Source organism: Erinaceus europaeus, chromosome 7 (assembly GCF_950295315.1).
Source record: "Erinaceus europaeus chromosome 7, mEriEur2.1, whole genome shotgun sequence".
Lineage (NCBI taxonomy): Eukaryota > Metazoa > Chordata > Mammalia > Eulipotyphla > Erinaceidae > Erinaceus > Erinaceus europaeus.
In genome coordinates, this window is record NC_080168.1 from 65,402,115 (window position 1) to 65,524,823 (window position 122,709).

The 122,709-nt window shown below is 47.3% G+C and overlaps 1 protein-coding gene across 4 annotated transcripts; it reads left to right on the forward strand.

The window, feature by feature from the left end:
* The first annotated feature begins 47,045 nt into the window (after positions 1-47,045).
* On the forward strand, positions 47,046-120,865 carry FAR2 (fatty acyl-CoA reductase 2). Of its 4 annotated transcripts, none has more exons than XM_060194588.1 (14): positions 47,046-47,208; positions 91,529-91,606; positions 100,905-100,995; positions 102,538-102,768; positions 104,242-104,417; positions 109,059-109,238; positions 109,894-110,071; positions 112,081-112,125; positions 113,269-113,387; positions 113,850-113,917; positions 117,200-117,371; positions 118,715-118,844; positions 119,826-119,892; positions 120,595-120,732. In XM_060194588.1, exons 4-13 carry the CDS (start codon positions 102,580-102,582, stop codon positions 119,844-119,846), a joined length of 1,278 nt encoding a protein of 425 aa, XP_060050571.1. In that variant the 5' UTR covers positions 47,046-47,208; positions 91,529-91,606; positions 100,905-100,995; positions 102,538-102,579; the 3' UTR covers positions 119,847-119,892; positions 120,595-120,732. The 4 variants fall into 4 exon arrangements, with proteins under 4 accessions (XP_060050571.1, XP_060050570.1, XP_060050569.1 ...); XM_060194586.1 differs by having other exon boundaries at positions 47,048-47,208; positions 119,765-119,892; positions 120,595-120,865; XM_060194587.1 differs by lacking the exon at positions 100,905-100,995 and having other exon boundaries at positions 47,047-47,208; positions 119,765-119,892; positions 120,595-120,865.
* The last annotated feature ends 1,844 nt before the right edge of the window (positions 120,866-122,709 follow it).

Below are 122,709 nucleotides of genomic sequence, written 5' to 3' on the forward strand. Positions count from 1 at the left end.
ACAAGAGAGTCAGCCTAGCACTGCTCCACATCCACAAAGCCTGTCCACAGTGCCCTCATGTGGTGCTGAGGCTTGACACCAGGGCTTCACACATGGCAAGGCATGGGCTCTACCAGATGGACTATTTCCTTACCCCAAGACCCCACATGTTTATAACTGGTTAATTATTTTTAATTTATTTTTAATTCTATTTATTTATTTTATTTTATTTGCTTCCAGGGTTATTGCTGGGGCTCGGTGTCTGCACTATGAATGCACTGCTCCTGGAGGCTGTTTTTCTCATATTGTTGCCCTTGTTATTGTTGTTATTGCTGCTGTTGTTGGATAAGACAGGGAGAGATTGAGAGAAGAGGGGAAGACAGAGAGGAGAGAGAAAGACACCTGCAGACCTGCTTCACCTCCTGTGAGGCGACCCCCTCCCTTACAGGTGGTGACCTGGGGGCTTGAACCGGGATCCTTACACCAGTCCTTGGCTCTTTGCACGATATTTGCTTAACCCGCTGCACTACTGCCCGGTCCCCCATCCTATAACTTTTATGCAGTCATCTGTCAAAGGGCATTTTGGTTGTTTCTAGGTTTTTACTATGAACATGGGGGTGGATATGTCCCTTCGAATCAGTGTTATTATATCTTATTATATGACCTAGTAGTAGAATTGCTGGGTCATATGGCATTTCCATTTGTATTTGTTTAAGGGTTTTCCATACTGTTTTTCATAGTGGTTGTACTAATTTTCACTCCCACAAGCGTGTAATAGAGTTCCTCTCTCTCCACATTCTCTCTAACACTTACCTTCTCTTCTTTTATTGATGGAGCCCATTCTGACTGGTGTGAGAAATGTTTAATTATTTAAATCAGGCAGAGAATGTTTCTTATGGGGGGGCAGAGCAGCATGCTAGCACAGGAAGTGCTGGGGATAAAATGGGGAGTCTCAGGCAGAGAGTGCAGGGGTCACTCTCCACTATCCCCCACTAGCTTGGCCTCCCACTCAGCGTGGGTTTCTTTGCACTAGGCTTCAGCTAAGGACCGTAAACATCAACTCCAAGTCTTCTTGCCTGGGTCAGGTGTCCTACCAGGGAAAAGGACGTACTGTAAATATGGTATAGAAGCTCTATGGTTGTACTAAGTCACCTATCTGTTCTCCTGGCAAAGACAGAAGAATACAGTTAGCTGTGGCTACACCAGCTGAAGAGCCACTGCAGACAGCCATGGTGAGCACCCTGCTTCTCAAAGTCGACTGGATGAGCCACTGGCGGTCACTTTCCTGCCTGATGCTCAGGACTCTCATTTGTGTCTACTCTAGAAAGTTGCATCCCTCCTCATTTATTATTTTCAGTGACACATATAAAGTGTAACAGCAACAACAACTCAAGCACAAAATATCAAAAGTGAGCTGCTTCTTTTAAAAAATCATGTAGGTCATATCTGGTGCTGGTTCTAGCTGGAGGCCAGCAGGAGGTTCTCAGCACATGCAGTGCAGATTCCTCAAGGCACAGTGTCGCTCCATTTTGTCCACAAGCAGAAAAAACAGTGAGTGACAATCAGACAGAGGAGGAAGGCAAGATGGAAGTGCCTGGGATGTAAAGGCTCTACAGAGATGGCTAGCTGCCACTCTCTGAGACAAAACACCTTGTCATTCTTGGGGCTGACACACACTGGCTGGCAGAGCAGAGAGCCGGGTATTGGGGCCCCTGAGAGGAACTCCAGACAGTCAGACATGATCATCAAAGCAACAACAGGATCACACAAGAGGCCTGTCCATTTCTAGGCTAGAAGAGATACATGATAGGTAATTAATGAATAAATAGACGGTAGATTACTGGTGAATAGTTGATAGATTAATAGATAAATAATTGATATGTGGATGGCCAGATAATAGATTAGAGATAGAATTGATAAAGTGGCTGAGTGTGTGGGTGGATGAGTGGTTGTGGGCAGATGGGTGGATGGATGGACAGGAAATAATGTCTATCCCACAGACTATCATTCACAGTGGAATATTACTTTAAAAACAATGTTCTTCCATTTGCAACCATGTAGCGTGTATATGAATTAAAAAGCTGTGAGCTGGGGCTGGGGAGGCAGCATAATGATTCTGCAACAGACACTCCTATCTGAGACTCTGAGCTCCCAGGTTAGGACCCCAGCCCAGCAGAGCAGGGCTCTGGGCTTTCTCTCTGTATTTCTCAGTAAATTAAATCAAATGTATTTTTAAAAATTTATTTTTAAAAAAGCTGTGAGCTCATAACAGCAAGGAGCAGAATGGTGGCTATCTTTGGTGGGAGGATGGAGAGAAGTTGGTAAAGGGAGCTCACTTTCTGTAGTTAGATGTTAAGTTCTGGGCATCTCATGCACAGCATAGTGGCTAGGCTTCATAGTACTTCTGTGCTTAAAAAGTGCTGTTATCTCTTGAGTGGTTCCTACCACAAAAAAAGAAAAGAAAAGAAAAGCAAACCATGTGTGGTGATGGATGTCTCAATTTAGTTATCTGTGGTCATCATTTCACAGCTTTTACACATCAGATGTCATCCTCTGTGATACCTTAAACATATATGTTTATTTGTCAGATACACCTCAATAGAGCTGGAGTGATGCTCAAGAGAGGATGGGGGACACTTTTAGATGGCACTGTAGTGTCTGCATGTCTCCTGGTTGAGCCACGAGATATTACAGGCTTGGGGTGGACATGATGCTGTTCTCTGTAGTGTTGCTTAAAAACATTCACTACAATCCTTATTTTAAGGAGAAAATATGAATATGTACATGGAAAGTATTATATGCACACTATATATATATATGAATCAAGACTTTCTGCAACACAATTGAGAGACAAAACATATTTATTTCCTAGTAGGCTCTTGTGCCTGCTCAATTTTACTGCTCCCAAAAAGCATTCGTTTCTTTTTAATTTCAGATAGAGATAGGGAGGGAGGGAGACAGAGAGGCAACACAGCACTGCGGCATTGTTCATGGAGCTTCCCCTGGGGCTATGCATGGTGCTATCCTATGGTGCTGGTGCTTGAACCTGGGTCCTCACACATGGTAAAGGGTGCATTCTGCCAGATGAGCTATCTCTCGGCCCCACAGGTGGGATATTTATTTTATTTTTTTCAGTGAGAAAATGCCTTGAGTGGACACTTTCTACTTAAAAGATCTGTCAGTAACCAACAGGAGAGTGCATTCTCCATCACCAGTCAGTAGGAACATCACTTTTGAGAAGGCTAGACTCCAAAGGACTGGCAGAAATGAGCTCTTGGAGCAACCATTCCCCCTGAGTGTCAATATGAGCACAGTCATTTCACAAACCGGCCCTTCTTTTTTTAAAAAAAAGTAGGCATGCGCTCCCCCAACCCATTCTGAAATACTTGTTTGTTTATTCATTTACTCATTTACCATCTTATTTATTTAGAGTAGAGACAGAAATTGAGAGAGAAGTGGGAGAAAGAAAGACACCTGCAGCACTGTTTCACCACTTCTTGTGGATAGGGACTGGAGGCTTGAACTTGGGCCCTTGTGCACTATAATGTGTGCACTCAACCAGGTGTACCACTGTCTGGCCTCCCTGAAATAGTTCTCAGTGGGGAGTGAGAGCAGATACACAGAAAAGGCTTGTGCCCAGGTATCCCTGGCAGCTACACACAGACAGAGTGAGTGCCCAACGGAACTATATGTTCTTTTCATACCAATAGATAAACTGAGCCATGCAAAAAGAAGTGCCAATACATGCCACAATGTGAATAAAAGCAAGCAAGCTCCTAGCACAGAACATTCCAGAACCCACAAAAACCCTGTGGTGACCTAAGTTAGGACAGCGATTACTTCCAGGAGAGCCAAGGGTTAGCAAGGGAGCTTTCCAAGCCAGCAGAAGTAGGCTACACCGAGATTGGATAGCAGTGTGTGTGGTGGACACTGGTGCCCGCCCAGCCCCCCATGTGCACTGCACGAGGTCAGAGGAAAGGTGGAGAGCAAGGGACATTTCTCCTTTTCTGCTGGACAGGCCCAGTGTCCCTCCCCAAAAGGGGACTGACTTCAGAAAAGGCTGGCGTGTGTGTCTATTCTGTCAGCTGTGAGAGCTCCACACCCAAAGTGGCACCTGGTGAATGTCTTTTTTCATGGGATGAATACTTATGCTGCTGAGAGCTGCTACTGTGGTCATCAGAGCATGAGTTTAAGTGCAAAAAAGGGAGCAGGAAGCAAACAGTCACTTGGACATGGGTGAATCATAGCTGAGTGCCACCCAAAACAAAACCTAGTTTTGTTTCCAACTAGAAGAGTCATTCTTAATTACTTTATTAATTTTAGTTGTTTGCAAGACTTGCAGACACCACTTCATATGTTTGTAAAATAGGCTCAGTCTGGGGGCCAGGTGGTAGCACAGCAGGTTAAGCACACATAGTGCAAAGCGCAAGGATGGCCAAAGGATCCCGGTTCAAGCCCCCAGATCCCCACCTCCAGGGGGGGGGTTGCTTCACAAGTAGTGAAGCAGGTCTGCAGGTGTCTGTGTTTCTCTCTCACCTCTATCATCCCCTCCTCTCTCAATTTCTTTCTGTCCTTTCCAACAATAACAACAAACAAAAAATGGAAAAAAGATGTCCGCCAGGAGCAGTGGATTTGTAATGCAGGGCCTGAGTCCCAGCAGTAACCCTGGAGGCAAAAAAATAGGCTCAGCCTTTTAATAATACATTATCTGAGTCTGGGAGGTGGCCCACCTTACCCAGCAGAGTGCATGCCTTACTGTGTGTAAATGTTGGGTTTGAGGCCAGGGGACAGCACCAGAGGAAGCTGTACAGCTGATGGAGCACTGTTGAATCTTTCCTCTCTACCTCTCCACCTCTCCTCATGCTTAAAAAACAAAAATATTTAATGAGATTATAAATGTGAAACATCTTACATAGAGACATCCAGGCCATTCAAGCAGACTCAAGGCTGATACGGATGATGATGGTCCCATACTACACTTACATCCTACCCAGGAGAGTGTCAGCACTCAGACAATCTTCAGGAGGCTGGAGGCAGAAGGACTTGAGTAGACTCCTTTTTCTATCTTTGTGGACTCACTGCCAAATCCCTGCATCTGACTGAAGATCAGACCGTTGGAAACTCTCTGCAGAGGACAGTCCTAGGCTCCCACATGCCCCGGAGGCTACCAGCTCTTCATTCAAGCTGAGCCATGCTGGCACCCCACCCAAGGAGGAAAGTAGGCCCCCAGCACTGGTCTATCAGCAGGCTCCGGGCTTCCTGCTGAGTGGTGGCTGGAATGCAGAGTAGAGTTGATCTCTACTTTTGTCAAGAACCCAAGCAAGCTTGAGCATTTCTGAATGAGTGCATAAGTGTTATTCATAGGATCTGGGCACACCAGGCTAGAGGCAGATTGATTTCCAGGCAAAGGCTGAAGTGGCCATCTCCAGCCTTTCAGGAAGGTGACCAGGGATTAAGATGATGGAGAATAGATGCTGCAGCGGCTCCCATTAGAGGCCTTCTGCGAGCTCAGTGCGCGTGGCCGCCAAATCAGCAGGTCTGCCACAGGCTGGCAAAAGATGACAAATGTATTCATGTGGTGAAGACAGCCTGGACCTAGTTCCTTGGCACAGGCACCATCATGCGAGCTGCTTGACACAGTACCAGCTTCATAGGGACTTCAGCACAGCTGGACTCTCCAGGCCAAACTGAAACTATCCTGCCTTCTGCCATGTATAGGGCTTGGGATTAAGCTCTGTGTGGTCTTGATAATCTTTACCTGTGGCCATGCTCAGAGTCTGATCAATAACAAAAGTAATGATAAAACCTGTGCTGCACTCTGTAAGATTGATCATAATGGAACAAGCAATGTCAGTAATGCAGAATTTTTCAGGAGGCTCCAATAGGAATAAATTGTTTCCCCCTTTATCTACACCATTTCCTTTAGTATTCCCCCTAAAATACAGAGAAAGAGTGGTGGTTCCCACAGGGAGGGGCCACCTTAGATAGCATAATTAATAAATGGAAAGTTTTGGTACCCACATAGATACAATGGGCCTTTTAATCTACCACCCACCACTATGCTCCCACTTCCTTATGCAGGAATAGTACATGAGAACCTAGGTCACATAGTGAGCATACAAGAAAGATGGATTCCAGTTAGAAAGCTTAACTTTATGGAGAGGCTGGCCAGGTCAGCATCACTTGGTGCCTTCTCAGTAAGGAACAAAACAAAACTCCTTGATCAAACAATGGAACAGATTTTATGAAAAATGGGCTGCTCAATTTGTTTAAGTTACCTAGAAACATAACAAGCTTGAACTTTCTATGAACCATGGCTTCTGATGCATAGGGGCAAGAGGATTGCATTAATATACACGTAGAATATTAATCTTAATCAATAGGGCATTTGCCTAACACACAGGTACAGGAATAACAAAAGACATAGAAACTGTGATGTGATCTCTAGGGAGAAAAGTGCCCCTGGAATGTGAATGTTCCACAAAGCAGGAGTTGTTCCCTACCTGTGCTGTTCTTTCTTGGTGATTTTTTGTTTTAATAATCAAAGCCTTGATGATGTATATATTAGTGACCAAAGCTTTAGTGATTTTTGTATTAATAATCAAAGACTTGGTGATTTTTGTTTTAATGATCTAAGCCTTATGAGACTATAAAAATAAAGTTCTGCTTGAGTATGACAGAGATGTCTGCTTGGGCTTGATTCAGCATCAACTCACTCATCTCTCATTCTTCCTCATTCTGCGCCAACACCTATCCTCTTTCAGGTTACCCTAATAACTTGCTGGAGCTAGCCCCCGGTAGCTCCCTCCACATATGCCAGTTGGCCACTTGGAAAGGTCCAAAGGGGCCCACTACCAGTATTTTCCAGACTCCAGCCTGCCCTCAGATGTGACCAGGATCATGTTAGCATTAGATTAGAGAATGAACAGAGTTAAAAATGTTTTTCTTAGATGAATTTTCATGAGGCTGTCCATTCCTAACAGTTAGGGAAGGCATAGCTGCAGATCTTCCCTGGGCTGAGCCGGAAGGCTTTCTTGCCTCTTCTGCAGTGCCCCAGGCCCCACAGTCCAGCATTCTCCCAAGGCCCTCACATTGTTGTATGTGGGTGGCTGTGTCCACACTAACCAACTAATGACAGCTGAGTACTGTTGGGCTGTTTACTTTTGTGAAGCAGCCCCATGTTGTTAAAGTTTCGGGGGCTCCAGCAGGCCAGGCTAGCTTTGCGGTGGTGAACAGAGACTCGAGGACACACGGCTGGGCTGAGAAGCTGCAGTTTAATCTTTATTCACGAACGGGCAAATCACCACACCATGTGCTTCCCAATCATTCTTCCTCCGCCTCTGCTGCTGGGACTCTGGACGTCCTTAGCATAGGGGGCAGGGAGAAAGAGGGGCGTGAAACTAGCAAGGACCAAACCATTTCTCTCAGAGGTAGGGGGAAGGGGACCAAACCAACACGAAGAATACCAACAATTCCCCCTTTTCTTTTTAACTAAATGACCACAGTATCAGGGGTGTGGGGTGAACAGAAACCTATATCATACAGGCATTTTCAAAAAAAAAGAAACTGACACAAACATGGAGAAACATGTAAACGAGTAACAAGAACCAGTGTGCTGCCAAGGGAAGGCCTGAGGGGACCATTTTTTGCTTCTGGGCAAAACTTTATCAGCTTAAAAAAAACATTTCCTGCCTCGGGGGGGGCGTACTTGCCTCGACGGGCATTTTCTAGCATGGGGGGAGGGTGAGGCCTAGAGTCCCAAGGCATGGCTGCAGTCAGTCTTTGAGAAACCCAGCAGCACACGCCAGAGGAGAAAGACAGGAGAGCACATGTTTGCCCGCTCGTGAATAAAGATATACAGCTTCCCAGCCCAGCCGTGTGTCCCCGAGTCTGCCTCTGTCTACCACCACAATGCTAGCCCGGCCTGCTGGAGCCCCCAAAACTTTTAACAACAGCCCCAGTGCTTAAAGTCCTGCATGCATCACTAATGGCTGAATGTCAGCATCTGTGGTAAACAGAAAGATAATGGAAGCAAAAAATATGCAATTCATAGTCTCTTACTATCTTAATCTTGTAAGATAGGCAGCCACAGCTCTTCTTGGAACACTCTGTTAAGTTACCACAAAAAGCACAAAGTATTCACCTTCCTTCCTGCCAAGAGTCGGCACATAGGGTCAGACCCATGCAGAATGATCTCCTTGTGGCAGGGGTGCATGGCTATGGCAGGTCAGCAATTCCCCAGAAGTGCAGGCCACAGAGAGAGAACCCCTAGGCAAGCTGTTGCTGGGAGTCTTGGGCAGAGGGTGGGGAGGAGCTGAGTGTGAAGGGTAGTTCTGTGATGCTGGGAGTGAGCAGTCTGGGCAGGGGACAGGAGCAGAGGCCTGGAGGGCCAGCAGCACTGGGAGCAAGGGTCTGAGAGCTGGGCACTGTCCAGGAAACCCCGCTATGCTCTTTTCTGAATCAGCAGCTCTGCTGTTCATCCCACCACTTTTCTAGTCAACTGTGAAGCTCTTGGGAGCCCTGGCCTACTTACTTATATATGCCAGGTCTGAGTTACGTTTTAAAAGTAGCTGACACTCTAGAGACAGCCTGGTCCTTTGAAGCCCTAGTTCTGTTCTGTTTTGTTCTGTTGCTCCTTGCTGAAATCAAATTAGTTTCTCTCCACCTCCACCCTTTCCCCCCTCCCTAAGATGTCAGCTCCTTTGTTTAATTCCTCAACAAAAGGAAAAACTTTACTCATAGCTGTAGTCTCAATATAATCTCCAGAAATCAATCTGTCAGCATTTCTGTTTCCAGGAATTATTATACTTGTTTTACCCACAGACAAAATCAGTAACACTGGTGATAAGCAACAGTTCCAGAACCCAGTTTCAGGTGTGACTCCTCAGATTAGCACAGTGACTGGGAGAGAAACCCAGACCACTGCTATAATTCTACACATGTGTTTTCTTGTGTGTGAGTGTGGAGGTGGGGTTTCACATTGCTTGATTTCACCACTCCTGAGATGGCTTTTTCATTAAGATAGGGAAGACCACACTATGTCTGAAAATAGACTATGTTTAGCATCATGTGGTAGAAACTCAGTCTGAGACACCCCTCCCCCCAGTACTGTGGCTCCTCCCATGTGCCAGGAACTCCTCTGCTGCAGCCACTGTGCAGAAGTGTGGATCCAGGGGTGACTTTGCCATTAGTATGCCTGTCCCCTCACACACAAATACACTTGTCTCACAGAGATGGTTGATGTCAATGACAGAACAGTGCAGGGCTACAAGACAGCTCACCCAGTAGAGTGCATACCTCTGCACACTCAAGGACCCAAACACCACATAGAAGCACCACACACGGCACCAGGAAGAACCCCATGACTGGAGCTGTGCTATGGTGTCTCTTTCCTCCCTCCCTGTCTGTCGGTCTCTCTCTGAAATGAAAACACCCACCAGAAGCAGTAAAACCATACATGTGTGAGGCCCACCAAGGGGTTAAAAGAACAGCATGAACTAGAATTGTGGAAGAACAGTCATGCTCTTCTGTTGGGCTAGCGATGCGAAAGAGAGATGACCCAGGAACAAAGCTCATGGTGGCTAGGCAATTCAAATCTTTATTCATTCGAGCATCCCAGAGTCGGGCAGTAGCACACCTGGTTAAGGCACGTGGTGCCAACCACAATGGCTGGCATCTATCTCCTCATCCACCTGCATGCTTCTCCAGGCCAGAAAATGGAAGAGGCAAATCGGAAATGGAAGTGACTTGACAATACCATACATGGTTAGGAAAGGGGCAGAGAAAGGTGAAAGGGGGCTGGGAAAGGTAGGGACTTCCTTAGCAACTGTTGCTAGGGGTTCAACTGGTAGGATTAATACTGCGGGGAATTAGGGAGGATACCTTTAGTCATTTGTAAGACAAAGCTGACGATTGATATGTAGATAATAAAAGGGCAGGCCATAGTATCAAGGAATGCACGGTGGAGCAGGGGGAGCTGACTTAATGTTTTAAGGAATGCCAGGCTCCTGGAGACAGAAAAATTCAGGGTGCATTGTGAGGCAGGGAGTCTGATAAGACGAGGCAAACCTTGGGGGTTCTTGTGTCCCTTTTTGCTCAGACTCTCGGTAGAGAGAGAGACTGATAGGATAGACGCACCCCTCAGGTCAAGCCCTGCCAGACTCTATGACATCCTCACAATTTCCCTACACTCTTCTTGCTTCAGTGTCTTCAAGGGTTCTTTCTGTGCAAAGCAAGGTTCACTTCCCCTTCCTTCCCATTTGGGTTCCACTGGGCAAGCAGGGAGCCACTGTCTTTCAAGGAAGCATTTGGAAGAGGATGCCTCTCTTCTTCACCATCTGAAAAGGACTCCAGTGTTGGGGAGGGGCCAAAGGGAGCCAGACATGAACCATCCTGCACACGCAGGGACACAGACCCCGCTCTGTGGGTGCAAGGAAGCAAACGGTGTTTCTGTCACCAAAGCCACTGTCCCTGTGACTGAAACTTAGCAAAGCTGCCTGCCGTGGGCAAGATCATCTTGGCCACCTTGGCTGCTAAAGCACTCTCATAACAACAGCCAGAAAGAGAGCCATGTTTAAGCTGGATTCTCTTGGTTTGATTCCACTGGGACCACAAAAATGAAACAGAAATAAAGGAAAGGAGGGAGGGAGGGCAGGAGGAAGGGGAAAAGAAAGAAAAAAAGAAAATCAAAGACTATAGTTGTCAATGTTTGCAGCAGAAGAAATGGATACAAGCTAGAGATCCTGTGGTCTTGCTCCTTCCTGCCAGACTGCCCTCTTCCACACAAGCAAGCAAAGAAACCCAGTTATTTGCAGCCATCCCTACAACAGTCAGTAAGAGCTAACTTCACTGGTGATGGCTGCTTTATCTTTTACTGACTTTCAGGATGCACTGAAATCTATGTCTGGGGTTTCTACTCTTTTTTAAAGATAGATTTATGGGTGTGTTTGTCACTGAAAGGGAGGGACAGACCAGAGCACCTCTCCAGCCAGGGCACATGGGAGAAGTGACATTGGCTACAGGTTTGCAAAGCCTGCGCTCTCCACGCTGAGCCAGCCAGCCTCAATGCTGGCCTTCCTGTCCTCTTTCATCAATCTGTCCATTCATGTGGCAGCACCACTGTCGATTTTATGTATTTACTCTTGCCCAGAGCACCACTCAGCTCTGACTCCTGGTGATGCCGAGGGTCACACCTGAGACCTCTCACATCCAGTCCAAGGTCCTGCCCTTGTTCAGCTTTCCAAGCCTCCACTCTGTTTTTAAAGTGGCTTGTTTTCATTGTAGTATCACTCTCCTTAATTATTAACATTCTACTAGTTTTAATACAGTGCTTTCTCTCTTCTGGTTATTGTTCTCCTTTTCCAGCTTTCTCCTCAGTCTTTTTCCTTGTGGGGGAGGATTGAACTCAGTGCCTCTCACACACAAAACATGTGCTTCACTCATGAGCTACGTCCACAGCCCCTAATTGTCTCCTTGACCTGAGGTAGACTTGGGTTCTGCGGTATAGCTCAGTAGGGAGCCCAGCCATCTACAGTAAGGGAGTAGAGGCACCATGGATATGGCACGGGTCCACAGTGCAGCGTGCAAAGTTGTGGAGCATATTGTGTAGCTGTGAGCATTTCAGCATGAAACATGGGTTATCTGGGCCCTTGGGGAGTGGTCGTGTCCTGTTGTGGAGTCTCCTTTCTCCACAGGGTCCTCTGAGAGCATCTCTGCAGAGGCTACTTGTCCCAGCAGCCAGTCTTTGTGTGTCAGGCTTGGTGTGACTGTATTGTCTAAACGTGCCTGCAAGTTTAGACAGGGCCACCTCAGAGGCCTGGCCTGGTGAGTGCTGCCAGCACCTAGAAAGAATTTGGAGCATGGCTGCGTTTCTCCAAAGCGCCACTAGATGGACTCCACCTGCTATGTTCTCAGAGCCCCTGAAGGGAAGGTCCAGCCAGCACTCCTGAAGCACCAGCAGGTTCACAGGAGAAAGGAGAACCCTGTGTTCTGATCTCCCTTAGACAGAGTGGATGATGGCATTTCTAAGGAAGGAACACATAGCCCTGACAGGAGCCACCAGGAGCCTGGATGGCTGGCTGAGAATGTTCAGAGCAGCCTCTGCACCTTGTGTAGCCGCCCAGCCAGCTCTGTTCTTGGTAGCACTGCAAGAAAGCATCAGGGCAACCTGGGAGGAGAGCAGACAAAGTAGAGCATCTTGGGAGGAGTGGCTGATGTCTTGCTCTGGGTTTGAGCTTGTTGGGAATATGGGTACAGATTGAAGGCTCTCTTGGTTAAACCACCCCCTTGCCCACTTGGGGCTTCCAGATTCCAATTGGGGTCAAGAGAGAACAGGAGTGAAGATGCAGAGAATGAACCAAAGGCTGTTGAGGTAGAACAACTGATGGTTGGTGGTGTCTGAACTCAGACAGAGAGGGGGCAATGGCTTTGAGGGAAGTAGACAAGCAAAGATGGGTAACATCCATAGCTGGTGTTTGGCAGAGAGAGGTAGAGAATGCCTCCAGAGTTCCAAAGCCAGAGCCTTGGGGGGGGGGGGGGTACCCATTCCCAAGGAAAAGAAGCAACAGTACAAGGAACTGGGAGCTCTGGCACACTTTTTCACATGAGTGTTGGTACAGCCAGAGGCCGTCCCTGTGGGAATATTAACTAGACAGAGATCATTCTGAAGAATTTTGGTCAAAGAAGAAGGACCCATGGAATCTTTATTCTCTCCAACTCCACCAAACACACACACACACAAAAATAGTTGTGGGAAAATAGTCTTTCTTCAAGGAAACATGGAAAAGGACTCTGCCACAAGCCATAGGCCAGAAGAGGTCTCTGTCAAGTGCTGTGAAGTCTAGACTAGGTGAGAGGAGGAAGTCAGCCCTGGAACCCTCCCTCCAGGATTGTGGGTTTCCACAGGAGTTCACCTCAGCAGCTCGCTCAACACACCTTTGACCTATATGTTTAGCTCTGTGGAGATGTGGGAGGACAGGGTGTGGGGTGATGCAGGATGATGCCTGAGGATGTGAGGAGGGCTGTCAGGGAACCAGTCACTGCTGCTCTGTGCTGTGAGGGGTGAGAGACAGGTAGATAGATGGTGTGGCCCTGCATGCAAGAGAGGGGAGCTAGAGGGTGTTGAGGGGAGGCGCCACAGCACCGCAAGGCCTCTTCCTAGGTGATGTGGGTGGAAGAGGGAGGGGAAGCCCTTGTGACGGGGCTGCACAGACCTTGGAACTTTAAGAACTTCACTATTATCCTCAATCACTCCCAACCACAGCTCTTGACTTTATTTATTGATTCATTTTCAGCAAGTGGCTGCCTGCCATTTGAAGATGAGTAACAATTCTAAAGAAACTAGCATGAGTTCACACATAAAGTGTTTCCAAGAAAGAGACAGAGACTGAAAGAGAGAACACACAAAAGTAGAGAGCATATGGGGGTGGGAAGACACTGATTCTGTTTGGAAAAGACTAAAAGTTGCCTACATGTTTGTGGGACTTACCACCTGGCATCATTCCCTCTTGTTATAGTGATAGTACCTACTTGCCTTCACAAAACCAAATTCTTAAAAGAAAATGCCCTCCTTCCCTCAGGATAGCACCTCAGCCACAGAAGGACTCAGGAAAGAGCCTGAGTCTGCATTAGCCAACTTCTGAGAAGCTTGCTAAGTCTATGCAACACTGGGCTTAGACAAAACCTACCTCTCTGATTTCCAATAGGAATCAGAGTTCTAGAAGTGTTGGTAGTCATTTTACTGCCACCCCCCCCCCAGAAGAGCTCTTGTCTAAGAATGTCCCCAGCACCAAAGACATTGGCTTCAGGAGTGAGTGGGTATAGGTGTGGATAGGTGAGGGGAGGGGTCTATTCTGAGCATGCAGTTCTAACCTTATGTTAAAAATCTCCCACTATTATTGTATTACTATTGATGTATTTTTGAAGTTCTTTCAGTAGGTGTTTGATGTATTTAGATGGTCCCTCATTGGGTGCATAGATGTTAAGTCTTCTTGGCTGATTCATCCACTAATCATTATGTAATGGCCTTGCCTATCTTTTATTACTTTATTTAATTTAAAATCTATTGTGTCAGAGATGAGAATGGCTGTTCCAGCTTTTTTTTGTGGTCCATTGGCCTGTATGATAGTTTTCCATCCTTTCATTTTAAGTCTGTGTTTATCTTGTTGTGTCAGATGGGATTCTTGCAAGCAGCATATGGTTGGGTTATGTTTTCTGATCCATCCTCCCACTTTGTGCCTTTTGATGGGTGAGTTTAAGCCACTGACATTTATTGATATTATGGATTTAATGTATTGTAGTATTGTTAATGTAATGTATTGTTCAACGAATTTTTATTTGCTCTGATATATTGCAAGTATTATAGTGAAGTTCTTGTTTATAAGAGGTCTTTTAGAACCTCTTTCAGGGCCGATTTGGTGATGGTTGCTTCCTTTAACTGTTGTTTGTTTAAGAAGGTTTTGAGCCCTCCATTTAGTTTGAATGAAAGTCTAGCAGGATATATTATCCTTGGTTGAAACCCTTTTTCATTCAGGGCTCAATAGATATCTTGCCATTCTCTTCTGACTTTTAGAGTTTGAGTGGAGAAGTATGCTGATAGTCTTATGGGTTTTCCCCTGTATGTGACTTTTTGTTTTTTCTCTTGCAGCCTTTAGGATCCTTTCTTTATCCTTACTTCTTCTCATTGTGACTCTGATGTGTCTTGGTGTCTTCAGGTCTGGGTTGATTCTGTTTGGAACTCTCTGGGTCTCTTGAATCTTAATGTTCTTTCTGTTATTCAGGTTTTCTTCTATAATTTCCTCTAGAATGTTTGCTTCTCCTTCCTCTCTTTCTTCCTCTGGTAGGCCAATTATATGAATGTTACTTCTTTTGAGATCATCTCATATGTCTCTGTTGTTGTTTTCAGTGTCTCTCAATATCTTTTTGAGCTCTTTCACTTCTTTCTTAGTTTTCTCTAACTCATCCTCTGTCTGACTAATTCTGTTTTCTGCTTCTGTTAGTCTGCTTTCCCTTCCCTCAGCTTCTTTCCTCAGTTCAGCTATTTCAGCTTTCAGTTCTCTAATTGCCTCAAGATAATCAGTATTTTCCTTGGGGGTCTCAACTGTTGTTTCCCTAATACTGCCATTCTTTCCTCCAATGTTGTTTTCATTTCCGTGATTAATAAGTTTATTATTGCTTGTACACTTTTCTTATCTATGGTTACTTCTGGCTGATTTGTAGTTTCTTCTGGGCTCTTGTCTTCATTCATTGGAGTAGCAGTTTTATTTGCTCTCGATCTACACATTTTTTTTATTAATGTGTTTCTTATTTTTATGTTCTGTTGTTCCTCAGTTGTTGTGTTTTGAGTACAAGCAACACTGTACTAAATACCTTTATGACAAATGCAATCACCAACCTCAGAAATTGCAATAGCAACTGAAGCAAGGATTGAAGCAGTTTAACCACTACCAGTTAGCCAAACAATGTCTCCAGTCTGTGAAAAAATAGCAACCAAGTCCAAGTGAAAAAGAAAGAGAAAGGAAAAAAGGGGTAGCAAGAATAGACAATTATGCAAATCTACTATCCACTGTATATTCTAGGGGTAGCAAGAAGAGAAAGGGAAGTAGAGCAGAGATACACACATAGAGAGTCCACTCTGAGTCAGATTTCTTCCCCAAAATAATTCACAAATGAGTATCAGTGAATTCAGAAAGCTGAAGAAGGAGGAAGGAAGAAAGGAAGACAAGAAAAAAAAAGGAAGAAAAACAAGAGAGAGAAAAGAAAAAATAAGAAAAAGAACTGTAATAAAGGAGCAGTGAAAGGAAAGTTTTTTAATTAATTTATTTATTTATTTTATTAGTTTTTTATATTTATTTTTCCCCTTTTGTAGCCCTTTTTATTGTTGTTGTAGTTATTATTGTTGTTGTTATTGATGTCATCGTTGTTAGATAGGACAGAGAGGAGGGGAAGACAGAGAGGGGGAGAGACAGACAGACACCTGCAAACCTGCTTCACCGCCTGGGAAGCGACTCCCCTGCATGTGGGGAGCTGGGGGCTCAAATCGGGATCCTTGTGCCGGTCCTTGTGCTTTGCGCCATGTGCGTTTAACCCGCTGTGCTACCGCCCGGCTCCCATTAATTTTATTTTTTAATTAGCTAGGAGGAGGGAGAAGGGGAGAGTGGGTAGAGGAGGTAGGAGTAGTGAAACAAGTTCCTCTCACAATGGATAAGATGTACGGTCCCCTAGCAATGGAAAATACACTAAGAGTTAATTCTGGTCAACCTAAAGGAGGGGGGGAAGAGATACACCTTTATATAATATTAATAATAAAATAGAGCGGGGTAAAAAACCTGTCCCAGATTGCCTCAAGCTGCCTGAGCAGAGGCAGCTGATTGTTAAGAAAGTAAAACAAACAAACAAAAAAACCAAAAAACCAAAAAAAAAAAAAAAAAAAAAAAACCACCTCAGGGCAGTCTTTCCCTTTTGTAGATCCAATTGGCCATTTAGAAAGAAAGAGGATGTAGGGTTTCAGAGAGGAATGGACTTGGAATGGAACCCCTGTAGAGCCAGGAATCTTGGTAAAGAAAGAAGCTCAGCAGGGAAGCCTGCTAGGAGCAGCTCTCTGGCACCCAGGGTCTGGTTATGGGGGGAGGGCAGGTTCGGGAATGATAAAAAATTTTTTCCTTTCTTTTTTCCACTGTATTCTAACCCAAACTGGGCTATATTCACCCCCTTGGTGTCACAGCTAGGACCCCGAATTCACTGTCCTGCTGAAGGCAAAAAATTCTACCGTTTCCAGCAGTTGTTGTCGGAACTCAGACCAGAAGCTGCTTCTCAGTCTGCCATCTTGGCTCCACCACAGTTCTAACCTTATGTAAACACATTCCTTAGGATTGTGAAGACTGTCTTCTCATTTAAAACTTGGGCAAATGAGTTGCAGACATAGCCTTAACTGAAGCAAAATAGATCTTTTTAAAAGTAATTCAGTGGTAATAGATAATATTTCTTGAATATTGTTGTTCCAGGCACAATCCCAAGCATTGTGGTGGTGCTGTTTGTTGTCATTGTTCTTACTGTTTTCTATTTTGCCACCAGCACTGGGGCTTACTGCCTGTACACATCCATCATTACCGGTGACCTTTTTTTACTTCTCTTTTATAGAGAGTGAGAGACAGAGAGATTTAGAGGAAGAGAGAAAGAGAGAAACCTGTAGCACCATCCATGAAGATTACCCTCTTCAGTTGGGGACTGGAGCTTGATCCCAGGTACATGGCATCATGTGCACTCTAGCTGGTGAGCCACCATCCAGCCCCTAAGCATCCTGTGTGTTTGTGTCGCGTCTTATTTAAACATGAAAGCAAGTCTGTGTATAACACATTCTGTTGGTATTACTGCCACTGTCCAGGTGAGTGATGAGATAACCGAGTGGCTCAGATAAGATCATGCGTCCAGGCTCACAGAGCCAGTAGCCAGATGAACAATCATTTGAGCCAAGTGACCAAGGCCAAGGTTACAACTAGTAACAGCTAAAGGTGCTGCTGAAGAGACAGTACAGGACTGGAAACCAAGTAGGCCTGCCTAATGTGGAACAGATAAAGATATGGAAACTCTTCTCTAGACTGCTTGTGAGCCACACATCTCAAATACCTCTTATGTGGAAGCTGGGTCTCCTTGTCCTTTTCCATATTCATCATCTCTTCTAGAATTTTGTTCATATCTTTGTTCCTTGGAAATCTCTGAGATTCCTTGAACTTTCTTTAAAGCATCTCATTCATATTTTCTGGGTCTCCTCAAGTTCGGTTTCCATTGAAAAAATCTCCTGTTGACTTAATCTTCCTTTGGGTTTTTCTAAAGATGTCATGCTAGTCCTTATGCAAATAACTGACAATTCTGTGAGAAAAGTGACTCAGACTATAAGTGAGATAGGGAGAGTCACGCCGCGATACAAAGCTGGTATGCATAAATCAATCATGTTTCTGTATACCAACACTAAGCATTTAGAAAGTCGCTATCATTTGTGATGGTAGCAAGCAATATAAAGTACTTTTATATTTATAAGTACTTTATATTGATTGCTACCATCACAAATGATGTTGGGGTGCACTGTATCTGTACTCAAACATTTAGCAGCCTTAAGAAAATATTTTCCCTGATTAGTCTATAGATTAAACAGACTTCCAGTCAAAATTCTCCAAGAACTTCTTTCATTATGACTGTCTAACTAAACTAGAAGGCGAATGCCAATATTCACTATAAAACCACAATAAATGACAGTGAAATCCTGAAGTCAAGCTATAAACCATGCCATAAGGCATTCAGTCCAGAAAAAAGGCATAGATATATAATAATCTGGTTGTTTATGAGACACTATGAACTGAATGACATAGCCTCATTTTTTTTAAAACGTGAATTTGTTTTATTTGATAAGACAGAGAGAAACTGAGGGGAGGAAGGCAGGGAGAGAGAGAGACAGAGAGACATCTACAGCACTGACTCACTGCTGATGAAGCTTCCCCCCCTGCAGGTGGAGAGTAGGGGCTTGAGCCTGGGTTCTTGGACATGCTAAAACATGCACTTGGGGGCTGGGGGTGGCACACCTAGTTGAGCACACATGTTACAGTGAACAAGGGCCAAGGTTCAAGCTACCGGTCCACCTGCAAAGGGAAAGCTTTGTGAGTGGTGAAGCAGGGCTGCAGGTGTCTCTCTGTCTCTCTCCCTCTCTGTCATCTCTGTCATCCCCTTCCCTCTTGATTTCTGGCTGTCTCTATCCAATAAATAAATAAAGATAATAATTTAAAAAAATAACCTCTAAAAATGTACAAAGGGGGCTGGGTGGTGGTGTACCCAGTAGAACATACATGCCCCCATATCCAAAGACCCAGGTTCAAGTTCCTAGCCCCACCTACAGGGGAGATGCTTCATGAGTAGTAGAGCAGTGCTGCATGTATCTCTCTTTCTCTCTTCTTTCTCCCCTGCCCCATCTCTACTTCTCTCTCTCTCTAAATACATATACATATACATATACTTATACTTTTATACTTATACTTATACATATATATGTCAGAAAGAAAGAAAATGGGAGAAAAATGGCCACCTAAGAACAATGGAATCATCAGGCAGGTGGCAAAAAAAAACAAAAAAGAAGTTTTGTAAGCTTGTAATAGGGTCACTAATCTTGGGATTTCATTCCTCCTCCCTTTCTTCCCTCTTTCCTTCCTTTCTTTTCTTGTTTCTGCAAGAACTTTGCTGGGGCTTTGTGCCTTTACAATTCCACTGCTTGCAGATGATTACTTTTCCTTTTTTCCAGATAGAGGGTGTGAGGCAAGGAGAGACACCACAGCACTGCTGGACCACTAATGATGTTTCCTTTGTGCATGGTGCTCCCACACAGTGCCAGGGACTTGAAACCAGGTCCTCACACATGACGTATTATGTACTCCACCATAATACATCTCCCAGCCCTTGGGCATAGACTTCATAAAATAATCACACATGTTCACAGAATAAATCATAAGCAATTTGAGAAACTATACTTCATTACATTCAGACTGTGCCTTTCAAAATATACATATATATTGCAATAGTGAAGAAACAGCTGCAGATTGGGAGAAGCTGTTGCAATGTCTGCATCTAACAGTGGAATAGTATCCAGCAGCTAGGAAGCACCTTACCTCGGGGCCAGGTAGTGATGCACCCAGTAGAACACACATGTTACTGTGCACAAAGACCCAGCCTCAAGCTCCCAGCCTCCAGCTTCATAAGCAGTGAAACAGTGCTACAGGTGTCTCTCTTCCTTTATACCTCTCCTTCTGAATTTCTTTCTATCTCTATCCAATAAATAGTTAAAGTATTTAAAAAGAGAAAAGAAAAAACCTCACCTCTCAAGTAATAAAAAGACCACTTGTTTGTTTAATACACACTCACACGCACCCCAAGTAGATGCATTGCGAGGACACAGAGGAGCAGCAAGTAAATAAAAGAGGACAGGCAAGACATGCGGCAGCTGAGTTTGGTGTCTGAGGTTCCCAAAGGTGTGTCCGTGATTTTCACTGTGCAGGAGGGGTTCTCCACACAGGAGGAACAAGCAGTGCTCAGCAACAGACAGGCAGGGTGTCTGAGAACTTAGCTCTGTCACTCCCAACGCTCTTAACTGGTGGTAACACTGGCCTCTAACTCAAAGGCCTCAAGCAAGGCCAGGAGCTCAGCATGACCCTCCTCAGGTTGGGTCAGTTTGTTAGAGTGACTCACAGGACTTTGGAGCCCTGTTGCATGTCAGGTGAGGTGTAGGATGAGTCCTGGAGCTTCTTCTTTTTTTAATATTTACTTATTTATTTATTCTCTTTTGTTGCCCTTGTTGTTTTATTGTTGTTGGATAGGACAGAGAGAAATGGAGAGAGGAGTGGAAGACAGAGAGGGGGAAAGAAAGATAGACACCTGCAGACCTGCTTCACCACTTGTGAAGCGACTCCCCTGCAGGTGGGGAGCCAGGGGCTCGAACCAGGATCCTTACACAGGTCCTTGTGCTTTGCACTACCTGCGCTTAACGTGATGCACGACTCCCAAGTCCTGGAGCTTCTGTGCCCTCCCACGTGTCATACACTCCAGCTGCCCAGTGTTCCTCAGCAAGGAAACTCTCCACACCCCCTGCTTCTGGGCTGCTAATTCTTCTAGCGTTTGCCCTTCTTCCGTAGCCAGTCAACAGCATCAGGTTGAGCCTGATGTAAAGTTTCGAGACCTCCTTTGAATCTGGAGAGGTGGCAGTCGTTGACTATGTGGGTCATAGTCTGTCTGTAGCCGCAGGGGCAGTTCGGGTCGTCTCTGGCTCCCCAGCGATGGAACATAGCGGCGCACCGGCCATGGCCTGTTCGATAGCGATTGAGGAGGGCCCAATCATAACGTGCTAGGTCAAAGCCGGGTTGACGCTTGCAGGGGTCTGTGATGAGGTGTTTGTTCTTTACCTCAGCTGACTGCCAACTCTGTTTCCAAGAGACTGGAACAGAGAAGTTCAGTGTAGGCGTAGGGGACCAGATTGGGTGACGAGACGTCAAGCGTTGAACAGGGTGGGCGAAGATATCCGCCTATATTGGCAGGTCCGGTCGAGCGTAGACGTGGGAAATGAACTTAGATGATGCCGCATCCTGACGAATATCTGGCGGGGTGATGTTGCTAAGAACTGGCAGCTATGGAACCGGGGTGGAACAGATGGTTCCAGAAATTATCCTCATGGAGGAATATAATTTGGAATCGACCAAGTGGACATGGGGGCTACGGAACCATACTGGGGCACAGTATTCTGCAGTTGAATAGCATAATGCCAGAGATGATGATTGTAGTGTGGAAGCGCTCGCGCCCCATGAGGAGCTGGCCAGTCTTGCAATGATGTTATTCCTCGCGCCCACCTTTGCTGCAGTTTTTATGAGATGTTTGTGAAATGACAGAGTGCAATCAAGAGTAACGCCAAGATAGACTGACTGGGCTTCATGCCGGATTCTCATATCGCCAAGCTGCACATTAAGCTCACACGAGGCCGAGGCATGGTGTAGATGGAAAACAGATGATACCGTTTTTGCAGTGCTAGGGATTAGTCGCCATTTTTTACAGTAATCAGATATCAGAGACATGTCTTTCGTGAGTGTTTCCTCGAGGATGTCGAACTTGGATGCCTGAGTTGCACAGCAGATGTCATCGGCGTAGATGAACTTCCTTGAAGAAGTTTCTGGGAGGTCATTGATGTAAATATTAAATAGCGTAGGAGCCAGAACAGAGCCCTGGGGGAGGCCACTTGAGACAAGTCTCCATCTGCTAGACTTGTCACCCAGATGTACCCTGTTTCACTGAGACTGCAACGTCATCTCTTGAAATATTTTTTAAAAGCACGATGAACTATCACTGTGTGCACTCTGAAATGTCCACCATTAAAGTGATTGATGGCACCAAGTCACATAAAGATAGAGAGCAGCTGACTCCATTCACACCTGTGGATGTAAGTGATAGCATGCAAAGTGCTGCAAAACGATACTTTGGAAAAGTGACACTCTGGAAATCATTTGCAAGTGTCTTGAAGTCTGCATGCGGGTCCAGTAAACATGGACAGTCATGCCTAAGTATGCACGGAGAGGAGACAGTGCACATGCCCACACACTGTACACACACTACTGAAGGACAAAAGCCGGAAGCAACCCACAGGCCAGTCAACACCACAACTAGAAAGGATGTGTCACCTGCCACCCTCACCAAGGCTGGACCTAAAGAGCATCAAGCTAACCAGGAGAGGCCATGTATAAGGACAGGGTACTGTTTTGGTGCATTGATACGAAGGCTGGGAGGACAGATCTGATATGACACAGGGCATATCAACCACTGCTAGGCTCTGGGGCAAATGAGACGTGGGATCACCTGGGGATCATAGGAACCTTCTAGAGTTCATGATTGGTTGTAGATGTCATGACACAGATATATATTTCTGTTAAAACACATGGGCCCAGGTGATGGTGCCCCTGGTAAACTGCATATGCTACCATGGACAGTGACCCAGGTTCAAGCCCCTGGTCCCCACCTGAGAAGTGGTGAAGCAAGTCAACAAGTGCCCCTTTTTCTGTTTCCCTCTCTATCTCCCCCTTCCCTCTCAATTTCTCTCTCTGTCTCTATTCTAAATAAGTAAATAAAAGATTAAAAACAGGATGCATTATTTAAAATGTTTTAAATATTTATTTATTCTATTCCCTTTTGTTGCCCTTGGTTTTTTATTGTTGTAATTATTATTGTTATTGATGTTTCATTGTTAAGACAGAGAGAAATATAGAGAGGAGGGGAAGACAGAGGGGGGAGAGAAAGACAGACACCTGCAGACCTGCTTCACTGCCTGTGAAGCGACTCCCCTACAGGTGGGGAACCAGGGGCTCGAACCGGCATCCTTAGGCTGGTCCTTGTGCTTTGCTCCACGTGCACTTAACCCGCTGCGCTACCACTCGACTCCCAGGATACATTATTTTAAAACAACTACCTTTGTTTTTTAAAAAAATCATCACTGAACTAGTGATTGCAAAATTTTGTTGTATCTGAGTTATAACTAATGAGGTTGAGGTTTTAAACTTTGAAAGATTCATATCTACAGATACCATAGCTACTAGACTCATATGAGTGCTGATTAAGTTTTCTGTGTAGTACTGGAAATCAACCCAGGACTTCATGCATGCACAGTACTGCTGTGCTCAGTTTTCTGTTGTTTTGATTATTTATTTGCTAGAACAGAGAGAAACTGAGTAGGGAAGGGGAAAAAGAGGGAGGGAGGGAAGGAAGGAAGGAAGGAAGGAAGGAAGGAAGGAAGGAAGGAAGGAAGGAAGGAAGGAAGGAAGGATAGCTATCTACAGATGTGCTTCACAATTTGTGAAGCTTCCCCCTTACAGATGACAACTGGGGTCTTGAACCTGGGTCCTTGGGAATGGTGAGGTGTACATTCAACCAAAGACAACACTGCCCAGCCCCTCAATTTTCTTTCTTTCTTCCTTTCCCTTTTTCTTCCTTTCTTTCTTTCTTTCTTTCTTTCTTTCTTTCTTTCTTTCTTTTTAAATTTCTTTATTGGGGGATTCATAGTTTACAATTGACAGTAAAACACAATAGTTTGTACATGCATAACATTTCCTAGTTTTCCACATAACTAGGTCCTCCTCTGCCATCATGTTCCAGGACCTGAACCCTTCCCCCACCCCCACTCCAGAGTCTTTTACTTTGGCACAATACACCCAACTCCAGTCCAAGTTCTGCTTAGTGTTTTCCCTCCTGATCTTGTTTTTCAACTTCTGTCTATGAATGAGATCTTCCCATATTCATCCTTCTGTTTCTGGCTGATCTTACTTCACATTATTACTTCAAGCTTCATCCAAGATGGGTTAAAGAAGGTAAAACCACCATTTTTAATACTTGAGTAGTATTCCATTGTGTATATAAACCACAACTTTCTCAGCCACTCATCTGTTATTGGACACCTGGGTTGCTTCCAGGTTTTGGCTATCACAAATTGTGCTGCTATGAACATGGGTATACACAAATCTTTTTGGATTGGTGTGTTTTGTTCCTTAGGATATATCCTCAGGAGAGGACTTTCAGGGTCATAGGGTAGGTCCACTTCTAGCTTTCTGAGAGTTCTCCAGACTGCTCTCCACAGGGTCTGGACCCATTGACATTCCCACCAGCAGTGCAGGAGTGTTCCTTTGTCCCCACAGCCTTACCAGCATTTCTGGCTGCTACCTTTTCTGATGTATGACATTCTCTCATGAGTGAAGTGGTATATCATTGTTGTCTTTATTTGCATTTCTCTGACAGTCAAAGACTTGGAGCATTTTTTCATATGTTTCTCGGCCTTTTGGCCTTCTGTGGTGTCCTCTCCCCATTCTTGGGGTCATTTGTTTTTTTGTTGCTGAGTTTGGTGAGCTCTTTATATACTTTGGTTACTAGTCTCTTGTCTGATGTGTGGCATGTAAATATCTTCTCCCATTCTGTGGGAGGGCTCTTTGTTTGGGTAGTGGTTTCTTTTGTTGTGCATACCCCTCAATTTTCTATATTTTTGACAGAGAGAGAAGTGAAGATGAGACAGGCAGAGAGAAGAGAAGCACCAGAGCACTGCTCACCACCCATGGAGCACCCTGCCCCATACTATCCATGGTGCCCCCTTGTGGTGCCAGTGCAAATCCAGGATCTCACACACAGCAAGATGAGCTATTTCCCCAGCCAATTTCCTTTGTTTCTGTGGAGACTTCAGTAGTCATTTAAAATAGTCAGCACTCAGGGTGAAGAGATAACTCAACCAGTGGGGCACACTCCTCACCATGCAGAAGGCCCTGGGCTTGAGCTCCAGCCCCACTTGGGAGCACTGCCACCCCAGGGAGGTGTCATTTGAGGAGCTGTACTATGATCACCCTCCCCATCTTTCCTTTCCCTCTTTCCCTTTACTTCTCTTCTCTTCTCTTCCCCTCCCCTCCCCTCCTCTCCTCCTCCTCCTCCTTCTCTCTCTCTCTCTCTCTCTCTCTCTCTCTCTCTCTCTCCTTTCACTGTCTTGAGCTAAAAATGGAAAACCTGGATGCTGTGGAGCCATGCTTCCTCAAAGTCCTGGCACAAGGCGGGGGGGGGGGGGGGGGGGGAGGGGTGCTAAGAAACCATTGTATTTACAAAAAGTCATGATAATGACCCAGGGGTGTGAGTGATGCTCACCATGGGGTCACCCAGATCCAGCCTCAATGAGGTGCTCCTCATGCCTATGAGGAAGTCCTGCATCAGAAAGTCAGAACAAGTGCTAGAGGGATGTGGGTCTAGGGGTGGGGAGGGGACCTGATGCCGGCTATGGGGAGCCTCAGTGAACAACAGAGGGAGTCAGCTCAGCAGATCTTGGCTGTTTCTTGGTAAAGAAAACTTAAAATACACAAGGAGTGTCTGCTATCCCATGAAAAGTTTTGAGTTTGAATCCATGATCTGCTTTTACTGTCGACTGCATCTTGCTTTATCACTGTCATGTGTAGTAGACATTTGCAGGTGAAACTTTCAAACTTTTTTGGATAGGAAATAAGACCAAGTAAGAAAACAGTGAAGGTTTTCACCATCTATAATGCTCACTTGATTAAAACTGATACCTGTGGGGACCTGGTGGTGGCATATCTGGTTGAACACACACATTACCATGAATGGGGGCCTGGACTTAAGCCCCCAGTTGCCACCTACAAGGGAGGATCTTCACATGCAGTGGAGTAGTGCTGCACGTGTCTCTCTCTATCTCCCTCTTACATCTCAGTTTCTCTCTATCTCTACCCAATAAATGAATATATCTCTCTGTATGTATGTATGTCAGTCACAAGGGCTGTGAGGTGGCATACCCAGTAAAGCATGCACATTACCAAGTGCAAGCCCCAGTCCCCACCAGCAGAGGGGAAGCTTCATGAGCATTGAAGCAGGTCTCTCTCTCTCTGTCTATCTCTAGACATCTCTATGTCCCCCTTCCTTCTCAATTTCTGTCTCTACCCAAAATAAATCATAAAATATATTTGTAAATTTTAAAGGATGCAGGGCAGTGATGCACCCAGTTAAGTGTACATAGTAGTAAGTGCAAGAATCTAAATTTGAGTCCCTGGCTCTCCACCTGCACAGGGGGTTGCTTCACAAGTGGTGAAGCAGGTCTGCAGGTGTCTATCTTTCTCTTCCCCCCCTCTTTTTTAAAAGTATTTTTAAATGTTTTGTTATCTTTATGTATTTATTGGATAGAAATAGTCAGAAATAGAGGGGAAGGGGAGATAGAGAGGAAGAAAGACAGAGAAATGCCTGCAGCCCTTCTTCACCACGTGTGAAGCTTTGCTCCCTGCAGGTGGAGACTGGGGGCTTGAACTCAGGTCCTTTTTCATTGTAACATGTGCACTTAACCAGGTGTGCCACCACCTGGCCCCTTTCTCTGCCTCTCTATCTCTCCCTCCTCTCTGAATTTTTTTCTGTCCTATCCAATAAAATGGAAAAAATGGCCACCAGGATCAGTGAATTCGTAGTGCCAGCACTGAGCCCCAGTGATAACTCTGGAGGCATTAAATAAATAAATAAATAAATTGTAAAACCTGATACCTTTGTGTAAAACGAGAAGACACACAAAAACAATAAACTGAGGGCAGGAAAGAGAGCTTACCAGGTATGGCCCAGGGGCCACATGGAGTGCTATGGCCCTGGGGAAAGTTGTAGTGCTGTGGTGTCTCTCACTCTCTGCATTTCTCTGTCTCCCTACTTGAATGAAAAAAATCAGCCCGGGAGGGGTGAAATCACTCATGTCTGAGGTTCTAGCTATGGAAAAAAAGAGAGGGGGAGAGTTTTTAATTTGATATATTTTTTAGATGATTTAATAATGACTCACAAGATCATAACATTACAGGGTATAATTCCACTCAGCACCCATCATCAAAGTCCCATACCCTCACCCCTCGCCCGCTGCCATGTATACCATAACCTCCATAGTTCTCACAAAGTCTTGGAGACAGTGTAGTTACTCCTTTAAAAAAAAAAGTAATGTAATCAGCTGAATAACAGCCAAAGACATGAGAAAAATACTGTTCTGTCCTCAATAACTCATATGCAGAGATGACTGACTCGTTACAACACATTTACTGATCACCGTACACTGTGGATAGAATCTTTATGCAGGAGTTCTGAGCCCTGACATTCTTGCAAGAATTCCTCAAAGGTAAAAAGGTAAAAAGATTCAGAAATTCTTCCCCAGATTCTTCAAAGAATCCACATATCCTCTGAATTGGAAAGCAGTGTTTATAATAGGGATTTCTAGAAGTTTCTCTTTCACCACAACAAAAATAACATTTCCTGTCATCATGCTCTCTCACTGATATTGATGCATGTCAAAAAATTCTGATCTTGTGTGTGTGCTGTTTCAATCCTAATTCCTCACAAAGCTCTTGCTTTCTCCTGGTTGTTTCAGTAGATTCCCAGGAGTGTTCTAAACATAGAGTACTTGAGCGAGTGTGCAGACAGTGGCTATAGGTAACAGTCATGAAGACAATGTAGGAAGCATGCCCCATTTATGGATCTCCAGCATCCCAAAACCCTCTGGCAACCATTTCTCTTTCTCTGTCTCTGTCTCTCTGTCTCTCTGTCTCTAACATTGGTTTGGTATAGTTTCACACACATATATAAGAACATTCCAGAGAGATCCTTCCAGCTATTGTCCTACTTCCCCTCCTTATGCCCTCCAGTAACCACAAGAGTTTTCACAGAATGTAAGAATCAAGTTGGTTGTTGTTGTTGTTACTATGAGCTCATTTACTTTAGTTATTTGTATTCCACATAAGTGAAGTCAGCTGGTCATTGTCCTCAAGTTTCTTGTTATTTCTCTAGGCATCAACCACTTCCAACCATCATGTCTCAAAAGGTAGTGTCATTTTTCTTCCAATGGCTAAGAGTCCATTGAAAATATATCTGACAATTGCTTTATCCAGTCATCTGTTGCTAAGTATCCAGTGTGATTCATTGTATTGGCTCATGTGCCTAGTGCTGCTGTAAGCATGTGGGGTGCATGCATCCTACTGAGTGCATGTTCTCATCTCCTTTGGATATATGCCTAGGAGTGGTAGTGCTGGATCAGAGCACATTTCCATTTGTATTTGCTTAAGGATTCTCCATACTGTTTTCCATAGCAGCTGTGCCAATTTGCATTCCCTCAGCAGGGTGACAGAGTTCACTTTCTCCACATCCTCACCAGCACTTGTTTCCAGTCCTTTTGGTGGTGCAAGGTGATACCCCACAGCGGTTTTTGTTTGCATTTCTGTGATCAAGGTGTCATGGAACATTTTCTCATATGTCTATGGGCCATCTGTATATTTTCTCTAGAAATCCCCACCGTTTTAGTGGGCTGCTTGGCCTTGTTGTTGTTGAGTTGTGTGAGCTGAATATACTGATCATTTATAGTCTCTTTCTTTCTTTCTTTCTTTCTTTCTTTCTTTCTTTCTTTCTTTCTTTCTTTCTTTCTTTCTTTCTTTTTGCCTTCAGGGTAATTGCTTGGGGCTCAGTGCCTGTACTATGAATTCACTGCTCCTGGAGACCATTTTTCCCATTTTGTTACTCTTGTTGTTGTCATTATTATTGTTGTTGTCATTGCTGTTGTTGTTGTTGGATAGGACAGAAAGATATCAAGAGAGGAGGGGAGACAGAGAGAGGAAGAGAAAGACAGACACTTGCAGACCTGCTTCACTGCAGGTGGGGAGCCAGGGGCTCAGACCGGGATCCTTACACCTGTCGTTGCACTTCATGCCATATGCACTTAACCCGCTGTGTTACTGCCTGACCCCTCCCCCTGTTTTTATTTCTAAGTGACTTCCACTGTCAGTGTCCAAAGCACATGGTTCTCACACCAAGCTCATAAACTTAACTCAACCTTTATAACCTAGGGACAGGTTAATCAAGTGAAAAATCAGACTTCCAAGAAAATTTCCTCTTTTTATGTGTTCAGACTGCAGATTTCCACAGAACTTTTTGACCTACTTCTTCATGTGTTAACTATAAAGCAGGAATCTGGGTTATCTGTTACAGGAAATACAACTGTGGGGCCTGGGGGGAGTGACTCGGTGGTAGAGAAACTTACTTTCCATGCTTTAGAGTCCAGGGTCCATCCCCAGCAAGTACTGTGGATGGAGCTAAGGGGGCTCTCAGCTGGAGGAGTGGTGCTTTCTTGTCTCTCTTCCTCTTTAAAAATAGAGGAAAAGAATGAAAACTGGGCCAGGAGGCAGCTCAGCACCATCAATGCATGTGCAAGGTGCACATTTTTGGCACCACAAAAAAGGTGCAAGGCTGTGTGTGGCTATGTGGGAGTAGAGAGGAGGTTTTTCTTTTTTTGCCTCCAGGGTTATCACTGGAGCTCTGTGCCTGAACTACAATCCACTGCTCCTGGAGGCCATTTTTCCAATTTTTGTAGCCCTTGTTGTTGTTATTCTTATTGTTGTCATTGCTGTTGTTGTTGTTGTTGGATAGGACAGAGAGAAATCGAGAGAGGAGGGGAAGACAGAGAGGGGGAGAGAAAGATAGACACCTGCAGACCTGCTTCGCTGCTTGTGAAGTGACCTCCCCTGCAGGTGGGGAGCCAGGGCTCAAACTGGGATCCTTACACTGGTCCTTGCGCTTTGCACCATGTATGCTTAATACACTGCGCTATCGCCCAGCCCCTGAGAGGAGGTGTCCTGTGGGATTCTGTGACCTTTTTCTAGGCCTTTAAATTCTAATCTTTTGTCAGGCTTCCATTTGGAACTAGGGTCCATGAATTCACTTGAGGACTACAGGGCATCTCTCTCAGTTTTGAAAGTATTTTATGAATTTCCATTTGCTTCTGTTCACCTCCGTTCCCCTCCAGGCAAAGCTATTTGCAGTCAGAGACTGCAGTTTCTTTCCTGAAGCTGTCACATTGCTGATTCATGCCTGACTTCATAACAGTAAATGTGAAGGCTCTACAAAGAGCTGAGATGTTTTCAACAGTCCCTTATCGAGGATGCTACACAGCTGCTCAGTGGCTGGCCGGCCCTACTTGACAGAAGTAAACATTGTGAATAATTGCTTACTTGTACTCCTGAAGAATTTTCAAAGCATAAGTGTGTCCAAGAATTGCACTTATGGGTACATAACCAAGGGTTTTCCTTTGGTACTCAAAAAAACAAGCAAAAAGCAGGAACCTGAATAGATATTTATAAAGCAGTGTTCGTAGTATTGTCCACAAAACACTAATAGGTGAGGATAACCCGCTCATCAACAGATGGATGTGTAAACCCAGCATGGAGTAGACCGAGGCTCTGGAATATTGTCCATGGTGAAAAAGATGTGAAACTGTGATGAGACAACAAACCAAGAAAATAAAGCAAAGACTGAGAGAAAACTTGCAAAAGACATAGCTGTCAGAGGTGACTAGCTTCCAAAATGTGCAAGAAACCTTTAAAACTGAACATCAGTAAAACAATCTGATTTAAAAACTGGAAAAATGCCTCAACAGACTACTCACTCAAATAGAGATAACAAGTACACAAAACCCAAAGCACCATTAACACCAAACACAGGTGAAGATGTGGGGCTGCATTGCTGGGAGAACCCCAACTAGAAACACCAATTTGGAAAAGAGTTTGGCCATTGCTTACAAAACTAAAATAGGGGGAAGAGTGGCATACCTGGGTGAGTGCACATGCTACCATGGGTAGCATGACCTGGGTTCAAGTCCCTGCTCCCCACCTGCAGGGGGGATGCTTCACAAATAGTGAAGCAGGTCTGCAGTTATCTCTCTCCCTCTCTGCCTATCTCTCCTTCTCCTCTCAATTTCTCTGTCTCTATTCAAAATAAATAGATAAAATAAAACAATACTTTAAAACAACAGCAACAAAATAGACTCTCCCATACAATCTAGAAATGTCACATTTTAGCATTAACCAAATGAGTGAAAACCCACATCCACGAAAGTCTAAACATATACATTTGTAAAGGCTTTATTCTTAGTGGCCAAAATCTGGAAGCAACCTAAATGCCCTTCAACAGGTGGATAGATGAACTGTGTTTCTAGGCTAAGGGTATGGATCCACCTGCCAATGCCCACATCCAGTGGGAAAGCAATTACAGAAGCTATAACTCCCACCTTCTGTACCCTAAAAGAGGTTTTGGTCCATACACCCAGAGGGGAAATTTGTTAGGGGAAGATGACCAGAGGGTTCTGAACCCCAGTTCCACTGGGGCCCAGAACATTTGTCACCAGGAAGCATCATTTTTAAACCATCACAGAGAGGGAAGAGAATCTTGAGAATACCTGAAAAAAAGTCAGATGCTGTTTCTGTTATCTGAGAGAGAAGAGGAAAAAGGAAGGGTACCTAGAAGTAGTAGTAGGTGTGACTTAGAAAGGAAGTGATGGTAAGGCTGTAAAAGTGAATAATTTTGCACCCCACAATGACCTTGAGTCCATGCTCCCACAGGGATAAAGAATGGGAAAGCTATTAGGGGAGGGGATGGGATACAGAGTTACGATGGTGGGAATTGTTTCGAGTTGTACTCTTATCCTATGGTTTTGTCAATGTTTCCTTTTTAGAAATAAAAAAAATTGTTTAAAAGCAAGAAATCTGGAGATGTCAGGATCAGGAAAAAACTAGTATAGTCATGGGCCCTTTGGAATATAACTAAAATAGCTATCTACAAAACGGAGACCCTCCCCCTACTCTTCATCTGCACTATTCCAGCCTTTAGGTTCATGATTAGTCAACAGTTTGTTTGGCTTTATATGTTAACTCTATTTTCAGCCACCAGGTTCCAGATGCTATCATGATGCTATCATGATGCCAACTGGACTTCCCTGGGCAGACGGCTCCACCAATGTGTCCTGGAACCCCACTTCCCCAGAGCTCTGCCCCACTAGGGAAAGAGAGAGAGGGAGAGACAGGCTAGGAGTATGGATTCACCTGTCAATGCCCATGTTCATCAGGGAAGCAATTACAGAAGCCAGACCTCCCACCTTCTGCACTCCATAATGACCCTGGGTCCATGCTCCCAGAGGGATAAAGAATAGTAAAACTATCAGGGGAGGGGATGGGATACGGAGTTCTGGTGATGTAAATTGTGTAGAACTGTACCCCTCTTATTCTAGGGTTTTGTCAGTGTTTCCTTTTTATAAATAAAAAATTTTAAATAAAAGAAAAAAGTGAATAAAAACAGAATATGGGAGTTGGGCGGTAGTGCAGCAGGTTAAGCACATGTGGCGTGAAGCGCAAGGACCAGCATAAGGATCCCGGTTCAAGCCCCTGGCTCACCACCTGTAGGGGAGTCTCTTCACAGGTGGTGAAGCAAGTCTGCAGGCATCTATCTTTCCTCTCTCTGTCTTCCCCTCCTCTCTCAATTTCTTTCTATCCTGTCTAACAATGATGATATCAATAACAACAACAATACAACAACAATAAAATCAACAAGGGCAACAAAAGGGAAAATAAATAAATATAAAAAATTAAAAACTTTGATTTAAAAAATCAGAATATATATGTATATATATAGTTTTTTTATTTATAAAAAGAAAACACTAACAAAAACCATAGGATAAGAGGGATGCAACTCCACACAGTTGCCACCACCAGAACTCTGTATCCCATCCCCTCCCCTGATAGCTTTTCTATTTTTTATCCCTCTGGGAGCATGGACCCAGGGTCATTATGGGGTACAGAAGGTGGGAGGTCTCGCTTCTGTAATTGCTTCCCTGTTGAACATGGGCATTGACAGGTCAATTCATACCCCTAGCCTGACACTGACACTGACACTATCTCTCTCTCTCTCTCTCTCTCTCTCTCCCTCCCTCTGTCTCTATATCTATCTATCTCTTTCCCTAGTAGGGCAGAGCTCTGGGGAAGTGGGGCTCCAGGACACGCTGGTGGAACCGTCTGCCCAGGGAAGTCTGGTTGGCATCATGGTAGCATCTGGAACCTGGTGGCTGAAAAGAGTTAACATATAAAGCCAAACAAATTGCTGACTAATCTTGAACCTAAAGGCTGGAATAGTGCAGATGAAGAGTTGGGGGAGGGGTGTCCATTTTGTAGATAGCTAGTAGGCCTATTTTAGTTATATTCCAAAGGGCCCATGACTATACTAGTTTTTTTTTTTTCCTGAGCCTAATATCTGATATGTAGGTAGACTCCAGTTATTGTCTGGGGAGATGATGTCACGGCTGGAAAAAGGGCTAGGAATCTGGATCAGGGAAGAGAGTAGTCTTCTGGAAAGGTGTATAAATATGAATATATATATGTATATATATATTTATATATAGTCAATTCATATCTGTGATCTTGGGAGAACTATGGTGGTTACCACTGGAAGGGGTTAGGGACACAGAATTTTGGTGGTGGGAGTGGTATGGAATTATACCCCTATTATCTGATAATTTTGTAAATCAGTAGTAAAATTTTTTAAAAATTGTAAAAGCCATCCTGGAGCAGTAAAGCCCAGTGATGAAAGAAAATACATATATTCACACATACTCTTAACAGTAAGGCTAATGAGAGCGTCCAAGGTATTAGCCACGCCATTCTGTGGACAGATGGTAGGTAGTGTAGAAGCTCTTCCTTGTTTTTGGATTAACAATAAAAACTGTTTCCGGGAGTTGGGCAGTAGCGCAGTGGGTTAAGCACACATGGTGCAAAGCGCAAGGACTGGTGTAAGGATCCTGGTTCAAGCCCCCAGCTCTCCACCTGCAGGGGAGTCACTTGACAGGCGGTGAAGGAAGTCTGCAGGTGTCTATCTTTCTCTCCCCCTCTCTGTCCACTCCTCTCTGCATTTCTCTCTGTCCTATCTAACAACAACAACAATAATAACTACAACAATAATAAAAATCAAAGGCAACAAAAGGGAAAATAAATAAGTAAATAAATATTTAAAAATTTAAATATTTCCATACTTGTTCTGCAGGTTGAAATTCATGCATGCACAAGTCTTTAAACCTAATACATTCTGTACAGAAACTTGTGCACCTTTCTCCCCACATCTGCCCAGTCTCTCCATGTAGAATTTCCACATCTGGAGGTGGTTTGGGGGTACATTTGAGATTCTCGGGAGAGGGACGGACCAAGGCTGGAGAGCATGCACCAGGCCCTCTTGTTTACTCTTCACTAAGTATATACCACAGAAATCCTGTGTTTATTCCAGGGACTAAAGATCAAGAGGGGCACATGGAGGCTCTTGAAATCCCCTCTGCTCCCCTGTGAACTCTCTAATGGCACATCTTGGACTAAAGATGCTCACTAACACAATTGAGGTGAGTAGGACAGTTCCCTGGTGCAAATGGAGGGGACAGGCTTACATGCTCACCATCACAGCCCCACCCTGCAGAGGAGAGAGGACCCCCAGCTCCCTGCATCTCCTGGAGGAGGGAAGGGTTGAGTCACACACTGAGTTCCCCAACTTGCAAGGCTCCTTCCGAAGGGCCTGCCAGCAGCACAGTCCTAGGTGGGAGCTGGAGACAATCTTGGTCGTTGTGGTCAGTCCCACATCAGTCAGACTCCTGGAGTGGGCTGCAATGAGCACAGCACTGTCCAAACAGTCCAGGTTTTATACTCCCAAGTCTTTATAAAACTAAGCTTCCAAAATAAATCGACCTGTGCTCTATATAGGGACACACACACACACACACACACACACACACACACACACACATACACACACACACACACACACACACACACTGAGTTCTGAAAGGACTTATTTCTGGGACCACAGACAGCAAACAGTCAGAGTTCATGTGCAGCCCCCTGTGGGCAGTGCCCTGTTCCCTTTTGCTCTCCTCTCCCAGGGGAGAATTAGCTGCACCCATTACAGTGGCCTTGTGAGGGTACAGCTTCTGATCAGCTCACATGGGGATGCTGATTGCATCCACCTCACCTCAGAGGAACCCTGAGGAGCCCCCCCCCCCCACACACACACACACCTTCTCTGGCTTCTTCCTCCAACAATGAAAACAAGCCACAAGTTTTTCCAAAATAAAGCAGATGCCATTCCATGGGACAAAACAGACTTCCTGTCAAAACTCACAAAGCTCAAAGAAGGTCACTGCAATGTGTAACCGAGGCCATCTACACTAGGCTCTAAGAGCTATAAATATTCATGCCCCACCACACAAGTCCAGACAGGTCTCCCAACAAAGTGGAAAACTAGCTGTGCAACCAAAGAGGCTTCAGTTCCCTGCCTGGGAAGGCAAGCAATGGCCTCCTGCCCCAGGCCACTGAAAGCCAGCTCTTGAGTGAAGGGAAATTACTTTACTGCCACTCAAACCAGCCACTGGAGACTGGATTACATCAGTACAACACCTTGTCACTACACAGGTGAAACCTGGGGAGGATGGGAAAGTCAGGAGCTAGGTTGGGCCACATGCATGGTGGAATATTGCTAAGCCTTCAAAAAGAAGGGAGCACTGCCATTTGAGAAGAGATGGATGAAGCTGGCAGGCCCTGTGCTAAGAGAAGAAAAATGAGCCCTGTGTGACATTGCATCTGCTGCTATTCATGAGTCAGTAGCAGTACTTGGAGTACCGGGTCCTCTTTCTCTCCTAGTGCTGCACTTGCTGTGCATTTGGGTGTGTGTTTGCCCTCACAGCAGGTACTGTTACCCAGCAATAAATAACCCCAGGGCCCAGGTGTGCTTTCCATTCCACCTGTTCATCCCACCCTCCCAATTGCCTATGGAAACCACTGAGCATTTTCCTATTTCAAGAGCTTTGCCTTTTCCAGGATATGGCACAGAGTTAGTTGTACAGTGTATCTGTCACTTTCAACTTGGATTCTTTCATTTGGCAAAAGGCAATTACAGTTCCCACATAGCCTGCTTGTGTTGATAGCACATTTCTCTCTAGCCTTGGATAGCATCCTGTCATCTGGATGGGCTTTGGCGTGTTTATCCACTGCCTGCTGGACTCCTGGATTGTTTCCATCATTAGGCAGTTATGAATGATGCTGCTATAAACATCCACGTGCAGGTTTTTTTGTTTTGCCTGAGTAATCTCAAGAAGTGTGGTTGCTTAAAGGCATGGCGAGTGCATTGGTTTTATAAGAAACTCCCAAACTCCTGTTCGTTTCCACCATGGCTACTCAGCAAGTGTCTGTCTTGCTCCACTCCTCACCACTATCGGATGTTCAGAAGTCAGCACACTCCCACGGGAGTTCAGTGGTGTCCCCTTTGTTATACTTCCTTAACGACGTGGTGGTGATTTTCCATATTTCTGTTTTAGCAAAGTTCAGGTCTGCAGCCCATATCTAATTGGATATTTAAAAATTCTTTGCAGGTTTTACATAGTAGGGTGTTTTTTTAATTATTAGTATTAGTTATATCTTTTTGTAAAAGCACTCCCAGTCATGGCTTATCTTTCAGTCTCTCCTTAATACCTGATCAGAGAGGATTTTTCACTTTAGTGTGATCCAGTGTATCCATTTTTTGTAATTTTTATTACTAGACATTTACCAGTGATTTACTAGACTATGTAAGAGCTTCTGGCCTTTTATATGTGTATCACCATACCCAGCACTAAAGCTCCTGTGCCACACCCTGTAAACACGATTGTCTTCACAAATCTGAGAGAAATAGTTTGGTCATTACTTTTTGCAAGTTCCTGCGCTGTAGTCACCTGCACTCCACAGTAGTCTTCACCACTTTGCTTATTTCAGTTGACACAATCACCTTGATTTTCATCCATTTTGTCCCCAGTGAGACAGTGTTATGTTCTGTAATAGCAGAGTAGTATTCCATTGAACATACATCCCATAACCTCTCTATCCAGCTGTTTGTCTGTCATTGGGCATTCAGGTTTCTTCCACACCTTGGCTAATATGAATAATGCAGCTATGAACCGAGGGGTGCATATGTCCTGTGTTCCTGTGTTTGGAGATATGCCTAAAAGGACTCATTCTGGGATGAGAAGTGGTCTCCACATATATCTGTGTCAGGACTCTCCCACATGGCTGCACCACCAGAGTAGATCAGGACTCTTTGCCTCCAGATCCTCAACAGCACTGTCATTCCTGTCTTGCTGGTGTAGGCTATTCCCATAGGTGTGAGGTCAGCGTACCCAGCTTTTCTTTGTATAGACGTGCTTTCAGTGCTATATCAGAGAGCCGACGTTACATGAGTTTTCTTCTATTTTATCTTCCAGGAGCTTGATCGTTTTGTGTTTAATACTTGAATTTTTTAAATGCTGTACCCCTTGTTTGTTCTGCCATTTGAAGATTCACAGAAGGATGACTGTGTTCAGTCCTGGCTTTCTGCCTCATTATTTTCTGCTCTCTTATGGATTTAGGTTGTCTCAGTCTGTAAGTCTGTGAAAAGAGAGAGAGAGAGAGCAGTTTTCCTTGCAACAGTTTTCAATTTCCTTCCTGCTAATTGCATGAGTTAAAAATAGACTAGAGAGAACATTTACCTTGTGAGTAAGAAGGAAACATTCACTCCACCAAGGACTATCTTGGCTAGTCAGGGCTTTTTTCCAAGGCTAAGACAGACATGATGGGCAAGAGGGAACTAGAACATGAATTGGAGTATGGGCTGTGCCACAGCAGGTGGACCTGTACCTGACCCATCCTACCTCCTGCCTAAGAAATGTAATTCATCAAGAGACTCTCATATCTGAGACTGTGAGGTCCCAGGCTCAACTCCTGGCACCATCATGAGCCAGAGCTGAACAGTGCTCTAGTAAAATAATAATGAGGAGGAGGAGAGGAGTAAGAGGAGAGGAGGAGGAGAGAATGTAACTCTTGGTGCTTGGTTACAGAAGGAAACAGAGTGGAGAGGGCTCCCACCTTCATTTATTTATGGGAATTTAGTATCTAAGATTGTCACAAAAGTGTTAGGTTAGGACTCTGGGGAAATATGGGTGATTATTGTCCTTTGATCTTACTTTAAAATTTCAGCAGTACTTATTATAATTTGGGACATTTCAAAATAACTCAGTTTTGAAATACTATAAAGTTATAAGATTTAAATCCATAAGCAAATATTGAAAAGTTGGATACTGAACATATAGAAGGGCTGGGGAGATAGCATAATGGTTATGCAAAAACACTTTTATGCCTGAGGCGTAAAATGACCCAGGTTCAATCCCCAGCACCACCATAAGCCAGAGCTGATCAGGGCTTTGATTTTATATAATATACATAAATATACATGCTATATAATATATATTATATGTAGTAACATGAACCATATCACACCAGTTATCCTGCTGGCTGTCCTCAGACAGACAAGGACAAACAGTAGGGTTTGGTGACAGCAGCCAGAAGGGTTCACTAGGAATCTCTGGCCAGTGGTGCCCTTCAGTTGCTCACAGAATTAACTGTGGGGGATAGAAAATATTTCTTTTCACCAGTGAGCACACTACAGACATTGCGCTGCCATTCTTTTCAATTGTTTACATATCTGAATGCAAGACCTTGCTAACAAGACAGCTTTGCATCTTGAAATCCAGACTGTTTTTTGCATACAACCCCTCCATCCTCTCTGCTTCTTTCATCCTGATGGAATGGTTTCTTGCCAGAATATGGGAACTCGTTACGATTTGGGGGATTGGAAGAAGTCTGCAGACTGCCTGAAATACCATTGCATCCTGCACTATTTTTCCTTTTTCCTTTTAGTAAGTGGTAGTCTCAGCTGACATTGTAGAGGGCACTGTACTATGTAGTTTGTGTTGATTATGCTGTTTCATTTTCACAGTAACTGAAAATAGCACTTTCTGTCCATCCCCATTCTGTACATAAAGGAAAGGACTGTGTGTTTGTTGGGGTGGGGGGGCAGGGGAGTGCTCATAGCTGACCTCTGGTGCCATGGCAGAGGGTGTCATTCCAGAGGCAACACTTCACACAGCTATCTCTTTGCCATGTCTCCTTACAAGATCACGAAACAGAGACTCAGTGCCGTTTCCTTATCGCCAGTTTATCCCACCAACTGGCATCTTGCTTCAAGGCTTCCTCTCCCCAGAAGTGTCCCATGCACAGCTCCTGCTGTGGCTTATGGAGAGTGGCACCAGTGTGCTGGCTCCTGCCTCCAGCCCTTCACATGCCCACCTCTTGCCCCTGTGGAGTCAGGCCTGCATCCCCCCCTCCCCATAGCACCCAGGAAGCTCGGCGTGGCAGGTGTCTTCACTGGGTACTGCACCCTTTGCACTCACAGAGCATCCTCTGTACTTAGGGTACATCATGGGGGTCAGCTCTGTGCTGACCTCAGGGCTTTCTGAAGGCAGGATGAGCCTGTCACATTTAATCTTCCATTAACGTTGGGGGAAGAAGGGATAAGGCCTAGGCCAGGGAGTTAGCATAGTGGTTGTGCAACACTTTCATGCCTGAGCTTCCAAGCATTAGTCCCCCACACCAACTGGCTCAAACTGAGCAAGGAAGAGGGGGAGGGGAAAGGTAAAGGAAGGAGGAGGAATGAGCCTGTGATCAGATGGAAGTGTACCTGTGACCATCCCTGCCCATCCCATCACTCTCCTGTACCAGTCATCTGTCCAGGTCTGTGATTTGCATCACTGCTGAGACAGCTCTGTAGCAGAAATAGGAGAGCCTGCAGCTCCCCCTCTCACATATCCTGCTCTGAAAGCTTCAGTTCCCAGGGACCCCCAAGCCACATCTGTGTTTCCAGCTTCCCAGCAGTTTGCTGAGGGGGCCAGGGGCAAATGTTCACAAGGGTCTTCCTGAACTGGAGATGGAGCCAAGAGCTGAGGCTGTGTGAACACAACTCCCCCCTCACATTCCAGTGCCCTTTCAAAATTTCAACTGAAAGCTCCCATGTTTTGTTTCACTCCTCAGCTTCCCATAGGGCTGCCAGGCCAGGATCCCTGAACAAGCAGACTTCCCGTCTCAGTTCAGAACAGTGTGGCAGGGAGCAAAACTGCAGCATTGTCAAGATAGGTGTCCTTTCTCCCTGCCTTTCAGAGTGAAGTGGGGTCTCATGCCACTCCCAGCCCCTCTTTGTGAAGCTGACTCTGCTCATTTAGATCTTGGTCTTTTAACCACTTGGTGCAGGGTATGAGATGGTCAGAGAAGACTGCTCAGAACAGAACTGTCTTGATAACATTAAAAATAAAGGCTAAGTAGGTATGTTTTCAAGGGAAACCCCCTACTATTTAGTGGATGTTGACACCAAGTCATCTTATTAATATTAGTCAGTCCAGGACCAGAGATATCTCTGGGATAGCACTCGGAACTTACATGCAAGGGGGCTCTCAGATTCAATCAATCCTGGTACCACCAGTAGTCAGAGCTGAGCAGTGCTGTGGTCAAAGGGGAAAAATGATAACTGGTGTTATTAACATGCTCATGGCTTCATTTCAGTCCATTCATTCAACAAGCAAGAACTGAGCTCATAATACCATTTACACTGCTATTTTAAATTAAACTGGAAACCTTGCTGTCAAGGATTTGCTAAATAACCTCCTAAGCTTGTTGAAATGAGTAACTCGTGATTTTCTGATGAACAGAGAATTCTGAGAACTGAAGTGCTTACTCATCTTTCTTTTCACCAGCCAGGGATAGAAAAGCAACCCTTTATGGAGTAGAAAATCATAGCTCTACCAAGCGATATAAGAACCACGCTAACCTGGCCATCCTCAGGATGCTGGTGTTTGAGGCTGAGGTCTCCCCTGTTTCCTGCCAGAGAACTCACAGCATGAGCGAGGCTGGCAGTTCACTAAGGATTCTTACTATCTTGCTGCAGTGAAATGTACATGTTCAGATATTAGTGGAGGAAAGCATTTAAAAGCCTAATTTAAAAAAACTATTTTTAATTAATCACTCTATTAGATTACCTATCTTTCTTCTCTCCCATTTGCAGAATAAGTCATACTATTTGCCACAGAGAAAGAAATGTAGTCTTGCCTATATTCATTCTCTCTGCCTGCCCCCCACCCCCCTCCCCAGGTTGAAACCAATGCCATTCTCCATTGCCTTCAATTTTGCCCCCCCTTTTTTTTCTGAATCTATCCTTAATATACTTTACTCCAGTAAATGCATTCAGTTGTTTCAGCCATAAGGTGGGGGGTAATGACAGCGCCTCCTTCCTAGGGTTCTTAGCAGAATAAAATGAACAAATATATGAAAAACCATGGAAATAATAGAACAGGTAGTAAGTGTTAGATAAGGGTTAGCTACTGTCCTTCACCCCAGAGATGTGCTGTTTTCAAAAGGTCACCTCTTGCACCTCTCTCTTTCACCTTGCGCCTCTTCTCAGACTCCACCTGATCCTAGGAGCTGTGTGTTTTCTGGGTGCCAGCTGGCCCCAGCTCTCAGCTGGTCACTGGTAAACAGAGTAGTTGCTGAGTGACCCAAGCCATCACACACCTGCCTGGTGCTCTTGGTCTGCCAAAGCCTGTGCTGGCCCATATGGCTCTGGAAGGTGAGTTATCCTCCCTGAGAACACAGAAGAAAGAGAAACAAAGACTGCATTGATGCCACACGGTGTACACATTATGTGGTGTTAGTGTAGTCTCTCGGCATCATTAGGCGCTGTGTCATAATCTTGACCCCAGATGTTTAAGCTTCCACCTGACAAAGACTCCCTCTTGAGCCACACTCTAGTCTGCTATGCCTCCACCTTGCCTGCTGCCACTTCCTGCATTCCTAGTATAGTGATTCCCTGCGCTATTCTTGTTCTGATTTCCCAAGGTGAAAGATCAGCCGATTGGTTTCAAATCTTTCTTACAGTCTAAAAACAAGCATCCAGTGCTACAATGCCACCCCTGCTTTCCCTGTATCCCATGATACAGAGATGATAAGTCATATTAACTTCAAGTTACATCAGACCATCTGTAGTATATCTGGAGGCTTCTTTTGGGACATTGCTATTGAGAAGTGGATTGGGGATTTCTCAGCTGCCTTCTGCTACTGATTTCTAGTTCACTTCTACTGTGCTATGAAAACAGACATTGTATGCTTTCCAGTATTAGGAATGTGCTGAGCGGTGTTTCATGGGACAGAACATGGTGTGTCTTTCTGAGTGGACCCTGGGGGCTGGAGCAGATTGAGGGTTCAACTACAGCTGGCTGAAGCCCTCTGGGAGTCCATTAGACCCACTTGATTAGCAGTGCTATTGAGTTCAACTCTGCCCTTAACTGACTTCCTGTCTGGTGGCTCTGTCCACTTGGAAGTTAAAGTCTCCAAGTATTGATCTGTTTCTGCTTGTTTGCAGCACTATAGGTGCCACCTATAAGTGTTCACATTCTGTGGCCATATTATTTTTGTCTTCTTAAAGGTTGGGCTCTTCATTATAAACCAACACCCACTTTTTCCAGATTAACTTGCCTGGCTCCACAGTCTGCTCTGTCTGAAGTTAAGTCACGGCAGCTTTTTTGTGTGTCCAATGTATTTTTATTTTTTTATATTTTTATGTCCAATGTATTTTTGTTTTTTGTATGTCCAATGTATTTCATTCCTTTGCTTTTTTGTCCCCATGTGTCTTTACGTTTAAAGTGGATTGCCTGAGGACCGGTAGCCATGTCTCCTCTTTGATGGCCATTTTCCATTGGTGTTAAGATACTGACATTTCGGGGCCAGAAGGTGGTGCACCTGGTTGAGCACACATGTCAGAATGCACAAGGACCAAGGTTCAAGCATCCAGTCCCCACCTGCAGAGGGAAAGCTTTTGCCAGTGGTGAAGGAGGGCTGCAGGTGTCTCTCGGTCTCTCTCCCTCTCTATCACTCCCTTCCTTTTCGATTTCTGACTGTCTCTATCCAATAAATAAATGAATAAAGATAATAAAAAAATTAAAATAAAAGACATTGACATTTCACACGTGACTGTGACACTGCTTTCTGCTGGCAGCCACCCTTCTTTTTGCATCCTGTTGTTGCACTCTTCCTTCCGTTTGTAATTTTAGTTGAGAATTGTTTTAATTCCATTTTCTTTCCTCTCTAGGGTGTTGGTCATACTGCCATTTGTACCTTTCCATTGACTGTCCTAAAATTTGCAATGAGCATGTAAAACTAATTCAAGTCCACATTCAGGTGACACTGGGTTGCCTCACAAATAAGCTATCTTCTACTAATACAACACTACCCATTCCTCCCTTGTGCCTCTTATCTCATTGCTGTCACTGGGTTCACATACACATAAGCATAGGAAATTGGTCTCACTGGCCCACACTGCACTTATAATACAAATATATGGAGCATAGATTTGCACATGTAACTGAATATGTAACTGAATGCATTATTGGCTTGTGGACGTGACACCTTAATTATATATATATATAATTTTCAAGAATTTTAAACTTTACTCAGGAAAATTAAGAATGCCCATATGTTGAAGTACATGACATGGGAGAGAGGGAGAGAGAATGAGTGAGAGCCATTTGCTCACATTGGTAGGGTCCACTTCGCGGGGGAGGGTGACCATATCATCCATAGCACTAGTTTGTATAAATATCCAAACCCTGCCTTCATCTCCTTTCTTTTCTAAAATTAACTTTATTTATAAAATAAAAAACAGAAAATATCCACAAAGCCATATTATCAGAGGGATTAAATTCCACACATTTTTAGACATAATGTGCCTAGACCTCTAACAGATCTTTTTCTCCAACATCACTGGTCATTTCCATCAGGAACAGCATCGTGGACCATCTTGTGGGCCTCTACGGGACCTTGCCCTCAATGTGGAACAGCAATGGTAGAAACTGCCCTACTCTCCAAAGGGAGGCTGTGTCAACATACTCTGCCTCTTGAGGAAGACCAGTCCTGAAATGAGTGCAGCCAAGAATGTTCCCAGCTATGACCACAGAATGCGAGCTCAGACCTACAAGGATGCAGAGGTTACACAGACACCTGAATTTCTTTTCCAGCCTTTTTTTCTGTGTGCCTCTTTGCCAGGCGCCCATTCTGATAACTCCTTTGTGCATTAGTGCCTCTCTGTCACTATCCAAGGTAACATATGCCTCGCCTCCTAGAGCTCATGGTTCCTCCACTTTCACACCTCACAGACACACACTCAGAGTCATTTCATAATGATCTAGTAGGAACAAGACCACATTACACATGCTTTTCAGCATCTTACTTTCTTCACAAACTAAACTTTAGACATTAGTGCAATTTCAACTTGCATGTCTAGGAGCCGGGTGGTGACGCACCTGGTCGAGTGACACAAGAACCAGGATTCAAGCTCCCCACTTCTCACCTGCAGGGGAAAGCTTTACGAATGGCGGAATAATGCTGCAAGTCTCTCTCTGTCTTTATCCTTCTCTGTTACTATGGTTAAAGAAAGAAAATAAAATGGTCACCAGGAACACTGAAGTCTTTGTGCAGGCACTGAGCCCCACAAATAAACCTGATGGCAAAAAGTAAAGGTGAAAAATCAGCTCACATGTCTTCAGTTTTGTAATGTTTGCATGGTAGCCAGAAAGAGGCAAGCTCTTCAACTGGTCCCCTCTTAACAGCAGCCTCAGGAGAATTCCCAGTAGCATTCTCACACGACTTGGTAGGCCCCAGGGACTATAAAACTCTAACCTCAGAGCACACTGCCCAGCAATGACAAGGTGTGGTCCAGTCTTCACCAGCTGCACTTATACAAGAGAAGAATTCTGTCTAGCAGTTTCAGAGTGGCCAGGTGATGAAAACACCATCCCCGATCCTGGCAGAGGAGGAAACAGCACTCACTTGCATCCCCATCGATACCAATGCTGCCCTTGGAGGATGTGCCAGCGTCGCCAGGATCCAGGGTGCCGCCACATCTGTGCTTGTGAGGCTTGTGCAGGCCCTTCCTTGTGAGGATGCAGGGCTGCTCCCATGAGGGGTGTCCCTGCCCTGCTATGCTACCTGCTGGAAGTCCAGGTCCCTGAGGCAAGTGACTTGGAATTGATCCAGAAGGAGGTAGTCCTGGGGGAGCCCTCATCTACTTGCAGGACAGCCCTCAAAATGGGTCACGGTGGAGAAGGAGATTTTTGCTGCTTTGTTGTTTTTTTTTTTTTTTTTTTTTTTAGCATTAAAGGCTTTTCTTTTTTAACTATGGGCATTTAATTTATTTGTATCTATGAGAAACAGAAGGGGAGAGGAGCCAGAGCTCTGCCCAGCTCTGCCATCTGGTAGTGCCAGGAACCTGATCCAGGACCTCCAGGGCCTCTAGCATGGCATGCAAGTCCTGTACTACAACACCAAGCAGCTCCCCAGGTCTCCTTTGGCTGCTTTTGAGAAGCAAGGTATGTGGTCAGTCGTGAGGGGTGACTTTGAACTGTTAGAAGCAATGCCTAGAAGAAAGAGGGGAGAGAGAAAGGAGGGAAAGAGAAGAAGTGGCAGGTTTCCTGCCTGCAGGGACTTGAGTCCTCAGTCCTTCAGCGGCCAGTGAGGAGCCGCAGCTGAGCTCAGCACCCTGCCCGGCCATGGCAGGTCAGCCTGGTGAAAGCTGAGGGCAGCAGTGCCCTACCCCAGTGACCAGTCTGCAGAGCTTTGAGTGAATAAACGGGGACTGTTTGAAATGCCAGTTAAAGCAGCTGGCTAAGTAGCAAGAGAAAAGAGACATGAAGCCCAGCCTTCACTGCTGTAATGCCAGAAAGCACCCAAAGGCCAGTGTCCTGGTTCAAGGACACACTAGCCCTGTGATGGTCCTGTAGATGAAGATTAGATGTCTGTTTCTGCGGTGCCCTCTGTCCACAGGGAGTTTTAACATCACCCGGGCCGTGGCACTCTGGGAACCCTGGGCTGCTCCAACTGCAGGGTGCCATTAATATGACCTGGTGCATTGTTTCAGGTCTGGCTCATTTTAGGAGGACTCTGCTTTTTACCTACAGACTTTCAAGCAGACCTACAAATAAAAGTTTGTTTGCTTCCTGGAATGGGATGCACTGGGGTGTCCTTGCACAGTGGGGGGTGGTGGAAGTCGCCTCCTGCTGAGCTCTGCCAGCCTCACCAGGGTGTGACCTCACTGTCAGCTCTGTCACAGGTCCCTGCCCCTGCAGGCTTAGTCTCTTGATGGCTGAAGGTGGCCAGGGGTTCACCCTGACTCTCTCTGACTTTCCTGCAAGCACCAGGGGAAATGGGCCAGTGTGTCTTCCGGCCACACTCTGCTTAATTCATCTGATGGAGGATGTCCTGTTAGAAACCAGAGGAGGTAAGATGTTTAATAGATATGTTATGAATTGCATTATAGCAGTGTGTAGGTTCTAACATCTCTGACACCATGTCAGGCTCCCCACCCAGAGTTCAGTTATGATATTCAGCACAGCTCACCCCTGCCCCTTCCTTTTTGGCAACCACGGAGGTGTTCCACCTCTCTCTCTCTCTCTCTCTCTCTCTCTCTCTCGATTTTTGTTCTGCTAGACAAAGGGAAGAGGTGAGAGGGAGAGAGAACAGAGCAGTGCTCAGCTCTGGCAGTAGGAGGTGCAGGAGATTGGGCCTGAGCAGGGCAAATCTTGGGCTGTGGTGCTGAGCTCGCTGGCGGCACTGTTTGCTCTCACCACTGAAATGTTTGGGTAGGTGGCTGCATTCCTGGCATGAATGAAGTTCTGCCTTCCCCCGCCGGCTGCCTGTCCTCGCTGCGCCCCCTGGCGGCCGAGTGGGTGCGCCCGACTCCCTGAGGTCCCGCTGCAGGCACCCGCCTTTCCTGAGCCATTCATGAAGTCTCCTTTTCTTGAACCGTTCCTCACTTGAGAGGAGGCGGGGCGAGGACAGCTTCGAGGGCAGCGCTCCCCGCTGGCTTTTGTTAACCCAGCCTACTGCGTAGAAGGTGGTGGGCGCCCAAGCCACCTCTCCGAGCAAAGGGGCGGCCCCCCCACAGGAGCCTGTGGGCCCCCTCGACCGCCCCTGACTACCGGAGGATCCTGATTTCCCTTTAAAATCTAACAATGAGCAAAGCTAGACATCCCCTCCCCCAGTCAGCAACGCCTTCTGGAGAATGAATTTAGGGGCGCGCAGCCTGCACCCCAATCCTAGCTAGCTCCCTGACCCCACCCCCACCCGCCAAGCAGCCATGGCTTCAATGTACCCCCTCCCCGGCTTTCAGAGGCACTGCGGGGCGCGTCCCTCTTCCCGAGAGACGCGTCCAGGGGTCGGGGGCAGTCCCTCCCTCTCTCCCTCCCGGCCACCTCCCTAGCTCTTGGCTGCCCCACCCAGGCGGGCGGCGTCTGCAGGTGCGGCGGGTGGGCGCTGCGGCCCCGCCCGCGTAAGCCAGGGGCGGCCGGGAGGAGGCGGCCCCGCCCGTGCAGCCGGATGTGGAGCCGCTTGCCCCAGGCTACCGCCACCCGCGCCACCAGTTGCGCCCCCAGCCCCGGAGCAGGTAGGGGGGCCGGGCGGGGCAAGGGCGGGGGCCCAGCGCCCCCCAGCCGCCTGGGCTGGCGTTACAAACCTGGTGGGGCGCACGGGCTAGGGACTAGGGGTGCAGGCAGTGGGAATGGGGCGCACTAGGGGGCTGGGGTGCAGACGGTGGGGGTTGGGGGCTCACGGGCGGTTCTGGGGTGCAGACGGTGGGGGTTGGAGTGCACGGGGTGGAGACTGGGGCGCATGGGGTGGAGATTGGGGGGCGCACAGGCTGGGGACTGGTGTGCACCAGGAGGGGATTGGGGTGCACCGGTGGGGATTGGGGATGTACACGGGGCGGGGTACACGCAGGGTGCAGATGGGGGGGTGCAGGGCAGAGGCCGCGTGGAATGGGAATGCTGGGTGGAGACTGGGGATGCGGGGTGGTCGCGCACCGACTGGGGACTTGGGGTGCACACCCGGCAGAGGGCAGCGCAGGGTGGAGACTGGGGTGCACTGGTGGAGACTAGCGGGGTGCAGAGGGTGGGGAGTGGGGGTACGTGCGGATCGGAGGCTTTCAGGGCAGGGCACGGACCAGGGGTTGAGAAGGGTGGGGACTGGTTGCGGGGCAGGTGGGAGGATGGAGCCAGGACAAGAGCGGTGCGGCTGCGCGGAGCCCAGGACCAGGCAGAGGCGCTGGTTCTGGTTGCGTGGGTCTGAGTTACTGAAGAGCAAGGACAGGGGCGGGGCCTGCAGGTAGGCGCTGAGCGACCGCCTTGACCGACAGACGCTGGATTCCCGGAGGTGATGGGGGGAGGGTGGTCCCACTCCATTACGAGGCGTTAGAGTCGCAGACCTCCTCCCACCCCCTCCCTCTCCCCCGCAGACTATGGCTTGGTGACAGCAGGGAGCCTTGACCCTTAAACTCCAGCTCCCTAGGCTCTTCCTAAGTCTCACTAAGGTTATTTAGTGCCCACCTAGCCCAGATGGTTCCACTCGCTGTCTTGCATTCGGTTTGTCCAGTCGGTGGGAGTGTGGACGCCACACTTTGGGGAGCCAGCCGGGACCCACGGAGGGCCCGTCCTCCCACAGAGTGGAGGCAACCCGGGAACCCTGGGTTTCCTTTTGGCTTGCGAGGGGATGGACGACTTCATCTCAGATTTACCTGGTTATCTGGCAGGACAAAGGGACCTAGCTTATCCTGAAGAGGCGCTGCTCAGCACAGCCACACTGACCCGCCAGGGTTCCAGAAACTTCTAGGTGTGGGAAACAGTGCAAAATTCACTGTCTATGCCTTAAGACAAGAACTGAGATACTAAGAGTCATGAGCAAAGCAAAGGTTTTATACACACACACACACACACACACACACACACACACACACACACACGCAAGGTTATAAGCCAGAAAGCACACCAAAGGAAATTTCAGAGCCTTTTTATAAATTACTGGACATGGACTGCCACCTCTCCAGATTCAAAGGAGGTCTCGAAACTTTACATTAGGCTCAACCTGACGCTGTTGACTGGCTACAGAAGAAGGGCAAACGCTAGAAGAAGAACTGGACATGGGAACAACCTGTCCTCTTCCCCTTTGGCTAGAGGGAATTGGTTCACAATCTAACCACGGATATTAGGAGGGAGCCGGGGGTCTACTATAATGGGAAAGGAAGTGCAAAGAAGGGGATTTTGGCCAGGACAATGTGGCTATACTGAGAAACAGAGATTGAGGCTGGGAAGTCAAAGCTAATTTTGAAGAAAAACAAGTCATGGTTGTAGTCACACATAGACATGTAAAAGTCAGGGGTCTGTAGTCAGACTGGATTGATAGACATCAGTGAAAAGGCTACAATCAACTGGGCTATTTCTCACAGTCCCTACTCTCCTTGTTGATATTTTTCTTCAAATTGGGCTAGTAACATCTCACTCTTTGTCTCTTGGAGCTGGGTCAATAGAAAGGTGTGTTAACGGGGTGGAGATAGCTTGGTTATTGCTGTTTCCATGAGTTTCTGAGTGAGGCCATGGACACAAGGTATAACACAGCAACCAAACACTATTAAAACTCCAGCTACAAGACACAAAGAGGTTAGTGCAGAGGCTATAACATTTTTCCACTTACCAAACCATGACTCTAAGTGACTGGTGAAGGGATTGTCTTCTATTCCAGAATTTTCTGCTAATTCTTTTGCTAATTCTTTTGATCCATTAAGAGCCTGAGTGACAGATCCATCTGGGGCTGTGTTGTTAGGAATGAAAGTACAGTATTGATCTCCAAACAGGACACGTACTCCTCCTTTTTCTGCTAGAATCATATCTAAAACTATCCTATTTTGGAATGTCATCTGACTAGCTGCATCCACCTGTTCTGCTAATCCAGCTATAGCTTCAACTGTATAGTTGATAAACCTCTGTTCATTATAATAAATATAACTGATCCAGTCAACATTTTTATTAATTATTACCCACCAAAAGAGTGATTCAAAGCCTGCTGCAATCTGGTTTCTTGCCTTGAGCTCATTTGGGATCCCTCTTGAGACTCCTATGGCATCTAAATAGTACTGTCAAAAGTGCCTAGTGGTCTGCTAGGGTCAAAGGAAGACTTTTTGTTGATAGTCTCTCTCTTCTCTCTGGGTGAGTATTCAGGTTGTCCCCTTTTTCATGTTGGGGGAACTTGAAATGCCAGGGTAAAGGGGATAGCCAGCTGAGTTAGGCTACAAATGCTGCTCCAGTTTTCTGGGAGGCTACAACCAACTGGGTTATTTCTTACATAGGGCAAGGTTGAGCATGGCTGCCACTGGCCAGCTTGATTGGTCAGTGTCATCTGCCACTTTAGGAGGCAAGCCCTTCCTTCTGACCTATTCCCAGGATGCTCTCTGCACTTGCCCTACCAGCCCCCCCCCCCCCATCAGGTTGGGATCATCTGTGAAACAGATGTCTGTCACCACCCAGGAAAAAATCATAGTGGTACCTTTCTCTGCTGAGTGGAGGATGTGGCTTCTACTTGCCAAAGGAGAAACATGTAGGAAATAATTTGGGGTGTCTCTGTGGGACTCATGAGCATATGGTCCTGTGGAGATTCAGCTTTGGGTTCTCGGCTCTACAAGACACATTCTTGATGGTGTTTCTTTCTGATAGCATCTGAGGGGCCCAGGAGTGCTTCGTTTGTGTGTGAATTCCCCTGCACTCAGGCATCTGTCCCTTGTGGGTCACAGAGAGGACAAGCCTGCCCCTGCCAAGCTAGTCTGTGGCCTGGAAGAATATGGTCTCTGCTGGAAAAGGCGTTCTTGCAGCACTTGGGTATGTTAACACAGTGGCTGAAGTAGCTGATAAAAGCTGCAGGCAGTGGAAGACAAGCAGGGGCACATTGGCAGAGCCCTGCCTCCCATCTGGAGTTCCCAGCCTGCTGCATACCTGCCAGCCCATGTGAACAGGCCCAGCTTTGTGGAACATGGTGTGCCTGGGCTGAGCTTGCCACCCTGATAAGGCCCTGCCCAGTCTCACTCTGCAGTAGAACCTACATATCCACTGACCCATGCTTAATAGCATGTCTAGAACCTACTGAGGAGGTTTCCTTAGCAATCCTGCATTTTCCAGTGGCTTCCCTGCCCCACTTCTGCATGCTCCTGACGAGGCCTCTTTGCCCAGGCCCTTGTGGTCACACTGAGACCACAAGCCAGGGCCGGTCCTGGATTCACCTGCAGAGGCTGTGACCCAACCAAGAAACAGAGGCATTCTCACATAGCACTGCCCCAGTGTAACAGCACCCACCATGATGAGCAAAGGCCACTACCTACACCTCTGCTTCCTCAGGGTGCATCTAGGCTTAGCTCACAGAGCGGTCTCTGGGAGGCAGTGTAGGAAGTGTTTGAAATCCACCTGCTGGCCTTGCTCAGAAGAGGACGCCCAGGCCGAAGACATGGCTGTAGAGCAGCAGGAGCAGAGCTATGGGCAGGGAGCTCCCCTGGGCAGAGCAGGTCTTTCTCTCAGCCAGAATGAGAGCCGTGTTTACCGCAGCGCTCACCTCTTGAGTGTTCTAGAGCAGCTGGACAGGACCTCTGCAGGACAAACAGTAGTGGGGAGGGCAAGCCTCTCCCTTTTGCCCTCTGCCCCACTCCCAAGGTCAGGCTGCACTGTGCAGACCCCAGCAGCTCCTGCAGAGCCTTCCTGTGGGCAGTGTCCAGGCTGCTCCAAGGCCAGTCAGAAAGGCCTGCTGCTGGGGTGCAGACCCTTGGCTTCCTGCAAACTGCAGCTTTGTCAAAGCCACCCTCCCAAGCCCCTCGGCTGTGCCAGCCCCTTGCTCTTTTCACTGCACACTGGTTTTTCCTTGACATCACTCCCTAATGGGCTTGTATGTTTATCTGTTTAATGTCTGTAAGTTCCAAGAGAAGAACCTCCAGATGTTAAGCTTATAGACTAATTTTAAGACATTCACTCAACACAGAGTGCAGCCAGCTCAGCAGGGTGTGGACCCAGAGACAGTCAGGAACCGCTCTGGGCACAGAGGGCATAGGACATCCCTGCAGCTGGTCCCAATATAAGACTGATGTCCATTGTCCCCTGGACACACACACACACCCTCCCCATGCACCTGCCCCAGGAGCAGACTTTCAAGTGTTTCCCAAGCCACATCCCCTGAAGTTTCACAAACCACTTCCCCACTTCCGGTGAATTTGAGTCCTGTCCTGTGAGGCATGTGACATACCATCTGCATCCTCAAGCTGGTGCCCACTTCTCTATGGCCTTGCAACAACCCTTTTTCTGCTGTGAAGTAAGCCCGTGCACATGACTCTCTGGCCTGTACAGAGCTCTCCCAAGTCCCTGGAGCCTGGGACACTCTTGTATATTTAAAAGAGCAATGCATATAAGTACCGCGCCACTGGGCGTCCTCCTCTGAGCAAGGCCAGCAGGTGGATGTCAAACACTTCCTACACTGCCTTCCAGAGAGGCTCTGTGGGACTTCCCAAGGCCGCTCTGTGAGCTAAGCCTAGATGCACCCTGAGGAAGCAGAGGTGTAGGTAGTGGCCTTTGCTCATCGTGGTGGGTGCTGTTACACTGGGGCAGTGCTATCTGAGGCTCCCGGTGCTGGAGGGAGGCTGGCTTTGCACTGACTCTCATGCTCCTCCTTTCCCATCCCTGTGTGCTGGCTGGAAATGTGGAGACAGAGCAGCCATGGGTCACTGCCAGGTACTGGGCGATTCTGCCCACATGCAGTGCCCAGGCCCCTCCAGACCCCAAACAGTGGCCCTGCCTGCCCTGACAGACCAGCTTTCTCAGTGGAGGAAGTGGGAGCGTGGAAACTTGTGTTCCATGGATGCCAGTTGTGCGAAATTCTGATTCTGTGCCCATCAAAATGTTGTGTTGCGGGACTGGGTAGTGACATACCCCATGCTAAAGGATCCAGATTCAAGCCTCTGGTCCTCACCTGCAGGGGAAGAAGCTTCACAAGTGGTAGAATAATGCTTCAGGTCTTTCTCTTTCCCCCTACCCATTTCTCTTTGTCTCTATAAGAGAAAAGAAAGAAAATTTCTCTGTTAAGTGGAAAGAGAAGGTTGTATTGGGAACCAGCCAGTGCACTTTGCCAGCATTGTCCCTGTTAGTGCATGACCTGTATAGCTGGAGTGTGTGTGTGTGTGTGTGTGTGTGTGTGTGTGTGTGTGTGTGTGTGTGTGTGTTGCTGCACATGGAGACACTGTGCAAACAGACAGCAGCTAGAGTAGCAGGGCCTTGGGGAGTAACACCTTGACAGAAGGTATTTGCTAGAAGCTGAGGCCTGTTGTCCACTGTCCCTGCTGGAATGTGTATGAGGAAGCTGTCTTCGCTCAGGCTGCTCCAGAGATGACCTTGTTGGGGGCTGTGAGGGTGGCAAGAAGGCTCCATCCTCATGACCTCCTCCCTCCCATTTTCGCCACTCACACCATGATCACATGCAGCAGAGTCTCCCAGGAGAATTCCCAGGGGCAGGGACATCACTGTGTGTAGTTGGGGCAGATCTACCCTGGGGTCACGGGTAGTTGAAAGCTCTGAGCCTGTCCTCCTGGAGGTGTTTATTTAGTAATGAGGCAAATGCATTTTATTTAGTTATGTATTCATGTAGTTATGGGGGATCAGACCATCACTCTGGTACATGTGATGCCAGGGCTCAAACTCAAGACCTCAAGCTTCAGAGCCCAACACTTTGCCTGCTGTGCCACCTCCCAGGTAATGTCATGTGCATTTCTAATTTATCAAGGATTTTGGTCTAAGGGTGATAACCTTAACTTAGGTGACAGAACAACACACTCTGAATCAAAATGAGGGTGGGGTGGGGGTTCGAGAGACCCCCAGTGGCTTCATCCATAGCCCCATAGCTCAGTGGGAGCTCTGGCACTTGGTGCTGAGGCCTGTCCCTGCGTCTCAAAATCCTTCCCACTCAGGATATTCTGTGGGTGTCAGTCGGAAACCCAGGGCCCCCTACCAGAGCCTGAGCAGGAGCGTTTTAAAGCCTTGCTCAGAGACCTACCTGTAACAGAGACTTGTCTCTTGGGAGAGCTTCAGGCGGCATGCCTTCCCTGCTCTGGTCAGCTCCCGTCTTGAAGCACAGGGCGTGGTGCTTGCCTTTCTGTGGTCCACTGTGAGATGAGTTGGTGTGAACAGTCCAGCTTGCTCTACTAGCCAGGCAGAAAGGACAGTGTTTGATTACTGTTTGCCTCTGTCCTGATCATGTTGTACCCAGTCCTGCAAATACCCACCACCCTGCCAAGACACACTTGACAGAACATATTCCCTCTGCCTGTGTGGCCTTGTGAGACACTGATTTCTTTTTTACCAGAGCACTGCTTAGCTCTGGTTTATGGTGGTGTGGGGGATTGAACCTGGGACTTTGGAGCCTCAGGCATGAGAGTCTGCATAACCATTATGCTATCTACCCCCACTACTGCTTTAGTAGTGCACTTCAGCTCCCCCAGAACATTCCAGAAACCCTGAAACACTGCAGCCCTCCCCCCCCCCCCCAGCCAGGGGTTTGGGGCGTGGGGGTGGGGACAACACAGATGTGACTCCTCACTGTGGCTTGTGTAGAAGAGGCCACCTTCTGACCTTTTCCTGCCCCTGCCCCTGCCCCTGCCTCTGCCCCAGCCTTAGCCTCCCACCTCCTGAGGAGTCCTGGGGTCTCTCCATTCACTGTGAAAAACAGGATGACCCCAGGAGGCAAGGATAACACCCCTGAGCCAAGAAGTGAGAAAAGGTCTTTGTGAAAACTCCACACTCTGCATCCCTTCAGAAGACAGCTCTTTGCCTATCAGGGGTCAGTCTGAGGACACAGACTTGGGGGTAGGAGGGGCACTGCACTATGTGTCTTCCGCCGCCCCCCCCCCCACACACACACACAGATATTTGGAGTCCCTTAAGCAACCAAGATGGGCAACCAAGAACCTGGGAGGTTCTGCCCAGAGGTTGTGATAAGCCACACTGTAGTGTAGCTGACTGGGGCAAGATGTGTGCATGGGGTCAGGGCTTCTACTCAGTGGTTGCCAAAAGGCACAACAGACAGTCAATAGTTGTCCCATCAGTTTGTCTAGTAAACAGTCAATGAAATACAGAGCTTCTTGGGCCAGTGAAACAGCTCATCTAGACAGTGCCTGCTTTGCCACATGCACCACCCAGGTTTGAGCCCAGCCCCCACTACAGGGAAGGGAGCTTCATGCTATGTGCTCTCTCTCTTCCTCCCTCTCTCATTCTTGATGTGTGTGTGTGTGTGTGTGTGTGTGTGTGTCTTATCAAAAAAGGAGGAGAAAAGAATTAAGTGCCATAAGTGCTATCTGTCCTATCAGCCTGTGAAAGTTTCTTTCTGCTTTGCTATATATAGCAGAATGCAGAAGGCTGCAACGCTTCTAAGTGGTATCTCCTGAATGGAGTCTCGAGTCGTGGATGGCTGGTTTCAGACCTGGACATTATAGCACGTGTGATGTCACCACACCAACCTTTACATTCAGAGACACACAGAGAGGGAGAGAGAGTCCCCACAGCATCAGAGCCTCTTCCCCCCCCCCCTCCCAGTTCATGCAAGGACATGTGGCCATATGCAGTCTTGCTAAGACCTCAGGATATGTGCCCCAAAGGTAGGCCCAGGATCTAAAATATGGACATTTGCTCTCTTAACCCTTCTTTTGCCAAGGGCATTTTAGCTACTTGGAACGTAATTCACAGGTCATACAAAAATAGCTTAAAAACCAGCATTCAGTGTTGTGAATAAACCTCCTAGACTGACTGAATTTCGAGCCTCCACCTCACCTGCTGTGATTGCCTTGACAGGACCAGACCAAATGATAGGGCCTGTGGGTCGAATGTCTCTCACCCCTGTCTGACCAGAAAGTGTTGCTAATAGGCTGGAAAATAGCTCACCCGGCTAGTGTGCCTACTCTGCCAGGCATGGAAACCAGGTTCAAGCCTGACTCCCTAAGCCCCCCAGTCCCTGAATTAGAGGAAGCCTTGATCCTCTGGTGTCTTTCCCTTGCTTATCTAGAAAAGTCATCCTGGACCTGGGAATCCTCAGCAGCCATGTAGGAGAGGTGGGGGGTGGGCAGGAAGAGAGGAAGGGAGAAGAAGAGGAAGAGGGGGAGAGGGAGAGAGGGGGGTGAGAGAAGGGGAGGGAGAATGAAGGAGAGGAGGACAGAGGAGAGGGAGGAGGAGGGGGAGAAGGATAGGAGGGGGAGAGGGGAAAGAAGCGGAAGTGAGGGGCAGGGGGAGGGGGAGGAGGGAAATGAGGAGAGGGAGAGAGAGGCTTTACAGGCATGAAGATCCCCTTCTCTGCTATTCTTCAAGCTTCGGGCCTCTGGTTTGAAAGAGTTTTCTCCCTGAATGAGGCCTGTCCCCCTTCCCAGGAGCTGCACCCAGCCCCTGGAGGCTGGCCATGAACATTGCTCTTCCTCCTCACCCCTCCTGCCCTGGGCACTTCCTCCTGCCTGCTGCTGTGGTTGCCAAGTGCTGTGAGGGCAGGGCCATGGAATTGCACTCCAGGTCCCTTGGTCTGTTTGCCTAGGGTGGAGTGAAGTCTTCTCAGCAGACTGCCCTGTGCTCCTGAAGCTCCTAGAGCTCCTGGATCATTACCCTCTTATGTGGCTGGGCACTGTGGCCACTACAGAGAGCTTCACCTCACCAGGGATTGACATTCTTAATGTAGGCTGACCCACTCACTGATCCATATCTGTTCTAGCGCCTCTGTCCTACAGGTGGAAGATAACGGTCATAAGACAAGTGAATTAGCATGCATCTACTTAGTGATTGAGTGTAGACTACCATCTACATGTTATACCTGCATCTCCCATGATCTATTCATCCAATTACTCATCCATCTCTTTAGCATCCATCCATCCAGTTTGTCCATCTGTCTATTTCCTTTTATCTACCACTCATCCATTCACTTACATTTTGTTGTTGGAAAAGTCATGATACATTTTTGCATAGAAAGAATGTCATTACTTTTTTGACAACCTAACACATACCTGCATGTATCACTTATCCTCCCCTCATGCACCCGCCGTCATATTCAATCCTCCATCTTCCCTATGCCATGCTAGGTGTTTATCTGCAAACATAAGGAAGAGCCAGCTACAGTGCCTGCCCTTGGGGTCTGTTCCCCTTGAGTGATACTGACCCAGTCTCCATGCTGAGGTTTGTGGGCTCTTTCGCTAAAAATCCTTGATGTAGGATATAACATTCTCATAGCTTCTACCTCCTCCCCTCCCTCTCCTAAGCAGAACTATGGTATTGCTCCCCATAATCCTAAGCATTCTGCCCTAGGAGGGTCTGATGGGGAGTGGAGCCAGGCAGTATAGGCCCACAGGGAGGAGAAGCCTTCCCCAGTCCTTTATACAAGGTGAGGCCAGCTCTCCCTCTCCTTCCCAGATCTAGCTCCCTGTGGGCTCCCCTTCTGGGCTGCTGCTGAAGACAGACACACACACCTGTGGAGTTCTGGTGTTCGCAGTGACTCACTGCTCTTTTCTGTGAATAAGGAAATGGCAGACCATGGTCTGGGGGAGCTACAGAGTTTCCAGAGTGGTGACGGCCCACAGTCAGCAGTTAGCTGCCAATCCAGTGTAGCCTCTGGATGGGGTTGGAGAGGGGCCTTGTGAGGCTGCCTGCAGGGGGTACACACCTGCTGGGAAGCTTTGGTTTCCAAGCTCCCTCTTAGGGGGCTGGGCAGTGGTGCACCCAGTTGAGCACACAGGTTACCATGCCCAAGGACCCAGGTTCAAGCCTCTACTCCCCTACCTGTAGGGGGGAGGCTTTACAAGTAGAAAAGCAAGTCTGCAGGTGTCTCCCCCCTTTTCTCTCAATTCCTCTCTGTCTTATCAAAATAAAAAAATAAAAAGGAAACATACCCTCCAGGAGTGGTGGATTCATAGTGCTGGCACTGAGCCCTGGGGATGGGCTAGGTAGCAATTAAAAAAAGTGAATTAGTTAAACACCAAGGGCATCTTATCCACATGATCTGTATTATGTTCTGTGAGATGTAACTTGTGGGAAAGTGAACATATCGTAAATACAATAACTTGAAGGTGTGAGCTGGTCTTAGATTCCAGTTACCCAATCAAAATTCCAGATGTTAGGGCCACCTCGTAAAGCTCTGCTCCCAATCAGTCCTGTATGTTGTTCCTCAAAAGTAGTCATTACACTGACTTCTGATAGTGACAAATCAGCTAGATTCAGACCTGGACTAGCTTTGCCAAGTTGGGAAGTTCCTCTAGGTGAGATGATGTAGCAATCCGTCTGTTGGATGTGTGTATGTGTGTGTGTGTTGGAACACCTCTCCCATCTGAAGCGTGGCCTCTCAGAAGCCCACTTCTCAGGGTAGAATGGAGCCCCAGGAAGAGGGAGGTACTCAGGAAGGGCTGCTTCTACCCTCAGGAGAGAGAATGGGGGGCCTCTTTAACCATCATGAGTGCTGTGGAAGGTGAGCCTGCATCTGCACGTGAGCCTAGAGGCAGAGGGCCATTGGAGCAGCCACCAAGGACAGGGAGGAAGACCTTGTGCTCCTGAGAGAGAGCCATGGGAGCCTCCATGCCTACAGGTGGCCACAGAGACCTAAACCCCAGCCCTGGGTGACTGCACCCTGGGGTGTGGCTTGTCTGTTGCTTTCTTTCTGGTGCTATTTGAGCAAAAGAATTTGTTCCTAAGAGTGTGGGAGGCTCTGCCAAGCCTTTCCTCTGACACCAAGAGCTCATCGTCACGCTGGCAAACGTGGTGCCAGCAATGGAACACATCTGGCCTGAACTAGAGAGTGCTCCTGAGCAGTTCCCCTCATCTGTCCCTGAGCCACTCCTCTGTCAGCCTGGGGTTGTGATGGCCCATTTCCTCATTGGCAAACTGGTGGCACAGTACACAACAGAAGGAAGCGCTCTCATGAAGAAATGCAGGGTGGTAAATTGTGGGGTAAGACGGCCCCCTCTGCCAGCTGGCTGGGCATCTGACATGGCCAGGGATGGATGGCCTGGGCACCTGGCCAGCCTGGCACCATGTCCACTCTGGGATGGGCAAAATCCAGCGTCTGGGGCCGGTGCTGAAGACCTCCAAGCGTGAAGTCTGGCCACTCGCAAATATTAGCAGAAAGATAGGATCATCAATGTGATTATGAGAAACTTCCAACTCAAAAAGTGCATGAGGAGAGCCAGGTTAAGTGTGCCTGTGACTCTAAAGCACTCCCACTGTTTGGGGAGGGTGTGGGTGCCAAGGAGCAGGGTTGCATTTCTCCAGCAAATCATCCAGAAATGTTTGTTTTCATGTTTGATCTGCAGCTGTGGAGCAACAGAATCCTGTCTGCCTTTTTCTTCTTTGCTTGCTTGTGTTCTTTTGCGTGGATCCATGTGCTTCATACTATGTGCACTTAACTGAGTGTACCACCACCCAGCCCCCCACTTGTGTTCTTTTGGTAGAGACAACTCTATAGAAATTGGGAGGAAATGGAGGGAGAGAGGAAGAGAGACACCTACAGCACTGCTTATGAAGCTTCCCCCTTGGAGGTGGGCAACCGGGGGATTGAACCCGGGTCCTTGTGCATGGTAATGTCTGCTTTACTGGGTTGCAACTCCCCAGTCCCCAGGATCATGTCTTTACTCCCAAGATGAGGTTGAGGGAGTAATTGCACCACTAGGTAAACATGTGAAGCCCTAGAAGGAAACTGGCTATTGAGGATGGCACCTGGCTGCACACTCAGTGCCTTTGTGCTCCTGGACTTCTGATGGCCACCAGGCAGTGGGCCAGACAGACAGACAGAGTCAGCAAGGGTCCCTGTGGCCCAGGCGATGTCAGCAGAAAAAGCAGAAAACAAATGAAAACCTGAACACCTGGCAAAGCTTTTTCCTTTTTTTCCCTCATCACCTCTGGGAGTCAGAAGAATTTAATTTCTGTGATTAACATATAAGATTTTCTGAGACTGTGTATTGATGAGAAAGAGAAAACCAGAGCATCTCTGTGGCACATGTGAGGCTGGGGATCAAGCTCTGAGCCTTATGCCTGCAAGTCCTGGTCTCCACCTCTGTACCCCTCCAGTGCTGTCGGGACATCAGTCCTGGTGCCATTGCTGGTTGTGGCATAGCTCTTCCCTAGATGCCCTAGGTCCACTGCTGGGGATGACCACTTGGTCACAAGTGAATTTGAGGAAACTGTAAAGTGTACATAGGAAGTGCCCTCATAGCCACCAAGATAAAGCAGCCCATGCTCATAGAACCATGGAGTTCTCAGTAAGCACTGCTGATGATTAAGATTAAGTGCTTCTTGTGCATGTGTGTGTGTCTGCAACAGTGTCTGTACACACTTGTAGTTTTGTTCTCCAAATGCTAGTAGGCATTTTGTGTGTCCATGACTATTCCCAAGCCTTAGAGCCTCCTGGGAGGCAGCTGAGGGCTGGCCAAGCCTCTGGCCTCACCTCCATCCTCACTCCCTCACTCTCACAAAGTCTCTCCTCCACACCTCCTATTAGGCCCTGTGACTGTTGTTACCTTTCCCTCCAGATCCTTCTCTGGCATTTGCTGAGCCTGTGGCTTGCCTGCATCCATTCCTTCCCAAGGGCTTAGGGAACCCTGGGTTCAACCCCAATGGGAGCTTGGGAATGGCAGGAGAAGGGTGTCAATAGTGCCTGGGCCTCAGCCCCCACACTCCCCTTCCAAGCCAGAAGCCCTCAGAATCCCACTACCAAGGCCCCTCTTGCAGCTTCCACCTTGACCCAGGCCTCTGGCTCTGTGTCTATCTCCCGAGGTCTTCTGCTTGCCCATTTTGAAAGCTTCCTCCTCCACGCTCTAGCTTTCCCTCCTGTGTCCCCAGCTCCATGCTCAGGAATGACCCATGTCCCCTGCTCCAGCTGCAGGCAGCTGGAGGTGCAGCTTCCTCTGTGGCCCCTGCTGACACTGGAGACCTGGCCTCCTCTCTTTCCTATCTGAAGTGGCAGTGCCACACACCTGCCCCTTTCCCAGCCACCTTCCTTTATTTGCAACTCTTCAACGGACAAACCACCAGCTTGCTTCATACTCTGGGGAGAAAAGAGAAGTAGGTGCAGCCTCATGGCAAGCTCCAACCTAGAATGGTGCCCCCCACCCAGCCTCTAGCCTGTCAGCTGTGAGGGGCAGCCTGGCTGCCCCTCACAGCTGACTGCTCTGCCCATAGTCTGGCTTCCACAGGCTTATGTTTCCTCCTAATCACCTCAGAGCTGGTCTGAGCTTCTGTGTGGTATTGCCCCCACATCCTCCTCAATGCCCATCTGTGCTTCTCCCTGTGCTGTCACCCCACATCTCATTCTTCCCTTGAGCAGAAGTGGTCTCACAAGGTGACTGGCTTGCTGGACCACAAAGCAGTCTGCACAGGGCCATCGTGAACACTCGAAGGCGCTGCATGCGGAACTCTCCATCACCTCCCGCTGTGGTGCCCACACCTCATCTGCAGGGGCGCTTGCTCTGTGGAGGTCCTGACTCTGCTGCTTTCACCACAGGCGGGAGACGGGACCAGCCTAGGCTACAGTCTCTCCTAGGAAGTGAGAGCTGGAGACACAGAGGGGGGCTCTGGGAATAGAACACACTCAGCTGCGGGGAGTGGCCGGGAACTCTTGGGGGGCTGCAGCATCGCAGTGGAAGGCCCCCCCCATCCCGCACACCGTGACAGACCATCCTGTGTACAGGACGCCCAGATGCCGCCAAGGGACAGCATCTTCTAGCTGGGAGCCTGAGCCCACTGGGCGAGGCTGCCCTTTGCTTTGTGGTTCCTGAAAGGAGAGGTAGTTCAGTGAGCCCTGCCTCTGGGCCAGACATAATTGAGGTTTATGGGGCCCTGAGGGAACATGGGGCACTTTTGCCTGGCCAGGTGTCAGTCACACCTGAAGGTCAGGGTCCCCACCAGCTTGCCAACCCAGAGTTTGTCTCACAGAAGAACAGAAGATGTTGAGTGCTGGGGTGGAGGGGGGTGGGGGGCTCCCCCTCTCAGACAGACACAGCTGTAGTCCCACAGTGCCTTAGTAAAGTGGAAGGATGAAAGAGCTGGCTCCTGGACCTTTGCTGGGGTGGGGGGGGGTGGCGAGTCATACACACTTAGAGGTGTGAAAGCACCTTCCTGAAATTTCACATGTTATAAATCAGTGTGAAAGCAGTGAAAAAAACAGAAGATGAATAAAACATCTTGCTACCAGACCAGTGTCTCAATCTAAACTCCCTGGGTCAGATCCTAGATGGAGCCATGATGACTGGAGGGAAGCAGAGAGAAGGCGTGAATCCCTTCAGATCAACACCTCAGCCCTAAGAGGGAAAAAAAACCAAAAACATGGAAATGACATTTCTGTGCCCTGGTGACTGAGCACATACACGTTGTGGTCTCAGAGGTGGACTGCACCTCAAGGGCATGCCCTTGGGACCCCAGCAGACCCGATTATCCTTGTTGTATGCATGTCCTGAGACTTCCCCAGAGCTCTTTGCAATCAGCTACTTTATACTTAGATAGCAACAGGAAAGTAAGCCTAAAAGACCAACAATTTTACTTCTGTCCAAAAGATGAATTTTTTTGTAGCCAAGAATTGTGCATAAAGGAATGTGGAATGTGGCCATTAGCCCGGAGCTACATTGTCACCCAGGAACAGCAGATAATCTGCACCTTGACAGCCCAATTCCAGATGTAATGCACAGCGTCTGTCAGGAGACACCTGCTAAGGGCTGCTACCTGGGAGCAGCACCAGTGATCTGCTCCAGTGGTCACTGAAAAGGAACAGCCTTCAGCTGTGGGTCAGTACAGTTATAGCAGGTAACTGCCAGAAAGGATTCCCCGTAAGGCTGATGTCCAGTTCTACCACTCTGGTGTGCCACTCTGAAATACACATTTAACAGATTTTAAAACACAAGCATGCCTGGAAAACAAATGTTTTTCTTGGACTAAAAAGGGAGAGCATCTTTGTATAGTATGGTGAGGCAGGTAGTAGGTGCTACTACTCCTACAGCATATGCTATTCAAACTAGAGAAATCCCTGCTCCACAATTTGCTGGAAAGTTAGCTTTTATTTGCTAACAATGTATGGCTTGACCTGCATGTTTACTGAATTGGTAGGCTTGATCTCACAGGATGAAGTTATTAGGGGCTTCGAAATAAGATCCACCAACTGGACTGCTTAAACAGCAGGGCTTTTGAGAAAGAACCTTTTATTGTGAGGCTGCATTACATAAGGTATATGCGCATGTGCGTGTGTGTATGTGTGTGTGTGTGTGTGTGTGTGAGTGTATCTTATGACATAAATAAGCCTTAGGCACAGATCATTACAAGGCAGCATCAATATATGTAAATTAAGTTCATTACTGAATGCCTAGTTTCATCCTTCACCACACAATTGTCACTTTCTACCCAGTTTACCCGCTCCCATGCTGGTAACCACTGATCTTCTCTCATAGTTGAAAAGTTTGTTTTTGTCTCATTGATCTTGTTCAGTCATTCTGTGTCACACACAAGTGACATCGTTGTGACAAATGACAGGTTTTACGAGTTTCTTACCTGAGTAGCATTCAACTGTTCATAGACAATGTCTGACAATGTCTTCTTTACCTCATCTGTGAGGTGTGTGTGTGTGTGTGTGTGTGTGTGTGTGTGTGTGCACATGTGTGTATCTATCTGTCTGTGTGTGTCTCTTCACATTTATACTTGTGTATCTGGTGGACAAATAGTGAAAAGTGGAGTAAGTGGACTGAATGGGATTTTTGCTTTCAGGTTTTATTTCTATATAATCTCCACAGTGCTCTGGCATAGCTGCTCCAACTTACAGTCCCAATGAGTGTGTGCAGGAGGGTCCCTTCTCTCCACACTGTTTCGTACACTTGTCTCATCTCCACTTTGGGATAGCAGCCATGCTGGGGTGAGGGTGGGGGAAGTAGTGCCTCCTTGTCATTTTGATTTGTATTTCCCCACTAATTGATAAGAATGTCTTTTTTTTTTACTTATGAAAAAATTTTCTTCTTTTTTCTTTTTTCTTTAAGAAAGGATTAATTAACAAAACCATAGGGTAGGAGGGGTACAACTCCACACAATTCCCACCACCCAATCTCCATATCCCACCCCCTCCCCTGATAGCTTTCCCAGAGAATGTCTTTTTATCACTATTATTTTTTTAATTTTTATTTATTCCCTTTTCTTGCCCTTGTTGTTTTTTTCTTGCTGTGGTTATTGTTGTTATTGATGTCGTTGTTGTTGGATAGGACAGAGAGAAATGGAGAGAGGAGAGGAAGACAGAGAGGGAAGAGAAAGACACCTGTAGATTTGCTTCACCACTTGTGAAGCGACTCCCCTGCAGGTAGGGAGCCAGGGGCTCGAACCGGGATCCTTACGACAGTCCATGCTTCGTGCCACGTGTGCTTAACCCACTGCACTACCGCCCGACTCCCAAGAATGTCTTTTCATGTATCTGTGGGCGATGTGTCTGTATGTCTCCTTCTGGAGAAGTATCTCTGCCCATTTTTAATCAGCTTGTTTACACTGTTGTGGTTGAATTTTGTGAGTTCTCTAGATAGTTCAGATTTTCACCCCTTATTGGATGTTTGATGTGTAAATCTTCTCCTGTTTAGTAGGTTGTCTTTTTGTTCTGATACATGTGCCTTTTCTTGGGTAGAAGTGTGCAGTCTCATTTGTCTATTTGTTTTCCTTGTCATTGGCATTAAGATTCTAGAAGTATCTCTAATGTTGGTGTTAAAGATCATATGACTGTGCTTCCTTCAGTGCATCTTGTAGTTTCAGGTCCTCCATGCACAGCTTTAACTATGTTACCCAGTCTTGGCCTGTGAATTAAATACTGGTGTAGCTGCATACTACTTGCTGCCTAACTTCTCTGCCAGGGTGTTGAGCGCTGTACTGTGGAATGGCATAATGGCATCTTTATCTTGTGCCCACTCTTAGAGGAAAGGCTTTCGGATTTCACCATGGAGAATGATGTCACTTGTGCCCCAGTTTGTCAGATACGGCCTTTATTAAGTTGAGGTAATTTCCTTCTGTAGCCATTTTGGTAAGGGTGTTTATCATTTTTAAAAAATGTTGCGGTCTGGGAGGTGGTGCAGTGACTGAGGAACTAGACTCTCAAGCATGAGGTCCTGAGTTCAATCCCCAGCAGCATATGTACCAGAGTGATGTCTGGCTCTTTCTCTTTCTCCTCCTATCTTTCTCATTAATAAAATAAGTAAAATCTTTTGAAAAAAAGTCAAGTCTTGTTCTGTGCCTTGTGTGCATCTATTGAAATCACCCTTGTGATTTTTGTCCTTTTGATGTGTGGCATTAAATGATGTGTATACTAAACCATCTTTGCTTCCCTAGAAGAAATCACACTCAATCATGGTATATAACTCTTTCACTGTATTGTTAAATTTTGTTCAAATTTTGTTGAGGACACTTGTATCTGCATTCATCAAAGATTATTATTATTATTGTTGTTGTTGCCTCCAGGATTAGCTCTGGGGCTTGGTACCTGTGCTATGAATCCACTGCTGCCAGAGGCCTTTTTTTTTTTTTTTTTGTATTGGATAGGACAGAGAGAAATTGGATGAGTAACAGAGATAGAGAAGGGGAGAGAAAGATAAACACCTGCAGACCTGCTTCACTGCTTGTGAAGTGACTCCCCTGCAGGTGGGGAGCTGGGGGCTTGAACCGAGATCCTTGCACAGGTCTTTGCACTACGTACTATGTGCGCCCATGTCTTCCTTTGGAATCAAGAGAATATTGACTTTATAGAATACATTTGGAAGTTTTCCTTCCTTTTCAGTTTCTGGAAGAGTTTGAAAGGCATGTGCAGTAATTATTCATTGAATAATTGGTAGAATGGAAGCCAGTTGGCAGCACACCTGGTTAAGTTCATGTATTACCATACACAAGGACCCAGGTTCAAGCCCCTGGTCCCCACCTGCAGGTGGAAAGCTTCATGAGCAGTGAAGGTGCTGTAGGTGTCTGTCTCTCTCTCACCCTATCTTCCCCTCATTCTCAATTTCTCTCTATTCTATCAAATAAAATAAAATTTTTTAATTATATTTTTAAAAATCTGGGGGACTGTGCGGTGGCACAACTGGTTAAGCACACATAGTATTCTCACAAGGACCCATGCAGGGACCCAGGTAAGAAGCCCCACTCCCCACCTGCAGGGGTGTCGCTTCACAAGCACTGAAGCAGGTCTGCAGGTGTCTTATCTTTCTCTCTCCCTCTCTGTCTTCCCCTTCCCTCTCAATTTCTCTCTGTCCTATAGAATGAAAAAAAAAAATCCACCAGAAATGGTGGATTCATAGTTCTTTCACCGAGTCTCAGAGACTGAGAAAAAAAAAAAAAGATTTGTAGAATGTTTTAGTGGCGTCATTGTTGTTTCCATGCTAGTCTCTTGGGACCCTTGTGTTTCTGTGGTTCCTCTCTCTCTCTCTCTCTCTCTCTCTCTCCCATCCCTCTTCTTCTCCCTCTCCCCCCATCCCTTCATCCCTCTCCCTCCCCCTCTCTCTTTTAACTTTTATTTATAAAATGGAAACACTGACAAAGACCATAGGGTAAGAGGGTAGAGTTCCACACAGTTCCCACTACCAGAACCCCGTATCCCATCCCCTCCCCTGATAGCTTTCTGATTCTTTATCCCTCTGGGAGCATGGACCCAGGGTCATTATGAGGTGCAGAAGGTGGAAGGTCTGGCTTCTGTAACTGCTTCCCCACTGAACATGGGCATTGGCAGGTGGATCCACATTCTCAGCCTGCCTCTCTCTTCCCCTAGTGAGATAGAGCTCTGGGGAAGTGGGGCTCCAGGGCACATTGGTGGGGTTGTCTGCCCAGGGAGGTCTAGTTGGCATCATGGTAGCATCATGGTAGCATCTGGAACCTGGTGGCTGAGAAAAGAGTTATCATATAAAGCCAAACAAATTGTTGACTAATCATGAACCTAAAGGCAAGAATTTTGCAGTTGAAGATTTTGGGTCTCCATTTTGGAAACAGCTAGTAGGTATCTCTTGTAACCGTTTGTTTTTGACTTTACTTCTCTCTTTGTGAATCTGAAGGCTACTTATTTTGTTAATCTTTTCAAAGTACTAGCTCTGGGTTTTGGTCTTTTGAATTGTCCTTGTGAATTCTATTTTGTTCATTTCTGTCTAATTTTTATTTTGTCCTTCTTACTTTTGGTTTCATTGTTTTTCTAGTTTCTTTAGGTGTAAGCTTGAATTTTTTCATTTTTTCTCCTCCTGATTTAGGTCTGTATTGCTAGAAGTTTCCCTCTTAGCATTGCTTCTGTTTCCCGTAGATTAAGACAAGAAGTCATATCTTCATCCTTATGTCTCTAGATAACTTTTTAATTTCAGCCTTATTGTTGGTTGTTCCTTTTATTATTATTATTATTATTACTTTGCCTACAGGCTTATTGCTGGGGCTCAGTGCGTGTACTATGAATCCACTACTCCTATGGCCAATTTTTCTATTTTTTTTTATAGGACAGAGAGAAACAGAGAGGAGGGGGAGATAGAGAGGGAGAGAGAAGACACTTGCAGACCTGCCTCACTGCCTGTGAAGCAACCCCTTCCAGGTGGGGACCTGGAGGTTCAAACTGGGATCCTTGCGTGAGTCCTTGTGCTTCGTACTATGTGGGCTTAATTCAGTGCACCACCATCTGGCACTCTACTTTTATTCTTTCTTCAGTTGGTTTCTAGTTTCATACCACTGGGATCTGACAAGACGATTGATTTGTTTCCTAGTCTTTTCATGACCTTAGTGAGACTTGTGTCCCAGCAAATGGCCAGTCCTTGAGAAAGCTCTCTCCCATTGGAAGGCATGTGCATTCTGCTACTTTGGGCTTTGGGGTGGAGTGCTTGAAACATCCTGTGACCTAGTGTGCCACTGCAGATGACTGCTCACTGCTAGATGCTCTAGGTGGGGTGAAGCAGCAGAAATACAACCATCCCATAGTTCTGCAGGCTGGGCGTCCAAAACCAGTCTGTCAAATGTTGCTTCTCTCTGAAGGCAAGAGGTTAAAGGTCGGTGTATGAACCTGGGGGCAGAGGAGACACACCAGCCTGTGACAATAGCCTCACTGCCTTTTTTTTTTTTTTTTAGCCTCACTGCCTTGATGTGAGTTCTGACAATGGAATTCAGTAGTCACTAAGATAAATCACAGGAAAAGGGAAGAGGAAAGACCCAGCATTTATTCTTTCCCTTCTGCCTGCCTGGTGAAGGAGGAGCTGTTCCACACATCTCTCCTTGCTGTAGAAAAGGCTGTCTTCTCCCTGTGTCTTGACCATGTCCCCCTTCTGTATGTGTTGCTGCTAGACATCATCCCCTTATAAAGCCATCCCTAGCTCAGGATGCAGCCTCGTGACCTGGCTTTAACTTGATTCCTCTTATAAAGACCCTTTCTCCAAATATTTTCATATTCTGAGGCCTGGGGTCTAGGAATTTAGCATTTGTTTTGTGGAGATAACATCCCTCCCACAACACTGGGAATGTCCTTAACAATCATCCTTGTCCTCTTCTTCTTCTTCCTCTTCCTCCTCCCCCCTCCCTTCTCTCCATCTTCTTCTGACTGGACATAGTACAAAGTGTACTTACTCAAAAATGCATTCGTACTGCATTCTATGACCAAAAACTTCTAGATTTCCTGCAAGAATGTTCATTTGTCTCAGTTATCAATCCCCTGTACAGATGGAGCATCCATTTGTAATAGATGCCCTTGCATTTTTGGTGTGGGAATGGGCAAACAGCTACTTTTGCTATTCTTTCCAAATATATAAAGTATTATTGCAGCTGGGGAGCTGGGGCAGTGGGTAGAGCACAGAACTTGGAAGTCCTAGGTCCATACGTGCCAGTGTGCCAGAGTGAGGCTCTGGTGTGTTCATTCATGTGTTTCTCTCTCTCTCTCTCTCTCTCTCTCTCTCTCTCTCTCTCACACACACACACACACACATACACTAGTAAATAAATCTTTTAAAATGCAAATATATCCCCACCTGTGGGGGGGGTTGCTTTACAAGCGGTGAAGCAGGTCTGCAGGTGTCTATCTTTCTCTCCCCCTCTCTGTCCCTCCTCTCTCAATTTCTCTCTGTCCTACCCAACAACAACAACAACAACAAGGGCAACAAAATGAAAAAAAAATGGCTGCCAGGAGCAGTGGATTCGTGGTTCAGGCACTTGCACTTAGCCCCAGCGATAACCCTGGAGGAAAAAAAGCAAAAACAAAAACAAAAACAAACAAACATGTTTTTGCATAATTAAAGCCCATCCTATATAGTTTTATTACCTTTAAGGGTTAAATCCCATGTAGTTATCAACAAACTACATAATTTCTTGGTTTTTACTTGGCATAATGATCAATATTTATCTTGCCTTATTCCTAATACTTCTCAGCTGTCTCATGTTTCAACTGGTTGACTGAGAGGGGTTGAGTTTGCAATAGTCTTCCTGAAGTTCATGCACAAAATTACCTGTCAAAGATTGAATTTTGTCCCATTAACAGCATAATCAGATTTTACTTGGAAGTCACCTCTGGGATGTGATACACATCTGTGTTTTGCCAGAAACTAAAGTGAAAAGGTGTAGATTCTCCCCAGAGAATGCTCTCACTCACCTTGGCAGTCAGTAGTGCATGCGCCTGCTTTGCTCTCATGGCCACGCACAGTCCTGCGTCTCTGCATGTGGCCAGGAGCCATTTCAATTCCAAGTGAAAGCTTACTGGAGCCCTCCAGATTTCTAAGTCTCTTCCAAGTCATTATTCCATTTTTAAAACTTTTTATTAGTGATTTAATAATGGTTGACAAAAGTGTGGGATAAGAGGGGTACAATTCCATACAGTCCCTACCACCAGAGTTTTGTGTACCATCCCCTCCATTGGAAGGCTCCCTATTATTTATCCCTCTGGGAGTATGAACCAAAGATCTTTATGGGGTGCAGAAGGTGGAAGGTCTGGCTTCTGTAATTGCTTCTCTACTGGACATGGGCATTGGCACATAGATCCATACCCCAATCCTGTTTCTACCTTTCCCTAGAGGGCCAAGTAATTATTCTATTAGGGAATTTGAGAGAGGAAAAAAAAATGGTGTGTGTGTGTGTGTGTGTTTGCGTGTGTGTCTAGGCCATCCCGTGTGTGTGATTTTAGCACTTCAGGCCAACTTTTCCACATTATCATGCACAAGGACCAGGGTTCAAGTCCCATTACCTCCCTGCAGGGGGAAGCTTCACAAGTGGTGAAGCAGAGCTGCAGGTGTATCTGTCTCTCTCCCTCTTTATCTCAACCACCCCTTTCAATTCCTCTCTGTTCTAGCAAATTAAAAATAGAAAAAAAAGGAAAGGAAAAAAAATAGCATCTGGGAACAGCAGATTCATAGTGCCAGCACCAAGCCCAGGGAAAACCCTGGTGGGAATAGAAGTGAATAAATGAATAAAGTAAAGCAGTGTGCCTGGAGAGTTTCACCTGAGAAACCCACCATCGGCATCCAGGAGGAAGTGCTGGAGGCTCAGCTTCCTGCTCCGAGAAGGGGCCTAGAAGGGCTCTCAGGGCCTCCCCAGCCCACAGATACACAGCACTGAGAGAGAATGGGCGAGCCCTGAGGTGAAGGAGCTGTGGGCGGGTTGAGCACTTGCTGAGTTCTCACATGTCACCCTGACACTGAGAGCTCCCCTTGCTCAAAGTATTTGTTCTCCCTAGACTCTTCCAGCCTACTGGCCTTCTCTGTGTGTGTGACAGTGTCCTCCGCTCCTGCTGGAGCCATAGGTTTGGCTGTCCCTGGCCCCTGTGTGCTGAGCCAGGTTCTGTGTCCGTGTTCCCTGTAGATTCTGCATCTCTGTGAAAGCTGACAGCCCACCAGTAACTTGTGTCTCTATGACATGTTTGCAATCCACCTGCCTGCTTTATGGTCTACTCTGTGTGCTGCGTTTGGACTCTGCAGGCACTCTGAAATTCTGATACTATTAACGCAGCGCCTGTCTCTGAGATGGGAAGGACTGCTTAGAGTGTTCTCCAGGGATGCAGAGGGTTGTGTTGCCCTTCATGCACGGCTGTGAGCAGTGCTAGTTGCCAGGACGTGGAGGGTGAGTCTGAGGAGCAGCTGTGGAGTGCCAGGTCATTTTTTGGGCCCAGCCTCAAGCCCCTCCCCCACCAACAGCCATGCTGAGTACAGGCTATGGCTGCTCCCGCTCTCTCACTCCTTGGAGGACAGTTCCAGACCTCCAGGCTTTCCCATATGTGCTGCCCGTGCCCTAATGGAGGTCCGAGGGGGACATAGGTGTCTCCACAGTCAAGGGTGAAGGTGTGGACAGGCCTAGTCTGCAGGTTGAGGTCTCCCTGGGTGCCACCCTGCACACAATCACTCCTGCTGTCTCTGAGTCTGGCAGATAGGACTGACAATGGATCCACTTGACAGGGGTCTCTTTTGTTCTTGTCACCAAGGTTATCACAGGGCTCAGTGCCTGCACAATGACTCTACTGCTCACAGTGGCCTTTCCGTCTTTCTTTTCCTTGTAGATACAGGGGGAAATAGGGAAAGAGAGAGAGAAAGAAAGGGGGAGAGACATCTTCAGCACTGCTCCATCTCTTGTGAACCTCTTCCTCCACCGCAGGTGGGGACCAGGGTCCTCACACATGGTAGAGTGTGCTGCCCAGTCCCTCGTAGGGTGCCGGCTGCTCCCAACTCTGAAAGTGTACGTGAGGACATGCGGTGATCTCTGGGTGGTGCTCCCACTGGGAGGATTGTATCTGACACGGACAGTCAGGTTGCCGTTTGTGAGGCACAGACATTGCGCAGCAGCCAAGGGGAGGCTTGGGTGAGGGGGATGCGTATCACACAGAAATAGCAGCAGGCTCATACCCAACCCGGAGAGCTGCCCCAGCCACCAGATCCCCTTCCCTCAGGAATCTATTATTCATGGCTATGGGAGGAGAGTGAGGAGACGCTGCTCTTTCTGCCCTCAGAGCACAGGGTCCTGTGTGGGTCACCCCATGGGCAGACAGCAACTGGTGCAGGGTGCTAGGGTGTAGAGCAGAAGAGCCCCACACACGGAACACAGCCACGAGAAAACACAGAGATCAGGTGAGCCTTCAGGCGAGGTCGTCATGTGATGCCAGGTGTGTGAACTAACAGTCCTTTTCAGCAGCCCAGAAGTGGCTCAGAGGGAGGGTAGAGTGCAGGACTTGCTTGTGTGAAGCCCTGGGTTCGACCTCAGCACTGCTTATGATGGAGTGGTGCTCTAGTCTCTCTCTTCTCTTACCCTCTCTTCTCTCTCTCAGGAAATAAATCATTAAAAAGTATTGTTATGGAATAAAAACAACAACAAAATCATGCTGTGTAGCATGCTACCTGGTGGTGTAGCCAGTACAGCATGTTACCATGCACAGGGACTTGGGTTCAAGCCCCCTGTCCCCATCTGCATGAGTGCTAGGGCAGTGCTTTAGGTGGCCCTCTCCTCTTTCTCTCTCCCTCCCTCTCTCACATTCTCCTCTACCTATTTATCTTTCTATCTCTCATGCAAAAAGAAAGAGGAAAAAAAGAAAAGGTGGTCACTGAGAATGGTGAGGTGAGCATGTATGTACCAAGCCTATTGACAACCCTGGTTACAAAAAAGTAACAATAAAATAAAATCTTGCTACAGAGCATCCCAGAAGTGGCTCAGTGGAGCACTGGGACTTGCCACATGGGGTCCTGTAGGTCTGCATTTGATCTCCAGCACTACGTATGCCTGAGTGATGCTCTGGTTCACTTTCTCTTCTTAAGAGAAATAAGCTTTTCTTTAAATTCACATTGTAGGAGGCCAAGAGATAATTACCTACTTGGATGAATGCCTTGCCATGCATAGGGTTGAGTTTGAGCCCTGTCACTGCATGTAAGCGCCATGACACTGGGGGAAGCTCTGGTGCTGTGTTTCTTCTCTCCCTCTTCCTGCCCTTAAAAATAGAAATTGGGGGTGGGGTGGGTGGAACAGGTGGTAATGCAGCGGGTTAAGCGCACATGACACTAAGTGCAAGGACCAGCATAAGGATCCCGGTTCGACCCCCAGTCTCCCACCTGCTGGGGGGTCGCTTCCCTGGGTATGTGGGAGCTGGGGCAGGATGACTTGGGGATGCCAGGACTGGAGAGAGCAGCATGAGTGCTCTGCTAACTACACTCTAGGGCCAGGGCTGCACTTGCTTCAGGAAAGGGTGTACCCCCATGCTGCCCCCACTCTACCCCATAGGGAGGGTAGCAGCACAGGTAGGATAAGAGATTCTTCCAGAATGCACAGGGCCAGCATCGGTCTGTATCCTAACACAGTCCAGGAAAAATAGCATGTGACCTGCAAATGCAAGCTGTAGGCATTTCAGTTTGCTAGTAGCCTTATTATTATTTGTTGTTGTTGTTGTTGTTGTCATCGTCCTTGTCATTGGGACTTTGTACCTGTGCAATTCCACCACTCCCAGGAAACTTTATTTCCAGGCAAAGAGTGAGAAAGAGTGCAGGAGAGGGTGCGGGAGGCCAAGACCACTCTACCACTCAAGCTTCATCTTTGCCTGGTGCTCCCATGTGATGACTGGGGTTCCAGCCCTGGTCCTCACATGTGGTGAGTATACACTTTACCAGATGAGCTATTTCCTGCCCCCTCAAGTAGTTATAAACTCTTGCATCTCACAGTATTAAGTTACCCAACCCTGTGGAGTCTGAATGGTATCGTTTTATTGTGGAGTCAATATGCCATCACTGACCTGTGGACTGGTGTCTGCCTATCAGCTCATCCCAGTCACACTTTATGAATACAGAAGCTCAGGCTCTGTTGTGACTGGAGGTGGGGGTTGGGGAGAACCACATTGCAGCTGTTGGGGTCCTGTATGCTGGGGGCACACCCGAAGCAGCAGAGTCCGGAAGCCAGGGGTGTGGGGACACTTGTCCTGTGGCTCCTGATCTGAGCAGCTGCAAACTGACTTCCAGATGAGTCACTGAGGCAGTTAGTTGTGTTTAGTTGTGAATCAGAGCTAACACTTTATAGTTCCAAACTTGACGTTTAAAAAAAACAAAACAAAACATGGGGCAAGGGTAGATAGCATAATGGCTATGCAAAGAGACACTCATGACTTAGGCTCCAAAGTCCTAGGTTCTATTCCCCTGCACCACCATAAACCAGAGCTGAGCAGCCTTTTTTTTTGCATTTGGTATAATTGTTTCCATTACTCAGACAGGATGATCCATGGACACGTGTAACCGTAGCATTATGGTCCTGTTCTCACAGCACTTTGCCTGTATCTTCTTTGTGGAAGTCTACACAGTATTCCTACATTTCCCTCCACCAGTCAAGCTACTTGTCTCTTACCAATTTTGTAACAAGATCAATCTGAAGGGCAACCAAGATCCCTCTGGAGCTGTTTAGCACTGCAGTGAATATGACCATTCTGTTCACTTTCTGTTTCTCTAGAACCTGGCTATTGAATGATAACCACTTTTGCTAGGAATATAGTATAAGGCATTTTGATAAAGAAGTTATGTTTATTTGACTTTCAGCAAAAATGTCCCTGAAGTAAAAGTAAAAGATGCCTTTTTTTTGGATTTCCAGTACATGATTTTTGAATTTTAATCTTTTATGAGAAAATGTGAAGGAATGTGTGGGGAAGGGGTGGGGGAGGGAGAGAGAGAGAGAGATCCCAAGCACTGCTCAGCTCTGGCACAAGATGGTACCATGATTTGAACCTGCAGCCTCTGGGTCTTCAGACATGCAATCCAGTGCTCTAACAGACTGAGCTAACTAACTCCTTAGCCCCCAGGGATGCATTTATACCACTATTGGCTGCAGTGGACACATGTGATCTACTCTCACACTCGAACTTTGGTGGGGAGAGCCTGAGTGTGATGTCAGGCACTGGGTCAAATGTTCCTAGCAGAAGGGCTTGGGGTGGCTGCAGAAATGATGGTGGAGAGTGACTGCTTATGATTGTTGGGCTTTCAGTGCCCAGTCACTGTTGCTGTGGAACGCAGGCATCCCTGACCTGGTGGGACAGTGGCTTTGCTTTAGGCCTTCTGGGAGGTGGACCTCCAAAAGCAGTGTGGGCAGAAGGAGCAGGAAGCATGACTCTCTCCAGCACCAGTCCCTCCTGGGTGTGATGGTTCACTTCTGCAGGCTCAGTGTGTGGCCATTCAGGTCCCCTGAATTGCTTGATGCTGTGGTCTATTTACATAATAATTGTTTTGCCTGAGACCCACCGTGCCTGCAGGGTATTGGTTTATCCCATTGGTTAGAACCTTCGCAACAGCTGCTACGGAAGCTTTTTATCTTCGCCCGCTCTTTTCTTTTCTTTTTTCCATCCCCTCTCCTAGCCATTTCCTTTTCTGACCTGCCACTTCCATTTCAAAAGGTATAAAGGTGTTGTCTCTGATCAATAAAGGCATTGCACTTGTGTTCCCCTTCAGCCACGAGTTCCTGGTCTCCTCTCTCTCCAGCGACACTAGCCCAGCAGTGGACTGTGTGTCACCCACTTTCTAACAGAGTATCCTCCTGTAAATGAGGAGGGGGGTTTGATGGGGGGGGGGGGCAGGCATCAGGCATAAAGCCCACTGCCTGGCTATGTGTGCTGGGAGATCAGCAACTCTGCTCCCCCTCAAGAGCCCTGAGCAGCTAACCTCCCCTGTGGCTGGCAGCAGAGAGAACAGCAGCAGTGGCCCATGAGGCCACATGTGAGGACCAACCCACTTACCCACTGTCCCCATGGCACCAATTTGAAACCCAGTAAGCCACACCTCCAGAAGTCCCCAGGGTGCTTCCTTATTGCCCCTGCACTCACTGAACCAAAGTGTCTTTCATGGTTCTAAATATGAACTCTGGCACATAAAGCTTATACGAGGTTTCAGAGCCCCTCAGCCTGCAGAGTGGTTTAGACATCAGCGAAGAACTGGGTTATTCTGTTGTAGCATACGGTACAATTAATCGTCCTCCTCCTCTCTTCTCATTCCATGTAAGTTAACTGCTGCCCCCTGCAGGCACTCTGTGACAAAGCAGTGGAGAACAGACCTTAAGGATGACAAGGGCAGGCCTATGGCATTTGAAAGGTGGAAGATTTACAGGCTGAGAAAACCAAAGAGAGTGAGAGAGTTGCTGAGGGAATAAGAGGCACCGCTCCAGTATCCATGTAGCTCCTCTCGTTCTGTTCATGGTGCTACCTTGTGATTGGGGCTCAAACCCAGGAAGGTCTGTGCACTGTGGCTGAGCTCTCTCCTTGCCTGGGAGTGACTTTATTTTCTTTATTGGGGGATTAATGGTTTATAGTCAACAGTAAAATACAATAGTTTGTGCATGTGTAATATTTCCAAGTTTTCCAGATAACACTTCAACCCCCTCTAGGTCCTCCTCTGCCATCATGTTCCAGGACCTGAGCCCTCCCCCAGCCCCCACCCTAGAGTCTTCTACTTAGGTGCAGTACACCAAACCCAGTCCAAATTCTGTTTGTGTTTTCTTATTTTTCAGATTTTTTAAATTAGCGATTTAGTAATGATCAACAAGATTGTGGGATAAGAATGGTACAATTCTTAACAGTTCCCACCACCAAAGTGCCATATTCAATCCCCTCCATTGGAAGCTTACTTATCCTTTATCCCTCTAGGAGTATGGACCAAAGATCTCTATGGAGCACAGAAAGTGGAAGGTCTGGCTTCTGTAATTGCTTCTCCACTGGACATGGTGTTGACAGGTCCATTCATACCCCCAGTCAGTCTCTGTCTGTCCCTGTTTGGGCAGGGCTCTGGGGAGGTGGGGTTCCAGGACACACTGTTGAGGTCCTATGTCCAGGGAAGGCAGGTTAGTGTCATGGTAGTATTTTTCAACTTCTGTCTATAAATGAGATCATCCCATATTCATCCTTCTCTTTTTTACTTATCTCAGTTAACATGATTCCTTCTAGCTCCATCCAAGATGAGGTGAAGAAGGTGAAATCACCATTTTTAATACCTGCATAGTATTTCATTGTGTATATAAACCACAGCTTTCTCAGCCACTCATCTGTTGCTGGACACCTGGGTTGCTTCCAGGTTTTGGCTATTACAAATTGTGCTGCTATGAACATAGGTGTACACAGATCTTTTGGTATGGGTGTTTTTGGTTCCTTAGGATATATCCCCAGGAGAGAAATTGCTGGGCCATAGGGTAGGTCCACTTCTAGAGTTCTCCAGACTGCTCTCCACAGAGGTTGGACCAATTGATATTCTCACCAGCAGTGCAGGAGGGTTCCTTTGTCCCCACAACCTCTTTGGCATTTGTTGCTGCTACCTTTTCTGATGTATGACATTCTCACAGGAGTAAAGCAATATCTCATTGTTGCCTTTACTTACATTTCTCAACAATGACTTGGAGCATTTTTTTCATATGTCTGTTGGTCATTTGTATCTCTTCTGTGGGGAATATTCTGTTCCTATCCTCCCCCAATTTTTGGATGGGGTCCTTTGTTTCCTTGTTGCTGAGTTTGGTGAGCTCTTTATAGATTTTGGTTATTAGCGTATTGTCTGATGTATGGCATGTAAAAATCTCCCATTCTGTGGGTGGACTCTTTGTTTGGGTGGTGGTTTCTTTTGCAGAACCTTTTCAATTTGGTGTAGTCCCACTGTTTTATTTTTGTTTTAGTCTTCTATGTAATTGGGTTTGTATCATTGAAGATGCCTTTAAAATTTAGATGGAGAAGAGTTGTGCCAGTATTTTCCTCTAAGTATTTGTTAGTTTCTGGTCTAACATCCAAGTCCTTGATCCATTTGGAATTTACTTTTGTGTTTGATGAAATTAGTGGTACAGTTTCATTCTTCTGCATGTTTCAACCCAATTTTTCCAACACCATTTGTTGAAAATACTCTCCTTTCAATGAATATGGCGTCGTTTTACTCATAGACAGAAGTTGAAAACAAAATCAGAAGGGGAAAAAAACTGAGCAGAACTTGGGCTGGACTTGTATTGCACTAAAGTAAAGGACTCTGGGGTGGTAGGAGGGTTCAGATCCTGGAACATGATGGCAGAGGAGGACCTAGAGGGGGTTGAATTATTATGTGGAAAACTGGGAAATGTTACGCATGTACAAACTATTGTATTTTACTGTCAACTGTAAACCATTAATCCCCCAATAAAGAAAATTTAAAAAAGACTCACCTTTCCCCCTTTAATAGTCTGGGCACCTTTGTCAAAGATTAGATGTCCATAGGTGTGGGGGCTTACTTCTGGGCTCTCAATTCTATTCCACTGGTCAGTATGTCTATTCATGTTCCAGTACCAAGCAGTTTTGATTACAGTGGACCTATAATATAGTCTGAGATCTGGGAGTGTGATGTCTCCAGTTCTATTCTTTCTTCTCAGGATAGTTTTGGTAATTATAGGTCTTCTCTAGTTCCAGAAAAACATTTGTTTCTTTTGTTCTATTTAAAAAAAAATTGTATGGGACCTTGATGGAGATTGCATTAGATTTGTATGTGACTCTGGGTAGTATATTCAGTTTGATGATGTTAATTCTTCCAACCCATGAATATGGAATATCTTTCCACTTCTTTGTGTCTTTTTCTATTTCCTTGAATAGTGACTTATAATTTTCAGTATGCAAGTCTTTCACTTCTTTTGTTAGGTTTATTCTTAGATATTTTATTGTTTTGTTGGTATAGTGAAAGGAGTTGATTTCTGGATTTCTTCTTCTGCTACCTTAGTGTTTGCACAGAGGAATGCCACTGACTTTTGTATGTTCATTTTTTTTAAGCCTGATACCTTTCTATATTGCCCGATAATTTCCAAGAGCTTACTGCTGTATTTCTTAGGTTTTTCTATGTATACTATCATATTATCTGCAAATAGTGAGAATTTGACTTCTTCTCTTCCAATCTGTATCCCTTTAATTCCTTGCTCCTGCCTGATTGCTATGGAAAGAACTTCCAACACTATGTTGAATAGTAATGGTGATAGTGGGCAGCCCTGTCTAGTACTTGATCTGAGTGGGAATGCTTCCAGTTTTTCACCATTGAGTATGATGTTGGTTGTAGGCTTGCTATATATGGACTCTACTATCTTAAGGAATTTTCCCTCTATTCCCACATTTTGTAGTATTTTTATTGGTTACAAGGGATGTTGGATTTTGTCAAAAGAGTTTCTCTGCATCTGTTGATATAATCATGTAGTTTTTGGTTTTGCTTTTATTGATGTGGTGGATCACGTTGATGATTTACATATATTAAACCAATCTTACATCCCTAGGATAAACCCCACTTGGTCATGATGAACAATCATTTTAATATACTGCTGTATCTGGCTGGCTAGAATTTTATTCAGTATTTTAGTATCTATGTTCATCAGTTTATTTATGATACTGGTCTGTAGTTTCATAATTTTGTTGTACCTCTATCTGCTTTTGGTATCAGGGTGATACTGGCTTCATAGAAGCTGGAAGGAAGTATTTCTGTGTCTTCAATCTTTTGGAAAAATTTTAAAAGTAGAGCTATTAACTCTTCCTTGAAGGTTTTGTAGAATTCACTTGTAAAACCATCTGGTCCAGGAATTTTATTGTTGGGAAGGTTCTTTTTTAAATTTTTTTATTTATAAAAAGGAAACATTGACTAAACCATACATATGAGGGATACAACTTCACACAATTCCCACCACCAGAACTCTGTATCTCATCCCCTCTGCTGATAGCTTTCCCATTCTTTAACCCTCTGGGAGTATGGACCCAAAGTCATTGTGGGATGCAGAAGGTGGAAGGTTTGGCTTCTGTAATTGCTTCCCCGCTGAACATGGGCTTTGACAGATCGATCCATACTCCCAGCCTGTCTCTCTCTTTCCCTAGTGGGGAAGGTCTCTGGGGAAGCAGAGCTCCAGGACACATTGGTGGGGTTGTCTGTCTAGGGAAGTCTGGTTGGCATCATGCTAGCATCTGGAACCTGGTGGTTGAAAAGAGAGTTAATATACAAAGCCAAACAAGTTGTTGGCCAATCATGGACCTAAAGGATGAAATAGTGCAGATGAAGAGTTGGCGGGTCCTCCATTTTGTAGATAGCTAATAGGTATATTTTAGTTATATTCCAAAGGGCCTGTGGCTATACTAGTTGTTTTTTTTTTTTTTCCCTGAGCCAGCCAGAAATCTGATGTGCCCGTGGATCCAAGTTATTGTCTGGGGAGATGATGTCATGATTGGAAAAAGGACCAGAAAGCTGGATCAGGGGAAAGAGTAGCTCCCTAATATGGGAAAGGGGTATAAATATTGTTGACTATAAACCCCACTGATTTGATGTGATCTGGGGCCCATCATCAGCTTAGAAGCCTATGTGACCTCTGCATCCCTCTGTAGTCATGAGTAGGAACATTCCAGGCTGCTCCAATATCGACCTATCTTCCTCAGGTGTAGCATAGAGTATGTTGTTCATCCTTCCTTCAGAGGATGGAACATTCTCTACCATTGTTGATCCAAGTTGAGGGTTTGGGAAGTTTCTTAACTGTTTCAATTTCTTTGTCTGTTATTGGCCTGTTCATATTTTCTAGTTCCTCTTTTTTTTTTTAATTTTGGGAGTTCATAGGTATCTAGGAATTAGTCTGTTTCTTCTAGGTTCTCTAGCTTGGTGGCATATAGTTGTTCACAAAAACCTCGCATGATATGTTGGATTTCTGTGCTATCTGTTGTGATATCTCCTCTTTATTTATAATCCTATTTATGTGCGTCTTCTCCTTTTTTCATGAGTCTGGTTAAGGGTTTGTCAATTTTTATTACTTTTTGAAGAACCAGCATTTAAGTTTGTTGACCTTTTGTATGGTTCTCTTATTTTCAAAGTTGTTTTTGTCTGTCCTAACTTTAGTTATTTCAGTCCTTCTGTTTGCTTTAGGGTTCCTTACTTCTAAGTCTTTAAAGTGTGCTGTCAGGTTGTTTATTTGAGCTTTTTCTTGTTTCCTAATGTGTGCTTGCATGGCTATGAACTTCCCTCTCAGTGGTGCCTTAGCTATGTCCCAAATATTTTGATAGCTTGTGCCTTCATTTTCATTGAATTCTCAAAACATTTTGATCTCTTTCTTAATTTCTTCACTGACCCAGTAGTTGTTAAGTAGTGTACTGTTGAGTTTCCATATTTTGGGACTTTTACTAATTTTTTTGTTTGTTGATAAGTGTTAATTAAATTCCATTGTGGTCTGAGAAGATGCTTGGGATGATTTCACTTTAATTTGTTGACACTCTTTGTGGCCTGTCCCTTGTGGACTTGAACAGAATGTGTATTCCAGTTTCTTGGGGTGAATGACTCTGAAAATGTCCAATAGTTCTAATTTATCTATCTCTTTATTTAATTCCCTCATTTCTTTATTAATTTTCTGCCTAGGTGTCTGTCAAGTTGAGAGAGTGGGATGTTGAAATCTTCTATTATTACTGTGTTGCTGTTAATATATTGGTGTAGCTCTTTCAGTAGATGTTTGATGTATTTAGGTGGCCTCTCCTTGGGTGCATAGATGTTAATAATCGTGAAGTCCTCTTGATTGACTGATCCTCTGAACATTATGTGATGCCTGTCCCTATCTTTTTTATTTTCTTTATTTTAAGGTCTATCGTGTCAAATATGACAATAGCTAGCTGTTCCTGCCCCCTTTTAGTGTTCTATTAGCTTGTATGATAGTTTCACACCCTTTCATTTTGAGTCTGTGTTTGTCCTGTTGAGTTAGGTGGGCTTCCTGTAGGCATCATGTGGTTGGGTTGTTTTTTTCTGATCTATCTTCCTACTTTGTGCCTTTTAGGTGAATTCAGGCCATTGACATGTATTGATATTATAGATTTAAGATATTTTAATGCCTTTATTCTAAACTTTTAGAGTGTTCTGATATATGGCATGTTTATGGTGGTGTTGTGATTGTGTTATGAAGTCCATCTCTCACTACTTTTTTTTTTCTTTTGCTTCCAGGGTTATTGCTGGGGCTCGGTGCCTGCACCACAAATCCACTGCTCCTGGAGGCTATTTTTTTCCCTTTTGTTGCCCTTGTTGTTTTATCGTTGTTGTGGTTACTATTATTGTTATTGATGTTGTTGGATAGGACAGAGAGAAATGGAGAAAGAGGAAGACAGAGATGGGGAGAGAAAGATAGACACCTGCAGACTTGCTGCACCACTCCTGAGGAGACCTCCCTGCAGGTGGGGAGCCAGGGCTCGAACCAGGATCCTTACACTGGTCCTTGTGCTTTGAGCCATGTGTGTTTAACCATCTGTGCTATCGCCGAACCCCAACCCCCACTACTTTTCAATCCACTGATCACACTAGCCTGGATTGACTTGTGTCTAAATAAAGTACTTAAGAGTTCACAGTTGCAAATCTTTTTGCCTCCAGGGTTATTGCTGGGGCTTGGTACCTGCACTATGAATTCACTGCTCCTGGAGGCCATATTCTCCATTTTGTTGCTATTGTTGGTATTGTTGTTGCTGTTATTGTTGCCATTATTGTTGTTTTATAGGACAGAGAGAAATTGAGAGAGGAGGGGAAGACAGAGGGGGGAGAGAAAGATAGACACCGGCAGACCTGCTTCACCACTTGTGAAGCGACCTCCCCACCCCCGCAGGTGGGGTGGGGAGCTGGGGGCTTGAACCAGGATTCTTGCTCGGGTCCTTCTGCTTTGTGCCATGTGCGCTTAACCCGCCACACTACTACCTGCCCCCTACACAGCTGCAAATCTTAACAGTTGTTTTGAAGTTATCTCAATCCCTGAGGTGAACCACAGTGGCTGTTAGACCTTCTTATGTTGTTATGTTATTTATCTTCCCTGCAATATGGAACCTGAGGGCTTTTTAACTATAAGTAGATTTTTTCTTAGCTTAATCACTCACTTGAGACCAAGAGGTAAACCAGGGTAGAGAACAGATAGCACAAAGGTTATGCCTAGAGACTCCTATGCCCAAAGGTCCAAATTCCTGTGCCCAATCCCCAGCTCCACCACCAGCCAGACCCAAGTTCAGCAACTCTCTTTGGTCCTATGAGTTTCTGATTAATTTCTGGTTGTATTTGGTCAGTTCTGAGGCAATTATTCACCATGTTTCCTAATTTATCAGGAGAACAATGTGAAAAGCTCCTACTATATAGTCACATCTCTGGAACACTGGGAGTGTAGATTTTCTCCTGAGTCACCTGGCCGGTCTCTGCCCCCAGATGGCAATATAGTGTTTCCCTGCTGCTGTTCAGCAGGGAAATGAAGACTCACAGCAATGAAGACTTCACAGTTGTAATTTGGTGGGTTTTAAGTGATCTTCTCCCTCCAGCAGTCTTTTTTTTTTCTCCAGGGCTATTGCTGGGCTCAGTGCCTGCACCATGAGTCCACTGCTCCTGGAGGCCATTTTTCCCCCTTTTGTTGCCCTTGTTGTTGCAGCCTCATTGTGGTCATTATTATTGCCATTGTTGATGTCGTTCGTCGTTGGACAGGACAGAGAGAAATGGAGAGGGGAGGGGAAGACAGAGAGGGGGAGAGAAAGATAGACACCTGCAGACCCGCTCCACCACCTGTGAAGCGACTCCCCTGCAGGTGGGGAGCTGGGGACTCGAACCGGGATCGTTACGCTGGTCCCTGCGCCTTGAGCCACATGCGCTTAACCCACTGCGCCACCGCCGGACCCCCGAGCAGTCTTTTTGTTGATAAAACTCAGACCGGAGGTGGTGCATCAATTGGCAAACTGCCAGACTGGTACCAGCTGCTCCCAAGTAGATGCAGGCTTTTAGCCCCAGGAATCTCTCCTTAAGCCCCTTTCTGTCCATGATCTGCCTGTGTTTACACTCACCCATGGCTTGATGGCTGTCTGAAGTGATCCTAGTCTTATCTTGTTTTGCTCTCAGGTATTTGCTCTCTTTGCTATTCCTAGTTGATTTGGTAGAGCAAAATGCAGCTGCTACTACTCCGTTTCAGAGTGACTTTTTATCCATCTTGGAGCGTGAAGTTTCTGTTCAATGATGATGCACACGGAGGGAGGGAGTTTCTCTCCACCAGGACTGTTCACCAGTTCCCCAGACAGCCCCAATTCCCCGGAGAACTAGCACTACTGGCTCCGTGTGTGCAGCCAGGAGGCCTGCTCTTTTCTGAGATAACTTTAGAATAGCTTGAAAGAGGATTTCTCCCCAGATCATGGTGGCACCTGCAGCTCTTCCCCAGTGTAGTGGAGATCTTTTCTCTCAGGGTGTATTCCTTCATTCTCTCCTAAACAGAGGTAATGGCAGTGGTCCCCCACCCACCACTCATGCACAGGGGTGATGGGCCTGCATTTAGCCCCTCCACCTGAAAGCGTGAAGTCTCTGCAGTGACAGTGCAGTCAGCTGTCCTGTCCTGCATAAAGGGCGGAAGAGCAGGTGGTCTCTAAACCCCAAGGCTCTCTCTGTGCCTTAGCCCGCCACCTTGTCTTGGCGGCTGGGATCTGTGCTTTGCCACAGCCCCTCTCAGGCCTCTGAGCTCCTGCCCCCACCTGCCAGGTGTCCTGACTCACGGTGCCAAGCTGGTGCCTCAAGTCTACAGGGCACCGCAGTCTGGGGTGAGGGCCTCTGAGTTCCTGAAAGCACGGTGACAGTGGCCTCGGTTATGAGCTCCTGTGCTCACCCCCCACCCACACTGCAGTCTTCAGTGGGAAGCCCCCTCCCCCTCATCACACTGGAGACCAGGCTGAGTTCCAGGACCTAGTGCCTGTGTAAGTTGTGCAGGAGGAATGCAAGGTGCCCACCAGGCCACATTCCACGTGTCCCCCTGTATGGGCTCCAGCATCTTTCAGGAGGTGAGAGTGAACCAGCAGAACTGGTACTGGAAGAACCACACCCCCGCAGGCCCCAACCCTAGCTTATGGGGAGAGCTGGCACCCCACACTCACCCATGGCCCACTTGAACCATAGTCAGCCTGCCTACTCAGCACCCTTTTCTGTCAGTCTGCCTGGACTTTGCATTGATCCCCCATGTTGAGAGCTCACCGTCTCCAGTCCCCACCCCGTGCTCCCCAGTGCCTCTCCTGGGGAGCTCACAGGGGCTTCCCTCCATGGACACCGTCCACTGGCTGAGCTCCACCTCCTGCCCCTTCCCTCCCAAGGTCTTCACTCTGCAAGCTGGGCCTTCCTTCCACCAGCCCAGAAGCTCCCTCGCTTACATCATGAGAGAGACCCCCACACCTCATCAGGGGGAGGGAGCTGTGAGTCAGGAGCCAAGAAGATCAGATCTGCCTAGAAGTAGGCTCTGCTCAGGTGAGGGGCCGCACATGGCACATGTCTATTCATCCCCGGTCCTGGCTGCACTGGGACAGAGTGGGGATAGTACTCTGGGAAGTGCCAGGGGGCGTGGCCCTTTCCCTCTGGTCCGATGGAGACTCATTGTGGAGCCCCTTCCTTGTGGCTGTGTTCTCTGCTAGCTGGGGCAGGTGCCATCATGAAGAGCTGGAGCCAAGCACCTGTCTTCTTGGCACCATCTTCCAGAAGCCTGAGTGAGAGGAGGATGCGGCTTCTCTGCAGCAGCTGTGCTCAAGCCTCTGCCCCACTCTCCCCAAGCTCCCATTTCCTCACCTCTGAGCAGAGCTGGATGGATCCAGGGCCCAGAGACAGCGACTGCTTGTGGGACTCTGCCAGGTGCTGACGGGACAGCCAGCCATAGAGACAGGGCTTTCAATGATGACAGCAGGCTTACTAAACAATCGCTTATCACCTCCATCTCCAGCTGCTTAGGAAACACTGTCCCCAGAGCAGGCCAGCCCAGAGCCTGCAGGGGGAGCCTCCCACACAGCAAAAGCCTCCTGCCTTTTACCCACTTCTGCCCTCAGAGCTGCTTCCTGGAAAAGGGCACATGAGGCTCCACTCTCACTGCCATGGGGACCGAGATGCACAGCCCCCAAGGGAGGGGAGAAGAGAGGATGTGCCTATCAGAATAGTGTGAGCACTGAGAGAAAGCCTGCTCAGAGGGTAGATTGTGTGAGGTTAAGAGCCCCCACACCGCACAGGAGAACCTTGGACAATACCAGGGAATCTCCTTGGCTGGGGTCTGGTCTCAGAAGCACAATAAAAATTAGGGAGGCAGCTCTTCGATTTTTACACATGCACAAGAACATGCATGGGTCCATTCCTTGGAGCTGTATAAAATAAGAGGGGGCCAGGTGGCGGCATGCCTGGTTAAGCACACACATTAAAAAGTGTGAGGACCCAGGTTCAAGCCCCTCGCCCCCACATGGGAGCATCACACAAGGGAAACTGTGTGAGCAAGGACACAATGTTTTGATGTATCTCCTCCTCCTCCTTCCTGTCTCATCTCTTCTGTTCACCATCAGGGGAAAATCTAAAAAAAGAGTCCGTCAGGAGTAGTGACACAAAGCCCTGGTGTCGAAGAAGGAAGGAAAGAAAGGAGGTAGGAAGGAAGTCAGTCAAGCCAGGGGTGGGGAGATAGCTCGGTGGAGGTGTGTAGGACTTGCTTGCCTGTAGCCTCAGGTCATGGCATTGCACTTGTCAAAATGGAGAGACGTTCTGTTCTCAGTCTCTGTCTCTCATGAGAATGAGTCCATACTCCCTGAACTCGGACTCCTCTGGGTGAAGGAGGTTCTGAGTCTACCTATCTCCCTAGTGGGGCTGACATGAGAATTCAGTGGATCTTTATTTTATTATTTTTTTATTATTTTTTATTTTATTATTTTTTAAATTTATTTTATTTATTTATTCCCTTTTGTTGCCCTTGTTGTTTTATTGTTGTAGTTATTATTGTTGTTGTCGTTGTTGGATAGGACAGAGAGAAATGGAGAGAGGAGGGGGAGACAGAGAGGAGAAGAGAAAGACAGACACCTGCAGACCTGCTTCACCACCTGTGAAGCGACTCCCCTGCAGGTGGGGCTTTATTTTATTTTTATTATATTTTATTTTTTGCCTCCAGAGTTATCGCTGGGGCTCAGTGCCTGTACTACACATCCACTGCTCCTAGTGGCCATTTTCCCCTTTTTTTTTTAATTGAATAGGACAGAGAGAAACAGAGGGGAAGGGGAGATAGAGATGGGGAGAGAGAGACACCTGAAGACCTGGTTCACCACTTGTGAAGTGACCCTCCTTCAGGTGGGGAGCCAGGGGCTTGAACCAGGATCCTTGCACAGGTCCTTGTGCTTTGTACTATGTGTGCTTAACCTAGTGTGATACCGCCCGACCCCTTCAGTCACAACAGTAGCGGGACCCTAAAAGACTCTAAAAAGGTTGTGTCACATAAAAATAGAAGTCCCAAGGCAGCTGGGCTTGTAAGCTACTCTACTCTCGGGGGGTGGGGGGACAACACTGAAGGCAGAAGGACAACATCAGTCTTGCTGACAAGTGGCATTTGTGGCAAGGCGCCTTCCATGCCTTACCAGCCCACCTCTTGAAATGACTGCCGAGCTCAGCTCTCGGGTCAGCATTATCCCAGGAGGGTGGGGACTTCACACATACCTTACACAGCTTGGATCCTAAGCAGAAGCATTTAGCCTAACGTGTAAACTACCTCACACCATGACTGTGAGAACATCTTTTCTTGCTAATAATTCATGCTCATGTGCTGCAACTCTGAGGAGACAAGAAAAAGGAATAACAAGGAAACTTTTGAAGTCTTTACAAAGTGAAGGTGGTTTATCTGCATAGAGAGTGGTCACCCTGCCAGTGGGGATTTGACCAAGGGAATCAGCCCATCCAGACTGGGAAGGCTAGAACTTTGGAGTCTGATTGCACTCAGCACCTGGAGTTTGGAACTTGAGGGGACGCAAAGACCCCTATCTCTGCACAGTCCAGTGAGTTGCCTGGTTTTGAGGGGGCCTGGTGCTAAGGCAGAACCACAGTGCTCTGGACAGTCAAGGTCAGCTTTCATGGACTCTGCCCTTGGCTACAACTGTCGAAGATGCCCTCTCTCCCCCACGCACACCTTCACACTATTCTCCAATCAGTTCATCTCGTGCACTGATATCAGCCATCCGTGGGGTGGGCAGCAGTTCTCAGACAGGGTCAAAGCCACCCCATGCAAGGCCGGCCTCTCCCCAGAGACCAACAGCTGCAGGGACGGGGCGGCATAGGCTTGTGGCTTTGCGCAGGCAGCAGGGGTTGTCCCTTGACAGCCACCCCAAAGGAAGGAAGTCCGTCCTGGCAAAAGATGGATGTGCTGTGTTCCTCTGTGAGTGTCCCAGAGGGCTTTGTGTGGTGATGGACACTGGGGCTTAAAAATCAAGGACTTCTTGCTATTTATAAATACCACCGTGCAGAAAATGGTGAGCTGCCCATTGAAAAACTTAAAACGACGTGTTTTTCACAACCTCTAGAGTGTGCATGCTGCCTTCAGGCATCTGTTTTCTCTTTCTCCATGTTCCCAGCCCCTAACTAGCCTCCCCAGAGTCTGCCTGACATTTTGAAAACTTTATTTTAATTAGAAGATGCACCTCTCTGTATCTGCTTTAACCATACTAATTATTAATTCCTTCTACCCAGAAATGTTCAAGCTGAGTTGGTTTAACCACCTTAAATACTCCATGTCATGGGTCTATTTATTTATTTATTTATTTATTTATTTATTTATTTTTATCTTCCTGACTTGTCCAATGACTCTAGGCACTTGGTGAGGTAAACCATTTAGCAGGATACAATTTTATTTCCTGTTTTTTTTAATTGATTTAATAATGATCGACAAGACTGCAGGATAAGAGGAGTACAATTCCATACAATTATGAACACCTGAGTTCTGCGTCCCATCTCCTCCACTGGAAGCTTTCCTGTTCTTTATTCCTCTGGGAGCATGGACCCAAGATCGTTATGGGGTGCAGATGGTGGGAGTTCTGGCTTCTGTAATTGCTTCTCTGCTGGACATGGACATTGGCAGGTGGATCCATACCCCCAACCTGTTTCTCTCTTTCCCTAGTAGGGTAGGGTTCTGGGGAGGGGAGGTTCCAGGACACATTGGTGAGGTCTCCTGTTCAGGGAAGTCCGGTTGGCGTCATGGTAGCACCTGCAATTTGATGGCTGAAAAATATTAAGATATAAGCCAGAACAAATTGTTTAATAATTAGGAACCAAAAAGTAAGGATTTGGCAGATAAGATTTGGGGTCTTTATTTTGGAAAAAGCTAGAAAGTCTATTTTAGGTATGTTCCAAGGAGCCCTTGACTTTACTAATTTTTGCCTGAGCCCGTCAGCTAACATACAACTGGGCTAAAGGTGTTGTCTGGGGAGATGCTGTCAGAGTTGTAAATAGGACCCACCATTGCCACCTGCCTTAAAGTGAAACACCCCATTCTTTGTTGTTTTTTTATTTTTTATATTTATTTATTTTCCCTTTTGTTGCCCTTGTTGTTTTTTATTGTTGTTGTAGTTATTACTGTTGTTGTTATTTATGTCACTGTTAGATAGGACAGAGAGAAATGGAGAGAGGAGGGGAAGACAGAGGGGGGAGAGAAAGACACCTGCAGACCTGCTTCACCACTTGTGAAGCGACTTCCCTGCAGGTGGCTCGAACTGGGATCCTTATGCCGGCCCTTGCGCTTTGCACCAAGTGCACTTAACCCACTGCGCTACCACCCGACTCCCCCTTTGTTGTTTTTTTTTTTTCCTAGCTTTCAGGTTTTATTGAGGTAGCATTGGTTTGCAAAGCTGTATGTTTTAGGGACACACTTTCGCACCTCTTCCCAGTGTATGTTAACACACACCCTCACCACCAGTGTTTTATCATCTCTCCTCCACAGTCCCCTCTTCCCTCCCTTGGGGCCCTCATTCCTGCCCCCGCTCATCTCCCTGTGACTCTGCTCCTTTGCTTGGTTCCCTGCATCCTCCCCACTCATGAGGCCATCTGGTATTTGTCCTTCTTCTGAAACACTTCACTCAGCAGGAGCCCATCTTGTTTACTCTGTGTTCTTGCAAAGGGCTAGATCTCATCCTTTCTCGTAGCTGAGTACTATTCCACTGTGTACAGAGACCACTCGGCTGCCATTGGGCTCTTGGGCTGATTCCATATCCTAGCTGCTATGAACAGCTCTGCAGTGAACACAGGTGTGCAGGCATCTTGTGGGAGACGTGGCTTGTGTCCTTTGGATAGATACCTAGAAGCACAATCCCTGGAACCCATGGTAGCCCTGTAATGCCCTGAGGTGGCCATGCTGCTCTCCACAATTTATGTCCCGCCCACAGAGCTGTGGGCACCACTTGCACCACACCCTTGCCGCCACTTATTACCCACTTGTTAGATATAAGAGCCATAGTGAGTTTCACCACCAGGTTTAGAAAGTGAGTTTGTCAAGTGGAGTTCGTTCCCACTCCCCCATCACAGTGGCCTCAAGCAACACTCTTCCTTCCTTCCTTTCTTTCTTCCTTCCTTTCTTTCTTTTCTTTTTTCCTCTTTCTTTCTTTCTTTCTTCCTCTCTCTTTCTTTCTTTAATATTTATTTATTTATTGGATAGAGACAGCCAGAAATTGAGAGGGAAAAGGGAGACAGAGAGACACCTGCAGCCCTGCTTCACCACTCATGAAGCTTTACTCCTGCAGGTGGGGACCAGGGGCTTGAACTTGGGTCCTTGTGCACTCAACAAGGTGTACCACCACCCAGCCCCAGAGCAACACATTCCTTGACTCTTTCAGCAAATGGGATACCAGCAGAGTAGCCTATTGTTCCCACTGAGCAAAGCGAGGTGACAGTAGGGAAGGACTTAGGGCCTCTTGGGCTTTGTCCTGTACTGCCACAGTAACACGAGAAACTCACTCAGCAGGCCAGAGACCCTTCCCACCCCCGTGGAGCAACTCCATCATATCCCAGTCAGAGTGGTATCCATCCTCTCTGCCACCATGTCAAAGAAGGGGGAGGGAGAGACAGCACAGTGGTTCTGCAAATAGACTTTCTTGCCTGAGGCTTCAAGGTCCTGGGTTCAGTCCACTGCACCACCCTAAGCCAGAGCTGAGCAAGGCTCTGGAAAAGGAAAAGAAAAAAAAAAAAAGTCAACAAAAGTGTTTCTTGAGACCCTTTTGGTTGAGGGAGAGGGACCCAACTCCAACCTCGGGAGGGGTGTACACAGAGCATGGGAGGCCTTTGGGAATGACTGAGCAGGGCGCTGGGTAGGGGATGGAGAGTAGGGGGCAGGACATAACTGACTCTCCTAAGGGGGTGCAGGGAAAGAACCTGACTGGACATCAAAAATGGAGAAGGCTCTCAGTAAACTGACTTGGCAGGACATTTTTCTTTTTTATTTATTTTTTTTATTGGGGGATTAATGTTTTACATTCAACAGTAATTACAATAGTTTGTACATGCATAACATTCCTCAGTTTCCCATATAACAATACAACATTTTTCTAAAGCTGGTTCAGTGGGTGAGAATCCAGGGAGTTGAGAGGGCGCCTGCTGCCTGTCAGCCCTGCCTTAAATCACATACCTGATCCATCCTGGATGCCCCTGCAGCCTCCAGAGGGCCACTCCTGCCTGCCAGCCTCATCCCAAGGTGCAGACGGGGCCATAGCGCATCCACAGTGGCCCAGTTACACTGGGAGTTGCTGTGCCCTCCACAGTCCCACATTCCACTTCTCCTTCCTCCTCCTCCGCCCCCTATCTGGCAGAGCCATGGCCAGGCTCAGGATATTGAAGCACATGTGTGAGGCAATACACACACAGCCCTCTGTCCTGCCACTAGCACTGCCCCAGTCCATCCACACAGCTGGCTTTTCTGTAGGACAGGTGATTGGCAGGCACAGTGAAAGATGGCACTCAGGCCCTGATTCCCAATGAGATAGGCAGCCCTGTTGCTCAAACCCTGGCATGCCTGAGGCAGCCGGTGGTGCCTAGAGGGCGTGTCCCTGTCTCCCCATTCAGGATTACAGCCATCTCTCCCTGGGAGGCTGACCCATGCCCCCTAGTGACAGTGTCAGCAGGTATATAACAGAGCCAGCATCCTCCTGCCCAGGTTCCAGAGGGCCCATTCTGCTGGGGACCCTCCTGTCACTCTCATCCATCCTGATCTGTGTTCTCCCTGCAGGTGTCACACTCAGCTTCTGCAGAGATCCCCAGCTGGCCAGAGAGCCCTGAAGCCAGGCAGAGGAAGAAGGCAGACAAGGTAAAAGGCTGGAGGCAGACATGCAGCTCAGAGAGGTGGCAGCTGGGGGTGGGGGGCTGGAGCACATCACAGCAGCCTGGAGCCTCTTCACTCAGTGCCACCATCACCACCCCCATGTCCCTAACACAGCTCCTGGAACTCCCTGATCATCAGAAACCCACAACCGAGTGGCTATGCACATCTAGGCAGAAGGGTCCAGCCCCTCCAGGGAAGAGCATGGCACTCCCCTTGGTCACTGCATCGAGTGTTCCTGGAGAAAAATCAGTGACAGCCAGAATCTAACTTACTACCCAGAGCAGAGGCGCTCGCTCTAGCTCGTGCCTGCACGTATTGGTGGGGCTCTTCTCGTCTGTCTTGAATCACCAGTCTGGGAGGCTAGTTCTGTTCTGTTCTGCCAGGTAGGGGCTGATGGAATAGGGCTCTCTTTCCATCAACATTGATCCATGGATTCCTTCTCCAGGGGCCAGGTTCTAGCCGGTATATGCCACAGTAGCCATTGACTGTACTGAAGCAAGATTCTCAGAGAATGGTGACATCTATTTAGATTGCATGACAGACAGTGCTGGCAGATAGCTCACCCAGTCAACTGGGTACTTCCCCATACATGGGGACCTGGGTTCAAGCCCATGGCCGCCACATGGGAGCACCTGTACCAGGGTGGGGGGGAGGGGGCTGACAAGCCGTGGGGCAGTACTGCGATGTCTCTTCACCCCTCTTTTCTCTGTCTCTTGGTCTGCATGTCTCACCTACTATCTAAAAAGAGAAGAGTCCACCTGAAGGGGTGGAATTGCACAGGCCCCCACAACCACCCGGTGGAAAGACATGTAGACCAAGGGCAGGGATGACTCAGAGGAAGGAACAAGGCATGTCTGTGCACTGCAGAGGGTCTGTGCACACCAGGTGATGCCCCTGCTTCCTGTCCTTCTGGAGAGAAAAGGACAGGAAAGCAGTGTTCACTGACTAGGGATTCACTAACTGTGTCCATGGACAAACTCTATCCAGCTCTTTCTTTTCCCCCTCCACTTAGCCATGCATTCTGTTGACTAAACACTGGCTTGAGGTAATACAAGACTCTTGGAGCCTGGTGCTACACTGTGTACATATGTAGGCACCATTCACCATGGTTCAGTGCCATCACCTCAAAGACACCTTCCACCTATCCCCTCCTACAACCACCACAGAATCTCACAGTAGTTTTCAGAATCTCACAGTAGCACCATTAAGTTGCAAGTGTTTCATCTTCTACATGAGTGAAGCCACCCACTTTGTCTCAAAGGATACAGCACCACTTTTTATCGGCAGAATAGTATTTCAGTGTATATCTATCCACTGTTTCTTTGTCCAGTCATCCATTGGTGGGCATGGAAGTGGCTTTCCTGTTTTCACCTCAGGTCTGTTAGCTTCCAGGATGGTGCCGGCTCCCTGGGGTTGGGAGGCAGGATGAAGTGACAGAATGTGAGGCACAACCCCAGGGCTCTAGTGTCTGTCCCTCCTGCAGCAGAGACGGGCTCAGGTCTCCTGACCTCCCAGTTGAGAGCACTGGCCTGTCACTCACAGCACTGTGAGAATGAGAGGAGAAAGTGATTAGTGTTGTGAGGCTAGGGCACTGCCTGACAGTGGTGAGACATCAGCACGCGCCATGTGGCTTGGCATGACTCAGCCCACAGGGCACTTGCCTCTTCAGGTGCACAGAGCCAGGTTTGAACCCCACCACTGTGCATAGGAAGCTTTGTGAGCAGAGGGGCTGTGTGGGGGTATCTCTCCTCTCTCTGTCTGTCTCTGATACCAAAAAGGGGGATAAAATTTCAGAGCAGTGAAATCACAAAATGCAAAAAGTCCTACAGGAAAAAAAATCATGGAGTTTGGGCAGTGGCACAGCAGTTAAGCACACATGACGCGAAGCGCAAGGGCCAGCGTAAGGATCCTGGTCCAAGCCCCTGGCTCCCCACCCGGGGGGGGGGGGGAATCGCTTCACAAATGGTGAAGCAGGTCTGCAGGTGTCTTATCTTTCTCTTCCCCTCTCTGTCTTCCCCTCCTCTCTCAATTTCTCTCTGTCCTATCTAACAACAGTGACAGCAATAACAACAATGATAAACAACAAAGGCAACAAAAGGGAAAAAAAAAATCATTAGAAAGTAGGAAGGAAGGGTCAGCAAGATAACTCCCCTGGATAATGTTCCCAACTTATCATGAGTGTTTGCCAGGCTGAGCCAATCCCCACTACTCTGGGGGAAGCTTTGGTGTTATGGTATCTTCCCCCAACCCCCAAAAACTTACCTGGTGAAACTCCAGCAACAGCAACAACAACAACAACAACAAAATAGATCCTTTTATTTCTGTTGTTGGATAGTTGCACAGACAATTTTTTTTAATTTCTTTATTGGGGGATTAATGTTTTACAGTCGACAGTAAAATACAATAGTTTGTACATGCGTAACATTTCCCAGTTTTCCACATAACAATTCAACCACCTCTAGGTCCACCTCTGCCATCATGTCCCAGGACCTGAACCACCCCCTCCCCACCCCAGAGTTTTTTTATTTTGCTGCAATACACCATGCCCTGACAAGTTTTAAAATGAAAAGGTATATTTTTTAAAAAGGAAGATTTCATTATCTATGAGCAAGAACAAAAGAAAACTAGACCCCCCACTCCAGCACATGTTACATCAGGTGTCAAAGTTGGGGCCTCCTGCCTGCAAGGCCTGTCTCTGCCACCATGCCACCTGCCAGGCCACAGTCAAAAATCCTGGGACTTGGAGCAAATAGCATTTGTAATCGGGGCAGGAGCCAGAAGGGGTAAGGAGCCCTCCACCTAAAGGTTGTAGGGGAAAGACCTCTGGAGAGGAGGCGGAAGCCAAGCCCTTGCACCATCTGGGGAAGCCACACTGGCTGTCAGTGGTCACCTTTCCCTGGGTTCTGCTTTCACGGAGGCCTCACAGCCTGGCTTTGGGGTTCTTCACCGAGGCTGCTAGGTATTCAAGCCTTCTCCTGCTATAGCCTCCTCTGTTAATCTTTGTGACAGGAACAAGCTCGCCCTCTGGTTTGATCTGCTGTTTCCCCAGGAGTTGTGTTGGCTGGGAGAGGAGGACTAGGAGGAAGGTGAAGCAGAGGTCTAGCACTCAGGACCCTCACACATAACCATATGCTTGCCTTGCTTACTAAGCCAGCGCCATTGTATCTGAGACAGAACACCAAGGCCAAACAGTTTCTCCTCTCGTCTCACAGTAGAGACTCAGAGTACTGGCACAAGATGTCTCAGCGCGGGGTTAATTTGCAGAAGTTTAGGCCTAGTGTTGCTCTGCAATGAGGCTTAAGTGGTATGTCTCTCTCTTTTAAACTTTCCTGGAGACACAGACCTGCTTATTATGGTGAGCCTCTTCCTGAAATGAAAGTCTAAAGCATCCAGGAACCTGGTGTGCAGACGTGAGTCCTCTGCCTCTCTTACCAGAGAATTTGGTTGTTTATACTTAACTCTCACACTGGCTTTGTTCCACCTTGAACACACCTTGCCCCAGCCCCGTCCTGGTTTGAGGAGAATGTATGATATCTATAAATTCCTCTGAGCGATATTTTGAGCAATTGCGTGGATCACAGCTGGGTTCTTTTAGAGCAAAGTGGTGCAGCTAGAAGAACTGGGCAGGACATCTGTAAAAGCCAGCAGTCTATCTATAAGGACAAAGAATACACTTATTTTTAACTTATTATACTTAGATCATTGATTTGTTCTTTTTTTGTGTGTGTGGCTAGGGCTTTTGCTGGGGCTTTGCACCTCCAAGATTCCACCATTTCTGGTAGACTCTGTTTTTTAGAGATGTATAATAGAGCTGGGCACCACTCCACCATTCAGGCTTCTCCTGGTGCCATGCATGATGCCTCTCTACATGGTAAAGTGTGCGCTCTTTTGGATGAGCTGTCACCCAGCCCCAAAGATCCTTGTGAGAACTATGATTATGAAAGGGAGGCCCAGAACTTTGGTGGTGAGTGTAGTGACTGTTCCCCCTGAAATTCCACAAATTCTATCAAATCATACTTCTATCCAGAAAGTGAAAGTCTTCTGCAATGTCACTTTGTGCCTTGAGAAGGAGGTGATATTTTCTGGCTGGGCAAGGCCTGGCAACTTGTGGAAGCTAGAGGGTTCCAGTCTGCAGAACAGCCCCCTCCACCTGTTCGTTCTCTCTCTCTTTCTCTCTCTCTCCCTCTCCCTCTGACTTCTGCAGTAATCCAGCAGGCTGGGGTGCCTGGTGGCTAAGATTCAGTTCAGGAAAGCCTTGTTTATCAGGCATTCTGATTATCAGTGCTAAAAGAAGATATCATAAATGTCTGGGGTGGAAACTGAAAAGTAGAGGCAAATAGAAGCACTTGGAGCCTAGGAAAAGTGCCCTGCCAGTGCTGGTGGTGCCCAGCTGGTCCCTGATGGTGGGTCCAGCAGTTCGTCATGAGCTCTGTGACTTCTGACTCCCTTGGCTGTGCCCTGCCATCCACCTCAGGGCCTGTGAACAGTAACTGGGCAATTGTCAGTTGTGGCCAAGGAGTCCCTTTGCCCTCATGTTCTGCTGTTGTGATTGTGCGGTTGCCAAGGTGCCCCATGTCTGTGGCATCTTCCCAGGGCTTCCTGCATTATCCATTTGGTCTCCTTGCCTTTGCACGAGATGTCACAAGAGATGTCCACAAGCAGTTTTACTCAGGCAGGCTGCAGTGCTGAACAAACCATCCTTAAGAACACTGTGGGGTGAGGTACATAATGGATATGCAAAGAGACTGTCATGCCTGAGACTCCAAAGTCACAAATTCAGTCCCCTGCACCACCATAAGGCAGAGCTGAGCAGTGCTCTGGTAGGAAAGAAAAAAAAAAGACTGTGAAACACGTTTCAGTGTCTGGCAAGGAGATGTGAGTAAGTAGCATCCTCTGGGCAGCAGCAAAACTCTTTTCCTGAGAGCCTCTGTGGCACATAGCCCTCTGGGTTCAAGTGACCTATTCCCATCCCAGACAGAATGCTGGGAGCGAGTGTTTCCCTGCTGGCTTCCAGCTCACTTGCTTTTCAGGAGTGTCCCAGACCTTTCCAACTGACCTTTCCACCACCATCATCTCCTAAGAGCCCTGCTTTATGACCTTTGATCTTGGTGGTTCTGTTTATACATGAAGCCAGAAATAATTAGAACTTTCAGATTCTTAGTATTCAGATGCTGTTTCTTTTCTTCAGAAAAAAAAATGTGGTACCTGTGTCATTGTACTACATGTACTTTAAAGGTTTAAAATTTATGCCAATGAATATTTTAAGTACTATACTACTGACATTGTGCTAAGTTTTAAATATTGTTCTAAACCTTGCCATACAGATGATTACCTCTGTAGGGATTTATATCTCAGCATTTTTCTCCCATGTCCTGCCAGGAACTTTTATGCCCCCTACATTGTGGGTCTTCTGATATTCACAGAAAACAAAGTAGAGATTTCTAGGATTGTTACATGTCTTGGCTTTTAAATTATTTGCAGAAACTCAGCACTGATTTTTCAGTAGTTCCTCATTTCTGACCATCTCTGGAGAATGGGCTGTCTTCATTTACCTAATGTCGCAGGGTTATCACTGGGGGCTCTGTGCTGGCACTACAAATCCATTGCTCCTGGCAGCCATATTTTCCATTTTACTGGACATAACAGAGAAATTGAGAGAGGAGGGGGAAATAGAGGGAGAGAGAAAGATAGACACCTTCAGATCTGTTTCAGCACTTGTGAAGCAACCCCCTATAGGTGGGGAGCTAGGGGCTTGAACCCAGATGCCTGTGCAGGTCCTTGTGCTTAGCACTATGTGTGCTTACCTAGGTGTGCCACCACACAGTCCCAAGAGGGCTGTCTTTAAATCACTGGCACACACACGTACACACACACACTGGCACAGGTGGTCCAGAGTGTCTGACCATGCTGGCTCCCTTCCACCTGATTTTTGATGCACCTGCAGGGGCCTTCCTTGTCCCCACTGTCTCTGAGTGCCCATGGCATCAGATCTCAGGTCCATCAAGTCATCCTTTCTGTCACCTTTCTTACAGGGATCTTTTACCTGCTTGTCTCAGTCTTTTTACCTGCAAGATTTATGACTGCTCCACTTAAAGAAAATGCAATGAGGACTGAAGTTACTCTGAGCCACAGAGGGACATTGGCAAGTGAAGTGCCCAGACCCACCTGCCATGTACCCACATTGCTTACTTGATGAAGCTTCTTTTGTGCCCACCAATGCTGGGCTGTGTCCTAAACCCTGGCCCAGGTCTAGCACAGCAAAGACCAGAGAGAGGCAGCGCAGTTAGGCAATCAGGACAGGACATGTGGCCATAGAGGTGATGAGGCCACAGCAGAAGGACAGATCCAGGATGAGAGCCACAGGGCCTGATCACAAGAGAGAAAACAGTGTCCCCTGCTTGCCTCACCCTGCCAGGGGGCAGCCCTGAAGGCATGTGCCCTGCAAGGTGATGGGGCAGCAGTCCACCACAGTCTGACGCTCAGGGCCAGGCTGGCAGGGCTTGTTCAGTGGTAAGCGAGAGTACTGAGGGGGGTGTTGCGAAAAGTGGGGGGAGATGGCATGAGAAGAAGGCTGGAGTTGTGGTGACCTCACCATGGAAACGGAGGAGCACACGTCCAAGTCCTTGTGTGTGCCATCTTGTACACAAAGCTCTGATGCTGTGGGAACACTGCTATAATGCAGAGGTTCAAGAACCTCCAATGATGAGGACACAGGTGACGAGGAAGCAGCTTCCCTGGGGCCAAGGACCTCCTAGGAAGCCAGGTAGGGCATGTGGTACAGCCACTGCACAGAGCTGAGGGTTGGGCCCTGAAGCTTAGGGAGTACGTATGTTGACACTGTCAGAGGAGAGAGGGCTCAGTTGTCTGGCCCGTGTCAGGAGCTGGGATCAGATCCAGCATCCAGACAGCATCCTCCAAGGCAAAGGTCCAGAGGTTAAGCAAAGCCATGGCAGATCTAGCCAAGATTTCTCCAGAGACATTATGTCACCAGAGTATTCCTGACAACCAGGGAAAAGGCCTCAGCTCATGTTAGGATGGATTCCACACAGCAGGGGTCTGGGCTGGTCCCAAGCAGCCTGCCCCCTTTCTGAGGGGCTCCAGGTGGGACCACCCATTTCCTCCAGTCCCCACTCTTACATTCACTCCCTTCTGCTCCTCTCCAGAGCTTCCTGTCCCCCCCACTGCATCCCACCTTCCCAGCATGTTGATGAAGCCCCTCTGTACCTTCACCCCAGTGTGGGAGCAATGCCATCATGTGGAGGTGCAGAGAAACCAGCCTGCTCCCCGTACTCCCAAGGCTGGACAACTTGTTTCACAAACAGGGAGCAACAGAATCTCTTGAGAGTAGAGCAAAAGGGAATAGGGCCAGGTAGCTCTGCCTCTTGTGTGTGTGACCCAGAGATTGAGAGTGACCCTGAGAGACATCTTAACTAGCTGTGCTAGTGCCAGAGAGGCAGGGAGCAGGTCAGGTCAACGGGCCCCACAGGGAGGGTGTGGGTTACAGAAAGGCATGGAGACCAAGTCCTGCCTTGTCTGCATAGATAGGGACATGAAGCCCACAGGCACCTGCCCTCTCATGCCCACCCACCCATAGGCATGCCAAAGACATGGTGACATGACAGGTGCCCCATCTAATGCTGATCAGACCTGCAGGCCTCTGTCACCTGAGGAGCCCTTTCGGGGTATCTCTCTCCCTCTCCGGCGGGGTGGTCTCCAGGGGAAAGGTAATGGGCTGGTTCTTTCTCGCTCACGACAGGGGTGACAAGAAGTAAAAGACACCAGGGAACTCTTAGCGTGCCTAGAATCTGAGTCCTAGAATCCCAGAATCCTAGAGTCCGTTTATTAGCAAAGTGGACATGAGTTAAATAGAAAAGCAATGAAGTAAATTATTGTTGAAATATGACAGAAATTACAAGTTTCTTAACAGTCAGCATGCCCCTAAGGTAGGGGGCTGGTATGACAGGAATTGGTGAGATACAAGACAGTTATTTTCCATGACACAAGCAACTTAATTATCCAAAGCTATTTGAGAGAAGCATAGGGGTTAAACCTGTAGGGTGAGAGAGAGAAGATGAATATCAAAAGGCCATATAGTTTGGAATTTCTCTTGTCTGGGGTCTGAGGTGTGTGATGAAGTGTGTGATAAGGTGTGTTCTTCTGTGATCAGAAGGTGACTTTGAATGAGTGAATCTGTGGCCATGTGGCCTACAGTTAATGGAGGGAAGTACTGGGGTATCTGTGGGCCTGAGAGTCAAGAAGGAAAGAACCAAGTCTGAGTTTCCCCCCTTATGCTCACCTCGGTTGAGAGAGACTTACCAAGAGGTTATCTTCTCAGACCTCCATCCAAGGATGGGGGGCGGTTCTCCCCAAGCTCTATCAGGCTTACACATGTTCCCAACAGAGCCCAGTCTTTCATAGTCTCTAGCTGTGCTTTTCACCTTCATTTGTTTGTTTCCACCATGGGTGAGGTCCTTCTCTGTCTTGGTTTTGTCTAAGTTCTTGGTAGTTCTTGAAGGTCTGGCTTAGTAGTTGTCAGTTCCTCTGCCTGTTGCTTGCCTGAAGAGCACTTGGTCTGTCCTTCAGATGTGACTGATAACTTAGCAGGGTAAAGTCTTCTTGGGAAAAGGTCTTTTCCATCCAACTTGAATACATCCTGCCAGTCTTAACTGGCTGTTAAAGTTTCTGTGGAGAAATCTGTTCACCAGCTTACAGAACCTCTCTTGTAGGTGGCTCTTAGTTTTGCTTTCTGCTACTCACTTTGTTGGGAACCCTGTGAAATACTTTCAACTTCAGAGTTCTCCCTCCTCTAGCTGGGAACATCAGCAAAGCTACTTTGATTTTGGGATTTGCCAATGTGCTCTTCTTGCCTGCTTCCCTTAGCTGTGACTGGAGAAATCTTGAGAACAAGATGTCAGCAAGATGCGTACTCAGGGACTTTTCTTTGCCTGGAGTGTCCTGCACTGAACACTACACCAGTGGGGTGAGACTTCAATGTTGCCCTTCCTGCCAGCTCCCTACAGTCAGCGTCATGGCCTGCTATGTCCCCGTGTCTGGCTCACTGGCTCCCCTTCAGGACTGAGCTGTGCCCCAGGCTGCCTGGCATGGCTCTCACTGAGACTGATGTTGGCAGGAAGGCACAGGGAAACAGCTTCTAGTTGGCTGGATTGATAGGCTAGCAAGAAAGTACGATTCCCGAGGCAGGGCAGGGAAATGGCAGTTGGAATTTCCTGAGTGCAAAAGAGAAAATGGCATCCTGAGAACAGTGTCACTTTCCCTGTTGCAGGCTTCCACGCTGTGCGTTCATCTCCACCCAGGTGTTTCCTGAGAACCAGCAGTGTTGCTGTAGGACGTGATCAGTGGGGATCCACTAGCACGTAAGGATTTCCAGGTTTCCATCTCATACAAAGTTCTGTGTAATGGACATTTCAAAAATCAGAATGCCCCATGTGGCTCAGAAATAACAGGTTAACATGTGGCAGTGAACAGGCTTTTTGGGGACAGAGCCCTGAGGACTTTGTGTAGTCAGGGACAGCAGCAAATGCAGGTGGGCCACAAGCCTGAAGAAGGAACACCTGCACCCTGAGACACAAACAGCCCTTGCATTTCAGCGCCCAGTTTGTGCTGTGGGTTTGTGGCAAATTTTCTGCATGATTCCAGAGAGATTCCATTCTCTCTCAGTGGACCAAGTCCTTGATTTCTGTCTCCTCTTGATCAGATCTTGTGGCTCTTCACACATTCTGCCTCTATTTCCACATGGATTCTTGATGGAGGCAAAGATGGAGTCCAGTGTGTCTGGACTGGGAAATAGGAACCTCCAGTCTCAGGGGCCCGGGCAGTGGTGCCCCTGATTAAATGCCCACATTATCATGCTACAAGAACAAGGACAGGGATGCATTGCTCTAGCCACTGCACCACCTGCTGGACTGCACACAAATGACAGAGTATGTGACTCACTGCAGCTGCCCTCCATTGTGCAGATGGTTCTGGAGCTGCCCAGGTGCTGGAGGCTGTGCTCAAAACATCCCCACAAGATGCCTGGCAGGGACCTATGGGCTGGAGGAGGACCAGCCCTCCTGGTTGCTGTCCCTGTGCTCTGTGTCTTTTCAGGTTGACAGTCTGTCCAGGGAGTGAGAAGTCACTCTCCCTTGTGAGATAATCCACTGATTTCTGTGAACACAGTCAGGGTCATTGGCCTTTGTGGTGCTGGTTCTGGGAGCTTCTGGGCCCAGGAGCCAGGCTGCTGTGTAGAGTGGCAGCATGAGGAATTCTCTGGACATTTTTCACAAGCTCTGCCTCCCATCAGAGTTGAGTCATGCTCAGGACACCAGGTCATAAGTCCCAGGAGATTCTTGCTCACGTTGTGTTCTCTAGTGCCACCTCCAAGGACTAGCCTGCACATTTTACCCTGGGCAAGGATAGGGGTTTGAGCCCCTGGAACTATGTGGAAGCATCTTGCTCAGGTCCAGGGTGAGCAGTGGAGCAGTGCTATGGTTCCTCTCTCTCTCTCTCTCTCTCTCTCTTTCTCTGTCTCTCCTTTTTTGTCTCTGAGATTGAAAGGAAAGAAGAAAAGTTTGTTGGGTGTGTGTGGTGGAATTATACATGAAGTCCCAGCAGCAAAGCTAACTAAATAAATACATGCCCTGAGTGTGCTTCGCCATGACTCATAGTGTTGGAGAACCAGCCGGGCTCCTTGCTATGGGTGCTCTCCAGGGTCTCCCAAGCTGGCTCCCCAGTCCACCTGCACTTCTAGGAAGCATGGCTCTGCTCTGCAGGTGGCGGGTATTCCAGAGGTGGGTGGGGGCCTGCTCTAGGCATCCCCCTACCTATCCCCCCATTAGTCACAGAAGTCCGGGCCTCCTAGCTCTTCTAGTAAGGAAGAATGGGGAGTCATGCGGGCCACTCTTGCTCCCCCACAGGAACCCCTTCCTGGAACCACCAAGCAGTGAGGGAGCACAGCCATGTCCATGATCGCAGCTTTCTATGGTGGCAAGTCCATCCTCATCACCGGGGCCACCGGCTTCATGGGCAAAGTCCTGATTGAAAAGCTGCTGCGCACCAGCTCCGAGCTGAGGGCCATCTATGTGCTGGTGCGGCCCAAGGCTGGCCAGACACTGCAGCAGAGGGTGCACCAGATGCTCGACTGTAAGGTGGGTGGGCAGGGCCAGGGGTCTGGGGGGCAGCAGAGCTGAGGCTGGCAGAGTGGGGGGGTGGCACCAAGGGCTGTGTCAGCTCAGCTCATCTCTGCATCAGTCTCTGCATGGCATCCCTGCATCCACAGGCATCTGAGGTGCCTTCTAGTCTCTTCATTGTTTCTTCTTTTCAAATATTTTTATTTTACTTATTTTGGATAGAGACAGAGAAATCAAGGGGAGAGGGGTATATAGATAGGTAAGTAGACAGACAGACATCTTCAGTACTGCTTCACTGCTTATGAATCTTCCCCCCTGCAGATAGAAACTAAGGGCTTGAAGCCGAGTCCTTGTGCCCTGTAATGTGTACACTCTACCAGGTGTGTCATCACCCGCCCCTGCCTCCTGGTTTTCAATACTTCCAGATTTTCAGATCACTAATAAAATGAACATACTTCTTTTAAGATTTATTTATTTATTTTGACTAGAGACACATAATCCCATGCACCACCAACTAAGCTGCTTGCTGAGTTCTTCAACATTACCTTCAAATTTTTATAGACTTACACATTTATGGTGGGGGGGGGGGGGAGACAGCACATGAACCAGAGCATCACTCTGGCACATGCAACGCTAGGAATCAAACCCAGGACCTCATGCTTGAGAGTCCAACATTTCACCTACTGCACCACCTCCCAGGCTACTCAGAATTGGGGGTTTTGTTTTTATTTTTATTGTCACCAAGGTTACCACTGGGACTCAATGCCTATAAGAGGAGTTTACTGCTCCTGGTGGATGTTTTCTTTCTTTCTTTGATAGAGACAGAGAGGGATTGAAAGAATGGGGCTAGAGAGATACCTGCAGCACTGCCTCACTGCTAGTTAAGTTTCCCCTGCAGGTGAGGACTGGGGGCTTGAACCTGGGTCTTTGGACATGGCAAAATGTATGTACTTTACAGCTATGCCACTACCTGACCTCCACTCAGCTTTGTTACTAAAAACCCTATTTTCAAAAACAGATTCAATAAAAGCCCTTCTTTCAAGGGTGGAGAAGACAGCATAGTATTTTTTTTGCAAAACAACTTTCCTAAGACTCTGAGCTCCTGAGTTCAATCCCTGGCACTACCAAAAGCCAGAGCTGTGCTGGGGGGGAAAAAATCTGAGAAGCTCCAAGGGAAAGCACAGTAGATTTCAGAATTCTGTCTAAACATGAAATGCTCACCCCATAGCTTAGCCCACCAAGGTCCAGGCTGCCTGCTTGGTCTCTGGAACAAGATGCTCACTGAATGGCAAACCAGCCAGCTTTCCACTGCACTGGACCTCTCAGTTCTAAGAGATTTGCAGGATTTCTCTACACTGCACTTTGAGGGAAAGGCCTGCAGCTCCTGTGTTTAAGGATGGAGCTAAGCTGCTGGGGTTGTGGGGAGGGACAGCAGCCTCCTTGGAGTGCCAGGAGAAGCCGCCCGTGCCACACATCTCCCTCTTGTTTCAGCTGTTTGACAAAGTGAAAGAGGTGTGTCCTGACTTACATGCGAAGATCAGGCCCATCTCGGCCGACCTCGACCACAACGACCTGGCCATCGGCAAGGAGGACATGCAGGAGCTTCTGTCCTGCACCAACATCGTCTTCCACTGTGCCGCCACCGTGCGCTTTGATGACCACCTCAGGTAGACCCGTACCCGCTGCCTGCTGGGTTCTCTTCATTCTCATTCAGCAGTCTCTGCTCCCCTGGTCCTTAAGCCTGCAGGATCCCACTGCCTCTGGTGGGCTTCCCCTTCCCCCTGTTGATTTCAGCAAGACAGACACCGTAACACCACTACACTGCTCATGGAGCTTCCCCTGGGGCCAGCATGCACTCTCCCAGGTGAGCTGTCTCCCAGCCCCCTTGCTGCTTTCACTTGCCTCTCCTTGGACCAGGGCACATCTTCAGGTCTTAAAGGCTCCAGCTTGTACATGCAGTCCCCCAGGTCTCTTTTCCCTGCCTTCCTAGGATGCCATCCATGCTGGCCCAGTGGTGACTGGGCAGTTCTCTCATCCAGTTCTGAGAGCTGAGGTTCTCATCAGAAAAGACAGAGGGGCTGGGTGGTGGCGCACCTTGTTGAGTGCACATGTTACAATGTTAGGACCTAGGTTTGAGCCCCCAGTCCCCATCTGCAAGGGGAAAGCTTCACAAGTGGTGAAGCAGGGCTGCAGGTGTCTCTCTGTCTCTCTCCCTCTCTACCCCTTCCCCTCTTGATTTCTGGCTGTCTCTGTCCAACAAATAAAGATAATAATAATTTAAAAGAGAGAGAGAGAGACTCGGGTTTCTCCCTAATCTCACCATCCAGACAACCCCTCTTGACTGTTGTTAGCCACTGAGCATGGGTCTGTCCTGCTGTGAAACCCCAGCTGTTCCACAGCCTGTATGTGGGCATGGGACTTAGGTTAAATTTTGCTCTCCCCCAGATTAAAAAATAGCATCTCATCACACATGTTCTGTGGCCTGCCTGATTAAATCCTGGCTGTCTTTTGCTGTGAGTGAAGATTCCATCAGCCTTGGTGACGAGCATAAGAAATTCCTTGCACTTGCTCGTGATATCCTCAGCCAGCACTGTGCTGGCAGTCGGGGTTTGGTTGGTTCTCCTCCCCACTGTTCTAGGCGGCTTTGCAGGGAGCCCACATGTACATGACCCTGTGTGTGCCTTTGCATCCATCCCCAGCAGGAGGTAGCCACGTCGGCATCAAATTGGCTTCTGGAGAGGCTTTCTCAGTGCCCTCTGGCCCTGTGGTGTTGGCCACTCTTGACACCCACAGGCTTCATCACAACTCTAACCCTGCAGTACTTCCTGCGTGACCACAGACAGCCACTCTGCATTCTCTGTTCTCTTTGAGAACCAGAAAGCTTCCCTGTTCAGGGGTTTTGCTGATTTTATTCCTGTCAGTGCTAAGATTTCTGCTGGCTGTCTTGTATAAGGCTCAGAATATTTTCAACTTCCTTGCTTTGCCTGTGACATACGCAGTCATTCATACTTTCTAGTACTTCTATTGTTAAGTCTGTGCATTCAGCCTTTGTCTCAGTTAAAATGTAAAGAGTTCCACAGTGGACTAGTGGAGAAAATTCTGTGAAAAGAAGTGTGAGGCAGCTGAGGAGAGAGAAGCTGTATTTATTTTTTTTTTGTTTTGTCTCCCAGGTTATTTCTGGGGCTCAGTGCCTGCACTATGAATCCACTGCTCCTGGAGGCCATTTTTCCTATTTTCTTGCCCTCATTGTTACCCTTATTGTCATTATTATTATTATTGTCATTGCTGCTGTTGAGAGAAGAGGGGAGATAAAAAAGGGGGAGAGAAACATAGATACCTGCAGACCTGCTTCACCTCCAGTGAAGTGATCCCCCTGCAGGTGGGGAGCCGGGGGCTCAAATTGGGATCCTTATGCCGGTCCTTGTGCTTTGCATCATGTGTGCTTAACCCGCTGCACTACCACCCGACCCCCACTGTATTTAATTTTGAACAGAAGCTTACTTACTAAACATTTTTTAACTGGTTTATTTATTTATTTATTTGCCTCCAGGGTTATTTCTGGGGCTCGGTGCCTGCACCATGAATCCACTGCTCCCAGAGACCATTTTTTCACACCCTTTTGTTGCCCTTGTTGTTTTATCATTGTTGTGGTTATTATTATTGTTGTTGTTGTTGCTGTCATTGGATAGGACAGAGAGAAATGGAGAGAGGAGGGGAGACAAAGAAGGGGAGAGAAAGATAGACACCTGCAGACCTGCTTCACTGCCTGTGAATTGACTCCCCCGCAGGTGGGGAGTCAGGGGCTGGAACCAGGATCCCTATGCCCATCCTTGTGCTTCATGCCATGTGCGCTTAACCCTGTACGCTACCTCCTGACTCCCAGCTGGTTTATTTTCACTCCTGTTTTTAAAGGAAGCTCAATACCCTAACTTCCCACTTTTGAACTCTTAGTTTTCTTCCACAAATCAGGTTTTCTCTTCCATCCAGTAGAACAGCTTCCTCATTTCTGTAATTTTTATTTTATCAGACAAATGAACATATCTTGATCATGCAGACTCTTCCCGGCTATCCTAACCTGCTAACACAGCTTTACTCAACTTAGAAAAATGTTGCCAAGGTTTTTTTTATAAGTTTTTTTATATTTATTTACTCATTTTCCCTTTTGTTGCCCTTGTTTTAACATTGTTGTGGTTATTGATGTTGTTGTTGTTGTATAGGACAGAGAAAAATGGAGAGAGGAGGGGAAGGCAGAGAGGGGGAGAGAAAGACAGACACCTGCAGACCTGCTTCACCGCTTGTGAAGTGACTCCCCTGTAGGTGGGGAGCCGGGGGCTTGAACTGGGATCCTAACGCTGGTCCTTGTGCTTTGCGCCACCTGCGCTTAACCCTCTGCGCCACCGCCCGACTCCCTGTGTTGCCAAGTTTTTAAAAAGGTTATAGAGGTTTAATTAAGATTACCTTAAATAAGTAGATTAATGTTTTAAACCTTAACCTATTTCAAACACTGGTTCTCCCTATCTAAGAATGATAAAGATCTTTCTGCTGATTCAGCCTTTTAAGTTATGGCTCTTAAGGAGGCTCTGTGGTGTGTGTGTGTGTGTGTGTGTTTATTAATGTGGTGCCAGGGAATGAATGCAGCACCTCACACATGTACAACATCACTGCTGAGTAGCCTCCCTGGGCATGCTTTTTTGTTCTTTAACTTCTTGGAGTGAGGGAGTGAGAAAGAGAGAGGAGAGATACCATAGCACCACTCCACCATCCATGGAGCTCCCATGTGGTGCTGGGGCTTGAACCCAGGATATGTGCTCACCTGCTGACATTATCTCCTGGTTCCTTTCTTCATATCTAACCTATTCATGTATCCAGATTTAATATATTTTTAAATATTTTATTTACTGGATAGAGACAGAAAGAAATTGGCAGAAAGGGCAAGATAGAGGGAAAGAGGGAGAGACACCTGTAGCCCTGCTTCACCACTCATGCAGCTTCCCCCCTCCAACTGGAGACCGGGGGCTTAAACCCCAGACCTTGCACATGATGTGTGCTCAACAGGGTGCACTACCTCCCAGTACTCTAATTCAATATATTCAATATATTCTTACATATTCTGAGTGTGTTCTTTTCCCCATTGTGCTTTCTTTTCTTTTCTTTCTTTCTTTCTCTATTTTTTCTCTGTAGGAAAGCTAATTAATGATTTTTTTCATCCTTCATAAATGAACATGCTCCTGAATTGTCTTACTACCTTTCCCAGAGCTTATTTAGCTGCTGCTACTTCTTCTTCCTCTCCTCCTCCATGCTTACAGTGAATTAGTCTGCTACATTTTGTGTTAGGCATTCATTTTGTTCTCTAATTCCAAGGCCGGTACTCCACAGCTGTGTTCAGTAGAAGTCGTGGGGCTGGATTCTTTCTTTAAGCTTCACTATTAAGTCTGGGAGGAACAGCTTTTGGGAAAGAGAAAACAGGCCAGAAGATCAAAATAAGTTTTTCAAATCACTGTATTCCTTTTTACAAAACTTTTAAAGGTTAAATTGGAAATGGATAGTGAATGCCATTTTATAACTTTTCAAGAAATGTATTGAGGGTCCCAGTTCTTCTCATTTGGAATTGAATTAATCAGTAGTTTTTTTCTGGTTCCTTATCAGCCTAGAATTTCTGATATGAACTTGTTTAGAGTCACCACATATTACAATTCTGTCTATCCCTTTGTTGCCTGTTGTCAGTAGAAATTTTGGATCTTGATCTCTACTTTCATGCCTGACCTGTACCTTTGCTACAGAAACTCTTCACTGATGTTCTCTTCCAAGAAATTCTGGTTGCATCTGAATTGTCCAACTTCTTGTGTTAGATAGTTCATGGAGAGAGCTGACCTCACATGCGGCACTGGGGTCTGCATTCAGGACTTCACGCCTGTGTAAGACCCTTGAGCAATCTCCCAGGCCATTTGTTCATTCTTTATTCAGAAAGGGAGGGGGAGAGCCTCCATAGCGCCTATCCTCTACCCACTCATAGTACTCCCCCATGGTGCCAGGGCTTGAACTCAGGGCCAAGTTGTCTTGGCCAAGTGTCTCAATTAGGCACTTCCCGCCCAGTGTGTATAATCCCTGTCCTTTGATGATCAGTTCCAAGGACCCCATTTCCTTCTTTGGCAACAGCATCCTGAGCTGGTTTGACTGTATCCCCAGTGCCTCTGTGGCTCTGGCTGAGGTGCACAAGTGTGCATGGTGGCCCTCAGACCCCAGGACGCCGTGGCATTTGGTCCTGGCCATACCCCCTGACTCTACCCCTACCCCTCTCCACCACGCAGACATGCTGTGCAGCTGAATGTCAAGGCCACGCAGCAGCTGCTGCTCATGGCCAGCCAGATGCCCAAGCTGGAGGCCTTCATCCACATCTCCACGGCCTTTGCCAACTGCAACTTGAAGCACATTGATGAGGTGGTCTACCCTTGCCCCGTGGAGCCCAAGCAGATCATGGACTCCATGGAGTGAGTGGTCAGCTGGGCTGCCACCCAGCTGGGGAACAGGGGACAAGGGAGGGGGCTTTCCCCAGGCAGGACTGATGGGCCCTTGAAGACTGCAGGAGGGCCTAGGAGTCCTTTGGAGCAAGCGCTCTCTGGCCCAAGCCCTCAGTTTGTAGACCCTGGAATAGCACCCCACCCCTGTGGCTGTGGAGGCAAAGGAATGCTGAGAGACTGGGACTGACTGCCGGGTGTTTTGTATCAGCTAGCGAAGCGCTTAGCAGAGAAGAGCCGATAAGAGCCAGCCCCGGGATAAAAGACACTGTTTGTCAGCTCACCTCCTTTCTCAGTGGAGCCTCTGGCATTGCTCTTTTTGACTTTTTGCCACCATGATCATAACTGGAGCTCTAGGCCTGTGCGACTCCACCACTCCCAGCAGGCTTTTTCTCTTTTTAGATAAAGGGGCAGCAGAGAGCTAGAAACACAGGCATCACAACACCATGCACCACTTCCAAAGCTTCTGCTTTGCATAGTACTCCCATGTGGTGATGGGGCTTGAACCCGCAGCCCCAGAGCTGGAGTGAGGAGTGGGAGCAGGAGCCTGGGGTATGCACGTCCTGCACTCTGCCCCTTGAGCTGTCCCCACTATCTCTGACTCTTGTCCCACGTGGCTGCCCTGCAGGTGGCTAGATGACTCGATCATCGAAGAGATCACCCCAAAGCTGATCGGGGACCGCCCCAACACCTACACCTACACCAAGGCGCTGGGTGAGATGGTGGTGCAACAGGAGAGCGGGAACCTCAACATGGCCATTGTGCGGCCCTCCATCGTGGGTGCCACCTGGCAGGAGCCCTTCCCGGTGAGCCCACGCCCCAGGCCTCGAACCCAGCTGGACACTCTTCTCTGAAGCCATCCCGGGTCAGTCCCCGGCAGCCCTGGGGAGCCAGTCGCCTGTGCAAAGGGATGGGGAAGCCTGGCCGTTGCACCACAGATGCAGAAGGGCCCCTCTATCCCCTGCCCTCTCTGTTCTCATCCCCATGGCCTGGCTTCCACAGGAAGTAGCTACATGGGACAGTCGGCTGCTTGCTCAGGGCTTGAGTATCCTCTACCTGTTTCCACCCAAAACTGTGACACCACTCAGCTAGCTGTTCATACCAGTGCACATGGTGGGGACAGAACAAGTCCTGATGCTTTCAACAGACAGATGGCCTCTACAGACAGGATTTCCAGCATCCCCTGGTGAGATCACATCAGGCCGGAGTGGTGATGGTGGTAACAGAGGCACTGGCTAGCAGAGCGCCATACTAAGACAGGTCCCGCCCAGCCCTGCAGATGTCACAGCCATTGGTGCACAGAGCAGCTGAGCACTTGCTCCTGCAGTGTGGCCGGCCCAGCCCCTGGTGCCTCACTGGCAGAGACTGTGTTCCCTACACTGAGGTCCTGCTTAGAGTCTGTGAGAAGTAGACTGCAGACATACTGTTACTGGATTTTAGGCAGAGACGGGACACAGGAGACTTTAATGTAGGAAGTAATCTTTATTATGTTGGCAGATGCAGCTAGACTCGTCTTTAAAACAGAAACTGGGTGTTAAGCAGAATGGCACTTGTTTTTTTATAGTTAATTTTTATAGTAATTTAAAGTAATAAGTTAAATTTTTTTTCTTGTTGTTACAGGAGGAGAGTACACTTGTTTTGGATCTCAGCAGACTCTTGGGCAAAAATAGTAGGCTTTTTTTTTTTTTTTTTTTGTCTCCAGGGTTATTGCTGGTCTTGGTGCCTGCACTATAAATCCACTGCTCCTGGAGGCTGTTTTTCCCATTTTGTTGCCCTTGTTGTTAAGCATGTTGTAGTTATTGTTGTCATAGCTGTTGTTGTTGTTGGATAGGACAGAAAGAAATTGAGAGAGGAGGGGAAGACAGCAGGGGAAAGAAAGATAGACACCTTAAGACCTGCTTCACTACTTGTGAAGCGACCCCCCCTGCAGTTGAGGAGCTGGGGGCTCGAACCAAGATCCTTACGCTGGTCCTTGCACTTTGCGCCATGTGCGCTTAACCTGCTGCGCTACCACCCAGCCCCCAAAGTAGTAGTTTTTTTTTTTTTTTTGCCTCCAGGGTTATTGCTGGGGCTCAGTGCCTACACCATGAATCCACTGCTCCTGGAGGCCATTTCCCCCCTTTTGTTGCCCTTGTTGTAGCCTTGTTGTTGTTGATGCCGTTCGTTGTTGGACAGGACAGAGAGAAATGGAGAGAAGAGGGAAGACAGAGAGGGGGAGAGAAAGAGAGACACCTACAGACCTGCTTCACCACCTGTGAAGCGATTCCCCTGCAGGTGGGGAGCCTGGGGCTCAAACTGGGATCCTTCCGCCGGTCCTTGTGCTTTGTGCCACGTGCGCTCAACCCGCTGCACTACTGCCCGACCCCCCAAAGTAGTAGATTTTAAGGCCCCTGACCAAGGCCACTTTGATGACAGCAGGAGAAAGCCCTGTTTATGCTGAAAGCAGTGGGAAGATTATTGCCAACTGTATTTCTCTTCAAGTAAGAAGTCAACCCTCAGGGCTAGGTGGTGGCGCACTTGGTTGAGCATACACACTACAGTATGTTAGGGCCTGGGTTCAACCCCCACTTCACCCCATCCCCACCTGTAGGGGGGAAAGCTTCATGAGCAGTGAAGCAGTGTTGCAGGTTTCTCTCTCTCTTCCTATCTCCCCTTCCCTTTCTCTCTCCCATCTATCTCTCTTCAAAATAAGTTATATAAATAAGAAAAGTTAACCCTTGCTTCTCTCTTGACAAGTAAAACCCTTGGCTTCTCTGTCTCAGTGTTGCAGGACTGTGGTTTCTGACACGTAACCAGCATCTCTCCCCTTTCTCAGGGCTGGGTTGACAACCTGAATGGACCAAGTGGGCTGATCATTGCGGTAGGTGGGACCATGTGGGCCTGAGTCCCTGGGGAGGGTGGGGCATGCACACACCTCAGCTCCCTGAGCTGACAGACTGGCCACCTCTGGAGCAGCTGTTCTCAGTGTCACTTCCCAGACAAATGATGTATGTGAAGTCACTGTCACCCCCCATGGGTGGCATCAACCAGGGTGACAGCATCACTGAGGCACTGGCAGGAGGCTCTGGGCAAGTCTAGGAGCCCCAGGACCTGTCTGTAGTTCCCGGAGCTGCCACCAGGTGGAGGTGTTTCTTCCTTGTCCCTGTTTGTCTAGGATATTTATTGCATTTGCCCTGGAAACCTTATTCACAACTATTACCATATATGAGAACCTGTTTGTACAATCACCATGGGTTCACCCTTGGGCTCCACCTGCAGGCAGAAGCTCTGCAAGCAGGTATCTCTTCACAGTTCTCTCTCTCTCTCTAGCCTCTATGGCACAAACACACAAAACAAAAACTACAAAAAAGAATAAAATAATGACCACTGGGAATGGTGAAGTCATGTAGGCACTGAGCCCCAGCAACAACTCTGTTGAGTGGGGAACAAGCATATAAACAAACTCATACGTAAACACAAATTATATCCACAAAGATGATAAAGTCCTTGGTAGTTTTTTCTTCTTTCTTTGCCTCCAGGGTTATTGCTGGGGTTTAGTGCCTGCACTATGAATCCACTGCTCTTGGCGACCATCTTTTTTCCATTGTTGTTATTACTGTTGTTTGATAGGACAGAGAGAAATTGAGAGGGGAGGGGAAGATATAGAGGGAGAGAGACACCTGAAGACCTGCTTCACAGCTTGTGAAGAGAAACCCCCCTGCAAGTGGGGAGCTGGGGGCTTGAACTGGGATCCTTAAGCCAGTTCTAATGCTTTGCACTGTGTGCTTAACCTGGTGTGCTACTGCCCAGCCTCCAAGTCTTTGGTTTTAAAACAAGTGTGTGAACAGAAATTACACACACACACACACACACACACACACACACACTGCACTGACACCTAGTACTTAATAAAAGTTCTTAATTAAAGAACTACCCATGGAACCCACTTTACAAATGGGAAGATAGGTGATCATTGGAGTCATTCCACTCACAGCCCTGGATCATGCATGCCTTACCCCCACAGACCGGGAAGGGGCTGCTGCGTTCCATCCGAGCGACGCCCATGGCTGTGGCAGACCTGATTCCTGTGGACACCGTGGTAAACCTCACCCTGGCCGTCGGCTGGTACACAGCTGTGCACAGGTGGGTGTCTGCCCCACCCCCTCCCACCACATGCACAGCACCACAAGTGCTGTGACATGAGGCTCTGTGCTCCCTAGGGGAGGGAGCCCCCTCAGTCCTGCTGTGCCCACAAGCAGCTCTACCACAGCCCCACCCAGGGGCCCTGAGCACTTCCAGCAGGTGGCTCTGGCCTGTTGCTGAGCAGAGCAAAGCCTCTCTTACCTGAAGCCAGACAGTTCTGGGTTGGACATATCTGGGGTGCAGGGGAAGATACACAGGACACTTCCTGCTGCAACCCTCCCCCTAATGCTCCCTCCTTGTGCTGCAGAAGTGAGGTCCCTCATGGACACACACATACTTCCTGAAAGACAGTGAGGAGTCTGGGAGCTCACATGGTCTCGGGATGATGGGAACCCCTCATCTGATCATCAGGACTCCCCTCCCTCACTGTTACACTTCTCTCCTGTCTGCTTTCCTCCCCAGACCCAAGTCCACACTCATCTACCACTGCACCTCAGGGAACCTCAACCCCTGCAAGTGGGGTGACATGGGTAAGTGCCTCCCAGCACTTGTGAGAACGGACAGGCTGTGGGTGGTGAACATGGGGGGGGGGCGGGGAGAGCGTGAAGTATGAGCACATGGGAACTAGCCTGGTAGTCAAGCACATGCCAGGGACAAGGCGGAGCCTCTATGGGGTTGTGAGCAGTCAGGGCTTCACTCAGGGAGTTTGTCAGCCATTTGCCTCCAGGATTGCTGGGGAACTGACTCCACTGTTCCCCAAAGACTTTTAAGTGAGAGACAGACACCACAGCACCGCTCTACTGCCTGTAGTGCTTCCCCTGTGCATAGCACCCCCATGTGGTGGCCAAGGGGCTTGAACCTGGGTCTTTCTGAATGCACTCTACCAGGTGCACCATCTTCAGACTGACTAGTGAAATTTTAAGACACAAATAAAACCAAATCAAGGTGGACTGTGGTCAGGCATGTTTGCTGAGGTCCCCTTGGCTCCATCAGTGTGTGATTGGTGAACTATCCCATAAACTCCAAAACAATTGTTAAATCACTAATACCCATCATTAATTAATGCAGTGTCATGAGCCTGGCCTTGAGTGTCTTGCATAGTGGAGACAGTCTTGGAGTCAGTTGTCATTCTACAATAAGCCAGCTTTTTCATGGAAACTCATCTTACACTGCTGTATTCAACATGCTCATCATCTGTTTGTGGTCTCTGCAGCTGCTCTGGAGGATAAGGGTCTACTGTAGTTGTTACACAATCCATGGCTTACTTAGGCTTCAGTTTTCAACTTCATAGGAGTTGAAGTGGGCTTCTTTTTATAGTTTTTCTAAGACAGTTTGTATATTAGAGTGGTCAGACTATTGCTATATTACCTGAAGCTCATCAACAATCACAGGGTTATACAGACTTTATTGTTAGGTTTGTCTAAAATCAAATACACTTACATACAGAAAATTGTTGACTTTAATATTTTTGGCTGTAGGCTATGTATATAGTTCTGCCATTTAATTTGCTACATTAGTGACTGTTCTTTTTCCTAGTCTTCACAGGGAGAGTGTAATTATTTTCAATGAACCCAGTTCAGACTTGACTTTTTATTACCCTTATTTATCAGAAAGAGACAGCCAGAAATTGAGAGGGAAAGGGGAGATAGGGAAAGACAGAGACACCTGCAGCCCTGCTTCACCACTCATGAAGCTTTCCCCCTGCAGGTGGGGGCCGGGAACTTGAATCTGAATCCTTGCACATTGCAACATGTACACTAAACCAGGTGCACCACCACCCGGCCCCTCAGACTTGACTCTTCATTCCTGTCCTTTCTCTTCTGTCATCTCATTTATTTTGAATCTGTTCTTCCGCTTTACCTACAGATAAGCTCATGGATGGTCCCGGCCTTTTCTGATCCAGGCATTTCTGACTCTACACTTCCCTCCACTGCCACCTTTGGTATATCCCACCAGTTGGGCAATAAGCTCTGAGTATGTGAAAGATGGGTTTTGATCTCCATAGGCAGGTGCCATCTGCATTTAAGTGGTAGTCCACTCACAACTTACAGTACCCGCTGAACCCCACCATGTCCTGGTCACATGGGCTAGGCGACTGTCCAACCCACTGCAGAGAGTTCTGGCAGGAAGCCCTGTGTGCACCACCTCCTTGGGCACCAGTCACCACTCAGGCCAAGGTGCTCCCTTCAAGTCGTGCGGAGACAACAGCACTCAGTCCTACTGCTTTCTGGAGTTCATCTATTTTGTTGCCCTGCTCTGATACTGTTTTAGCTTGTTCAGCTAGTTGCCTTCTTAGCTCAGCGATTTCAGCTTTCAGCTCTCTAATAACCATGAGATAATTAGAATTTTCTTCCATATTCTCATTTGTTGTTCCTGCATTTCTGATTACAATTTTTTCAAATTCTTTACTCACTCCTGTTATTATTTCCTTAGCTAATGTTTGGATGTTGAACTCGTTGTTTTGTGCTTCACCCTCTGGAGGACTTTTAGCTGGACTCTTGTCCTGGTTCGAGTCTCCAATATTTTTTCTTGTTTTAACCATTTTATATAAGTTAACAGTTTTTTCAATGCCTGAGTTGGAGTTCAGTGGTGTAAAAGCCTTTTTTTTTTTTTCCCCTGTAGGCTATGGGAGCCTGAGGGCTTTTAAACTATCAATAGGCTTCTTAGCTTAATCACTGACTCCTGACCAAGAGATAAAGCAGGGTGTGGCAGAGATAATCCAGTGGTTATGCAAAGAGACTTTCACAGCCCCTCAGCTATGCCACCGAGGTATAGGTCTTCTCCTGAGTTTCCCGGTTAGATCTCTGTCCCCTGGTGTCCCTCCCTGTTGCTGCTCCAGATTCTGAGGGTAGTAGCAATGGAGACTCAGAGTTGCACTTGGTGAGTCTCTGGGGAGTCCTTTCCTCCCTTCAGCTGTCCCCTTGTTGGTGGAGCAGACTGGAGGTGGTGTCTCCACTGACAAACTGTTGAACTGTTAGCAGTCACTTAATCTCTCCTTAGGCCCCTCTCTCCTCTCTGTCACCAGCCACGCGTGTTTGTACTCACGGGTGATTTACTGGGTTTCTGTGGTCATTCTAGTCCTGTCTTGTTTCGGTCTGGGTGGTCTCCTTCGGTATTCCTAGTTGATCCGGGAGAGGAGAGGAGAGGAGAGAAAGCGATCTGCTGCTCGTAGCTCCGCCTCCGGAAGTCGAATCAGCACTCAGTCCTGTGCAGTGTTCAGGCCCTGTGGTGACTGTCACCTGGCCACACACCCCCAGGATGCTAGATCCTTAGCAGAGTGGACAGATGCTCACCAGGACACCTAGCACAGTACTGAGTGCTGAAGAGAAGTTTTGAACTGAAGGAGTGTTTGAAGCACGTGGAGAAGCTGGGAAGTAGGACTTGGTGTGGCTGAGACACAGGGCAAGGTGTGAAGGGGGAGTGGGCCCGACCTCACACTCCCCAGAGACGAACTCCAAGATGACCGGCAGTGGATGAGGAGAACTCACAGGGACCTGGAGGTGAGAGGGGCCGCTGGTGTCCCTGGGGCCTCAGAGTGCATAGGCTCTCAGTGCCCACCCACAAGCTCCTGAATACTTGCCTCTACTCAAACTTTCGCTGAGAAGTCGCCAAGTTTTCAGGAAAGGGAATCCACCCCTCACCCATTCACACAGTGTGGCTTTGTGGGTGTAACAGCTTGGCATGGTCAGGAATGAACTGACAGTGCACAGCCAGTCTCAGTCTAGAGTGTTCTGACTACACAGACCTTGTCACCACACTGGTTGTATGTACTCCTAGACTGAGAACTTCGTGTGTTTGTGTGTCCCCACCAGGACTCCAGGTCTTGGCGACCTTTGAGAAAATCCCTCTGGAAAGAGCTTTCCGGAGGCCCTACGCAGACTTCACCACCAACAGCATCACCACCCACTACTGGAACACAGTCAGCCATCGGGCCCCCGCCCTCATCTACGACTTCTACCTTCGGCTCACTGGGCGGAAACCCAGGTGAGAAGTAGCCAGGAGCTTCCATTCATCTCCCAGAGGTAACCCCAGTCTGACATCTGCATTGTACATGCAGGAGAGCCAGACAGAAGCAGAAACCACTGTGCCCATCCCATCACGGGCTCTGAGGAAGCTCACGTGTTAAGGAGTTGAGCACCCCCCCACCCAACAGCATAGAGGAGATATTGAGTCTGGGGGTTTTGAGTCTCCTGTGTGCAAGTGTGGCACCCCACTCCCACAAGCTGGTGTGTGATTTTTTCATTTGTTTTCTGTGTCACCAGGGCAGAAACAGGGAGAGGTAGGTAGGTTTTTGAGCACCCCAGCCAGGATGCCTGAAAGGCAGGCCAAAAGCCTATCTATAATGTGTGCTCTAAGGACAGGGACAGGTACTCCTGCCACCTTGCTGACAGCAATCTCCTTCTTACTCGTTAAACTGCTGGAAATGTGTGAGCGCACAGTGGTGTCTCATGCCTTCCACGTCTGGTATCATGTGACTGTCCAGTGGGTGTGATAACACAAGGACAGAAACATTTCAGGTAGAGCCAAGTACATGGGTCAGATTTCAGTGTCAGTCCACTGAGTCATGAGTTACATATAATTAAAGGTCACCTGAGTGCTGACTTCCTCACCTGCCAGCAGGTGCAGAAATCATACTTGTTTTGCATACAGGGTGTATTGAATAGTTAACTGAAGCTTTCTGCTTATATGAAAAAAAACAATGTTTTCATGCTTTTTTTATTTTTATTTTCTTTTTTACCAGAGCACTGCTTAGTTCTGGCTAGGGATTGAACCAAAGACCTCAAGCATCAGAATCTTTTGGATAGGGGCAAGGGAGCCAGCATAGCTAACTTCTGCAACTTAAATATTAAGGTCTTTCCTACCTCAGTAATGTATGCCATCCTTCTAACAAATACCATTAGGTCCATACAGTTCTGAGGTGCTATTTAGAAACAGTACGATGGATTTACACCAGTTGCATCAGAAGGTGGATATCTTGGTCCATTTGCTGCTGTGACATTGTAAGCGAGTGAGATTAGTTAAACAGATACTGCTTTACCTCAGAGTGAGGTTAGACTGACTCCCATGGCCAGGACCAGATAAACTGACACCCAGAGCCAGCTCAGGCCCTGACAGACACTTAGCCACCTGGGTAACAGGCCAGTGTGCCAAGGTCTCCGCAGGCACTCCCAGCTGTCATCAGGACCACTTTACCTTACTCCTATGACCTCACCTACTCTTAAAGCCAAGCACCTGCCCAGGGGCTGGCAAGGTTCCCCCACAACCCTCTTCCTTCTTGTGGATGGAGAGGAAGGGATAAGAGCGTGCTGACACCCACTTCTCTGTAGGTTCACAAAACTCATGAACCGGCTTCTGAAAACCATCTCCATGCTGGAGTACTTCATCAACAACAGCTGGGAGTGGAGCACGGGCAACATGGAGATGCTTATGTCAGAGCTGAGTCCCGAGGACAAGAGGGTGAGTGTGGCACCTACACTGCCAGCCCCTCACCACTACCCCAGGACAAGCTATGAGGTGCAGCGTCTACTGCAGGCCCCTCAGGGAAGCCTGTGCTTCCAGGACATGCCCCCCCCACCCCCAAAGTGCCCCTGTCTTTGTCCTCACCTTCCCATCACGCTGTATCAGTGAAAAATATTCCTCTTGGCTCGTATACACTTTCCTCCACTGACCTGGTCAAATGGAAATCACCCTCCATTTATATTTACTTACCAAGTACAAATGCCACTTCACTGGATAAATAGTACCACACATCACATGCACTGCATCTGGGAGGAAAATGAGTGCAAAGCACCCTAGTTTATTTTCGCTGGCATGACTGCTTTATGCTGCTACTGCAGCTCAACCCCAGCTAGGTTAAGATCCCAAGTGGGTCCAGTTTCCACACCACCACTCATTCAGCTGCTCCCTTGCCTGATTAGGTCATCTCTCAGCACTTCCCTCTGACTACAGGTCTCTGCTCTCATACTCAGGTCGATGTTGTTTCAACTACAGCTTCACATCTTGATGTCATGTTCTCTGCATCATCACCATGCAGTCTAGATCCTTCCCACCATCGCACAGAAGCCTCCCTTCATTCATGTAACCACCCCGGCAACCTCTGATGTGTTAGCTCACTTTATATTCCACTCGAGTGAACTCAAACTTCCCCATGCACTCTGCAGCATCTCTTCACATTCATGTTGCTATACAAGGCAAAATGCTGTCTTGTCGATAGCCAAGTATTCAAAGTGTATGTGTATGATACACACACACATATGGATGTACACATCTCCTCTGGAGGGATCCAACCCAAGTCTTCCAATAGAAAGCCCCCATGTGGATGAGTGCAGTGAGCAGACAGTGCAGCCAGGGAATTCTTTTCTCTACTTGCCTTTCAGGTGTTCAACTTTGATGTGCGCCAACTAAACTGGTTGGACTACATTGAGAATTACGTTTTAGGAGTTAAGAAGTACTTACTGAAAGAGGACATGTCTGGGATCCCAGAAGCAAGGCAACATTTAAAGAAGTAAGCCCCACAGCTGGTTACTGTGGACACTTACTACATGTAGCAGACAAGGGATTTTTTTTTTGGGGGGGGGGAGACTCCCTACATGTCGGCCCCCTGGCTATAGCCCAGGCCTGTAATTGACAGATCGATGCATTATTCACACACCTGTGAGCAGGCATCAGTTTCACCCCATTTTTATCAGACAGCTGTTTTTCAGCTCAAAGGCAGAAAAAAGAACTGTGTCCACACACACAAGGTGAGTGCAGGAGCCATATGTAGGGCCCTCCTGCCTCCTGTGAGGAAGCGCACCTCCTCTTCCAGGCCTCCACCTGCCTTGCATTTTTTTCAGCCTGCCCTAATTCTCTGAGAGCAAAGGGCCATTAGTGTGGAGAATTCGGATGGAAAAGTGACTCCAAAGAAAACCACCATGGCAAGCAAGCCATTAGCTCTTAACCCTTTAGAGGACAAGAACCAGAGATGAGTGGTAAGGTAACACAAGTGAGTTTAAGAAAGTCTGAGAGTTATGTGTGTAATGGCAGAAGTATGGGAAATCAATCACAGAGTACTGTGGAAATCAGATCAGTCAGCAGGAAGGTTGTAGTGATAATAGAAAGTCACAGAAAATCACTGGGAGCCAGGTGGTATACACCAGGAAGGGGTGTCTTAGGCTTAGTAACAGGTGGGTGCTGCTGTTAACTGTGGCGTCTGTCTGTTCCCCAGGCTGCGAAACATAAGGTACCTGTTCAACACTGCCCTCTTCCTCCTTGCCTGGCGCCTTCTCATCACAAGGTCTCAGACTGCCCGAAATGTCTGGTTCTTCATCGTGACTTCCTGCTTCAAATTCCTCTCCTACTTTAGAGCACCCAGCACACTCAAGGTCTGACAACATTGTTTCCTCTTATTTTCCCCCTAACTGGACCCTTTCAGATGTCTCTGCAATGGCAGACTGGTTGTTCCCAAGACTAGGAAGTAAAGAACATGCCCCAGCTCATCCCATATGCCTCTCTATTTCTCCACTTGGGAAAGTTGCTTCTCGTTTCCTACCTCATCTATCTATGCCTTGCATACAAAACACCAAAGTAAAGCTACCTTTCATTACTTAGCTTTTCTTTTCACCTTCGTTCACTTTGACTCCACAAATATGTGAAAATGCATGGTAGAATCTAAAGTCTGCTAATGATAGTCTAATCTTGAAACCATTCTCATATGTGCAGTATGAAGGTCTAACAGCAAGATCACTAGAGGAAAAACAGTCTCAGCATCCTCAGAAGTGCTTATGGGAGACAGCATAATGGCTGGCAAAAAGACCTCCATTCGTAAGACTCCAGAGTCCTAGGCTCAGTCCTTAGCCCCAAAGCCAGAGTTGAGCACAGCAGTAGTTTCGATAAAAATAAAGGAGGAACTGTCCACTGAAAATTCCCAGCTTCACCTCTGCATTATGCTAGCAGTCATAGTGAGGGTGGAGAAATAAGTAGGAAAAGGGATTCAGATTTTCCTAAGGCTAAGTCTGAAACTTAAAAAAAAAAATAATAATAATAATAAAAGGAATGCAAAGAACCACAGGTTCCTCCAGTGTGAAACTGTACAAAAGTTTAGAAGGGAAGTTCAAGCAGGTGTGCCCTAGAGAGCTAGTGTATGATGCTTTCACCACTCCTGCAACTGGAAATTGCCAAGAAGTTGCTAAGCCTCTTAGAACCACACTTATACTGGTTGCTTTCTTGAAAATTTACTTTTTGTTCATAAGTCACCCAATCACTCAGGTTTATTTGTTCCGGTCTCAGAGTGGGAAATGGCTACAGGCTAGAGTGAGGTAAAGTGACCAGCTACAAAAGTGGAATTTCAAAAAACACATGTCCATGCTAGTGATACTCTTTAAAGTGGAGACCACCTGAATGTGTTAGCATCTTGATTCCAAGTGTATACTGTACAGTAACAGACTTCCCAAATGTTGTGTGTCTGTCTGTATCTCTCTCCTCTCCCTGTCTGTCTCCTTTCCACTGGCCCAAAGTGGTGGGCCCCCAAATCAGGACAAAAAAAAGTATAAATCAATCACTAAAAAGTATTTGTTCTTAACTCCCTATATTATGAATCTAGCTATTAGCTCAACTTTCCCAACAACTAGAAATGAGCACACAATTACTGGAAATTCACACAAACATAAAAAGCTAAGAGCATCTGGCCCCTGCATTTGTACTCATTCGCTGGGATCCAAGGGTTGGGAACTACTATCCAGGTGGATAGCCCCACTCTAAAACAGAACACCCAATGACTTGTCTACACTTCAGAGCTAGGGCCCCTAAGAGACAGACTGTTGGTGTGATGCAGATGTTCCTTGCCAATCCAAACCCATGGGGAAGCTTTCCACGTTTAAGAATTTGAATCACGCTTTCCTCTCTCCTAGTACACCACCTGTGCTTAACCGCTGACCTTAAAGACCCTCTCCTCCCCCACTGAAAAAGGATGCAGCCCTCAAACCAGCACATGATCTATAAACTCAGACTCCCTATGCCTCCACCTCCTGCAGCCTTTGCTGAGTGTTTCCCAGTGACGACTCAGCAGTGACGTAGGTAGCTGTCTGAAAGGAAATCCCTAATTCCACAGTAATTACGACGGTTGTAATGCTTAGTACGAAATGTGCAATGGGGAAGAACCTACTTTTTCAGGAGGGGGGCTAAGTGCAAAGAAAAAGCATCTCCAATTAAAGGGAAACTGTGGTAACCCCAGTTTTTAACCCCTTCAAGACAGATACCCTCAGGTGGACTAGAGAGATGACGAGTCTTATCTGAGATGTGTAAGCTAGAAAAAGCTCGCCCAGTGTCCCTCACAACTTACACT

Coding starts and splice junctions, on each gene's coding strand:
- FAR2 (XM_060194587.1), top strand. CDS start 102,580: ATGTCCATGATCGCAGCTTTCTATGGTGGCAAGTCCATCCTCATCACC. Junction 102,769..104,241: donor ACCAGATGCTCGACTGTAAG/GTGGGTGGGCAG, acceptor CTCTTGTTTCAG/CTGTTTGACAAAGTGAAAGA. Junction 112,126..113,268: donor CAAGTGGGCTGATCATTGCG/GTAGGTGGGACC, acceptor TTACCCCCACAG/ACCGGGAAGGGGCTGCTGCG.